Source organism: Meriones unguiculatus, chromosome 12 (genome assembly GCF_030254825.1).
Source record: "Meriones unguiculatus strain TT.TT164.6M chromosome 12, Bangor_MerUng_6.1, whole genome shotgun sequence".
NCBI lineage: Eukaryota > Metazoa > Chordata > Mammalia > Rodentia > Muridae > Meriones > Meriones unguiculatus.
This window is the reverse complement of record NC_083360.1, coordinates 62,162,313-62,284,208: the sequence shown is the minus strand read 5'-3', so window position 1 is coordinate 62,284,208 and position 121,896 is coordinate 62,162,313. Positions and strand designations below refer to the sequence as shown.

At 40.5% G+C, this 121,896-nt stretch overlaps 1 protein-coding gene across 1 annotated transcript; it reads left to right on the top strand.

The window, feature by feature from the left end:
- The first annotated feature begins 13,423 nt into the window (after positions 1 to 13,423).
- Zdhhc21 (zinc finger DHHC-type palmitoyltransferase 21) lies at positions 13,424 to 78,074 on the top strand. Its single transcript, XM_060365780.1, has 9 exons — positions 13,424 to 13,571; positions 18,945 to 19,091; positions 25,381 to 25,576; positions 26,995 to 27,093; positions 34,376 to 34,487; positions 37,546 to 37,684; positions 49,840 to 49,956; positions 69,357 to 69,400; positions 69,901 to 78,074. The coding sequence occupies exons 3-9, from the start codon at positions 25,423 to 25,425 to the stop codon at positions 70,031 to 70,033; spliced, it is 798 nt and encodes a 265-aa protein (XP_060221763.1). The 5' UTR covers positions 13,424 to 13,571; positions 18,945 to 19,091; positions 25,381 to 25,422; the 3' UTR covers positions 70,034 to 78,074.
- The last annotated feature ends 43,822 nt before the right edge of the window (positions 78,075 to 121,896 follow it).

Sequence of the window (121,896 nt, the reverse complement as noted above, 5' to 3'; positions counted from 1 at the left end):
ACATGATCCCACACCTTCAGAGTCTCCAGTGCAGGGCAGGTAAACACATGCTGTTGCTTCCTGGCCATTCTCTTTTAAAGCATACTGGCCGATCTCCCCAGAATCTCACCCCCAAGCTCGGGAGCCGCTTCCCCAGGAAAGGCTTCCTTAACCACAGGCAAGTTTGGGTTCACCGCTTGCATGCCTTCCTGGTGCTGCATGTCTGTTCTTCATGCTTCATCTCAGATCATAATTACATGTTTGTCTTTATGATTAAATGCATTCTAAGCTCCATGAGAAACCTGACTCGTGGATAGCCTTCCCCATTGTAGTCAGTGCCTACAAGAGTCTAGCCTTAGTAGGTAAGAGCTGGATAGATAGAGCTTTGCAAAAGGTGCAATATTAATGCATGTTGTGTGCTGAACATATGTGTCAAGAACAGTGCCACGTGTGCTCTATTGTCTGTCTGTCTGTCTATTATCTATGTAATCTTCATCAAATCTGCATGAAAATGTACGGAGTTGTAGAGAATTCCGCATTGTTTCATAGTTGATGATGCTCGGGCTGTCACAATAATGACCCGTCTAAAGTGTCTCTGCTAGAGGGCAGCGTAAAGTGAATAACTCCCAAACTCAAGTTCTTTTAGACGCCACGATGCTTCAAGGTAGAAGGAAAAGCACGTGTATCTGGGCGAATCTATAAAGCCTATACATGCATGCACCCATATGCACATAAACGTGTGCATGTGCCCTAGCACCAAAGCTAAGTTAAGCCTGTGGCTAATCTAATGGTCTATTCCGTCTTTAGGTCCCAGAGCCCTTTGCAATGTAGTAGTAACAGAAAAAAGTCTTAATCCTAGGACCAGAAACCCACACTCAGAAGGTAGTAAACTGTGCAGGCCTCTTCCAGTGACACCTGGTCAGCATCTCCGCACTGCCCTGGGGACACGGGCACCTTCCTTTCTGCCCATCACTACCAATTCCCCACAAGCTTTTCTCAGTGATAACGTGGGTGTTGCTCCACCATCCACATGCCAGTGCCTACAGCAGAGAAGAAAAAGGATGTTCGGTGATACCTTAATGTGCAAGAGCGTTTGGGGTAGAGCCCCAGCGCTGGGAACGGTTCTCTTCTACTTTGGTCCCCTGTAAAGAGCTGAGTACAATGAGAAATGTCCAACATAACTGAATATTTAAATGAGGAATAAGGAAATGATGGCTGTTGGGCAGCCCAAAACAATGCCCCCCACAGATATACCACTTGATATCCGGCTGTCACTACTTTCTCTCTAGTTTATAAGCCCTTTAACAAAAGTCCTGTGTGTTATGCATCTTTGTTGTATTTCTTCCCCAAAGATATTGTATGTATACACAAACATCGTGTAAAATGAGTGTGTTTCATGAACCACTCTTGGAAGAGAAGCTACATGTGTGAGGCTTCTGACTAGCAGTGCAGACACATGGATTTGGTAAGCACGAACTACTGAAATGCTCACAAATATTAAGAGAACTCAGGGGAATTTTTTTTTTTTTTTTTTTGCATTTTCATGATCTTCTCCAAGGTGTCCCAAAGTCAGACATTGTACCATAAGATAACAATTGGAATAAAAAAGAAGAGAGGCCAGCGGGGCCAGAAGAAAGCTGATAACACACGCCCCTGACTCCTGGGAGGCAGGAAAGTCGGGTTTCTGTGCTGGGGACAGAGGTGAGTTGTAAGTACAGCCAGTGGCTTTTGTTTGCCTCATTTAAGCTGAGATCTGCACTGTGACGTGTGAGTTACTCAGCATGAAGGACACTTTCCTGTAATGCTGGTTTCCCAAATAAAGCCTGGCCTCCTGTCCCCACCCATGCTTCCAGTTCAGATTCTCATGTTATTGCTTTCCCTCTTCCTCCTCTCCTTTATCCTCCTCCTTGTATAAAAACACTAAAAAAGAAAGAAAGAAAAGAAAGAAAAACAACAAAGAAACAACTCCCCTCCCCTAACAAGCCATGAGGAACCCACCTGGGTGGGGGTTTGGGTTAATACTTTCCAAGAAAACTATTACAACGTCCTCTTGTCTATCAACAAAGAAAAACACACCTTTCTTGTGACCAGTGACCAAGGTTTTCCAGTAGGAATGGTTTGTACAGTGCAATTACGACAGTGCAAGGAGCCCGGAAGTGAACCCTTACCTCAGGCAAACAATGCTCTCTTGGAGAAGCCTCCACATAGCTTAGTACCTTAGAATATTGATAAACAGTTCTCCAGGGAGCTTGGTTGAGACCGTGAGCTGTATGTAGTGTAGATTATTACAGGGGCTCTCAAACAAGCAAAAGCAGACACTATGCCCCATTCCTCTGTTTATCCTTAAAGGTGAGGATGAGGTCATGGTAAAATTGTAGTGGAAATTGTAAAGCAGATAGACTTTTCTTTGGTGTCTCGATAATCTGCTTTTCTCCACTGATCTCAATTTAATGCCTTTTCCCTTGCTCACCTCATTTCCAAACATTCAGTTATCCACAGTTCCCTAAGGCTCCCAATTAAAGTCTGCTAATGTATCTAGCCCACAGATGTATCAGTTCAAAATAGATACATTTTGAATCTAAGAAGCCTCAGGTACTGAGCTGGATCATTGGGGTATTATTTTTTTGGAGGGAGGGAAGTGTTGGTTTTTGGGTTTTTGAGACAGGGTTTCTTTGTGTAGTCCTGGCTGTCCTGGACTCGCTTTATAGAACAGGTTGGCCTTGAATTCACAGAGATCTGCCTGCCTCTGCCTCCCTGAGTGCAGGATTACAGGCAGGCAACACTGTTCCCAGCTTTATTGGGGCTATCTTTAATAGCCATTTCAGGCTCCCTTGCTCAAGAAGACAGAATGTGACTTTTTTTTTGAGGAGTTTGGGTTTTATTCGATACACAAGTGCTTTTTAACCCTGTCTCTACATGAGAATTCTAGTATGTGTGAACTTTTGAAATACAGAGGCTCTTTTCTAAGGCCTGGAGGTGGGAATTGGGGCCAGCATATTGGTCCATGTTTTTAAGCTGCACAGGTGACTTAGCCAGATAACAGGAGATACAGTAACTGATCACACCAGCAAAGTCCTGGGCTTAAACCCAGCCCTGGAAAACAAGCAGCAACCAAAGCAAGAATAACACTACCCCAGGAACGAAAGACAACACAGTAATTCTGAACACTTGTTTGGATTCTGAGAAAGAGTGAGGCTGTGGTTTTCTGCCTGGACGCCCTACCTCGTTCTTCAGGTTTGGGGTTTGGAAAGCTCAGTAGCAAACCTTTTTCCTGCTGCTTTCCTCAGCTGCTTTTGTTGTTTCTGCTGCTGCTGAGGGTTTTCACTCCAGTTTCTCATACACATGAAGCACCTCAGGGGGTTTTGTTTTTGTCTTGTCCAGAGAAACTCAGGTCTTTAACTAAGTTAATTTACTTCCCTCAAGTAACACTTTTAAAAAAATCACTTTTTAAATTGCATTTACTCTTTTATTAGAGTTCAAGTTTATGATTCAATAACCTTACGCTATTATGGGCTAAAACTTGCTTCAGATACTCAATAGCAGTATGTATTTCTGGGAGTCTGATTCAGTGGATTTGGGTGATTCTTTGGAATTTGAATTTTCCATACAAACATTTTAATATGAAAATAGTTGAAAAAAAATGTAAAGTGACAGGAATAGTTTCCAGCTCTCTACCTTAGCTCAAAAGCTTTGACATTCTACCATATTTTCCTTTTCTCTCATCCTGTATGGATGTGTGTATTTATATTTGATACATATTTGTATTTTGTGGGACGATGTGAAAAGTAAATGTCAGGGTCTAGAGAGACGGGAGATGGCTCAGTAGGTTAGATCCCTTACAGCAATTCTAGATAACCACCACCCTATTCTGTGGGCCCTAACTACATGCAACTCCTGCCCCAGGGGATTAACTGTCCTCTTCTGTTCACAGCATGTATGTACACACACACATGCAAGAGTAAAAATAACTTTTTTTTAAAAAAAAAAAAAGAAGGTGAATTTCAAGGATTCTGACATTTCACTTTCAACACAGTCTATACACTTTCTAAGAATTATTGATATCATATGCAAATAAGATAATGTTGTCAGCATTTCTGAGAAAAGTGACATTTCCACGATATCATCCAGTTGTTCGCATTATGAGAAATACCTGCATCTGGCACTTTCTAGCATGATACCATGGTGGAGCAGTGGAGACCTCTGTGGGATAAACTAGACTTCCAGAATCAGCTAAGTCCTGCCCATTCTGGGTAGAGTTCAGGAGCAGGTCAGACAAACCTCTCAAGTTGCTAACATGTGCGTTCCACCGCACACGCACAGCCTACGTCAGTCAGGCTTGGCTGCTCACCCGGCTCTCAGGTGTACCTCTACTCACCCATCTCGACAGGAAGAAGGGGGAAAGGCTTTTCCTTGTCCTGAAAAACATCAAAGAAGATCCACTTGCCCTCGTTTTTGTAAGTGAGTATCCATCCAACGAGGCATCAGCATCATTAAGCACACGTGCTGGTTTAAGGGAAGCGCTTGCTTAAGTGCAGCTATCAGTCAAGTGACTCCTGGCGTGATTAAAGAGTTAAAATTGCAGTCTGTTGGGTGCTTTGGGGCAGCAGTAAGGAGAGACTAGGGGAGTCGTGCGCTGTGTTTGCATGCTGAAACTGTCTTGGCAGAACAGCCTCAGCTGCCACTGCATACACTGTAATTGTCATACATTCTTAATAGTTTCAGAGCACCTCTAAAAGGCTTCATAATGACAGCCTGGCAGCTTCTGTAGCAATTAATAAATGACAGCACATCCAGAAAGAGTCTGAGAATGCGGGCCTTCACAGAGCAGTCCTGAGAAGGTTCCTGGGTGCAGAACTTTCTAAACCTGAGGTCGTGCTCTAGTTCTTGCTTGCGTGTCCCCGCACGGTCACATTCCCAGGCTCCTCCTAAGCAGCAAAAATCAGAGCCGTGAAGGAGGAGTGAACTGGATCCTACTTGCTAGGAAGACACTAACTGGGAGTCACTTTTTGCAGTGCTGTTACAGTGAAAGTTCCCATTTGCCTGAAAGTGCAAAGAACATGGCTGCCGGAAGTACAGTGTGCTCCATGTTCTGTGCATCTGTGAGCTTTCTGTCACTATTCAGAGCAGCACGGACAACTAATAAACTCAAGAAACGAACTCAGGGCTGCCAGCCGTCCACTGTTGTTTCTGCTGGATTCCTAGGTGCCTGGTTGTCGCGGGCTTCTCTCCTTCATGACTTTATCCTGCACTTCCTAGTGAATTTTCTCAAGCATATTTGCTGTTCCGCTCGTCTCAACCACTCTGCAAAGTGCTTGTGAGCTTACACGCATTGAACAAGCTAAGGATGAACCTCCCTTCTTTGGCACTGTGGAGGGTTGAAAGGGGAAATGCTAACGACCTGAATTTTTCAATTATTAGATGTGGATGCCATAAACTCAGAGATGATCTGTTGAAGTCATATATTTGGAAATTTTCCTAAAAGTAACTTCTTCAGTGTGGGCAGCTGTGAGACATAAGGGAAAGCACTGATTTTCTTTCTCTGGTACCTTGATTTTCTTGAAGGGGCTCAATGCTTCATCCTGTAGCAGACCTCCACTAGGAGGTGTGACTTGTCTCCTTACCTCTTAGTCCCTTTCCAGGGCTGAGTCCTTCTCTCCACTTTGAGGACACAGTAATTTTGTTCTTAAAAAATTACTGTGCCCTAACTGAAAAGCTAGAAGGCACTCAAATGTAAACACTCAGCTGTCCTTCCCTCTACTTAAATATCTCCCACCCTATCATGCCCCTGCCTCTATTTGTCTTTTGATTTTGCAAGTTGAGTATCTGATCTTCTCTCAGTGAAGCTAACCTTCCTGCCACGTTTGTTGTCCCTGCCCTCACTTTGTGTAACTTTCTGATTCTAATTTGTCTTTCTTTTCCCAGTCCAAGATTTGTCCTAAAGACTTGTCCAGGTATCTCTCTCCTAAAACACCAATAAAAAACAACTCCCTTCATTATCAGCTTCTTGCAGCCACGATCAATGCCTCCATTTCCACATATCTATTTTCTCTTAAATTATCTAGTTATTAAAATGCTTATTTTTTGTTCTCCAGGAACATTCTAACGATCAAATCCAGTGGTCTTTCCTCAGCACCATGATCATTCTTTTTTTTGTGCTTCACTATTTCTGACTACCCTATCTCCTGACCCCATTCCTTTTCACACTTCCTGAATGCCTAAAATCCCTCAGTATTTGCAGTAGATAAAGACCAGACTCAGACCCATCTCCAATGTCTGAACACCAATCTGACTCTTATTTTAAATGTGCCTCCCCCGTTTTCCATTAACTCAACTAACCCACTGTACTCCCATGATGGATCTGACATCGAAAGAAGGGATGGAAAGACAAACACATCTAAGACTGGATCTGTGCCTTCATGGAACTGTTTTGTTAGGAAAATGTACAATAGATCATTATGGTGTTTGAACTCAAACAGGAACGTCAAACAGGAGCTCAGAGTCTGGTGGGCTCCTGAACTATAGCTTTGCCATCTCAGGAGAGCACTCAATCTAAGAATACTTTAGGAATTAAGAATACCAAAATTGCCTTGGGTAAATTATCTAGACCAGCCATAAATTCCTATACAATGTGATCCCAAGCTAAAGGTTAACTGCCTTTCCATTTAACTGCTATCTCTCCTCATCTGTAAACAAGGCTTCCTTGTTGAGGAGTCTGGAGCTTTCTGTATAAGTCGCAATTGTGATTTTTTGCCCCTAAAAACTCAAACCAACAGGATCAGGGCTGCTTCCCTCTACTCTGCTTGAGACAGTCCTTCTAGCAGTGACTAAAGACTCCATTCGACTTATTCAGGTCTCTTGGGAGTTTTTCTCTTCAGGTACCCCATAACGAAAGAAAAATGTCTAATGAGACTGTGATCCAAAGGAATAGATTCACAGACTTCTCCAGGATGAGGATAGATGGAGTTCGCAGTTGAGATACCAGGGAAAATGATGGTTCTTGACCACTTCAGTACTGTTTGGATATACATTGGAAGGGAAGGCAGAGGGTGTTGCTGGGACATAGCTTTTCAGTCTTGGCCAAACTTTCTGGAGTTTGGTTACTGGGAGCCACTGTTCTGGAGGAATGAAGATGTTCTAAAGACATAGCTGTAGCCATCTCTTTGCTTATCATTAAACTTTTGAGACAAGGGATCGAGAAAATTGAATTTTCTTCCAGGCCTATGGCTGGGAGAAGAAGGCTGGAGCCAGGTGGCGGCTAGAGGAGGAAGTTGTCTCTCAGAAAAAGATCTCACAGGGTTCTGACAACTTGCCAGACCACCTTGGCAAAGAGACTGGAGGATACAGTGATGGGTCAGTCAGTGATTTGGTGTGGGGACACCACCCCTCGAGGAGGACGCTTAGTTACGCACACCTCATACCTCTATTTAAACCTAAACCTCATGTCAGAACCCCAAAGATGGAATCCAGGTCACTGGGTCTCTTTGTTCCTTTTCCCAGTGTTGTCACATCAAATAAGTCTTTCTTCTCTGCTTTTCATCATTACTTGTTTCTTTAATTTTGGCTTTAACTTTAATCTTGGCCCAATGAGGACAGGGAACTGAGCCTTACTTAGCGAGGGCTGTCAGGGCTGATCTCGTCTTGACAGCTCTGATAACATGGCAAGAATAGGTGTTAGTGAAAATTAATGTTTGAATATGTTGAGTGTGAGGAGCGTGAGGAACACTTTTTTAGGACCTAAAAAATTTATGGTTTTCTTCTGGTTCCAGTGTAAGGCTCTTGATTTAAAGAATTCCAACGAGGTAGAAATTTGGGGATAACAAAACCAATGGGACTCTATATACTCTTATTCTTTATCCGAAGCAATGTTAAAATTACAGTTGTTACTACACTGTCTTTAGCCTTCCACCTGAAATAAAATTAACAGTAATCTGATCCCTCCCTTCTTCACCAGATACATTCACTTATTCATAAATACTAAGCAATTTATGATGGCCCTTAAGTTTTCCTTTTACATGTGATGAAACTGAGACACTGGCTAGTTAAGCAATATCTACTTAGTAGTGCCAGAGTTGGGGCAAAATCAGATATCCCTGAGTTTCCAATCATTCACAAGGCAAGGGTCCATAGACATTGATGCATTGGGCCTGTTAGACCCTGGACATATTGGTCAAATTATGATTTTATTGGTACTCAGCCTTCCTTCTTATTTACAAATTGCCTTATTTACAAAGGCTGCTTTACAATACAATGCTAGAGCTGCAACAAAATTAGGCCCAAGATTCATAATTACTTTTCTCTCTTTAGAGACTGCTTTGCAGACCCCATCCTGAGGGTTCTAATCAATCATATTGACATCTTCCCTTCTGTCTGCGTGTTGGTGGGCAAGGACAGACAGCCGTTGACCTTACAGCCGACCCTCTGCCAATAACGCATTGGAAACTGATCTGCTTTCTCCCCTCCTCTTCTTTTAAGTAATTTATTGCTTATGTTTCGTGGCACAGAAATGGTTGAAACATTCACAGCCACCTTTGCCTTACTCACCAGAGGCAAAATGTGACAACTTCCTTTACCTAAGCTATCAATGGAGATGTACGTATTTAAAAGATAAAGAAATTTAAAATAAACAAAGCTTTCATAAGTCAAGAGGCCCAGTACTTTAAAGGTACCCGTTTGACAGGAAAGACTGAAATGTAAAGAATGATTCCTGCAACAGGTACCTTTAAAGTATCTATTTTTTTTCTGTTTTTTAAAAAAATGTTTTAGAAGAAAATGGAGCATGCTCAGAAGCATCCGTGCACATCTTCCTGTCTGCCATCTTTATGATACGAACTAAGCAGACCTAGACTCATTTTTGCCTATCATCTTTGATCATGAGCTTGATGGCTCTGAGCTGAGCATGTCCAGGAATATGATGTTTTCCTTCTCAAACTATGACTTTGAACTGAGCATGCTCAGGAAGGTGCCTGTTCTCAGGGTGCTTTCTCACATTAATATGTATGAAGTCACTGGGCCTTATCTCTTGGTAATACTGTTTTGGGCTTTGCACTCACCAAGCTGCAAAACCATTTGATCTGATAACATCTTAAATGGAAGTATAAAACAAAACAACAACAACAACAAAACCCCTCAATAACCTCTTGACTTATGAATGCTCTGATATTTGTAGTTGCGTCTGAGGGAGCATGGATCTGTTTGGTATTGACTGGCATTTGGGGGTGGGATTAGAAGGAGGGAATTAACTAGGTATCAAATGGTGACAGGAGGTAAAGACGGCTGTGCACTTGAGTATCAGAAGTAAGGCATGAAAATAGCTTCCGTCCAAGGCTTCACTGCTAAGAAGTCAGTTACCATCAGAAAGGCTCATTATGGCAGTTCTCAGTGACAGAACTTTTTTCTTTTCTTTTTTCTTTTTCTTTTTTTTCAGTTCTGGTTGATTTTCATTCTTTCAATCTCAAACAGATTTTTAACTTGTTTATGTCCTGGGTTTTAAATTCCTATGAACACCTACCAGAATATATTTCCCTACTGACATTTACCTAAATGTAACAGTCTCAAGTTAATTGTTATTTAACTTGGTCAAAACATCCAGAGTAAGGAGAAAAAAAAAGTCATCACGCTCAATTTAGAATTTTTAAATCTTTCCCGACATGTTGCCTCTCTGCTTTTTGACAATGATGCCCCCAGTAACAGACTTTTCCTGCTGAGAGGTGGTCACTCCTGTCTAAAAGCTAATGGCTCTTCTTTAAACTAGCTTTGGCCTTGTGGCTCATCATGGCTTAACTCTGTTTCATGCCATTCTCTTCTCTACTCTACTCTTTCTACCAGTTATACGCTTGCCCTGCACCACAGGGCTCCTTTGTTTTCTATTCTCCATTTATTTACCCAGTCACGTTTTCCTTCTCTAGAAATTTGAGCACTGTGCCCTTCTCTCTTTTGCTTTCCTATGAGGTCACTCCGATCCACCTTTTTGACACTACTAGCTTCTCAGCAACAGAAGCACTTAGCTTGTGTCTGTTCAGCATTGCTCTCGTTTGTTCTCTAAGAACATGGCAGTTCTTCAGAGTTTTGCTTGCTGCTTCAAACTAAAAATCTTAACTTTCTCTATTTTTCACAACCTTGGGCAAGTTTTTAACATGACATCCATAACTTTGTTGTGATTCTCTTAAAATGTGGGAAGGTGGGGCAGTGTGTAGTACTCCATATATAAATATATGGAATAAGTGAACAGGCTAGTATATATGTATTTAAGTATATATATGTATATGTACTTTTCTGAAGAAGGGATCTAAAACTTATATCACATATTCAAAGAGATGTGCTACACCAAAAAAGGTTAAGAACAACTTTTAGATTATTAGTCTATTCTGGAATGGGCATTCTGCCACTCAAACAGATGGAGGTGATGACTAGAGCAACCAAGAAATCATGAATGTGCATCAAATGTGGGTGCTTAGGGCATGGGACCCAGCTGGGCAGGTGGAGAACGCCATCCGCCCAAAGCTGCCAAGGGCTATTAGCCAGTGCTGATTAAACTCTGGACTGCACTGACTTTTGGAAATTGCAGTAAAATCCAGTCCTCCCCAGTACTGGCACAGAAGGCCAGCAGTTGGCTGAGTCTATCTCTATAAGTGCTCTGCCTGTGCCTTTGTCAGACACCACATTGGCAGTGGCAACACTGTTACTTGTCCCTGTCTATTTTTTTTTTTTTAATTCCCAAATACAATCAGTTTGATTAGAAATCGTGCTTCAGCATTTCAGGTCCATGAAGTAGAGCAGAATTCTGGAGGGAAATACAGTTGTGACTCATTTCCATGCTTAAATTAAGGAGAAAGCCTATTGGCCTGAGGGTGTTGTTCATTGGTCAAGTTCTTGCCTAGCTTTTTCCAGGCCCTAGGCTTGATCCCACCACGAAAGAAACAAAACAGTAAGAAAACCAAGAGCACAACCAACCAACCAACCAAACAACAACAACAACAACAACAGAAAAAGATTTCCAGCAAGTGTCTGCTACTGGTGCCATATTTCCTCTGGGTCCTCACTGTGACACATGTCTATCAATACAGACAACGCTTAACATGAATAACAGGATGAGATGAAACAATCTCATGAGGGAGGTGAGCCTTTGTCTATATTCTCTACCTTTCTGAAACTGCTTATGGTAGCAGGGACATTTTCTGGCTACTGCCTTCCTTCCATACTTTTCCTTTTTCTGTTTTGGTTTGACTGTCACGAGAAGACTTCATTAATGACAGCAGGCATAAAAACATATAGACTTCCAATTTCTATGAGCATTCATATGTCTTCTATTCATACGTCTCCTAACTAATTTTTTGGGTCAATTGTTGAGATCATTTGACACAAATTATTCCCCTTCATAGAGATGTTTGAAGAGACATCAAAACAATTTGTAATACTGGTCAATGGGTTTGAAGAAAAATAAAAGTGTTTCTTCAAAGTTACTCTTTACCTGTATTATTTTTGCCTATTCAAAGAAACCAAGTGACAAAATGTCACTATATCAAGTCCATAATGATAACAAACATTACTTATCCCAAAAGTAACTGCGGCAAGTCTTCTAACCCCATAGCTATGTGTGAAAGGGGATCTTGCTAACTTGATACAGAATAAAACTTGCATATAGTCAGATCAGTCTCTACCATTCGGTTGTTTTAGGGTACGATGGTCTGAATGAACAATTCTCAGATTTGAGTGTGTGTTCTGAATCAGTTGGAAGAATCAGAACACAGAGTTGTGGCTTCTTCTCCAAAATTTCTAGCACTGTAGATTGGAGTATGGCTGGAAAAATATGATTCTTCAGAGGTTCTTGGGAGACACAGATGTTTCTTGTCTGGAGATCAGACCATAAAAAAAAAAAAAAAATAAGGTCACGATGTGTTTGCTATCAGGAAAGAACACATTTTCAAATCCCTAGCAATTCATGATAATACGAAGGTCCAAACAAGATCTGTAAGTGCTGTGATGACACAGAGCTCTGTGTTGGTAGGGTTGCGGATGAACCCCATCCAAAGTTTGGCTACTATTGAGAGCATCATGTCCAAAAGATAGACATAGAGCCAGACTCTTGTAAACCCACCACTTGGAGGCCTGAGACAGGAGGATGGTCTTGAGTTTGAGATGCAATTCAACATTGTCATTTGAAGCCCTCCGTGAAGGTAAAGCTAGATCTTGAAATACATTCAGAAGAGTTTAAGGACTAGGGGGAGCAAAGTGAATTTACCAAGCAGTAATAAGGGACATAGTTCAGATTTAAGTCCAAGTAAGGGTAGGATTATGGGATAGAGGAGAGAGATAAACACCAGCACAAGCGTGCTTGGAGGAAAGGGCAGTAGACATGACTTTGTGTGTATGTGGTAGAAGACACAGGAGGAAACCAAAGCTAGATCTCAGGGTGAGGTTTTTTTCCCCCCTTCCTTTTCCACATCCCCTTGTTTACTTTGTCTTCTGAAGAAGGATAATAACAATATTTTAGGAGAATAGAATTAAGAGGATTTGACAAGCATGAAGTATACCAGTTGAAGGTAAGTTTAGAGTTAGTAGAGCAGTCACCCTGGGACCTAAGTAACTGGTACCATCAGGAGCAATTTGTTCTGGTAGGATTTCAATACCATTCAACAGGAAGTACAGACTTCTGACAGCAGGTGCTTTCTCTCCCATCCACACATCATCTCCTTCTGGGTCATGTAGGCCTAAGGGGCTAGCTCTGTACACCGTGAACAGCATATGAGTGTTCCACAGCACTGCTGTGGAGCTGGAGTGAGGAGCAAAAAGTTGTCGTTACTGTAGCTCAAGCAGTTGTGAGGCTAAGTTTGTTCTCCTCTCGACTTAGATCGGGAGCTGGGTTATCTGAACCGCTGAGTCCATTAACGTTTCCTAGGTTTCGCTGACTGGAAAGCTGGCAATTTGTAGAATATTACTGAAAAACGTATAAAAATTGTTTGAATGTGGCTTTAGGTTGCCAACAAGAAGTGGGAAAAAACCTTGGCTGGCTGGGGCATCCCAAAAGAGGGTCTGAAGGCCGTAAGACGGAACAAGGCAGCTTTTCAATCTTTGAGGTACACTGATAGGTGTCACCTGCGGATCCTATTAACATTCAGCTATGGAATGAGCAGGCCTGAGACTATGCATCCCAGAGGATGTCAAAGCTGCAGACCTAACATTGAAGCAAGGTACAATGGAAAATCCGTCACTGGGGAGAGAGGCCCCTCGAGCACCGCTCAAAGCTAAGGCTGGTCCTCTGCAGGGAGGGTGTGGGGACAGGCGGCCCGCCCGGGCAGGGCCGAGGCTGCAGGGCGGGGAGGCACAGGTAGGTGAGGTGAAGGTAGGCCGGGCGCAGCTCTGGGTTGCGAGCGCCTTCAGGTCTTTCGGCCCTCGGCGGCTCCCATCGCAGCGCCGGGGCGCGAAGCGGAGACGGCGACGGCGACGGCGGGCCGTGCCTCCGCGCGAGCGCGCGGGCATGCAGACACCCACTCGGCCGGTCCCGGCGCCCGGGCTCCCGGAAGCGGAAGGGGAGCGCGGCCCGGCCTGGGCGGCGGAGGCGCGGAGCCGAGCGGAGAGCAGCGGAGCGGCCGGCGGTGAGTGTGGGCCGGCGGGCGGGCGGGCCCGCGTCTGCCGGGGAGCCTCGCCCCGGGAGGCCGCGGCCCCTCTCGGGCCAGGGGGATGGATTCGGGCGGTGAGAGAAACCCGAGTCCCCCCGGCACGCAGGCTCCGCCGCACCCACGGGCCCGGCCGTCGGTGTGACCGAGCGGTCCATTCATTTCGAGGTCGCCGGTGCGGAGCTGCAGGGGACCCTCTGGAAGAACTGCACCTCCGCTGACCTTCCTCCCCCGCCTCTCCCCCCGGCCTCACCGGCGGCGTGGAGAAAATGGCTTTCCGCATGGCAGCACTCTGCACTTGTTACCGTTCTCTGTGGTCGCTGGCTGGACCTAACCTGCAGTGGTCGTTGAAAATTGATGGCTTTTCCCGAGCTGTGTTTGGGTCACAACGATAGCTTATGAGTCAGTGGAAGATGTTTGTATCTCCAGGGCTAAGCGGACCTGGTTGATTATTACTTGAAAATACTGCAGTATAGCAGTTCATAAAAGTACAGGAAGGGGAAAAAAAAATCAAGGTCATTGTGGGTGGGTCGTCAATCAGTGTAAAGTTGCAGCCCAAAATAAGGGCAAATAAGGGTAATTAAGTGTAAGTTAAAAAGACTTGTCAAATGGGCCCGCCACTAACATGTGCAATCCCTACACCCCCAATTCACTACCTACTTTGTGGTAAAAGATAATAATAGCCCTTACCATTTGATGACTGCTTAGTATGTGCCATTCCTAGATGAAAGGGCTTGGTGCAATATCTCATTAAGTTCTTCCAGCCCTGAGATCCACAGATCAGAGTTCAGAGGGGTGCTCTGTTTCACCTTAGTTTGTGCTCTCTCTCAATAACAAAGCTTTTGAAGAGGAGACGAGGTGTGAAATCACTTGGGGGAAAAAAACAACAAATAAAATTTGGAGTTGGGGAAAGAAAACCAGATTCTCCTTTGGTTTCTGTACTATCCAGCTGTGGGGTCGTGAATAGGTCAGGGATCCAGTTTATTTTCTCATCCAAACAAGCTAGCCAGGCTGAATCTTTCCAAGAGCTGATTTTTAAAGCTTTTCCATCTTTATTTGGGAAATGTCAGGATTTTAATATAACACCTTTTGACATGGTGAGTGTACATTTAAAGCATTTTGCCTCATGAAAAAAAAAATGAGGAAAATGTTTGTAGTATAAAAATTCAATTTGATGTAAAACAGAATTATATTAGATATCGTCAAATTGGAGATTTCTGTTAATACTTTAGGAGTATTGCTGGAATAAACAAAACAGTACACACTTCAGAGAAACTCATGTCTAAGTATGCTTTCTTTACTTAAGAAAATGTAAACACCTAAGTGTCCACCCATCAGTAGGACAATTAGGGTCCAGACAAAAGTAAATCAGTTGATCATAGCATTTTGACCTATTTTCCCTAATTCGTAGTGGCTAATTCAGAACCATAGTGGGAAAGCACGTACATTAATAAAGAGACTAAGAACTCTGGGAATATCCACATGGAGCCTATGGAAACATTTTTGGCATAGGATGTTATTACATCTATCAGCAAAGGAATACAGACTTTCTTATATTTTTTTAGCAGACTATTAGGACATAGATTAAACTTTTTGTATGTTCTAGAATTAAAAGATGTTCGTTTACCATCTAGTAGGACAGTCAGTTTATAAATGGCTGCTGTTAAAATTGAAAATGTTTGACATATATACAATGAACAAAAAGTACAGGAATCCCATGATCTTCCTGAGCTATCTCCGTATGTGTGTGAATGTGTGCACGCGCGTATGTGCATCTATGTGTCAGACAGTAGTAGAGTCTTGCCTGGGATGAGCAAGGCCCTGGGTTCGATTCACTGGCACTGAGAGGGAGTAAGTAGAAAGCAACAAGCCCCTGTCTTGTCAGGATTATGATTTGTTGGTTAAGGATCCCCAGTATGCTGTGTCAGCTAGTTTAACAGGCACATTTTCATGTGTGAGGGAGCTAGCCAACCCTAAACACTTACTATATGGTGGTTTATTTACTTGTTATTACTTGTTTCCTGGTTTACATCTCCCTGGGTAAATTATGACCTTTTCTGGGTATGTCTTTTGCATTATAGGCCTGCTTTTCTCCTGTAGTTAGCTCAGTGTAGATTAAGCTTATTCTAGGCTTTAAGCATGTGCAGTGCACATGCATGTGTGCTTGTGTGTGCGCACTCGAGAGCGTGTGCGCACACACACACACACGGAGACAGGGCTCAGATTAAGTACAATTTAGCAGTGCTTGATTGTGATCTCACAGTTTCTGGTTTTAGGCCTTTTATCTGTGCTTAAAGAGTTACTAAGTTGTTCACAACCTAGGATTTTCATTGTTAGAAGCATTTAGTGTTTGTGTACTTAATTCATACCTGCTTTGGTAAGCTCTGCTTAGTGGGAACAACCCACTCTAGCCTTCTTTTCTCCTTCCAGGATGTCTTGGCCCAGTGGCTACTTGAAGGGCAAAGTTGCCCACTTTCCCACTTGGAAGAACATGCCTGGTTAACATCCAGGAAAAACTTTCCTTGGCCTCTTCATTTCTGGCTTTTAATATATCTGAACATTTTTTCCTGGTGTTATTTTTGGAGGAAGGTAACTACTGAAGCTATCCCTACCTGACATTAATGTTGCTTTTTGTGTTCTTGCACTCCCATGCTCCACCATGAAAAGTCCCGTAGAGCTTTTGTTCACACTGGAGCAATGTTTGGTAGTCTGTTTTTAGTTGATATCATTGTACAACTTCCAAGTTATTTTTTTGTCAGGAGAGTACTGAAGTATGTAAGTCTAGCTCAGCATTGTTAATGGAAGTACAGTGTTTGTTATTACTTCACTCATGAAGCTGGTTTCCAGAACAACAAATGCATGCAAGGAGCCAACAGCCTAGTTTTGTTCAGAGTGCGTGACTGAGCCTTCCACAGAATGCATTCTTTAAACCATTGGAGGTGCCAGGAAGAGTATGCCTGGATACATTTCTTTTGAACTCTTCTTGGAGAACTGTCTCCAAATGCCTTGGCTGGACTTGTTCACCAGCTTCTGACCTCAAGTGCAGATTGTCCATGCTCCACTCTGTAGCTTGACATCTTGCTTTGTACTTGAGATTTGGAGTAGGAGCTTTGTTTCAGACCAAACCTGTAGTTTTCTTTTTCTTCTTGAAAATATACCAGGCAGCATGTGGCATGCCTCTTTCCTGCATATTTATAGAGCAATCTAATGCCAGGGGCAACATGACAGTAACTGGAATGTTTTTCCTGACAGCTTATTTTTTTATTTATTAATTTTTATTTTTTATATTAATCACAGGTTATTTACTTTGTATCCCAGCCGTAGCCCCCTTCCTCATTCCCTCCCAATCACACCCTCCTTCCCTCATCTCCTCCCTGCCCCTTTCCAAGTCCACTGATAGGGGAGGACCTCCTCTCCTTCCATCTGACCATAGCTTATCAGGTATTTTCAGGATTGGCTGCCATGTCCTCCTCCTGACAGCTTATTTTATGTGAATGTATGTATGCAAGTGTATGCACACATGCTTCCTGTGGCACATTTGTTAGAGGACACTGCAGGAGTTTGTTATCTCCTTCCATCATATAGGACCCAGGAATTGAACTCAAGTCTGTAGGCTTGCTGGCAGGTGCCTTTCCTCACAGAGACATCTTGCTGGCCCTAATGGATTGTGGGGTTTTTTTTTTGTTTGTTTTGTTTTTGTTTTTTTGTTTTTTTGTTTGTTTTTTTCCTGATAAATTACTTCCTGGCTTTGTCATTAAAGAAGATGGAAAGTAGATGAACAGCTAAATTTTACTATGTTTTTAATGATAGGGTGCAGGGATACTTTTATCTAGGAATTGTTAAAGTAATACTTATCTTTAAATCATTCTCTTTCAAGTTCCCTTTGGGCAGTGCTGCTTCCTTGCTAGACAGCTTCTCACTGAAGCGTGACAGCAGTCCTCTAAGTTGGCACTATCTCTGTTTTGCCATGTTACAAAGAAGCTTAGAAAGTGAAAAGAGGCAGTGCTATGATTTGACCCTATTAGCTCCCTATTTTTAATGTCCATACAAGAGTTAGGTCTACTTAGTTGATAATAAACTGAGTATCTGTGATATTTTTAAAATTACATTTCAAAATAACTCATTGGCTGATTCCTAAAGTCAACTAGAGCCTAGTGTCTTAGAGTTAACTGCCATGATTGACCAGTTTTTAGAGTAGAATAAAATCAAAGGTCAAATAGCTTTATGGGTATCTTTATAGAGACACACCTGCAACTTTGTATTTATTGTGGTATGCTTGAAAATTATTTAATGAGTTATTTATGTTCTTTTAGATGTAGAGTGTTAACCGATTACAATTAATGTTTTATGACATTTTATAGTTCTGAAGCATTGGCATATTATTGTTTCTTAACTTTTGGATTTAGGGCTTGATATTACTGTATCCCACAGAGAGTGATGGTTTTTTTTTTCTTGATTGTAAGTCAATGAGTGCCTGGGATTTGACTCATGAATGGTTAGCCTGTGCTATTTCCTAGTAATGTGACTAACAGAAAGTGCTGTCAGGAAGCCACCCAAGAGTTCCAAGCCTTAGCAGCATTACTGACTTTGGCCATATTTCAAAATGTACTACATGCAATTCTCAGGGTTGGGTTTTTTTTTTTTTTTTTCTTTTTCCTGGATAAAAGAATTCATTTATTTACCATTGGTAGCAGCTCCTCAAGGAGGAGAACACTTTGACCTTGGTTAAAGTTAGTTGGGGCTGAGAGATGGCTCAGTGGCTAAGAGCTCCTGCTGCTCTTCCAGAGGACCTGAGTTTCTTTAACAGCAGTACCCTAGCAGATCATATGTAATTAATAACTTGGTGGAATAAAGTCGTGAATTGGTATATCCTATGTAGAGTTCCTCTTTTTTGAGTTTGAACTATAGGAACTCACTTTTGTGGTTGACTCTCGGTAGACTTGTTACAGGAAGATACATTTCTTGTTAAAACATTTAGAATGAAAACATATATTTTAAAGTTACTCTCTGTTAACCAGTTGTGCTTAGATAGGCCTAGCTTCACATTTTGATCATCGTTGCCTTGACCCTCACCAAGTGTGTTTAGGATGCATTGTGGCTAAGGCACTTCAGAAGAGCCCAGATGCGGAATACGTGATTTTCTGGTTTTATGAGAACGGGTGATTTCAAAAGGGAGAGCTTCCAGGAATAATGACTGGTGCTTCAGTGAGGTGGGTGGAATATGAATGCACAGGTTAGGTGGAGTGGGGCCATCTTATTCTTGACCTTCTCACCATTTGTTATTGTTTTTTCCCCAGAATATTTCTTTGCTTACTGTTTCTCTGTAAGAAATTATTGTTAAACTCTTCATAGGTACTCACAGACAACTGTTATTGAAGGAAGGCCCATATAATTGAATAAGCAATGTAAAGAAATAAATAAAAGAATGATTCAAGAAGATAACACTTCTAAATGCAAGTGCCAGAAAAATTACAGCTCATCTCAGTGAATTTGCAAGTGGTAAGTGGGCATTTGATTTTACATGGGAATGTGTTTGCTTTCTGTAATATAGTGTCTTTGGAATCTAGTGTTTAGCAAATTGTTGATTTGCTAATGAAAAACTAAAGACAATTTAAACTTATTTGAGTTTTCATATTAAATTTTGACAGTGTGTTTTCTTAATACATTTTCCATTAAAAACCTCAGAAACATCTTTTTAAGTTATAAATCTTACATGGTTTTGTACAGGTCTTTTTGTACCACATTTAAAAACTAATATGAAGTGAGAAAGGGACTCTCAATTAAACATAATGTATGCAAGATCATTGGTGTCTGTGCTTTAGTATATTTCTACTTTTCAAGTGGTTGAAAAGAATTTAGTTACATGTCCTCTCTAATAGACTTAGAAGAAAACATAACTATGTATGTAAAACATAAAAGCCTCACGACTGTGTCAGCCGTGTGTTATGTGTGGTCTGAAGAATGATCTATGACGGCCATCTGTTCAGTTTTGAGTAAGTGAGGATAGAGAGCAAAAGTAAAAGAACAAATATCAGGTAGCAAATAGAAGCAGCAACTTGCTAGCAGAACATCAACAAATTAGGATTTTGCAATATCCAGTAGGGACAACTGAAGTAGCCTGACTGAGATAGCAAACACAGGTGGGTTTTCCTTGCCACATGTCAGAAATCAACTGGGGAAGTCGAGGCAGTCAACTATATTTCCGAAATGGGCTTTCTTCCCGGGATGGTCTTCCCATGGCTAAACTTCCCATTCTGAGTTAGATGTTTTTACTATGTGTTGAACAGTTATAACTACTGTTGGAGATGGTTCCATTTCTTTCTTTCTTTCTTTTTTTTACTTTAATTTTTTTTAAATTTTTATATTAATTAGAGTTTATTCACTTTGTATCCCAGCTATAGACCCCCCCATTCCCGCCCAATCCCACCCTCCAACCCTCATCTCCTCCACCCCTTCCATCTGACCCTAGCCTATCAGGTCTAATCAGGATTGGCTGCATTGTCTTCCTCTGTGGCCTGGCAAGGCTGCTTCCCCCACAGGGGAAGGTGATCAAAGAGCCAGCCACTGAGTTCATGTCAGAGACAATCCCTGTTTCCCTTACTTGGGTACCCACTTGGAGACTGAGCTGCCATGGGCTACATCTGAGCAGAGTTTCTAGGTTATTTCCATGAATGGTCCTTAGTTGGAGTATCAGTCTCAGAAAAGACCCCTGGGCACAGATATTTTGGTTCTGTTGCTCTCCTTGTGGAGCTCCTGTCCCCTCCAGGTCTTTCTATCTCCCCCTTCTTTCCTAAGATGCCTTGCACTCTGTCCAAGGTTTAGTTATGAGTCTCAGCATCTGCTTTGATATACTGCTGGGTAGAGTCTTTCAGAGGCCTATGGTAGGCTGTAGCCTGTGGTAGGCTCTGTGATGGTTCCATTTCTAACTGTTCTCAAGGACACAGTGTTTTTGCTGTTCAGTTTTTTTCCCCTTTTGTCACAGACTTAGGCTGGCCAGTCCATCCTCCTACAGGGGGTCTTGGAGAACATAAACATGCTTGGGTCTGAAATAAGGTGTAACAGCTTCCAGAGCCAGCTTCCCAATGAGCTCCAACAGCATGTGACATGTATCTTGTACACTGTATCCTGGGATGACCACTGTTAGCAGTTTGGTTACTGTTCTCTTTAGACTTTTCCCATGTTCTCTATGTAGAAATGACTTTTTTTTTTTTCCTTAAAAGTATTTATTCTGTACCTATCCTAAACTGGAGCTCCCAGATTTTCATCTTGAAAAAATTCAAACAGAAGCATGGAAAAAAATTTTGAGGTCTAACACATGAGTGTCCTCACTTAGATTCTGTAACTGTCTGAATTTCATCATATACTCACTTTTCTCTCTGTCCATCCATCAGTCAACTTCATTATTATGATTCTACTCCGAAGTATATTACAGACATCAGGATATGTTATCAGTAGAGGTCAAGTTTGGCTTATAGTTTTTCTTTGTAAAGCTTCACACGGAATGCCTCAATCTTAAATGTGCTTTTCCTGAGTTTGTTCAGTGTTTGATAACGCCACAATAAGGTTTCAGATAGTACTGTATTTTTATGATTACAAAAAGTGGTATTTCTCTATATATCCTTGTTCTGTCTGTTTTGTACACTTGCAAGTGTGCTTTCGTAGGTATTATAAATAAAATTGCTGGGCTAAAGGCTTTCACATTTTGATGGGTATGCAGGATTGCTCTCTCAAGAGGACTGTATCCATTTACAGGCAGGTCAGCAATGTATGGGAGTGCTCGTCCCCTGTACCCTTTCACATATGAAAAATGACCAGTCATTCTGTATTTCCTCATTGCTAATGACTAAAGAGATTTTTTCTCTTTGTGAGCTGCCTCCTCATATATTTGCATTGTGTCTCTCTTATCAGTTGTGCACTATAGTATTCTTTTCAGGAACGCTTTGTCTTTAATTTTGTTTTTGGTGTATTTTGCGCTCAGAAATTTAAATGTTTATGTGGTCAGTCAGTGTTTACCGGTCTTGGTTGGGATGGCCATCCTTACACCAAGCATCTAAAATCACTCGCCCTTTCATCCAGTACTGTCTTTTACTGACTTTACAAGGAAACAGAGATCACTGTGAACTAAAGTGCCAGGGAAATTGGTATTAGATTTGAATTGTGGGTTAAATTCAAACAATAAGCTGAGTGCTAGAGACACTTCAGATATGAGCAGGAAATGATGAATATTTTCATACTTGTGGAAGAGTAATAAAACCAGTTTTAGCTAAGGTGAGGAGTCATAGGAAACCAAGTTTATGAATATATGTTTGACATCATTTCATATTATTTTGGCTAATCCTTATTTTTCTCTAAAATTTTTATTTTGACATTATAATTTTCTGTCACATAGTCTTTGTTTTTTTCTTCCTCAGTGACTTAAATCTTTTTTTCTGTGGTGTAAACTAAAGGGGCCTGAAGTGGCAAGAAAGGAAAGCTTGTCTACCTTCAGAATAAATTGAACACTGTAAATATTTCCTTAGAGCAGTTTATTACAGTTGAATTATAATTTCTTTAAAAGTAGTTTGTGCTGTGGTAATTTACATCAGTATGAAGCTACTCAGTACACTGCAGCGTAGTCACCAGGGCTGAAGAACCAGTTCACCAACCAGTCACTTCAAAGTGTGATTATGAGGTCACCATTTAATACACAAATTAGCATGCGGGGATCTCCAGCTAATGAAAGTATTTGGCAAATGCCATCCTTAAGCCTAAGCACTCTAACCAAACTCTTCAGTTTGGTTGTTGCTCAGGGTGTGTAATAGTTTCTGTCCGACCATCAGCCACACCTGGTAGCGATCCACACTGGAGTGATCCTGTCACTCTACCAGTTACAGCCTCTTGGCTGTAAGCAGTTGTGGCCCTTGGAAGATCACTGTTTTCCCAGCCTGCTGTAAGGACTTTATGGTGCTAAATTTTACTAATCAGGTACTTATTTTCAATTTTCAATATTCAACAGTGCGTTTCTTATTTAGTTTCTGCTCAGTCTTCTTGGGAATGCTGTTGTTTTAGAGTTTGCCATCTATCGACATATGTTTTCATTCAGGGAAACAGACCCATCTGAAGTGATTTTGTCACTGTGTAGTAGTTTCTGTTGTGAAGGATTGATCTTTTAATAATAAGAAAAATTTGTTATTTCAAAACTGAACAGTTCAAAAGATGAATAGTTGATGATTTTCCTACTTGCCTAACAGGTTTGTATCTCTTTCTGTGTTTAGTGTTAATAAGATAAGGAATAAGCCACAGAAGTATTCTTGAATGTGAAATTAGTGTTTAGGCCTTTGTAGGACTGAAACATTGAAAGCCAGAAAGGTGAATGAAGTTCATGCTATTGAGTATGATGGGAGGCAGAGCCTCTGTCTTACAGCTCTTGATTTATTAGCAAGAGAATAAAAATATTCAGTGAATCTCGGGACCTTTCTCAGCTTCCCATCTTCCCAGATTATTCTTTGCACTGTGTCTCTTTTTAGCTTTGTAGGTGTTTGTGCTCCTTTAGTTTTTAGAATAGTGATTCTTAGCAAATTACACAATATACTTTATTCTTCCTGATATTTTTTTTTACTTTAACGATACTAAACTGCCTTTTAAATTTCTAACTAAAAGGTAATGAAGTTCAACTTTTATTTTTTAAAAAACCTAGGTTTTATTCCTATTTTAGAATTCTTATAAAAATACCGATTTGAACTTTATTCAATTTAAATTGTGGGGTGTAGTGCATTTGAGTTCTTGTTACTTTTTACAAGGGGAAACTAGTACCTTTTAAATTAAAAATACATAGTTAGATAAACTTATTCTCTTGGTCATGCTGGGGTTGGTGCTAGGCAGGCAGTGTGCTGTTGCCTAGCTCTGTTCTCCGTTTGTTGCTTCAGGAGTTGGGAGTTCCTCAGGATGAGAGGAGAAGAGTTCTTTTCAACTTGAGTGGCCTTTAATCTTTGTTTTTGTGGCCTGTGGCCCTGCTGAGCACCAGCAAGGTCCTTCGGTGGGAGACCAGTTATTCTAAGAGGGAAATAGTGGGTATCATATCAGCTGCGGATCTGAGAGTCATCTTGGACTTTTCTTTACCTCCTAGTAGTAAATCATTCAATAAGGCTCACTGATTTGGTTTTACTTCAGTGGGTCCCTTCTCTAAAGTTAATTTTGGTTTTTGGTTTTTGTTTTAGTCTAACTAATCTGTCTTTAATTTTATTCTCCACTGGAGATTGTTAATAATTTATTTAAAGTACAAATATTACTTAATCAACATTTTAATAGCTTTCCTGTGAATAAGAATGAAGTCTGAGCATTCTAACTGACATCTCTGTTTCCCTCATGATAGAGCCCTGTCCGTGTTCCCTGGTCAGTCCCTAGGAGGCTTTATGACTTCTGAAGGTAGCTTATGAAACCTTCTTGGAGCTCAGTGTGTAGTCTCTCTGCTCTGGCCTCTTTTTGCATTACTGTTGCTGTGGTTTTTGCTTAGATAACTTTTACTTATCTTTTAAGTTGAGCTCAGTTTGTATCTGTTCCAGGAAGTCCTGCTTGAACCCAGCGTACTAGGCCCATCTTCTGTGCATTTCCTGACGTGTTCACAGATCTGGAACTTAGCATAGTAAATTAAACCCTTTTTAGGTGACATTTTCCATTGGACATCGCTTATTTAAGCAAAGACCATACCTTATTAATAGTTACATCTGTGATGTCTAGGAAGTGATTGCTCCAAGCACTTATTACTATACTCACTACTGTACCGCTGACATCTTAGTTAGAGCAGTGGGTAGTGCTTCTGAGCCAGCCGGATCTGGGTGATGTACCTTGTGAGAATTATTCAGTGAGCCTGGAATGGGGTTTGGGAATCTGTCTTTTTTTTTTTTTAGCGCTCCCTAGTTGATTCTGGCTAGCTGCAAGTTTGAAAACAATTGGCCTAATTAATTATCACCATTATAGCTTATGTCAGAGATGCTTGTAGAACATGTAAGCTTAAACAACAGCTTACTGTTGTTAGCCTTGTGAGTTGTGCCTACTACAGTATGGGTATGTTGTAGGTCACTTGGTGGAACATATATATGAAATTTTAGTTCATGTGGAAACTGCCTCATTTGGGGATGTGTTGCTGGTTGTGAATTATCAGTCATGAAACTCCCTTTTAAACAGGAGTCTTCTTGAGTTGATAGTAAGGAAATTAGTTGGGCTTCACAAATTTTACTAATTTAACTATTTTTAATTTTCATTTAATTTTTAGCATTTCAAAATGACTTAAAAATATTTCATTGTGATTTCAAGCACATATAATCTTTATGTTTATATTTTTATATCCCCCAAAATATTACCCAGATCAAGGTGCATAATATTTTTGCCCCTTTTGCGGTTCTGATCAAGTTCCTTTATGGCTAGAACATACCCCATCTACTACAAGATAACCAGCATTGTGACAGTAGCCTCCTTCTAAAAGTGCTAAGACTTTTGTACGTGTCTTTTGGCGGACATGTTTTTTTTCTTTTGTGTCTATACATGGAATTTGTAGTTAAGAAAAGGCAAGTATTTTCATTTGAGCAGATCATGCTAATTTGTACCTTTAATAGTGATGATTTATACTAAACAATTAAAATTAAATAATTTGAAGGTTTTAGTGAATTTTATATTCATCTGCTAAGTGCTTATTGAAACAAAACTCAAGTGTACACAGGAAACTCAGTAAATGTTGTTATGAAGTTACAGAGCTACAGTCTTCCATTGAGTAACTTTTCCATGTTAGTAACTCCTGCTTTCTTCTCTCTAGGGTTCTCCTCTCTGGGCTGGCAGGCAGTTCTAGGACTGCAGAATGGGTCTTCGGATTCACTTTGTTGTTGACCCACATGGTTGGTGCTGCATGGGTTTGATTGTCTTTGTCTGGTTATACAACATTGTTTTAATTCCCAAAATTGTCCTCTTTCCTCACTATGAAGAAGGACATATTCCAGGCATTTTAATAATAAGTAAGTTTCTAAGTCTTATTACCTTCCATAAAGATTTTTTTCTCATTGTGAATGTTTTGAAGTACATTATCTCAGTGATTTTCTTTGAATATTTCAGTAGAAGTACTAAACTTTTAATTAAATCACAGTGAACAAAACAATAGCTTTTTTTGTATTTACAGAGTTAAGATACTAACACCATGTTTATTTCACTCTGATAAGTATGTAAAGACCATTTTGTTCAAGAGAAAAGTGTGACAATAGTTCTGTTTCTGTTTTGTATTAAACTGCAGTCATGGGGGTATTGGTTGATTGATTGGCTCTTTTGAGACAGGGCTTCTCTCTAGCCATCTTTCTGCTATCTTCTGCATGCTGAGGCCCCAGCATCACTGTGTCTGGCTTGAAGATAGAGGCCTTATGTGGAAGGGGTGGGATATATTACTGGGAGATAAAAATTTCATGATCCTAAGAATGACTCATGTGATGCCACTGGATCTCCTGGATTATTGTCTGCTGCAATAACAGACCATGGCTTATATTACTGAGAGTCAGATCACAATGACACGTTTGCAGTGCTTACAGCTTCACGTCCTTCCCCTCATTTCCATCTCATAGCAGCTGTAAGAAATATAATCCCTATTGTGCAAGTGATAAGACTGATCTGTATTGCTAAATGTGGCCGTGTGGTCTGTGGTCCCAGCACTCAGAAGACCGAAGCGGGAAAACGTTGACTCTGGGCCAGCCTGAGCTCCACAGTAAGATGTGCCTTAAACAGGCAAATGTACGTTACACTCAGCTAGACAGTCAGTGAGCACTGTTTCCTTTTTATATGCTCAGTGTGTTGGCTTTTTATTCCCCTACAAAGTGCTCCCCCTTTTTTTTTTTGAGCAACAGAGAATTATAGGATATATTTTATTATTTTTTTCTATGTTTTAAATGTGTAATTATGGTGACTTAATCTCAATTTTTTGTTAATATTGTTATGGTTACTTTAACATTCAGAAGTTTCAAATTCATTTTTGAAATATATCTCTTAAGATTCATTGAAAGAGGAAATTGAGTATCACTAATTTAGAATAAATTTGAAGCTAGAGTTGATGAAAAGTTAAGTGTAGAATGTTTCTTAAATGCTGTTTTTATTCTTTTAAATGTACCTATTCATTTCTTATCGTTATTGGGGGGCACTGTATGAAAGGTTTCATTTATTATAAATTTGTCAGTTATTTTAGAAAATCATTTAAAAGTGGTACATTTAGTGCAGTTGTCATCTTGGCAGGGCTATTTGATGAGTAAAATAAATCTACATTTAATTTTTACATGTAGTCTATTGATAAAGTTATCCTGATAAGGCTGATTAAAACGTGCTTTAAAACTTTAAGCTTGTTGATCAAAAATTTTAAAGGGTAAATGACTAATTTCTGTTTAATTTCATATTACAGTATTCTATGGCATTTCCATATTTTGTCTGGTTGCCTTAGTGAGAGCCTCCTTAACTGATCCGGGAAGACTCCCTGAAAACCCCAAGATCCCACATGCAGGTATGGACAGCTGTAGGTTTATCCGCTTTCTATTTCTGTCTGATTACCTCCAGTACCTGGCTTATGTTAGTCATTTGAAACCACACTGATGTCTTTGCTCATGTGTCTTTCAATTGCAAGCACTCCCTCCTGACTCCCTCGTTCTGTACTTGTTCTTTTTTTCTTCATTTAGAGTGACATGTATTCTGAACATGTAGCTTATTTTCACCTCTCTGTGTGCATTGTTGTAGCTCTGGTCTCCAGAAGAGTCTGATACTTACAACAAATAAATACTTGTTAAAATTGAATGAAACAATTATCTGAGAGATTCTGGTTCATTTTAGAACAGAATTTAAACCTTGTGATATTGATAAGTTTATAGGCACTATTTCCCATCTTTCTCCATGTTCTAAAACTTGGTGAAAAATTGAAAACTTTTGATTGTGAAATCATTTGAAGGTAGTTTTTTTATTATTCTCTTGCTAGATAATCATTCAAACCACAAAAATATGGATTGCTTATTTTGTTATATGCCAGATATAATAGAAGTTCACTTTTATCTCTTCAGCTCATTTTTTGATTATTTCTATATCAACGTTGAAAGTTCTGTTCTTTAAAAAATTTTTTTTACTACATTTTAAAGCTAGAGTATTTTTATAATAATTTAGTGGCTTTCAATTTGTACATTCAGATTATCTGGGAGGCTTTAAAAAAATTCAGTATCCAGGTCACAACTTAGTTAAATCAGAATGTTTGTGTACTCACAGGCATGAGTTTATTGAAAGATCTCCTGTGGGTGCAGTGTGTAACAAAGTTTGGGAATTAAAGTGATAATTCCATATGAAATGAGATTGACAAGTCACCATACCAAGCCCTCCGGAAATCCTGATCCTGGGTTTTTGAGGCCTGTCATTTATGGCCTTGGTTCATGGATTTAAAGATTAAACGGGAATAGCGCAGTATCGCCTGTGTAGCTGTAGCACTGCACTGAATATGTAGTTTTTATTTCTTTCAGCAGGCGGAGCAGTCTTAGCAGTTAGTGTGCATTTGTTCCGGAGAGAGGGAGGCATTCTGTGGTCTGTGTAGACTCACTCTCCTACAGGCAGTAGAGCTGAAGGCTGTCCGTGTCACATCCATGTGCTGCCGCTTCATGACTGCAGTCTACTAGCCGCACAGCAAAACACAGACCTTTTCTAATTCCGGACCTGTTTCTAAGGAGCAGTGTTTGCCGTGGTTAAACACCCAAATGCCTATAGGCTCCTGACACTTCCTCTCATTAAAAGAAGGTGTAAAAGGAGTAGCCATGACTCTACTCTTGTGAAGTTGTTGCACGATTAAATTGTTAGATCTTAAAATTTTAGAAGAGAAAAATGGGCACATTACTGAGTTTTTGTCATTATAATGAAATACCCAAGGCAGGCAAGTTTTATGAAGAAAAGATTTATCTAGCACACATGGAGAGAGTTTCATGGTTTAGATGATAGGGTGTGGGAAGGCTTCTGTATCTCTTTCAGATATTAGCTTCCTGATCTGTTTTCTCCAGAGCCCTCTGCAGAATTTGCCATAAAGCCCTGTTTACTGTATTCTAGGCTTCTCTGGTGTGTTCTTCCAAACTCTTCCAGAAGTGTAGTTCCAAGAGCAGCTGCACATTCCTGGTTGAGTTATTATAACAGCCCTACCTGTAGGGACTTTCCTACACACTTTTCCTGTGTTGGTTTTGTGAAGTAACCAAGGCAGGCTGTGATGGAGAAAGATTTATTTAGCTTGTCTTCTGGAGGTCCAGGGCCATGTATCTCCACTAGCTCAGCTCTGGTTGAGGGCCCAGGAGGGAGCACTTGCATTTAGGGTCATGTGGACTCACTCTAGGGGGTTAGTATCCCCTCTGCGGTCAGCCCCATTGCAGTGGAAGGGCCTCCTTTCTCCAAGAGTCTTTCAGCTTTTATGGTGTCATCTTTGTAGACAAACTCTGAATGCATAGACCTTTGTGTTTAAACCTTACTCAGACATGAGCAACAGGGAATCTTGATTTGTATATGACATTTTGTTCTTAAATAATTTTAATTGAGGAAGATCTTGAACTTGAGCCTAGCTTAAAGTACATAGTGAGTGAAACCCTGACTCTCAGAGAACCATCCAAACAAACAAATCCAGTACCAATAAAGCTCTGAATTCAAAATTAACACTGGGGCGGGGGAGGAAACAAAAATCTGATAAGTGTGTAATTAAGTCCGCAATGAAAATACGAAAACAGAACATTAAACAAATAATGTATTTTTTTACAGACTATTTTACTGGGTGTGTGTTTGTACATATGTACAAATGTATTCCATATGCAGGTGCCCTCAGAGGCCAGAAGAAGGCATTAGGTTCCCCTGGAATTCGGTGCTAGGAACTGAACTCTGTCCTCTACAAGAGTAAACAGTGCTCTTAACTCCTGATCCATCTCTCCAGCCCCACAAAGAATATCTTACTGTCTGTGAGCTAACTTGAGTCCATAGAAAACCATTGTGTTATTGTGTTATCTTTATATGCTGTAGTGACAGGGCATCAGGGTATCTTGCTGACTTTGGGGGATTCACATTTTGTCTTGTCTTTACTTGGCAATTTTTTTCTCAAGAGTCCAAGGACCAACTTCTCCATTACCAATTAAACTTCTCCAACTAAACTAACAAATACACAAACTATTTTTATTACATTTTAAAGTTTTCAAAGTCTACAAATCTCATATCACATGATTCTTACAATAATTAAGTCAGATGAGCTACGTAGGATTGTCCTAGGTTGCACAGCTTAAGAGTTACATTGCTGTCTACAACCTAGAGCTGTCACTTTCATCTTTTTAACCATGTGTATATAAAGATTAAGATTTTTCTTTTATCATTCACACTTGCTATATTTTTGGGAGGTGGGGGATTGAATTTATGTAATTTTTGGTGCCGATTATCTGATGCATTTGTAAATACTGTTTTTAACTCAGTAAAAGTTGCCAAATTTAACATGCAAAGTAATATAGCAAAACAACTCTTGAAGATATAGAATTGTGACTTTTATTTAGGAATGCTTGAAGGTTGAGCAGTTTTATATAGTTGAATTCTTTAGAAGAAAAAACTTAATCTAGAACCCCTGCACAGATGTAGCCCATGGCAGCTCAGTGTCCAAGTAAGGGGCCATAGTAAGGGGAATGGGGGCTATCTCTGACATGAACTCAGTGGCTGGCTCTTTGATCACCTCCCCCTGAGAGGGGAGCAGCCTTACCAGGCCACAGAGGAAGACAATACAGCCAGTCCTGATGAGACCTGATAGACTAGGATCAGATGGAAGGGGAAGAGGACCTCCCCTATCAGTGGACTTGGACATGGGAGAAGAAGGAGGGAGGGTGGGATTGGGAGGGCATGAAGGGAGAAGGCTACAGCTGGGATACAAAGTGAATAAATTGTAATAAAAAAAAAAGAAACTTAAAAAAATACTTACATGATTTTAGCCATTTTCTGTTGAATCACTCTGAACTATTGTATATAGTTTGTTCCTTTCTTTTCTTCTTATTTTTCCTTCTCTCTCTCCCTCTCTCCCCCTCTCTCTTTCTCTCTCTGTGTGTATATGGTATGCCCGCAAGCACAAGTGCTGTGGGTATGCTGCAGTGTATATGTAGAGGACAACTTTTGGAAGTAACTTCTAATTGAATAAGATACTGAATGATAACAACCTTCCACCTTACTAAAGCAGGTGTCCTGTGTCCGCAGCTGCATGGTGTAGTCCAGGCTTGCTAACCTGCAAGCTTCTAGCTGATTTATCTCTGTCTCTCATCTGCTGTTTTGTTTTAAGAATACCTTGAACATACATGTGATCAGTTAAATATGAGGCAGAGTTAAACACAAGGGAGTGTCCTGTTTCTTCCTTAAGAAAATACCTGGAATTTAATTTTAAAACCTTTGAGCATGTAGACATAATCAAATGAGATTTTATATTTTTAAACTTATTCACATACGTATTTGAAATAACAAGTATAAAACAATACTCTAATTTAGAAATATCACTGTCATTTTCAAATTTTATGGACTAATCTTATTTGAGCTATTAAAATGTATTTGTTGATGGTAATTCATCTGTCATATAGTTCATTCATTGAAAGTATCCAGCTCACTATGCGGTCATCTCCACCGTCTGCTTTAGGACTCGCTCACACCACCTTTGGCAGAACATGCTACTTTTTTTTTTTTTTTTTTTTTTTTTTTTTTACCTCAGAAGATTCTGCTTTGTAATACTGTGATATTCATTCTTGAGTTTTACAGAAAGGGGATGGACTTGACTGCCCTTCTTGCTGGAGTTTGTAATCTACTTGCTAGGGCCCCAGCTTCTTAAATTGTTGGTTTTGGAACTGAATGTGGGGCTCATGAAAAGTCAAGCTATAGTAAAAGATTTCTGAGATGCAAAACTTAATTCTAAATCAAATGAATGATGAAGTGGAGGCACCTCTGGTAGCAGTGGATGATGTCACTGAGTTCTGAATGTACCGCCATCCCGCCACCACTGTGTGTATGTGTGTGTATGCACGTGGGCACTCAAACTAGATAAATGCACATTTGTGGGTACTATATACATGCCGCCTGAAACACCCAGGTGCAGAATCATTATTGTATGTATGACTTGTAGGTCTTTTTTTTTAAATTGTATTTATAGTTTTCTTCTATAAGAAAACAATAATATAAAGAAAACTGGGACTTGGTATTTTCCTACCACATATCTTACTGGAATTTTGGATTTTAAATATTGCTGTTTGAAGAGCTGGGTAAGATGGTGCCTGCCTGTAATCCTAGCATTTAGTAGGCAGAAGCAGAGGGATCACCCACAAATTCAAGGCCAGCCTGGTCTATATAGTGAGTTTTAGGCAAGCCAGGATTACATAGTTAGATGTGTCTGAAGAAAATAAATTATTTTTTCTTAGATTTCTGATGAGTTTTATTTTAAAAATTGTTAGATGATTTTTGGCTCAGGATTATGACAGAATTTCCAATAATTTCTGAAATGGTCCTAGACATTCTTATGCCATTTTTCTTCTATATTTATGCACAGTGTTCTCAGCACTGAAAATTATAAAATTAAAATATCAACTAGCTCTGCAAAACATTTAAATGCTTTCTCTCTCAGTACCACATATTCATCAAAGGTTTCTTTATGTGAAAACAAACAAGCACAAGTATTATTGGTTTGAAGTTCTTTAAATGTCATAATCCTGTGTAAACCAAATAACTGTTTTAAGATAATTTGTGACTCATCAATAATGTTTGTTGTGTAAACTTACTTGCCTTTATAACTGGATCATATAAAATTTCTCTGGTGAAAAGGGTTATAGGTGGGGAAGTTAAGAAACCTTGATTTGCACAGCAGTCACAGGCTCCTTCTATATAACCATATAATTCCTTCCCTCAGGAGCCAGGACTTTAGGCATGGAATAAAGCACTGATTATCTCTAGACTGTTAAATGTTCATCACAAATGCCTTTCTGGGGTCATTGTACATGAGTTTCCATCTTGCTTGCAGTAATAAGGCTAGGCTTGAGGTGTTTAAACTGAGCTCCAAATATTGTTCTCTCATGATATGTTTCCATTAAAAAAGGAACTGTAAGAGGTTTTTTGTTTGTTTCTTTTTTTTTTGAGACAGGGTTTCTCTGTGTAGCCCTGGCTGTTCTAGAACTCACTCTGTAGACCAGGCTGACCTTGCACTCAGAGATCCACCTGCCTCTGACTCCCCAGTTCTGGGATTACAGGAGTGTGCCACAACCCTCCAGCTAAGAGATATGTTTTTAAAACCAGTTAATTTGATACAGATTTTACTTTTATTTACCTGTTTCTTTCAATTGGTCTATAGTAGAGTATTTTCCTCATACTTCCCTGTGCACGATTGGAGTGTGCTGATCTCTTCTCAACCATTAAACTGGAGTAATAGCATTTAAAAAGAATCTTTTCAGGAAATTGAACATTATTATTATCTTCTTTTAAAAAGAATATTTTTTATATTTTAGAATATTTTTTAGAATATATTTTAGAAAATTTTTAAAAAGAATTTAGCTTTCAAGCCTGGTATGGTGGTGTATGCCTGTAATCCCAACATTCAGGGTGGCAGAGTCAGGCAGATCTCTGTGAGTTCGAGGCCATCCTGGTCTACAAAGTGAGTCCAAGTCCAGCACAGCCAAGGCTACACAGAGAAACGCTATCTTGAAAAGAACCAACCAACCAAACAAACAAAAAACAAATGCAAAAAGAAACAAACAAAACAAAACAAAAAAAACCCTAAAATTTAACTTTCATATTTGAGTAGGCATTTGGTACCCCACTGTGTGCAAGGGTTACATTGTACATGATACTATGCACTGCGAGAACGGCTCTGTCTGTCCATCTACTGTAGGATTATGGAGTAGTAGAAACAGACGTGCTGAAATTTTAAGAATTTTATAATGGTAAATTTTCATTTTAGTAATTGCCAAGAATATGCATCTCATTTAAGAAAGCAGTTATTTTATCTTGAAAGATGAATTAATAGTTTTATAGATGTGATTAGAACAATTTGTAATGAGAACAAGTACCTTTTCTCTTTTCTTCTGCAGTCCTTTGATTGTAGACTGTTTTCCCATAGCACAGAGGGAATTGCTCACTGGGTAGCAGGCCAGAGCTAACCCCAGCACGCAGGAGGATGTGGTGGGGGACAGTGTCAAGATCCTGTCTCATCTTTTTACTTGCATTCAATGCTAATGAGTTTTCTAACCTTTGCTTCTTTATTGGATGCCTTCTAAACCCAGTCTGACCTCCATCCTCCTCCTAAAACACAGACCCAGATTTATTCATTAATACTAAAAAATTAAATGCTTTAGGGAAATATTTTAAAGATTGGTTTCAACTTATTTATCTATAGAAACGAAGACTAGTATTATTTATTCTTTAGTGTTGTAGACAATAAAATTTGCATAAAATAGTTGATTTATATAAAATTCTTTTAATATTTTGTCTGAGTTTAGCGTTTTACAAGATTTCACTTACATTTTCATGAAATTTTCAGAACCATGCTTTCTGTCATTTACTTTGAAGTAGTGGTTTCTTATTTTTAGTGTAGTGTTAAAATAGGAATGTATAAAACACAGAACATATAGCAGCATTTATGGCAAAGGTGCTTCCTTAGGTTGGAGACTCAGAAAAAAGAGAAGTGTCTTGGAGAAAGAAGTTGAAGGCTCTTGGTGGAATTTAGTTGTGGTTACTGAGTCTCAGCGTCACTCCTGTGCCATCTTCCTGAATGGGTTTGCTATCCTTCGCAGAGCGCGAGCTGTGGGAGCTGTGCAACAAGTGTAATTTGATGAGGCCGAAGCGTTCCCATCACTGCAGCCGCTGTGGCCATTGTGTAAGGAGGATGGACCACCACTGTCCTTGGTAAGCAGACAATTGTCAATGCTTGCAGACAGCAACAGGATTGCTGCTGAAAGTCTTCTACAGCATCTGAGTGTGCTGGTGCACATCTATAATCCCAGTACTCAAGAGCTGAGGCAGGAGGATTAGTTAAGGAAAATAAAAAAGTACAATCTGAGAACCTTCCAACTTTAAACAAAAATTGCATTAAAGTTATTCCATAAAACATTCTTTTAATTTAAATGGTTCTTGAAACTAAGAGTAAACTATCTGTAAAGATCTTATCTCAGCTAACAAGAAAATATTTGTGCAGAAAATTTCGAATTAACACATACTCAGATACACAGAAAGACCAAGACGCTCATATCCACTAAGGCATGCATGTACTTTTGGTACGAGATCAGCTGTGTGGAAGTGTTTGCCTCTTGGCTGTTTCTCTTGTTGGGCTTCTAAGCCACAAGGTCCACTGCTTAGATTCCTCTTTCCTTACTCAGTTGAAGAAACAGTTCTCAGATTCGCTAATAACTCCATTCCACTCACTATACTTTTACAGTGTTTTCTTTTGGACATTAAGTATTAACATTTTGTGCATGTTGGATGTACATAAGTGTTAATTAGCTGTTTCTGTGGCACTGCCAATATTTTTGGTCAATAGGGGGCTCTGTTGTAATATTTAAAGACATTTTGTTAAAAAGATTTGAAAAACACCAAGTGCTCTGAGAATCTATTGAATTTCATTTCAAAGTCGTCACAAAAATATTTGAGCAAGATATATATATATAATATATATTATAGTAATATATATAGTAATTATATATATAATATATATATAATTCTGCTTATATAATTTTGGATCTTGTCTAAATGTTTAAATTGATATAGTATAGCACTTCATAAGTATATATGCATATATTTGTATACACATGCATATATATAAATACATGAAGTTAACAGTATAATAGCCTCCTTTAACTTAAGCTCACTTACCTGCATTTGGCCAAAGAAGACAGTTCATCTTTATCTAGTGATGCTAGTCAATTTCACTTTCCTTATTTATGACAACTTATTTTGATAGCATTACTAATTAGCAATTTTTTAATTTTAACTATAAACTGCTAATTTGAACAGAAAACAGAAGAGCATTTAAAATAAAAGTACTTCAGGTTTTTTAATTGTCTAACTCTTTTATAAGATACTGTGTACTATGACATACAGTGTTCAAAAAGTGTGTCACATTTTAAATAAATTAGCTCCCAAATAATTTTCTAAACCTCAGAAATACTTATAGCCAAAATAATAGTATATTAAAAATACTGTGTGAAATCTTTATTCAGATTAGTGGTAATCACACTGAAAATTTATAGCACTTTTTCTGTATTAGTTTTCCTGATCAACTAAGAAGATAATAGATATTCATGGTTCAGTTGGTTGTTGCTTCCTTACAAAAGAATGCCATAATTTAAAGCTTAAAAAACGATCTGAGCAATGCATCTTTTAATACGGGTGATAGATTTTTAACAGGTAAAGACCAACTTGTTGCTGGGGAAATGAAGCACCCTTTAACATGAAGTATATATTGAGATATTTATGTTCTTAAGCTCCCAGTGTCTGTTTCATCCAGTGTCTGTTTCAGGGTATTGGTGGGAGGAGAGGGGAGTAGAAAAAAATTTGAATATTAGCAAGGAAAGCCGTCAGGTCTAGAGTGATTTTCTGTGATTAAATTTTCTAGCAGAGCACTGCTGAGGTCCAAGCAAGGGAAATACACGGTATAATTGGAAGCAGAGGATTCTTATGTTTTCAAAAAGTGCAACATTTTAGCCATCACAGCTGCAGATCTGATGTCCAGCTGTCAACCGCCTCAAGGTCTTCCTTTTTTGTCTCTGACCATTCTTTCTCAATAGTTTAAACTCAGGCGCCCCGCCTGCACTTGCTGTGTGCCTTTTAGGGCTCAGTGCTGTCTCAGTGTGAGTGTATTGTTCTGGAGCCTGTTGTGACAGGAAGGGTGGGCAGCAACAACCAAGTGGCTTTTCAGACTTGAGTGAGTGCACATCTCTTAAAACCTCTCCTAAAGGTAAAAAGGCTTAGAATTGTACTGTCCTGTTTGCCAGGAGTGTATTCTGTAGTCTCAGAAAAACCTCTACCAGCATTTCAGCTCAGTTCTGTGTTTGACTTTTAAAAATAATGCTTCTGTAAAGCAAAAGACACTGTCATCAGAACAAAACGACGGCCTACAGACTGAGAAAGGATCTTCACCAACCCTATATCTGAAGGAGGGCTGATATCCAGAATATATAAAGAACTAAAGAAGACCTGTGTGTCCAGAATTTTAGGATCTGTCACTGTCCTTGTAGAGCTCCTTTCCTCTCCTGGTCTTACTAATCGGTTAGAAGAAAAAGTGGAGAAGAGCCTTGAAGTCATTGGCACAGGAGACAACTTCCTGAAAAGAACACCAACAACACAGGCTCTTAAATTAGATTTTTCTGTGGAACCTTAAAGTGCACTCATTTTGTAACAGAATGTGCATTTTGAATCAGTCTTGGTAATGCATGCTTGCAGGCCATCAGTTTACTAGTTAGATTTTGTTGTTGTTTTGGCAGAGCATACATTAAGTGGTTTTAAATACATTTTTATTTTCAGCAGCCAAGGATAGATATTTTATAAGATAAAAATATAAAAATAAAATCATGTGCCTCATAGTTCTGTCCAGGTAGCAAGTTTGAGCTGTTTTTCTCTTAAGTATTCAAATTGTCAGAAGGACAGGAATGCCAGAGAGTGATTCTTTTTCTTGCTTTTTGACCTCTGTCTTTTCTGAATATACTCTGGGCAGTGGCCTAAGTCCTTTCCTTACCTGCCTGTGTCCGTTGACATGGGGAGGCTACCAGTGGTCTGCTCTCCTGCCTCACGGGGCTGCTGTAAGGTAGAGGAGCATTGTCTCGAGCTGTCCTCCTTGGTAAAGGAGAAGGCACTTTAGAGTGTGTATCTTTAGAAGGTTGCTTTTAGGTTTGGGTGGGACTTATCTTCATGATCCTCATCATATGAGCAGCTTACTGAAATTTGAATGTTTTTCTCATTTTCTCTTCAGGATAAACAATTGTGTGGGTGAAGACAACCATTGGCTCTTTCTGCAGTTGTGCTTCTACACTGAGCTTCTCACTTGCTACGCACTGATGTTTTCTTTCTGCCACTATTATTATTTTCTTCCACTAAAAAAGCGTAATTTGGTAAGACATGTTTATATCCACTAACGTTAGAGGAGCTGTGATGTATGCCTGTGAACATAGTGGTTCCCTGAAGTGCAGGAGTGCAGGGATTGAGAAGGTGGTCTGTTCTTTTTAGCTGAGTCTCCTTATGGCTATTTGTATTGAGTGGATTTCTTCAGAAGACAAATACTAACTCTTTCAGTATAGGAGTCTTAGTTCAAAAATAACCTAAAATAATGTAAACAAAAGTATCAGTTTTTTAAAAAATAAAAACATAAAGGGTTTTAAAATTTTAATTTACTATGAAAATATTTTGCATGATTTATTTTGCATATTCTTTCTTCCTTTTCTACTTCCTCCAGCTCCTTCCCACTTCCCTGCCCACCTAAATTCATCTTCTTTTCTGTTCTCTTTTTTCTCTTTCTCCAAAAACAAAAGAAAACAACAACCCCCCAAAAAAACAACCCCCAAAAAACCAGAGCCAACAACAACAAAACAAAAAGACAAACATCAAGTCATAACCAAAATAGAGGACATAAAACATGAGTCTGTTTTGTGTTGGTCAGCTGTGGGTGAGCATTAGCTCGGTCCTGGAGTGTGGGGAATTAGTTGAATTTTTAAAGGTTCTCAAAGAATAGTTGAGAAGAGGACTCCTTTCTCTCTTTGTTGTTTTTTAAGCCTAGATCTTGAAATGTAGTGCAAGGTAGCGATAAACTCCTTGCCTTCCTGTTCAGTCTCCTGAGCAGTGGGATTACTGGCATGTGCCACCATATTTGGCCTTTTGTCGCCAGCTCTCCCTAGCAGTAAGGTTAATTTGTAGAATGTTCTAGAGCAGTGGTTCTCAGCCATCCTAAAGCTGTGACCCTTTAATACAGTTCCTCATGTTGCAGTGACCCCTAGTCATAAAAGTATTTTTGTTGCTACTTCATAACTGTAATTTGTTGCTGTTATAAATCATAATGTAAATATCTGTGTTTTCCCATGGTCTTAGGCGACCCGTGAAAGGGTTGTTTGACCTGCAAAGGAGTTGCAACCCATAGGTTGGGAACTGCTGTTCTAGTGTTATCTTTAGGTACACATTTGAGCAAATGTACACATTTGCCTAAATGGTAATGATGCTAGCAGCTCCTGAGCCTTTGGTTCTTGGCGCTGTTGACACTGTACTGTGGACTTCTCATTTTAGTGTTTCTAATATTCACAAAAGAAAGTTGAGGAAAATGGAAAGAAAAAGGTACTAGACACAGAAAGGGAGGGGATATTAGCCAACTGGTTTTAGTTATAGAGCTGGATTAAATATATTGAATGTAATTTTTCTATTTTATTTGGACTTTGTTTTTTTGGTTTTTTGTTTCAAAAAATACTGTGTGTGTATGTGTGTGTGTGCATGAGAGAGAGAGAGACAGATGGGAGAGCGTGAGAAGAGAGAGCGTGTGTATTTGCATGCATGTGGAGAGATACAAGATAGAAAGAGAGAAAGAACTGATGGAGGTAGGTGCTTTTTCTTTACTATTTACACTGTTTACATCTTTGTATATAGAATGCTGTGGTGATAGGTGTGGGGTTAAGTTGCAGAATTCGAGTGATGGAAGTCGTAGTTCTGTATGTAGATGCTTTGGGGTATACTGTTGTTCTGAGACCTGATTGTTCCATGTGGCTGTAGACCTCATTGGGGCTCTCTCTTCAGTGTGATTCGATTGGGATTATTAAATATGGTGCATGTCATTAAAATTGAATCCAATAACTGAGTACAATTCAGAGTTTTGATATCTTGTTGGTACTGATCATTAAACCTAGAGCCTCATACAAGTTGGATGAGAGCTTTGTCACTGAGCTATATCTCTAACCTGCTTTTAAAATTTGAGACAGTGTCTCACTAATTGGCCAGGTTGATCTTGAGTTTTCTCTTACTCTTTCGCTAAGATAATCCTTGAATTTGTAGTCTTCCTGTCTCAATTCAGAAAAAGTTTAAAATGTGAGTATTTGGCATTTTCACACTGTGAATGCAGTGCCTCTTTCTATTAGAGTTTTAGAAATGTTTCATCTTGCTTAAGGTTAACTTTGACAAAATTGGTGTTAATTAAAAAGTCCTCCAAGAAAAGTGGGTTAAAATTGTACCTCAGAAGAAGTGTTTTAAAATTGTTCCGTGGGCTTAAGGTCATAGTTTTTCAGAAGTGAGAGAAAAGCCATCAGAGGTGTCTGCGGAGAGAAATAGATCGTGAAGAGAGAGCACCTTGCGGGGAAGGGCAGGGCATGCACACAAATATGAAAGATTGAAACTCTCGGTAAATTAATGCCAATTAGAGGAAGAATTACATTTAAAAGTAGAGAAACTGATTGTAGGAGGTATTTGAATGTATTTTCATACATGTGCTGTGTTTTTGTACATACATACTAAAATTGGAAATTAACAGTGTAATAATATATCAAGGGATTCAAAATCCTAGGGAGAAAATATGTCTTTTTCTTTACTATGCTCACCTTCATGTTAGAAGTGATGAAATGGCAACTTAAAAATGTCTTTTCCAAGCATGTCACTTGCCATTGAGGAATCTCTTGGCATGTTCTTATTTAGAACATGTTATTTCTGAGTTAGGGGTGACAGTTAATTCCTATGATCTCAAACTTGGGAGCCTGAGATGGAAGGATTGTCATGAGTTTGACATAGTGAATCTCAGTATGGACCACTTTATTTCAACTCTTCTGGAGCAAATTATCCCAATTACAAATCTGAAAGGATCTTCATTTCTTCAGTTTTGGAGAATTTATTGGTTAGCACAGGAGTATAGATGAACAATTGCCTTCAGTTAAAAACAATATTTTCCATTGACTTATAGTTTCTGTAGTTTCACTGTAAAGTCAGTTGTTGAAATATTTCATCAATACAATGTGTTTTTAATGGCCACTTTTATGATTTTTAAAATTCTCTTTCTTAGCTGTTCTATAAGTCTATAATTGTAGTGTTGTTTTCTTTGCATTTTTTTCTGTTGAATACTTTGTATAACTTCTTGAACCTGTGTGATGAAATTCTTAAGTTATAACATTTCTTTTCTCTCTTACTTTAAATATGCTGTGACCTTTTTAGCATAGTTTAGATTCTAATTATGTTTGTGTGAGTTTTCTTTACTTCCTGTCTTTGAAATCTTTTCTGCATTCTTTACCCCACAATTCAATCTGTTGTTTTCTACTGACCTATCATCTGATTTATTAATAGAAGCTTTTTTACTCTACTCTTGAGTTGTTGATTCAGTTACATAGTATCTTGTAGTTTTAGACTTCCTGTTTTCTCATAGATCACTTTTCTAGGGAAATTCTGCATTTTGCCATTTTCTTAAACATTTTAATGCATCATTTCTTTTTTTTTTTTGCATCATTTCTTAAAAATTTAAAGATTTATTTGTTTTATATACATGAATGTTTTGACTGAATTTTTGTATGTGAACCACGTGCATTTCTGGTGCCTACGGAGGTAGGAGATGAAGGGTCCCCAGAACTGGCGTTAGGGATGGTTATATGCCACTATGTGTACGCTGGTAATCAAAGCCACGTTCTCTGCAAGATCATGAAGGACTAGTTTCAGTTTGTTCTTACTCTTCAGTTGTATCCTTCTGGGGTCTCAGCTGAAGAGCTGAGGTGTCGCTTGTGGATCATGTCCTCTAGTGTCCTCCTGTGAAGATAACCAGTAGTGCAGAATGTGCTGCTCCTTTTGAGGCAGCTCTGTTTTCTGGGGTCTCAGGCTTAAGTTCTGGCTAGGTTGTTAGGTTGGCTGCTGTTCACTGTCTTGAAATAGTTGTTCATGGATTGGGTTTATCTGGCTTTTTTCACAGTGTCATTAGGAAGGATCCAGACAAAGAATTCTATTACAGGTGTCATTTATGGCTTTTGTAACAGTTTCTTCTCAGATGATTCTAATCATTCTTGATGCCCTAATCTACATAGAGTTCTGTGGAGTGTTCAGTTTCAAAACTTATGTGGCCCTATGGTTTGGGTACTGTTGGGCTCTGGACAGACTTTATAATGAGGTAGATATTAACAAAATAGAAAGAAGTAAAAACTCACTGTGAGACAAGAAAACAAGAGGCTTGAAGTTGTATTTGAGGTTCAATCTGCTGTAAAACACTGACTACAGCAAATGTTGTTGGGCTAAGTAATACTACACTGTTCTTTTTATAGAAGTTCTTTTGAAGATCACACTGTAAAAACTTATCATTAATTTCTGTAGGAAAGCCCCCATTATCACATTAACAGTAGTTCTAGTCCAGATGCATTTTTTTGTAGGTCCTTTGTGCCGTTTTCATTTTTCCTATGACCGATAGAACCCTGTGTCTCTTGAGTGTGTGCACAGCTGGCAGATAGTGTGTTAGCGCCCTCTCACCCATCATCTGCCTCTCTGATTATCTAAGACATGCAATAAAGACCCTAGAGCTCCTTGATTCATTTGGGGTTCATAGTTGATGTGAATTTCTCATCAACAGGTGTGTGCTTGCTTGACTCTGGTCCTCTACTTTTGTCCTGAGAGGAGTGACAGGCTTTCGTCTGCTTTTTCCTTACACCCTTTCAGGTAGAGAGGTGGCAGCAGAGCATCTTTTCTCTTGTCTTTAGATGCCAGAGCTCAGTGCTTAGCCTCTAGGTTGGGAGAGAAAGTGTTTTCAACTCCTAGGTGTGTGTTAGTTTCTAAGATGAAAGTGTTTACTCTCCTAACAGAATAGAATTGCCTGTGAATGGCACTTGACCAGCTGTTAGATTATAAATGCCTCTTGGAAATGAGAATTGAGAGAAAGCAGGCTCTTTGCAAATCCTGGGAGATAAACCATTTGGGAATCCGATTTTCTATACCTTGTTTTTTGTTTTTAGGAGACCTCTTTCTAAGATGGCTTAGTTTCTTTACAGTTACCCTCAGATTTTTGTTTTGATTATAGTAACTTCATGGTTTGAAAAAAAAAATTACTTTTTCCTGTAGTGCTGGGGAATGACTAAGTACTGTGTGTGGTTGGCAAACACTCCACCACTGGGTTATACTCCCCACCCCTCATGCTTCTTCTTAATCTCTACCTTCAAAGTACACTTTCCTGGATGTTGTCACGTTTTGGAGAGTACTTGAATATGTCCTTTGTTGAGGAAAGAAGGTATAGAAAGTGTAATGGGTAAGGCATGTTCCTGAGGCTGCTGAGAAGGATGAAGCGCAGAGACATGCTGTAGCTTATCCATTCACAGAGCAGCCATTGATGCAAGATGATTTGGGGCAGTGCTTCTTAGTATTGCAAGCATCAGCCTGCAAACACTGCTTCTATTTTTCCCTGAAGAATTTTTGGGGTGGGGGAGGGGAATCATATTTCATATAGCTTGAGCTGGCTTTGAACTTGCTTTGTAGCCCAAGCTGACCTTAAATTTCCGATTTCCCTGCTTCCAGCTCCAAGTGAGAGGATAGGTTTACCTGAAGAAAGTTTAGACAATTTTATACTAGCATTTAAAAAATTTTAAAATACAGATTTAAAATACACTAACACATTACAAAATTTGCCCCTCAAAGAATGACAAGCTGATAGGTTCATACATTGATGTTCTAATTTTTTTATTGAGGCAGCCTGCATTTAATATTTTATCTAGCATAAAGGCTGTTCATTCTGTTTTATACAGGCATCATAGTAGTTTAAGTTCTTTTAATGTGTACCCACTGGCAACTAGATATTGTAGACAGTAATTACTATCTATGAGGAAAACAAAAAAGCATTCGTAAGTAAATAATTTGTAGTGTTAAAGTAGGAGTTATGCAGCTAATCATTTGTGGAATGCTACTTCAGTTCTAAAATTATGCTTTTAAAATTATTTTTAGATGAAGTAGATTCAAATTAACTTCTGATTGATTCTTTTGTAATTTTTATGTGAAAGGCAAAAATCATACAAACTACACTTCATGATAAGAGAGCAGGGGTGACAGAAGGGAAGAGAGGAGAGAGCATTTAAACTCTCTTGCTGCCATCCAAGGGAAGTAAATAATGTGCAGTGGCCAGCCAGAGTCGTTTGCTAGTGAGATACATTACTGCTATTACAACTGGCTGAGGTCTAATAGTGTTGCTAGGCATTTGATGTCATATAGAATTGTGCCACACGGTTATTTGCCTAAGCATTTGGCAAATAAAGAATGGAAATAACCAGAAGACTTGATTGCAAATACCTTTTCATATTTCTAAATCTCATTATAATTAAAATATTTTTATATAATCAGCCTTAAAGGCAATCTACTTCACTGTTTATTGCTACTAAAATACTTTAGGGCTTAATGATACTTATTTTCTTATCATGTACGAGGTCACTTGTTTATCATGGTAACTGAAGAATGGAGAATATTTATGAAGTACATATTTAGCCTTATGAACTTTAGATAAGTATAGCCAAGAAGAGTATGGGATTAAGATTAATGTAGACAAAATAAACTATTAATGCTAGTATGAAGGTAATCTAGCTTCTTTGTTCATGTATGCTTACTGCTAGGGATATTGTCTCTTTGTAACATTTACAGATACTTGTAGACAAAAACTATCTTTAAATATAATAGTTGTCAGTTCTTTTCTGCATAGAAACCTTGTAGCAAGCCCTGAGCTTGTGCTGTAATAACAGGTTAGCTGGATGTATGTCATCAGGAGACTGTTTCTGTAGCAGTCTAGTTCTAAAGTGCAGCATTTAACAAAGGAGACACAGCAGCTTTTGCCCCTGGACAATCAATCTCTTAGAGTTTAAATGGTTATAACCTGGGAGCAGTGTTGTCATTCTCTTAATTCTGCTAGACACCAGTGCTGCAGCTAGTGGCAAGTTGAGCAAGAAAATATGTTACCCAGTTTCTTATGAATTGCTCCCACTTTTCTAGAAATTCTACTCTAGAATATGCTAAGACCAACAAGAGAATTTTTCTGAAGTATTCACTGCCTGGAAATCAGGTGCTGGTCACCTTTGCTGTATAATAACAAAGTTGCAGGCACATATATACAAAATGTAACCTTTGATTTTGAACACTCAATGATAGTCATTAGAGAGGTATAAAGAGTGAGTTTTCCCTTAGATAGTAATTTCCACTAGCATGTAATGAAGGGGCAAGATTTTATGTTCCTTCAGAGAATATAGGAAGAGAGAGAAATACAGAATAAATTTGTAAATTCTTTACTTATATTTTGGAATTAATAAAGAAAAGGCCCAAATATTCAGAAAAATCATACAGGTATAAAGATTTTTAAGACTAAAATAAAATGTTTTTTCTTACAAAATGAGTTTTCATATCAGTATTAATCTCTGCATATGAAGTTACATAGCCTTTTTGAAAACTCAGATCTTTATGTTAGATATGTCAGATCTCATCTAGTTTATTTCTTTTCCTGGAAAACCAAACAACCCAAATCCCTCAGTGATAGGCTGGTTCTCGATAGGGATGAGGCAGTCAAAGAATTCTTTTTCTATTTTAAACTCTGTAATATATAGTCTCTATATAATAATAGAATATATAGTCTAAATTTTAAGATTACAATTTTCTTTTTTACTGTAATTTGCTGTTATGCCCTATCTATCGTCATGTACAGTATATCTGGGGAAGAGTACGCGAATATTAAAGCATATAGGCCAATGAACTGTCTGAGGCTGTGTGGGCAGCATTTGAAAGACACTTTTTGTAAGTACAGTTAATATCCACTGTTGTGACTATTGCTGTAAATATTTATAATATTTAAAATAATTGATTTTTTTTCTTTTGACAGACAGATACATTGTTTCCAGTAACACTCTCATTAGGCACCTTGGTGGTATCTCTTTCTGTCCAGTGTCTGTGGTTCACTTGGTTGTGTCTGTCAAAAGCACCTTTCACACATGTATGTCACATATGTGAACTTCCTAATGGAATTCTGCATTGCAGTGAATCTATCTAAACATGCACCAGTAGAAGATACAGGTTGAGGCTGCTAATAGTTTCTCGTGCTGCATTAAGTCTCTAACTTTCTCTTTGTGGCTCATGTGAGCAGACTGTTATGCTTGGAATCGCCTCTCCATGGAGCACAGATTTAGTGATTGTAGAATTAGTCTTGTTACAGGATAAAGTTGTACTTTCGGTTTTTTTCCCTGCTTATCATTGCCCTCAGGAGTGATTTTATGTATTTTCTGCTCTTCCCTCTCCCCAGTGAATTTAAAGTTTAAAAAATAAGGTTTTGTTCTGTAGGATTGATTTGTATAGGGCCCAAAACAGTTTCCATAGCCATGATTTCTTCCTTTTTATCTCTCCTGGGGTGGCATTGCTTTGCTGAGCACAGTAGAGCAAACACTCCTGCCATGCTCCTTCATTTAAGAATGTGTGCTATGCTTTAGGTTTGGGCTTTTTCCTATGAAAATTAACAATTTCACACACACACACACCACACACACAACACACACGGGCGGGGGTTGGGTCAGGTGAGTGTGTTCTTTCCTGCTGTGGTGATCCTTGTTTTTAGGATTATATTAGTTATGTAGAGCAGTTTGAATAGACACTTTTACATGATTTGAGTTCCCTGATCCGCAATGGTAGTACAACCGTTGGTAGTCTTGCAACAAGCAGTAAATAACTTCTTTCCAGAAGCAAACGACTCTGTAGGCCACACAGTGAGTTTCTCTGTCAGGTATGAACAGAATGGTCATTTCAGTCTTCCTGGTTCATTGTTTCTGTGCAGTCTCTTAGATATATGACCTATTAAGGAACACTGAGGAGAAACCTAGAGTGAGCTTGGACAAAGAAGAGCAACTTCTATGCATGGTGTTGACTAGTTGACCCAAGGCAAAATCAGGCTTAGTTTATCCTAGGAGTACATGATAGATTTCCCGTTAGAAAGTTAGTCTGCAAAGTTTATCACATTAACAGGTAACAGTATCTCAATATATGGACAAAAATGAAATTTAGAATTTTCATGTTAGCAGACTAGAAGTAGATAACTTCCTTAAGCCAAAGAAAGTTTTCCGAAAACCAGGTCCTCACAGCCCAGCATAGTGTACTGATGAAACACTGTCTTCTTGCCCTGTAATGGGAACGTAAGGCCCAGAGACCCTGAGATGGAAGGGACAAGCTGGAGGCTCTGAGCTGGAAGAGACGAGATGGAGGGGATGAGCTGGACGCTCAGTGTCACGGTATTTATTAAATGAATAGCTGGAAAATCTAGCGTGTGTCTAGAACAAGGGAAGTGAAGAAAAGGTGTAACTGCTGAAAGGAAAAACTGTCACTACTTATAAATGATAGAATTGTATAACTTAACTGTAGATTCTTCTGAACATTGAAGAAAAAATTTTAAAAATGTTTAAAAACACTATTCTAAAGAGTCATTTTTGTTTCTATTTGATTAGTTAAATTTCAGTCAGTGAAATAAATAACACATGCCACTAGAAAAAAGATTACAAACTCTAAGAAGTCCTTGAATTAAACCTGACAAAAAAAAAACTAAAAAAACAACTGGGCACTTGCCTGGGGCAAATATCATATGCTAATGTATGCCAGTTGTACCTTAGTTATACAAGTTTAATTAATTAATTTTGAATGATGTACCATGGTTGAATTACTTTTTTAGGGGTAGTATGGCAAAGTACCGTAGACTGTGTAGCTTAGAAGAAATTTGTCCCTCTCAGTTATGAAGGCTACAAGTCCAAGATTATTGTACCAGTAGATCTGACTACCTTGTTTCTTTGGGTTATGAACACCCACCATCCCACTGTGCCCATAGTCATCGTCCCTCTGTGGAGAAGAGTCCTGGACCTTTTTTGCCTGTGCCCATACATCCTCCCTTTTGAGGGCATCAGTCATTTGGAGGAGCGCCCACTTCAGTGTCTTATTTTAATTAAGTCACAACTTTAAAAGCTCCATCGCCAAATAGAGTCAAATTCTGAGATACTCTTGCTGAGGTGTTGGGGATTAAGACCTCAACACATGAATTTTGGGGACATGTTCTCCCAGTAACACTGATAGTAAAGACTCTAAGTACAAATAGATTTTGTTTTGGGTACATTTCATGAGGCAGTTTGGGACTTTAAAGGTGCTTTATATAAAAGAGAAAAAAAGAACTAAAGTACAGATTTAGATTTAGTATTGATGTATGCATATGTGAACTTGGGGTCCAGTTTTCTGAAAACACAAAAGTGATAAGAAATTTCTATGTTAATTTTTATACTGCTTTAAGCAATTTAAGTATATAACCAAATGCACAATGTAACTTTAAAAATAAACATTTTAGTCTTGTCACCATCCCTGACATTTATAAATTATAAATAGTTGACAATTTTTTTTAAATCTTTCCATGGGAAGGAGACAGGATAGATTTTATTTGGTTAAATGTAGTCACTTTAGCATAGTAATTTCTACTGTGAAAGCATGCACATCTCTAAAATCACTCTACCACATAACTGTGCTAAAATCCTGGAGACGTATGGGAAATGAAGGCACAGTACCCCAGACGTCAGTGATGCTCAAAAGGGTGAGAACCTAACATAAACCGCAGTGTAGTTTCTTTTTGCCAAATAGTCAGAAACATGCATGCCCGGGTGAGCATGGAGCTTGGCCTGGAGTATGGACCAGGTTGTCTTGTGAGAGTGAGTGCCAGAGGATGTCAGGAGCAAGCATTGTGAAGGGAAAATTGCAATGACTTGTTAATGGGTGTGACTCATATGATAAGCAAGCTCCAGGAGACGTTTGGGGAGGGAATGTGTGTTGTGTGTTCTTCATGGCTTGATTCATTTCATCTGGGGTTCCTTGCAGATGAGAGGAACAAGAAATGCAGTTCTTCTAATGCTCAAGTTGTTTCATGTTTGAAGTACATCACTTCTCATTTTATTTTTGTAAGAATTTAGAATTAGGCTTTTAAAAAGGAAACACTGGGTAACAACCTAGTATTTGATTCTATGGAACAGTTCAAGTGGCTTGGGGAGTTTTAAGTTTTCCAGGCTAATGAGTAAGTGTTGAAGGTGTAGAACCAGCTGTTTTTCCTTAATGTTAAGTCAGCGTGGTCCTCAAAAAGGCATCAGTCTCTTTGGTGGCCACCTAATATTTTATTTTCTCATTCATCCATTCATTCATTCACTCATTCATTTTTCAGAAATTTGGCTTCGTGCTGTCTAGCTTGGCCTTAGCATCCTGGTCCTCCTGCTGTCACCTCCTAAGGGCTGGGATGCTTATACCCACACTCCTAGCCCTACTTTTGGGATTGCCACACACTGTTAATCCTTCACTTAAGTCAGGACCATAAACATAGAGTTGTTGTATTTGGGACATCCTTCTAGTCTACCTGCTGCTTCTATGCCTTGGCTGGCTGTTTTACTTCCAGGTTTAACAGCAACAGGCTCCTGGAGAAATGCTCGTCCTTTGACTTTCTTCCTTGGTATGTTCAGTAACCATGATGCCAAATGGAGTGTTTTGTTTTTCTGGCCTTAAACACAGTTCATTTTCAGAACCCTCGGTTCCATTCCCTAGAAATGGCCTTTGCCTTATTTCAGTTCCCATTCCCCATCATGTTCCTTTCCATATCTCCGCAGTACTCTGTGCCTGCCTCTCGAGTAGCAGTGTGGCACATTTGGGAGTTTTATGAGTGTAGTTTCTGAGTGTAGAACACATCATTATTGTTGCAAGTATATATCACAGGGCTGACTGAACGGAAGAAGAAAAGGAATGGACTTGAAGTAGGGTGTACTTATGATCCTGTTAGTGAGGGTTTCCCCTCATTAGGGCTAAATTAGATAATTATTAGGTGTTTTCATATTACAAATCATGCCCGTATATTCCAAATTTAGCAATGTAATAGTAAACTTTCCTTTGTGGACCAAACATCCTATATTATCTCTGATTTTTGTTTTCTTACACAAATTCTCTCTCTCTCTCTCTCTCTCTCTCTCTCTCTGTGTGTGTGTGTGTGTGTGCATGCGTGCGTGCATGTATTGAAAAGGTAACTTGTAACTCGGGGATTGAGAGAGATTGTTATTTCAAGATACAATACAGTAGTGGAATCTTACAGTTTTCAACTTTGTAAGTTCTGAAGTTATTTTCAGAAATGTAAATGTATGTAGGTGACATGGAACAAAAGGAGGAGCTGGTTTCTTTAAAACAGGGGAATACTTATGCATGGTATATTGGTTATGATTTCAATAGTAAGCAATTCTGCAAGTCATTTTAAAGACTTTCTTTTTCTTTTTAGGACCTCTTTGTTGTTCGGCATGAGCTGGCTATCATGAGACTAGCTGCCTTTATGGGCATTACTATGTTAGTTGGAATAACTGGACTCTTTTATACACAACTGATTGGCATAATCACAGTAAGTATATATTTAATGTAAAACTTGACACGTATGAACAGATGATATAATTGTGGACTTAATTCTAAAATGTTGTGGGAAGTTTACAAAATAAAGGAGAAAATTACCCACAATTGTTAATTACGTATAAAGTATACATAAAATTTTGTATCCTTTTTTTAAATTTATTTTTTATTTATTTCAATTTATTCACTTTGTATCCCCACTGTAGCCTCCTCACTCGTCCCCTCCCAATCCTACCTTCCCTCCCTCTTTTCCTTCCATGTCCCTTCCCCAGTCCACTGAGGACTTCCCCTTCCATCTGACCCTAGCCTATCAGGTTTCATAAGGACTGTCTGCATTGTCTTCCCCTGTGGCCTGGTAAGGCTGCCCCCTCACCCCTGCCAGGGGGAGGTGATCAAAGAGCCAGCTACTGAGTTCATGTCAGAGACAGCCCCTGCTCCACTTACTAGGAAACCCACTTGGAGACTGAGCTGCCATGGGCTACATCTTTGCAGGGGTTCTAGGTCCTCTCCATGCATGGTTCTTGGTTGGAGTATCAGTCTCAGAAAAGACCCCTAGGCCCAGATTTTTTTGTTATGTTGCTCTCCTTGTGGAGCTCCTGTCCCCTCCAGGTCTTCCTATCTCCCTCTTCTTTCATAAGATTCCCAACACTCTGCCCAAAGTTTGTCTATGGATCTCAGCATCTGCTTTGATAACTTACTGAGTAGAGTCTTTCAGAGGCCCTCTGTGGTATGCTCCTGTCCTATTCCCTGTTTTCTCTCTCTCTTCTGATGTCTATCCTGTTTGCCTTTCTGAATGAGGATTGAGCATCTTACCCAGGATTCTCCTCCTTGTTTAGCTTCTTTAGGTGTACAGATTTTAGTATGTTTATCCTATATTATAGGTCTAGTATCCACTTATAAGTAAGTATATGCCATGTGTGTCTTTGTGTGCATCCTTCTTTTAAAAACAAGCAGAGTATTTTTATATAACAGCAGACCTGTGCTTACAGGCTTAATGGTTAAATACACAGTTTTTCTATTCATTCGTATCTAGTGTGCAATCATTTTTTCTAATCTTATTTTCTTTTATACCACACCAATCACTTTGTAATCTGTTACAAATAACACTATTTTCAACATTATCTTTTAAAAGTTACTTAAGATCAAATTACCAAAGATAGACTTACTAAGACAAATATTTTAGTGGTAATTAAATAATTTCTTGGACGTCTTGATTGATTTATTGATGTGCAAACTAACTTAATAAGTAATTATCACTGTTTAGCGTGTCTGAAAGAGTGACAGTTCCTTTTATATTTGATATGGAAGAAAGTCTTGAGACTATGACAATCCACTTTGACATTTTCTACACCAGATGCTGTCAGTTTTTTTACCATTTAATTGGAACAGTTACATCAAATACTTGACAGTATCAGATCCTACTCTCTTTGTGGGTGCATTTATTGCATGGGTTTAAATCAGTTTGAGAGTATAGGTACAGAAGCAGTGAGAGATAAGAGTGACATACATACTGTAGTATCATTAAGTTTTAGAATCATCATAGTTAGATCCTTTTATCACAACAAAAGAGATATGAAAAACAGAAAATTTGTAAGAAATGAAAAAGAATACTCTATTAGAGAGAATGTAGGTCAAGTTAGCTTTCTTATATATTATTGGAAGGAGTATAACTTGACTTAACCTTCTTAGAAGGTGAATTGTCAATGCCTATCCACATTTAAAATTATAATCCTTTGATCAACCTTGTTAAAATAAACTTGCAGAACCTATGTGTTTGAATGTATATAAACATGCTCAAAGGGGCTTCAGCATTGTATTATGTTTAATGTCTATGTTGAATATGAACATTTAAGTACTCACCAGTGTATAATAAAATAAAAAAAGATGACCTCAAAGCCTTCTTTAAGCAACAGTGTTCAAGAATTATGGTAGTTGCCCAAGGATGAACATATGTGTACACGAACTAGAATTGAATCCTTTACTAGTATAGTCCTTTACTATCTATAGAAAATGAGTTTCTGGATGGCCTGCCTATACCAAAATCTATAGTAGCTGCTAAAATCCTTTATTGGAATGGCTTAGTATTTGTACATACATTTAAAGTATATCTTCCTATATAATTTCATTTCTAGATCCTGTATAATAACTTTATAATGTCAATGCTATGTAAATAGTTGTTATACTGTATTGTTAATGGGATTATGTATAGAAAAGTCTGTATGTTCAGTGAGGGTACAAGTTTCTCCAGTATTCTTAGACCATGGGTTGGTTAAATCCACAAATACAGAATCCATGAAAATGGAGGGCCAGCATATATATATATATATTAGATTTTCAATAAAAATACCAAGACTATTCAGTGTAGAAAAGAAGTCTTCAACTGATGGTTTTGGGACAGATTGATATTCACATGCAAAGAATAAGATTGTCTCTCTGCTTCATGACATATGCAAAAAGTTAGCTGAAGTGGAGGAGCTAGAGCAGTAAATCTCAGAAGAAAGCATAATCGACAATGTTGATGTCTTAGATAGAGCACTCAAAGTGAAAACTACCAGAGAAAAATAAATTAGAGTTCGTCAAAATGAGAAACTCTTATCTTCAGGGGCCTCTATTCAGGGCAGTCTGAGGAGATCTTAGAGCTCAGTTGGTCCTAACTATTGTGGTGTGACATTGTGCAGTGTTGTAGAGAGCTGCTCCACAGTTCTTAAACAGCAAGCTACAGATGTCCTGCTAGACCGACTCATCAGTTCTTTCCTCTGTCCAGACCAAAAGATGGGCATGTCTACACGCAGCACCTTTTCTGAGCTGTCCCAGACTGGAAACAGTCCAATAGCTGTTGGTTGTGTAGATGCACATATGTGTGAATTGTTCATGAGAATATGGAAAGTATTGAGGGCTGAAGCATGGTACTATGCTAATAACCTTGAAGACATGCTGACTTAAAGTCCACATTCTTCAGAAGTCCATTTGTATGAAATGTGTAGAATGGGAACATAGAGGAAGAAAATGACATGCTGGTTGCATAGGGCTGGGAGACCACGGAGACAGTTCAGAGGTATAGAGTTTCTTTCTGTGGTAATAAACTTGTTCTAGAAGTGAAATTAATGAAGCTTGTACATTGTAAATATTTGCTGTTGAACCTTTTACCCAGTGAGGTGCAGTCCTTCAGTGATGTGTGAGAATTTCATTTGCTCCTTATCGTTGCTCTTATCTCTTGATGACAGTCTTGGTACTTGTAGCTTTTCTTTTGGTTTGCAACAGTACTTTTTCTATTTGCATTTCTCTGATGACTGATCTTTAACACTTCTTTATATGCTTATTGGGAATCTATGGAGTTTTATGAAGTGTCTGTTTTAATCTTTTTATTTTTATTTATTTATTTTAATTTGTATTAATTACACTTTTTTCACTTTGCATCCCCCTGTAGCTCCCTCCCTGCTCCCCTCCCAATCCCTCTTCCCCTTCTCCAGGCATGCCCCTCCCAAAGTCCACTGATAGGAGAGATCTTCATCTCCTTCATTCTGATCCTAGTCTATCAGGTCTCATCAGGAGTGACTGCATTCTCTTCCTCTGCGCCTGCTCTCCCCTCAGGGGGAGGTGATCAATGAGCAGGCCAATCAGTTCATGTCAGAGACAGTCCCTGTTCCCATTATTATGGAAACCATTTGGACACTGAACTGCCATGGGCTATATCTGTGCAGGGATTCTAGGTTATCTCCATGCATAGTCTTTCGTTGAAGTATCAGTCTCAGAAAAGACCCCTGTGCCCAGATTTTTTGGTTCTGTTGCTCTCCTTGTGGAGCGTCTCTCCTCTCCAGATCTTACTATTTCTCACTTTTTCTTAAGATTCCCTGCACTCTGGCCAAAGGTTGGCGATAGGTCTTAGTATCTGCTTTCTTACCCTGCAGGGTAGAGCCTTTCAGAGGTCCTCTGTGGAAGGCTCCTGACTTTTTCCCTGTTTTCTCCTTCTTCTGATGTCCATCCTCTTTGCCTTTCTGAATGGGTATTGAGCATTTTAGCCAGAGTCCTCCTTCTTGATTAGTTTCTTTAGGTGTACAGATTGTTGTAGGTTTATCATATATTATATGTCTAATATCCTGAGTGTATACCCTGTGTGTCTTTCTGCTTCTCGGATAGCTCACTCAGGATGATCTTTTCTAGTTCCCACCATTCACCTGCAAATTTCATAATTTCCTTGCTTTTTATTGCTGAGTGATACTCCATTGTGTAGATGTACCACAAATTCTGTATCCATTCCTCAGTTGAGGGGCATCTGGGTTGTTTCCAGATTCTGGCTATTACAAATGAAGCTGCAACAAACATGGCTGAGCAAATGTCCTTATTGTGTACTTGAGCCTCTTTTGGATATATGCCTAGGAGTGGTATAGCTGGATCTTGAAGAAGTGCTATTCCTAATTGTCTGAGAAAGCACCAGATTGATTTCCAGAGTGGTTGTACAAGTTTACATTCCCACCAGCAGTGGAGGAGGGATCCCTTTTCTCCTCAAACTCTCCAGCATGTGTTATCACTTGAGTTTTTGATCTTGGCCATTCTGATGGGTGTAAGGTGAAATCTCAGGGTTGTTTTAAATTGCATTTCTTTGATGACTAAGGACGTTGAACATTTAAGTGTTTTTCTGCCATTCAGTATTCCTCTATTGAGAATTCTCTATTTAGCTCTGTACCCCATTTTTTAATTGGATTACTTGATTTGTTGCTGTTTAACTTCTTGAGTTCTTCATATATACTGAATATTAGCCCTCTGTCAGATATAGGATTGGTGAAGATCTTTTCCCAATCTGTAGGCAGTTGTTTTGTTCTGACGACAGTGTCCTTTGCTTTACAGAAGCTTTTCAGTTTCATGAAGTCCCATTTATTGATTGTTGCTCTTAGAGCCTGTGCTGTTGGTGTTCTGTTCAGAAAGTTGTCTCCTATGCCAATGAATTCTAGGCTCTTCCCTACTTCTAACAGGTTTAGTGTGTCTGGTTTTATATTGAGGTCTTTGATCCACTTGGACTTGAGTTTTGTGCAGGGTGATAAATATGGATCTATTTGCGTTTTTCTACATGTAGATATCCAGTTAGACCAGCACCATTTTTTCCATTGTATGGTTTTGGCATCTTTGTCAAAAATCAGGTGTCCATAAGTGTGTGGATTTATTTCTGGATCTTCTATTCGATTCCATTGATCCGCCAGTCGGTTTCTATGCCAGTACCATGCAGTTTTTAGTATTGTTGCTTTGTAGTACGGCTTGAGATCAGGGATGGAGATACCTCCAGAAGATCTTTTATTGTAGAGAATTGTTTTAGCAATTCTGGGTTTCTTGTTATTCCATATGAAGTTGAGAATTTTTCTTTCCAGGTCTGTAAAGAATTGTGTTGGTAATTTGATGAGAATTGCATTGAATCTGTACATTGCTTTTGGTAAGATGGCCATTTTTACTATGTTAATCTTGCCAAGCCATGAGTATGGGAGATTTTTCCATCTTCTGCTGTCTTTTTCTAATTCTTTCTCTAGAGACTGGAAATTTTTTTTCATATAAATTTTTGACTTGCTTGGTTAAGTTCACACCAAGGTATTTAATTGTCCTTTGTGGCTATTGTGAAGGGTGTTGTTTCCCTAATTTCTTTCTCAGCCCTTTTGTCTTTTGTATACAGGAGGGCTACTGAATTTTTTTTTTTTTTTTTTTTTTTAGTTAATTTTGTATCCAGCCACTTTGTTGAAGCTGTATATCAGCTGTAGGAGTTCCCTGGTGGAATTTTGGGGGTCATTCAGGTATATTATTGTATCATCTGCAAATAGTGATACTTTGACATCTTCCTTTCCAATTTGTATCCCTTTGATCTACTTTAATTGTCTTATTGCTCTAGCAAGGACTTCAGGAACTGTGTTGAAGAGATATGGAGAGAGTTGCCTGCCTTGCCTTGTCCCTGATTTCAGTGGGATTGATTTAAGTTTCTCTTCATTGAGTTTGATATTGGCTATAGGCTTGTGGTATATTGCCTTTACTAGGTTAGGTATGTGCCTTGTAGCCCTGATATCTCCAAGACTTTAAACATGAATGGATGTTGGATTATGTCAAATGCTTTTTCAGCATTTAAGGAGATTATCATGTGGTTGATCTCCTTCAGTGGTGGATCACATTGATAGATTTCTGTATATGTAACCACCCTTGCATGCCTGGGATAAAGCCTACTTGGTCATGGTGGATGATATTTTTGATGTGTTCTTGTATTCAGTTTGCAAGTATTTTGTTGAGTATTTTTGCATTGATGTTCATAAGGAAGATTGGCCTGAAATTCTCTTTCTTTGTTGGGTCTTTGTGAGGTTTAGGTACCAAGGTGACTGTGTCTTCATAGAATGAGTTTGGTAGTGTTCCTCCTGGTTCTATTTTGTGGAATAGTTTGAAGAGTATTGGTGTTAGTTCTTCTTTGAAGGTCTGGTAGAATTCTGCACTAAACTGCCTGGCCCTGGGCGTTTTTTGCATGGGAGACTTTTGATGACCGTTTCTATTTCCTTAGGGGATATGGCACTATTTAATTGATTTATCTGCTCTTGATTCAGCTTTGGTAAGTGGAATCGATCAAGAAAATTGTCCATTTCATTTAGATTTTCAAATTTTGTGACATATAGACTTTTGAAGTAAGTCCTAATGATTGTTTGGATTTCCTCTGAGTCTGTTGTTATATTCCCCTTTTCATTTCTGATTTTGTTAATATGGATAGTGTCTCTCTGCCTTTTAGTTAGTTTGGCTAAAGGTTTGTCTATCTTGTTGATTTTCTTAAAGAACCAGCTCTTGGTTTCATTTATTCTTTGAATTGTTTAGTTTCTAATTTATTGATTTCAGCTCTGAGCTTGAATATTTTCAGCCTTCTACTCCTCTTTGGTGTGTCTGCTTCTTTTTTTTTCTAGGGCTTTTAGATGAGCCATTAAGTTGCTTGAATGAGATGTTTCAATTTTCTTCTTGAAGGCACTTAGAGCTATTAACTTTCGTCTTAGCATTGCTTTCATTGTGTCCCATACGTTTGGGTATGTTGTGCCTTCATTTTCATGGAATTCTAGGAAGAGTTTAATTTCTTTCTTTATTTCTTCCCTAACCCAGCTGTCATTTAGTAGGGAGTTGTTCAGTTTCCATGTGTTTGTAGGCTTTTTGCTATTTCTGTTGTTGAGGTCCAGTTTTAGTCCATGGTGGTCAGATAGGATACAGGGATTATTTCAATCTTCTTGTATCTTTTAAGGCTTGCTTTGTGACCAACTATATGGAGAGGGTTCCATGAGATGCTGAGAAGAAGGTAAATTCTTTTGCGTTTGGGTGAAAGGTTATATAGATGTCTGTTAGGTCCATTTGATTCATGACTTCTGTTAGAGTTATTGTTTCTTTGTTTAATTTCTGTTTTGTTAACCTGTCCTTTGTTGATAGTGGGGTGTTGAAGTCTCCCACTGTTAATCTGTGGGGATCTATGTGTGGTTTAAGTTTTATTAATGTTTCTTTTACAAATGTGAGTGCCCTTGTATTTGGGTCATAGATGTTCAGGATTGTGATATCTTCCTGGTGGAATTTTCCCTTGATGAGTATGAAGTGTCCTTCCCCATCTCTTTTGATTAATTTTGGTGGAAAGTCTATTTTATTAGATATTAGAATAGCTACTCCTATTTTCTTCTTGAGTCCATTTGCTTGGAAAATCATCTTCCAGCCCTTTATTCTCAGGTAATGTCTATCTTTGTGACTTAGGTGTGTTTCTTGTATGCAACAGTTTGTTGGGTCTTGAATACGCATCCATTCTTTTAGTCTGTGTCTTTTTATTGGAGAATTGAGTCCATTGATATTGAGAGAGATTAATGACCACTGGCTGTTATAGTCTTTTATTTTTGATGTTGGCTGTGGCAGTGTGTTTGTGTGCTTGGCTACTTTTTGTTTTGCTGTAGTGAGGATATTTATTTCCTGTGTTTTCTTGAAAGTAGTTAGTTTTCTTGGGTTGTATTTTTCCTTCTAGTATCTTCTTTAATGGTGGACTTGTGTGTAGGTATTGTTGAAATTTGTTTTTGTTGTTGAATATCTTGTTTTCTCTGTCTATGAGAACTGAGAGTTTTGCTGGGTATAGTAGCCTGGATTGACCCTGTGTTTTCTCTTAGGGTCTGCATGCTATCCATACAGGCCCTTCTGGCTTTCATAGTCTCTGTTGAGAAGTCAGGTGTGATTCTGATGGGTTTGCCATTATATGTTACTTGGCCTTTTCCCCTTGCAGCTTTTAGTGTTTTTTCTTTGTTCTGTATACTTACTGTTTTGATTATTATGTGGCAGGAGGATTTTATTTTCTGGTCTAATTTATTAGGTGTAGGCCTGTTGTGTTCTTATAGGCCTCTCCTTTAAATTGGGGAAATTTTCTTGTATGATTTTTTTGAAAATATTTTCTGGGCCTTGGAAGAGGGAATCTTCTTTTTCCTCTATTCCTATTATTCTTATGCTTTGTCTTTTCATGTTGCCTTGGATTTCTTGGATGGTTTGTGTCAGGAATTTTTTAGTTTTATTATTTTCTTTGACAGATACATCTATTTCTTCCATTGTATCTTCCACACCTGAGATTCTTTTTTCCATCTCTTGTAGTCTGTTGATTATGCTTATCTCTGTAGTTCCTGTTTTCTTTCCTAGGTTCTCCCTCTCCATGATTTCCTTTGTTTGTGTTTAATTTTTCCAATTCTATTTTCAGATCTTGAACCATTTTCTTGATTTCCTTCACCTGTCTGACTGTATTTTCCTGTTTTTCCTTTAATTCCTTCACCTGTTTGTTTGAGCATTCCTCTATTTCTTTTATTTCTTTCAGTGATTTAATCATTTCCTCTCTGAAAGCCACAAACTGTTTGGCTGCATCTTCCTGTATTTCTTTACGGATGGCCATAATCTGTTTTACTTTATCTTCCTCTAATTCTTTACACATTTTATTTGCTTCCTCCATTAACCTCTTCATAATCATAGATGTAAGGTCATCTTCTTGAATTCCTTATGTTAGGGTGTCCAGGGCTATTTGCCTCTGGTTAACTTTGTTCTGGGGATGCTATATTGCTTTGCCTTTTGTTGGTTGGGCTTTTACACTAGCCTCTACCCATCTGGCTGTCTCAGGTGTTGTCTGTTAATTTCTGGTGCCTGCTGGGTCCTGGGGTGGGGAGAATCCCCTTGGCAGGGCTCTCAAGGAGATCTCCTCAGCTTTTTGGGTATGGTCAACTGAACGGTGGAACTTCTCAGGAATTGTTGCAGTTCACCTCAGACATATGGACCTGTGTGGTAACTGTGGTGTTCAGGAAGGCTCTCATCAGGAGAAGTCCTCGAGATGTCTGCCCTGCTGCTGGGTTTCTTGCTCTGAATTTAGTGAGCAGCAGCTGCTGCTCTTAAGGGGTAATTTTTGGGCGCAGCCCTCTTGAAGAACCAGGGCGCCCCACATTTTTGTCAGTTTAGCTAGGGATAGGATAACTGGTCAAGCCTTGGAGCAGTTTCTGAGGGCTGCTCCAATGGCTCTCAGGCTTTTGTAGGTCTGAGGTTGCAGCTGTGTGCTCCAGTGCCCTAGCAGTAATCAGTGGCAGGTGAGCAGGGCACTCATGCCTGCAGTAGAAGGCTAGAGCCTAGATTCTAGCCTGCGTGAACCCGGAAAAGTCTTCTGGAGTTGCTTGTCCCGAGTGTTAGACCTGATGTTTCCCCACTGTGGGGTTTCCTCCTCACAGGACACCCAGACTGTGCTTTGGGGTTCGCAATTCTGTCTGGGATGGCAAGTAGAACATGCAGGTACAGGTGCGTGGCTCTGCCTTGCTGGTGATTGGGCGCCTGGGCGTCTGCCAAAACTCGGTAACTTTTCCTGAGAACTTTTTGGGGAGTGGGGATGTCAGCTGAGTACTTTGAGGGCAGGCCTACTGTTCCCTTCGTTGTGGGTTTTCACCTGACAGAGAAACTCAGTCTCTGGTGCCCTGGGGCCCACAGTTCTATCTGGAGCAGCGAGTCAGGTGCACAGTCAGGACTCTGTGCTGGCACCTGTGTGCCCTGCTCTGGGCTGGCTGCCGGGCACCCGCGGACCCTGGGTCTTTTCCAGGGATTATCTGGGTGACCTAACGTTGGTCCCAATCGTTTCCTGCACCATGGGGTTTTCTCTCAACCAGAAATTCCAGTCTCTGATGTTGTGGGTCCACAGTTCAGTCTGAGACAGTGATCAGAGCACGCCAGTATGTGGCTCTGGGCTGGCGACCAAGCGCCCGGTGGAGCCGGGACCTCTTCCATGGTTTAGCTGAGTGAGTTAAAGCTGATTGAAACCCGTAGGGGTTTCGTCTCACCTGGGAAACACAATTGCTAGTGTTTTAGGGCCCAGAGTTCCATCTGCTGGTCACTGCAGATCCTGCTGTGCTGCTGGTCAGAAAGAGTGTCCTCCTGGTACCGCCATCTTGTAGTCACCTTATTTTTATTTTTTACCATAGAGTGTAAACTATTCCTAATACCCATTGGTAGTGATGATAATAAATGACATGATTATAGGTAACAGTGCTGATGATAATGATTGTTTCCCCTAAAGTCTACTGATATGTCCATTCTTAAGTACTTAATAATAATGAGCTTCTAATGCACAAATCATGTCAGGATCAAGTTGTGCACATTGTTTAATTTTCAACTTTGAATTTGCCAGAATTCTTAGTGGGTATTTGAATACCTCAAACCGAATTTCTCAGATTCCCCTGTTATTACTGTTGATGGCTAGGAGTGGACATGTGGAAACATTGACCTAAAAAAAGACATCACTTACCTGGAGGCTGATAACAGCTTCCTTCCACCATGCAACCCACTAGTTTGGAGAGCATACTGTGATGACAACTATTTCAAGCTTTTGAAAGTCTCTACTGTAACATTTGAGCATTCTGATGATATATGAATGAGCCAATTTTTACTTGCTTGGCCCTAGCCTGACACTATCACAATGTTAGTAATTATTTTGAGATTGTACATTTTTTTAATATTGAATATCGGTTTGTTGTATTAAACAGGGAAACTGAGTTCGGATAGGTTATTTCTAAACTGAGTTGAAACCGCACTAAGTAGTACGTCTATGAGACCTTCAGAAAAAGATGCAAGTACTGAGAGAGAGATAATATACTTTGTCAGTCTGATCTTTAACACTGTTCTTGCCCTCAAATACAAATGCTAATAAATGGAAATTGCTCTGTATTGACTTGAGGAGATAGATCAGTCAGTAGCACAAGTATGAGGACCTGAGTTTGGACTCTGAGAAGCCACAAATAGAGCCAGGCGTGGCAGCATGCACTGTAGGAGTGTGGAGCCTTCAGGTGGAGCCCTGGTGTCCTTGGCCAGCCAGCTGAATTAATGAGCTCCAGCTTCAGTGAGAGCCCCTATCTCATGAGGAGCGACCGAGGAAGGCGCCCGGTGGTCACCTTTGGCCTTACATGAATATGCACACACCCACACAAACACCACAGCAAAAGAAACTTGGTATGCTTTAATTTCATTTCTGTGGATTGTTGTGGCAGCCATCAAACACTGGTTTCAGAATTTACTCCTCTCCTTGCTGAGTAAGAGTTATTTTTAAGGTTTAGTTGTTTAAAGTTGTAATGTCTTCAGCGTGTGATTTAAAAGCTAAGGATTATTAGCATCTATACAAAATAGCATTATAAGATGTTGAAATGTAGACTGTGCTTACCATTGCCATAGATACTTGTTCTGTTCATTTTCTGTTAAACTAAGCTTCATCTCTGTATATCTTTTCATCATATGTGAATGCTCAGATCTCTGCACTGTTGAGCTAGTGGTGAATTTGACGATAACATCAGTCACAGTGCATTGAGTTATTCTATGGAAGCAGTCTTCTTCTCCCCACTGTTTTGTGCTGCCCCCCTCCCCGCACATCCTCCAAAAGGTTCCTTGGGAAGAAAGAATATAATTTCCTTATTGGGAGTTAGAGTTTCATAGCTTGAATGTAAGTCTGTTAAATAAGTCAGAAAAATAAGTGTCTGAGGATTCAGAGAAGCAGGATTCTAAGTTTTAGTAATTATTTCTCTGTTGTTTCCTTTAACCTGGAATGAACAAACCTTCTCTCTTATAATTTTATTTCCAAAATTAAAGGATCATACATAATACACAATTGGGTATTTCTAGTAAATCTAAAGCAAAATGTTAGGGATTTACTTTATTTTCAGATTTGATTTAAATTAGGATTTTTAAATGTATGTGTTGTGTGCTCAACTGAATTAACATTGGAAGCCATTTTTACAGAAGCAGTTGGCTTTGATGCATTCGTTATTTAGGTAACAAGTTATCTTAGCAGCCCTCACTGAGGGGCTGTTTTTACTGTTGTACTGAAGGAAGTGGACAGTTACCATGTTATTGATGTAACTGACAGCAGAGGTAAGGAGTAGCAGTCCCAGGCGGGGAGGAAAGTCTGCAGGGGAGCTGCAGTGTTAACAGAGCAGGGTAGCCAGCCCAGTTGGTTCAGTTTCCAGTGACAGAGATGGGATGTAATCAGGAAGCCCAATAGCAGGCCAGCATCCCTGGGGAGGCCCTGACAGGGAGCTTTTGTCTGCTGTGACACTCTTCTGACCCTTTGTCTAAATTTTATAGTTTGCTGGGCACAGGAGTTTGTGTGCTCGCTTCTTATATCGTCTTTGGAGCTCAGTGTGCTGAGGTTAGGGGTAGGATGAGGAAGATGTATTGAGCTGCAGCTTTGTAAAAGCTTAAATTTTCCAAGTGATTGTTCCCTTTGGTCTCACAGATGCTATTGGACTCTAGTTAAATATGAAAGATAATTTTTAAAATCGTTACAGATAAAATATTTCTCCTAATACCTACTGGCCCATGTTTGATTTTCAGTTAGCATTTGCCTAAATATAGAAAGAATCATTAGTGCATGGTTGACTTATAGGTGCATATATTTGAATACTTGGTCACTAGGGAGTAGAACTCTTTGACCGGATTAGAAGGATTAGGAGGTAGAGCCTTGGAGGAAGTGTGTCAGTAGGGGTGGGCTTTGAGCTTTCAAAAGCCCATGCCAGGCCCAGTTTTTTTTTTTTTTTCTCTTTCCTTCCCCCTCTCTACCTCCTCCCTCTCTTTCTCTCTCTCTCTTTCTCAGCATGTAGAACTCTCAGCTACAACTCCAGTACCATGAGTGCTTATGTGCTCTTATGCTTTTTACCACATTCCTCTGCAAAGGGAAGCAAGCCCCAATTAAATGTTTTGATTTTTAAGCAAGGGAATTGTGACCAAGACAGTGACATAATTTTAACTGGGGTTAATCTTATGCATTGAAAAGTATCTTATATTCAAAATGTTAAATCAGATGAAAAGACATTAGCTATTAAATTACATTTTATTAATCAATTAGTAGATTTAAAAAATATGTGTCCAGAAATCTAGGCCTAAAATCATAATTGAGTTTTGAGATCTTTATAATTGAGTTTGGCCAAATATTAGTGAATCAGAGAAGTGAGTTAGTACAATCTCGTTGTAAATCATGCTTAGAGTACTTAGCTTACAGCCAAGATTTACACATATGCAGATCTTTGTAGCTCACTTTAAAGGGAGATCTTTAGAATTTTTTGCTTTCCTTTCTAAGTTATATATTTTTAAATAAAATAAATGTATTTCTAATGCAGCATTTCCAATTGTAAAATTATATAACATATTTCCTTAGTGCATTCTTAAAACCCTAAAAAATTTGCCAAAATTTACCATGTTTCTTAGATGCTTTTCATGTTCTATGTTAATATTGGACATATTTGTTTATATGTGGATATAACAAAGAATTTTATAGAGACTAGTTTTTCCTTTTTTGTAGTAACCAAAATCATGTGTGAAATTGAATGACATGTAAATGTCTTCCTGAGCAGAAGTGTTTCTCTGCCTCGCTTCTCTTTGCTCAGTGTGGTAGACCGCCTGAAACACTCAAAATGAATGTAAAAGGTGGAAATTATTTAAATGTGTTTTGATAATGCTGCTAAGATAGTTAGGGCATAGACTTCTTAAAGGGTTACTACCGAGTGTAGAGATACTTTATGTTGCTGTGTTGCTAGACATTTTGTGTGTTACTATTACTTGGTGGTTTTCCCCAGAAACTGATTTTATCATTTCACGATCTGAATTCATGGAATATTTAACCTGATTTTAAAGCATCGTAAGGTTAGAAGCGTGGATCTTGTACTTACTGATGTTCGATCTTTGCCAAAGGGAACCAAGTGTCTCTGTAGCTTTCACATTCTATTGGTTCGTTGGTGAGCTCCCAAACCCTAGCCAAAGGCACATTCAATTCCCTAATTTGTTTTCTGTTAATAACCAGAAACCTCATCAAAAATATATTTTTTGTGTTAAAATACAAAAATTGTTGAGTTTGGGTCTTGACTGTAAGCATAGATTTTCAATTCTTTCAGCTGTTCTGGTGACCATGAGGTTACTTATAAAACATTTGCAGCACAGTCACCCTCTGTGGCCTTCATGTGGCTGTGTGGTTACAGTCTTGTCACCCTCTGTGGCCTGCATCTGTGACTGTCTAGTTTCTTTGTATGTGTGGATACCTTCGCTGACCATCAGCTTTCTTTTTCATAAAGACTTTGTCATGTAGCTTATAGTTATATAAATAGATGAGTGAATGAACACTGGTTTATATAATTTGGAGTTTTTACTTTATGACTAATTTTAAGTCCCTTGTGATTACATAATGGTCTCCTGTTGTCTGTCTTTCATAATAAACTTTTGATTAAACATAATTTGAGTAACTGATATAATTGAGATACTGTTTTTTCATAAGCATCTGGAAGTGTGTAATAAAAACATTTAATAAAAATGAGGATTTTCACTCATTGTGCATTTATTAGGAGTTTTAATATATACTGATCCATTTAAATCTCACAAAAACATAGGAGGTAAGCATTCCTATTTAGAAATTGAGATGTGGAGTCTCAATTTCTTAGCTAGATGGTGGTTTGATGAAGAAAAGCAGAGAAATTATTTTGGAAAAAGATTTTCGGTGGCTACAAATGTAAAGACTTCTGCCTTTCCACCATTGTCCTGTGATTGATAAAATGTTTATGTGAGCTTCACATTTCAAATAAAAGACATAGCCGGTTCTCTGTTTGCAATGGAAGCTAAAGAACTGTCTGTTTCCAGTGAGTAAACTAGTGAGTTCTGGGTGGAGAGAGAACAAAGGTTAACAGGACTTCCCTGCTTTCACACTGAAAAATTAAAGAACTATGCTGTTTCTGGTTTGCCTAGTTAATTCAGTCCTGCAGATGTAGACAAAGGTGCCTGTTTTGTATAACCTTGTTCTGCTAGGTGTGTTGGATTTTAAAGTTAAACAGGGATTAGAAAGATGGCTCAGAGGATGTCCTGCTCTTGCAGAGATCCTGAATTTGGTCCAAGCACCTCTATTGGGTGACTTGTAACCACCTGTAACTCTAGCCCTGGGGAGTCTGACACCTTTTTCTGGCCTCCATGAGCATCTTCATTCATGTGCATTCCTCCACCTACCACCACAGTACACACAGTCACTTAATTTTTTAAAATTAAAAAAGATCTTTAAAAAATTAAATGTGATACTGTTTATATACTAGTAAGCAGTCAGATGGAGCAGTTACAATTAGGAGGACCCAGAGACAGAACAGGTACATGATCTAGAACTACAAAAACTTCCCTGAACAGTGTTACCAAGGCTGCATACAGTAAGCCACCATAGAGTCATGAAGTTAGCCAGCTCTGTGCAACATAGAGGCATCCTGGTCAGTGAGACCTACCATGAGGGCAGAGCTCAGGTGATCAGAAAGGCAATATGGAGCTGTATTCAAGGGCCTCTCTCGGCCACCTTAACATTTGTCAAGTCTTAAGTTTGGTATGTAACTCCTTTTGGAAAGTGTTTCTAGAATTAAATAGGCCCAAAGGCAAGGACTTTTTTTTACACTCTGAAGATAGTTATTAGAACCAAATGGACTATTTATTCTTCATGTATTGTTCAGTGTATCTAAGGCCTCTCTTCTGCTCATTCTTTTCCTCACAGGACAACATATGTGGCTAGGTAGTGGTGCTTGGTGAGAATGAACTCAAAGCAAGAGCAGTTAGCTATCAGCCTTCTGGGCTCAAGGGGCTGGGTTCTCAGCCCTGTTAGCCTGGTAATCAAGAGACCTATGGTAATGAATTCTTGGCGGTCATACTGCACCCCACTCTAATTTTCCAATCTTCCTTCTGTTAAGAATCTCTTTTTTTCTCCATTCCAGGCATAATTCAGCAGCTAGTTAGGGTATAGTTTTCTCTTGTAATCAAAAATAGTTTTACACTGATTCTGAAGGATCTCTTTTTATGCTAAGATTAGCCATTAAGAGAAGACAATGAATTAAAAGAGAATAGGGAAGATTAGACCTGTTTCTGAAAATCTTTCTGGGTTTGATTTTTTTTTTAAAGAGTACAGGGTTTTTTTTTTCTCTTTTTTTAATTAATTATTTTTTTATTAATTATAATTTATTCTCTTTGTATCCCAGCTGTAGCCCCCCTCCCTTGTCTGCCTCCCTCACTCTTCTCCTCCCATGCCCCTCTCCCAATCCACTGATGGGGGGTTCCTCCTCCCCTTCCCTCTGACCCTAGACTATCAGGTCTCATCAGGACTGGCTGAATTGTCTTCGTCTGTGGCCTGGTAAGGCTGCTCCCCCCTCAGGGGGAGGTGATCAGCATTGTCTTGTATTGCCTAGTTATACAGGCTGATTGTAGTTTTAGATGTTTTGATCATTAGATCATTCTAGACATAAACATTTCTCAGAACTAACTGTTGCAACACTCAGTAAATGTAGGGCTGTCATATTCCTGAAAGAATGGCTTATTTGCTAGCTAGCTGAGGCTGTATGTTGTATTTATATTCCTTCTGCAGCATTTGTTGTGTTGGTCCTTTTCTAGTGCCACTAAAAGGTTGAGTATTTTCAGTATGCTTAAAAAAAAATCCCACATTTGTCCACATTGTAAAACAAAACAAAGTAAATTAAGCCTAACTTAGCACTTGTGCATAGCATGGTTTTCACTTTTCCTGCAGTGACAGTCTGTCCTGTGCACTTCAGCCTGCTTGTGAATGTAAGATCTGGCTTTCCTATGCTTGCTGCCTTCCAGCCTGAGCACTTACTTTGCTCTAGTGCTCAGGTACACACTCCATGCTGTTTTGTGGTAACAGTGTTCTACATGGCAGAGGTAGAGAGAGTTGAGTATTTGCCATGCTAGAGAAACAGTAGATTAATTTGGCCAGCCTCCCAACTCCTATTTATAACAGAGAGTAAACTTCTCATCCTTTGAAAGAGTAGCTATCTATTCATGATGACTTAAATGGTTTTAATTTTTATGTCCGAATATGTTAAAGGGTTTCTATACATGAAAGCTAACTCTGGAGTCTTTAAAGTTGAATCTTTTTAGGGCCACAGCTAACGTCTTCAGTAAAACTTGTCACAGTATTAATGGACACAGTAGATGGACCCTGTCCTCACATAGCTTTCAGGCATAAAGGTGTTGTCAGTGGCTGTATTCCAGGCATTCACACACCTTTAGAGCAGTGGTTCTCAACCTGTAGGTCATGACCATTTGGGGGTCAGAGGGGCCCCATATCAGATATCCTGCTTATCAGATATTTATATTATGATTCACAGCAGTAGCACAACTACAATTATGGAGTAACAGCGAAAATAATTTTATGGTTGGGGGTCACCATAACATGAGGAACTGTATTAAAGGGTGGCAGCATCCGGAAGGATGAGAACCAAAGTAATCTAGAGCTAGCATGTGGTGACTGTGTTTATTCCCCCTGCACTTTAGTGTGGGTCCCTTTGCAGTGGCCTTCTACGTCTGCACCCTAAAAGGCTATTCAAGTGGCCTTCTCTACTTCCTTTATAGATGTGAACCTGAAGCCTAGTTTTCTTCTAAATCAGTGGTTCTCAACCTTCCTAACACTGTGACCCTTTAATATCATTGCTTTTGTGATGACCTCCAACTATAAAATTATTTTCTTTGCTACCTCATAACTGATTTTTCTGTGGTTTGAATTGTAATGTGACTATCTGTTTTCTGATGGTTTTAGGAGACCCCTCTGAAAAGGTCGTTTGATCCCTCCCCGTGGGGATCATGACCCCTTGAGAGATCCCCTGCTCTAAATGTTTAAGATATATATTTGCAAACTGTGTTTTCATTTGGAATACATTAAATATTGTTCGGGAAGGAAGTTACACAACAAAACAAAAAGAAGCTTATTTTGTACAGAATTGTCAAATTCAAGGCATAATTTAAAAAAATCAGCATATATGGAATATGTAGCAAATCTGCCATCTTTTTGCAAATCTTCAGAAAATGCTGTAATTGAAACTGTTGTTTGCTTCTAGTCTCATAAAAATCAGATTTGTTTCTCTCTTCTGGAGGCTACCAGCTTGTTCAGCATGTCTCCCAGTGTGTTGTCATGAGCACTACTAAATGTAAAGGGTTAGAACTAGGAGGGGAAAGTTCTGTAGCTAAGAATGTCCAAAGCTGCAAGTATTTCCATGAATAGTTCTGGTGACTGTTGCCATACTCCACTTTCTGCCATACCGCGAACAGGTTAGTAAGGTCAGATCAAGGGAGATGGTGAGGATTTATGTCATGTTTTTGCATATTTGAAAGATATTTCTTTTCATTGCTTTAACATGTGCTTACATTTTAAATTTTTACCTGAGTGTAAGGTTGAGCAATTTCTGTGTTGGGTATTTGGATATCGTAACAGTTTGTCTGCTTGACATGAGCACTTTGAAAAACTGTCTTCTGCTGAAGTGATTTCCTTCTGTGCCTTTGTTACAGCCTCGTAAAAACACACAGAAAAAATGGTATTGTTGTAAAGATTTGGTTTGTTTGTTGGGGAAAAAAGAGAAATGTTTTGTTTTGGTTTTATATTAAGGAATATTAATCCTCTAACTTTAATTTTCTTATTAAAACATGCTGTAACAAGATCAGTTTATAGATTTGCCGTATTGGATTTTGATATTTATAGAAGCTTATAAAACCCAGAACTCTTAGCATTCTTTGTCTCTTGGCAGTTCTGTATTCATAGATAGCATTTAGGTACCATTTTAATATTTGCAGACATTGAGTTAAATGGAAATAACTGGCCTTTTAAAAGAATTACCAAGGAATCAGGTATCCTAGAGGTTATAATCAAATGGAATAGTTCTGGTAGAGGTGCTTGACATTTTTGTAGGTCCCTAGTTTTTTGATATGATGGAATGTTTATTTTTCTAAGCGGACTTCAGGATGTGTGCAGATATATAAAAATTTGTTAGGTCTTTAGAATATTTTCTAGATATGCCTACATATTCCATAAAATAGAACTATTGATAAACTTGTTACATCTGAATACAATTTTTCTGTTTTTACTAGGATACAACATCTATTGAAAAGATGTCAAACTGTTGTGAAGAAATGTAAGTATAAAGTCTGTAGTGATTTTATTTAAAAATAGAGACAACTGACTGCCTTTGAGGATTGTGTCTATGTGTTAATAGTAGGAAGCTAAAACAATCATGGCTTTTTCTTGGTGTCCCATCTGAGGCCCAAGCTAGACAGTCTTAAAGTAGGGGTCTTTCAGCCATGAGAGCTTTTAAACTTACAGAAGTAAGTCAAATTATTTGTCCTGAAAGTACATCAAAAGAGATTTGCTACTGTGTTGACACACATTCTGTTACCCCGAGCCTCTCCTCTGCTTCCAAAGTTACCGTAGGTTGATTGACGATACAGATACAATATCAGCTATCCAGAGCTGAAGCTCAGCTGCATGCCACACTGAAAGAAAAGCTGTATTTGTGATGCTGAGACACAATGCATCAGAGTCCAGTAATGGATCCCCAGCCAACCTGTATTGTTTTAGCTGACTGAAGTGCACCATGGGAGTGCTGTCTTTCACTAATAATGCTGTCTTCTGTAGATCGCGGCCCCGAAAGCCATGGCAGCAGACCTTCTCAGAAGTTTTTGGCACTCGTTGGAAGATCCTGTGGTTCATTCCTTTCAGGCAGAGGCAACCACTGCGAGTTCCCTACCACTTTGCCAATCACGTCTAAACAGATGGATGGTGGGCACAGATGGGTCTTCCATGCTGGAAATGCGTTACAGGTTTTCTGAGAATAGAACTATGACAGTCTTCAAGTCAATTAAAATCCACCCACCAATCTTAGGCATCATAATGTGCCCCAGGCTTTATTTTAATAGTGATCTTGATCCTGTTGTGGGACTAATACAAGATCTATATTTAAGTTTTAAAAGCATGTTTACTTTCAAATTAGCCTTCCGCTGGGATTTCTTTAACTGCTTCTGTTACTAAACTCAAAAGGCAGTGATTGGGATGAAATAATTGTACATAAATTTCCTTCAGTACTCTCAGTACTTTAAAGCTTAATTTATGGAAATTTGAGATGTTTAATGTTTACCTTTAAGCAGTACTAACCAAATTTAAATTTAATTCTTCAGTTTTTCAAAACTTGATACACTTTCTTATGTATAAATTTTATTTTTTGGATCTAAGTTAAAATGTTATTACTACTCCTTTTATATGTGCTGCAGGGCTTTTAAAATGCAGCACAGGAGTGAACAACAAAGGGCAGGGCTTGCCTAGGCGCAGCGCTCTGCTGCTTTCTTTTTTCCTACTCATCAAAAGTGAACTAAGACACCACTCGTGCGAATGCACCAACTACTACCTTAATATAGAGGAGAAGTTAATTTTCCTTTCTGCTGCAATTATTGATTGCTATTAGAATGTTTGTTCCCAGGAGAAATTTGTGGCCAGTCGGGCATATATTCCTATTTTACCCTAAGACTCTAATGACTGGGAAGGGCAGGAGGTTTGCAATAATTCCAGTCACTTCTTCAAGTGCAGTTATATTAGAATGCAGAGAGATGTTTTAAAATGTTAAATTGGATGGTGTGTAATATACAATATAGAGAAAGATACTGTGCTTTTAAAGTATGTGTACTTTTATTTATCTGCTAGTATATCTCACTGTACACATTGGAGGTTTATTATATAATAGATGCTGGTCAACTCATATCAAAGTTTAAAAGTAGATCACTAAATTTATATACCAGTAATCATCCAAGTTGAAATTGAATTCCCATTGGCCAGTTGTAATTTACATCACTCTAAAGACCTTTTATTAAAAGCTGATGTCAGGAAATTGTCTTAAAATAGAATGATCTATGGTAGTGATGGTCCCTTAACAAACATGAGCCTTTTTGTATACAAAGACATTTTGTATGATTTAATTTTTTCATTTAGAATACTGCAAATCCATATGTTTGAAAAGTGTGTGTGCTTGGTGACCTTTCTCCAGAAAAGAATATTGAACGAATCTACCAATCTTTAACCATATACATACTTTTCTTATAGGTAGTTGTAAAGTTAAGAAATCATAGCTGGGAAATAGTGAAACAGAGGTTATTATTGGCCAGTCAACTAATACTGTGGCTAGTTTTTTCAGACACTGTAAATGTCTTATAAAATATTCTGAATAGAATAAGCTCTTCTCAGAAATATTAATACCATTATTTTCATGTTTTAATTATGTTTATTATTTAAAAACTTAGAAGTGGCAGATGAAAATATTTATTGGTGCTAAGACAATTGTAAGTAATATAAGAAACATTTTTAAAGGTTAGGAAACATAAGATTAGTATGTTTATTTTAGGCAAAGGAGTTGGATTTTGTGCAAGCTGATTGACTAAATTGGCTGATGACAGTTACTCAAAGAAGTGATGTATATATAATATAGGGAGATGAAAGCTGAATACCTTCAGAATATATATATATTTTTTCCATTCACACAAGACCTGGATCATCCATAGCAGAGCCAAATGAAGGCCTAAATATGGAGCTGTGTAGACTTGCTTATGCTTCTGGAGCAGCAGTAGCTCTGAGACAAGGTAATGGGGATAGTCTCTTTCCCGCACTGGAAACCTGTGGGCTTGGTTTTCTTAGGTTTACCACTTCTCGGGCACATTATCTTTACTTTCTCTTTACTCTCCCAGGTCCTGATCCTTCTCTGCGGTTTCTTTAAGTCTTTTGACTTAATGCACTAGTTTGAGCTACAGAAATGCTATTATCAATGTATTTACATAAGAATCTATATTGCAGTATAGCTATATATACTTATACAGTATTGTCAAATGTATATGTCTAACCCCATGGAGGGGTTTGTAATCACTATTAGATTCCTAGAGAAAAGCCTGTTGGCCGTTTCCTAGGGATTAAGCTCCTATGTTCTTTCTGCGCCCTCTTTTGGCTAATTTATGTAATTATACTGGCTCTAGAGGCTTTTACTGTCCCATGAGTGGGTTGTATCTCCAATCTGTGAACATGCCAGAGGTGCATACACACTTATGGGAACATATGTAGAAAAGTGTAAAGTTTTATAAAAATTGAAAATGAATGTGTTGTTGTTGGTGATGTTCCTTCTAGGTAAACTGCTTGGCTTTATGTTTGTATATTTGTGTACACTTTTTACTGTCAGTCACAAATTTAGATTAGGATAAAATGTTTCAATAATTTTACTTTAACCCTTATTTTGGCAACTTAATTTAAAAACTTACCTAAAATACTATGTTATTACAAAACAAAACATTTATTACAGTTGCTGTGGTAACTGTGTTATCTAATGTGTTTCACTGAGTATTAAAACATTTTTTTCAGTTCAATTTTGGAATGGTCCCCCTACACTCACACACAGAGAGACACACAAACACACAGAAACAGAGGCTCAGTTGCCTTAAAATAATTAGCAATTGGCTAATAGTACTATTTTTTTCTTTGCTTTTTAAAAAAAACCTCAATCAGAGTTAAACCTGTTGATTCAGTAGCCACTTCATTTGTCACACTGAATAACCATGGGAATAACTACATGTGTGGAGTATTAGAAAGCAACGGAGCAATGAGATTTCTGCTTTGTCTAGATAATGCATAAAAGTATTTATAAAAATCACATTTAATTTTAGTAAAATGTGTGTTAAGTGATATTTTTGCACTAGCAAAGTCATTTCTTGGGCTTCTGGAGTTACAATATTAATACTAGGCTGCAGTTACACTTGTAAACAAATAGAGTTGGGCCTGTAAGATGGCTCAGCACATAAAGGTATTTGCTGTACAAGACTGGTGACCACAGTTTGCCCCTTGAAACCAGTTAAAGGTGAACAGGGAAGAAAACAAACAAACAAAAAAAAACAAAACATCTAGCTCCATAGAGTTGTCCTTTGACCCTACAAGCATGCCTTGACACTCATGACTCTTCCCCCATCATCATGCATTCATTTAGTCATTTATTTCATATTCTCTTTCACACACAGTGTTTTGAAATCTGATTGGATAAGCTCAATGTAGGCAACAAAGGACAAAGTTCAGAATCTTCTAAACATTGAACAATCTATTAAAGAATCTTGGTACTTTGTAACCAGACTTAATTTCAAATTACTAAGCTATAGTGATGTGACATAAAAATAAAAACCAAATTTGTTTATAATTTGTATTAAATATTTTATTTAACGTAAAAGAGCCATTTAAAATTGTAGCTAACATAGTAATTTATTTTTCAGAAGACAGCTTACTTTTAATAGTAATAAAGTAAGGGCTGGGGTACTCCTCAGTGATAGAGTGCACAAGAGGCCCTGAATAAGGAAAAGACAGGGAGAAGACATAGACCATAAGCTACATGAGATGCAGAAGAACTGAGTCAAACGTCTCAGAACATTTCACTAATGTATGGAGGGAGCTCCATTCAGGATGGCGGCTCATTTTAATTCTTTTTTGTTTGTTTGTTTTGTTTTTTGAGACAGTTTCTCTGTGTAGCTTTGAGTGGCCTGTACTTGCTTTGTAGACCAGGCTGAGATCCACCTGCCTCTGTCTCCCAAGTGCTGGGATTAAAAGTTTGCACCATCTTGCCCAGCCCCATTCTGATTATTCTTAATGAAACTTTGGGTTACTTCCATACAAGTAACTTAACTGTTTTGCTTAAAAGATGTATTAATTCTAAACACTACTCACAAAGACTCAAATTGAGAGCACACTTCCAAACAGGAGATACAAATGCATTTAGATGAAAGCCACATAGTTTTCTTTATTAGATCATGTGTAGTTTGAATGTTCTTACATGTGTTGCTTAAAAAAAAAAAATCACAACTTGTCTTGCAGTGGCTAAATACAGCACTAATATTCATTAGCGTATGCTGCTTTCCATCTAGACTGTTCTCTGGGTAGTTCTCTTGTATGACGTGTGTCAGTAGATAACCTAGCTACAGTTCACTAAACTATAGTACTTCGTTATGTAAATTTGACATAACCTCTACTATACATACATATACTGGGAATTATTACAAATATTATGTAATTTACCAATAGTTCAAACATTAGACTTTCGTCCACTTCTGCTAATGCTTAGAAAATTACAAGTATTGGCAGGTGTAGTTAGTAAGTCCTATAAACTTGGTGTGCTTACATGTTATTGACCATGTAATTAGCTAATGAGTGAATGTATGATTCAGTACCCACATCTGTCGTTGCCTTCTGTTGTAGGTACCATGCTCAGAATATACAAATAAAAATGTTAGTATAATTCGTGTTTAGCTGTTCATAGATTCTACAGTATTCTGTAGTAGAACATGGGAAAGTGTTAGAAGCTGTTCACATGAAGTATTTTATCACAGTATTGTCACTGACTGTATGAACCAATATTTAGCATTTCTGCTACATTTGTGATGGTGATGGTTTAACTTTAGAAGTGAATTTTCTCACTTCTTCCATTATCTTTGTGTATTTTTTTAAAACAAAATTTATTTTCTAGACGCCATTTTGTTAAAACCAATAACATTTTTATCAGTTCTTTAGATGTGGCAATATTATCTGCTAGTGATAATTTGAAGCAAATTATTAATAATTTATTATTATTATTATCATTATTATTTGGAGACAGGGTTTCACCGGCTTTGAATTCAGAATCCTCCTACCTTTGCCACCCAAGTTCTGTGATTACAGGCATATTCTGCTGTGCTTGGCTAAGTGCTTAAAGTTCTTATGTCATTGGTATTGCTGATTTTTCATTATCATATCTTTTACTATGTTACAGCTTTTCCTCCATGTCTACCCTTGAGTACAGGTACCAGTAAGTAGTGAATTGCCAAAAACTGGATAAAGAAAGTAGGGGACATTAGTAAGATGGAGAGTTGGCTAAGTGGACATGATTAATCGGCATCTCTGCGAGAGAGGAGTAGAGACGGGGCTGTAATATCAGACACTGTCCGCCATCTCCTCATCCCCAGCTGACGCCATTTTACTGTAAGAGTCATTGGCACATATGTGTGTACACGTGCATTATATGTATATATGTGCACAGTCATTCTGGGAAGCATTTGGCTTGAGTTGTTTAATCTCCATTTACATCGCTGTTTCTTTTCAGCTGGATCGGTGCTCTTGAGAGTTTTTTTTTTTTTTTTTTTTTTTTCAGATAAGTGTGTAGGATATGTTAGCCTGAAGCATTTTTAGCATGCACATGTCAAAAAATAACATGGAAATACATCTATGTAATACAGAGGAGAAAAGATAGCTTGCCCAAAGTTTGAAGAAAAAAAAAACAACAACCTGGAACCTGTTTTAGGAGTTTCTTCTGGCAAAGAAAGAATACTTTGTCAACAACTTAGTTATGAAGGATGGTTTACACTTTAAAGATCGAAATCTTGGTGTTTTTGAGACCCTTGAGGTCTTTGTTTCTGTTGGCTCTTCTAGTTCATTTCCTCCTGTGTACGGGTAATGCTTCCCATAGTTATTCAAGTGTGCAATTAACTAATTACACATATAAAACATCTTTCATCTCAATAGCTTTGTATGGAAAGATATAGCCCAACCAGCCGTAACCACAGGCTTGTCTCCTTTGTAGCTGTGCTTGCCCGGTCCACTCAGCACAGGGACTGTAGTTAGGAGGCTGTCAGTCAGAAGGAAGACCTGTCTGCCTTCTGTTACCTCTGTGTCCCAGCTAGTGTGGATGGTTGATATTTTAACCTACTCGTGCCTGAGCAACTAAAACATCCTGGTGCTATTCATGCTAGCATTGAGTTACATTTTTAATTCTTGAACCAAAGAATTAATTTTCTTTTTGGTTGACTGAGAGTTACCTTTTCATATCTGTGTCTGAAGAAGTGAATAAACGGTCTAATTGATGGAACTTTTAGCAGAGTCAATTGAAAATGATTCTTTGTTAGACTTATTTTTTATTCAGTTATGCACATTAGTGTGGGTTTCAATTTTGTACTTTAATGTAGTGTGGCTACTTTAGAAGGTATTTTAGTAGGCTGAAGCTACTAAAGATAATTGAATCACTTTTCAAAAGGTTTTAATTTTTTGTTTCACTTCAGCAATGAAGAAAAACTTATTTCTATAAGCAAAGTATTCTACTGGACACTTTTAGTGATTCTCAACCAAATGCTAAAATAAAGGGCAAATAATAGATCCATTTTTAATTACAAGTCAAGAATTTCACATCTCCATGTGTGGGAAGGCATAATCCTCAATGGCTTTAAATAAAGATACAGGTAGTTGCCTATTTTGAAAATAAGATGAAATTAAAAGACACCTTAAAAAACATGTAAATCACACACATGCACACATATACACTTTTCCAATAGGAAGTGCAAAGGTACCTTGATTTAAGCAAACACCCCAATAGACAGTTGAACTTTGCAACATCAAAAGCAATTTGAGTGCTGCTGCTTACTGTACATGGAAATCAGAGTAAAACTGGTTTCCTAACTGTTGTAGTGATTTTACACCATTGGCAGACCACGCTCCTGTGGATGGACTTGTACAGGTGTAATACTACCAGGTACGACTGGCTTCCCTGTTCTTCCTGAAGCTCTGACACACTCATCAGAGTCTCCTCAAAACAGAAGCTGCCATGGCTGATCACTCAGGCAAGGAAGCAACAGTGCAGGTGGCCGGGAAGGTAGACAATCAAACTGAAAATGATTGTGTTGTTCCCATCAGCTTTAGTCTCTGTCTCCTTAAATGTTGATACAATATATGGTTTTGCAGTGAATTCTGAATGGAAAAATGAATCAAGCCTAAAACTTGGAAGGTGACTTGAGTTCATGTACATGAAATGTGTACAGATGAGCAAATAAGAGAGGAAGCAGGGGATGGGGCCATACTGTCTCCTGTGAGTGTGTTGCCACTGGATTGATTCTTAATAATCCCACTGCTTGTCCTTTGTGTAAAAGGCTGACTGTAATAATTTTTCCCAAGTAGGAAGAGGTAGGAGAGAATTTACCACTGCTTACTGTCTCCTGGTGTGATTATTAAAAAGCAAAGAAAAATTAATACAGATTGGGAAAACAAAACAACCTGAAGATACAGAAGGAAGAAATCCATCCCAGTCATAGGTGTTCAGATGAATGGGTCGAAAGCCCAAGGAAAATAGTCAGCATGGACCCCGATAGATGAGCAGCTGTGTGTCTGGAATTAGTCCAGCAAGTTTAATCACTTCTCTATACCTGTGACATTTGATGCACCTAAAATTTGCTGTCAGCCCTAGTTCTCAAATATTTCTAAACGAAAGATTGTTCTGGAATTTTAATAATAGTGTGTACTGTAGGTGTCTAGGAAGACCTTGTCGTAAAACTTGCTGGGTGTGCGTTTCATTCAGCTGTTGTGTGTGTTAAGTCTGAGGGCTGTGTCTGCCTCGCCTGCTGTTTCGTTTTGTAAAATCTCTTACCCTAAGAAAATCTTCACTAACATTTCTAGTGCTAGGAGTAATAAGGAAGAGAGTGGGTAAGAGAATTATGAGTACTTTGAGGAGAGGGAGAAAGCTGATGGTGGGTGGGAACTGTGAGATGTACTTATTTGTTTAGATGAGATGTCTACACTGGTTCTTCAGATGAAAATGAACTATGTATCTACCTTAAGAACAACATTGCTTTTAATTTATTTTAGTGGTTTTGTTTTATTCATGTAATATTCTGTTTTCTTTGCAAGTTGCTTTTAATTTAAATTGTGGAATTTTTACTTCTTGATATGTACTATGTACTGTATTTTTAGAAATCTTATTTTTAAATAAATATTTTTGAAAAACATAAGAGTGTTTTTATCCTCTTGCCTCCCTATTTATTAAAATCTACCCAAATTCTGGATCTTATAACTACAATGTTGTAACACACACACACAAACATGCGTGCATGCATGCATGTATGCACATGCACACACAAACACCACAAACTTTGTGCCATTTGGATATTTAAAATTAGTGGCCTAGGCTGTTCTTTCATAATCACAGAATTCATTACATATTCAAGAAAAACTAGGTACATACACACACACACACACACACACACACACACACACACACACACACATCCTATACATACATAAATGTATTTTAAAATTGACAGTATTCATAGGTAGGCATATTATTTTAGAGCTCATCCAGATTTCTACATTCGGCTGCCTCATACTTGTATTATGCTAGGTGCTATTTTGTGGAAACATTTTTCTTGAGGGATAGCTTACATATAGTGAAGTGTGGAGAAGAGTCAGTGTAGGTACTGCTTGTGGTTTTGGAAGCCTATGGTCTTAGGACATTGCTTACACAGACTTTAATGGCTTCTATGGACACGTGTCCAAGCCTCAGAGAGCCTCGGACACATGTCCAAGCCTCAGTACGTTAGTGAGAACAAGCTGAATACAAGCGTGTCAGGTCCACACAGGTGACCTGTCATGTTGTCCTGGGGATAAAAGAGTGAATAACTTTTATCCTTTGCAACCCTTACACTTTTTTACAGAAATGCAATTTTAACAAATATTCTATATTAATATCACTTGTAGCTACGACTGTAAACTTTGCTATGTTTGGTAGACTGAAGCACTCATTGCCTCCTAACACTTTCAAAGACCATAAAACTTTTGCCTGTTTTTGTTCACATTTTTTGTTTCTAATTCTAAGCAGCATTTGCTCAGCAGGGATACATTACAATACTTTTTATGTTTTAGCCTCAGACCACTTTAATGGTTATAAAAACTTTTGGAGGTACTAGTATTTTTACATGTTATCTTTATTAATATTTACTGTCTTCTAAAAAAGGGGATAGGGAGATGACTCTGTAGTTAGGAGTGCTTTTTGCTCTTGAAAAGGACATGAATTTGGTTTCTAGCAGCTAACAGCTGGGTAATGCCATTTCCTGAGAATCTGACACCCTCTCCTGCCCTCTGCAGGTAGCTGCACACAGGTGTGTGCACACATAAGCAAAACAGACATACATACAAAACAATGAAATCTTTTTTTAAAGTATAAGAGGGAAATTATGTGTGTATTTTGAAACATAAGCTCACTTTGTATTAACAGTTTTAATATTTCATGAAACATAGTTGCCTTCATAGAAGAGAAAGTTGGTTTCACATTGCTTTATGATTTAATCAGATACATTGTCACTTTATTGAACTCTGAAGAAATCTGGTCTTGGGCAGAGAATGTGGATGGAAAAAAAACGGCTATTTTATTAGCCTCTTCAACTAACTGACTATTCTTTTATATAATACAAAAAGGCAGGTGTGTTCTAGTTATGATGACAGCTGATGCTGGCATGAATGTGGGGGAAAAAAGAATTCTTCTATACTGTGGCTGGGAATGTAAACTAGTGCAGCCGCTTTGGAAAGCAGTCTGGAAGTTTCTCAAAAAACAACAAAAGAACAAAAAATAAAGCTACCATGTGACCCATGTTTGTATCCAGAGAACTATCATACTCTAGAGATCTCTGCATATCAATGGGACTTACTGCCCTAGTCCAAATGCATAGACAAAGGAAACAACCCAGCTGTCTACCATCTTGTGAATAACGAAAATGTACATACATTGAAATATCATTCACCTGTGAAGAAAAATGAAATTTGTACATAAATGTATGAAACTAGGAAAAACACATACTGGTTGAGGTAACCCAGGCCCAGAAAGACAAACAAAAATTCTCTCACGTGGATTAGGTCTAACTCTAGTACATGTGGAAGCCAAGAAACTAGGAAATGGAACGTGCTGGGGCAGGGGCTCTGGATAGGAGAAGAGTTGTGAAACACAGTAAAGAAAGCAGAGACGTGGAACACAGGGTAGAAAGTTTTAAGTGGGGAAGGTGGGAGGGTTAACCAAAATGAAAAGTGTCTAGAAAAGCCATGAGTAAACCTACTGTTTTATAACTCAAATAAGAAATAAACAGAAGTTGAAGCAGGTTACCCCACATGGCTGGATAAACTGCTTCTAGAAGCAGTGGGTTACTAAACAAATAACCAGACAACTCCACAGGAGTGGGTCTAGGCCGGGGGTGGGGAGGCTCCCAGAGGCTCCTAAAACAATGAAGGTCTTGTTAGTCTTCTTGATTGCTCACTAGAACTAGAGGCTAAGATCCTATTGATGAAGGCACCATGTACCCCAGTTAGAGGATACGAAAAAGCAAGCTGGAACTAAGCTTCCTGCTGGGTAGTTTTCCTAGAGCCAGGTGATATGTGTGCTGCCTGAGGAAGAAGGTCTGTGAACCACTAAACCAGTGTGTGAGACAAGATGAGCTTACCTGTAATAGTAGTGGCACAACTATTGTGGGTGTAAACAGCTGCCCTCTGTATTTAAGGCCCACGTCACAGGAGGGTGCCCATGTTGGGTACTGTAAACCAGTTAATAATCTATGCCTAAGACCGTCATTAAGTCTAAGGAAGAAACGTGCTGCCGTTATCCCACTGTGCTGACATAGCCTCAGAATGCCATCTGTTCAAGTATCTGTTTATGCCCACAGACAAAAGCTACTCTTGGCTATACTCAGAGAAGCCTCTCTTGTGCAGTGAATACAGGGACTCAAGGCAGCCCAAGAAATCACCTGATCTAAGACTCCTTACAGAAGAGGGGGAAGGAAGAGTGGAAGAGCCAAAGTTGGCATGGAATGCCATCCTCTAGATTCATACAACCATTGTAACCATGAACTCAAAATTGTGGTTACCTGCTCTGTACCACCTAAGAATGCCTTGTCAACGACCTTTAATCCCAGCACTTGGGAGACAAAGGCAGGCTGATCTAAGTTTGAGGCCAGCCTGGCCTACAAGGAGAGTTCCAGGACAGCCAGGGCTACTCAAAGAAACTCAAAAGCAACCAACAACAACAAAAGCCATCCATCATGGAAGGGTGAGGAGCCCATGGGACCCTACTCTTCCATGCTTAACTATTGACTATTGATGGGTTCTGGGAGAGGGGGAGTCGTTGTCTTCAAAGTGTACCCCGTGCTGAGTCTATCCATCCTAAATTGATGGCCCCAAATCCCCATCACAAAGATTGCCCTAGTCAAACTGAAGGTAAGAAAGGTTTGTAGGAAAGGATGAGGAGAGACAGAGTAGGGAGGTGGGAGAGAGTTGGGATTGAGAGTGGTCAGCATGCATTATCAAAAAGTTACCAAAAAATGAATTTGATAAACCCATACATAATATCTTCTTCTAATACCCATTAAAATCCTTGGTCTTACTCTTTTTGAAATGTTCTTCCTATAAAATACAATTCAGGGGTATCACCACTGTTCTTGTCAAAAAATGGAGGAATGCTGGAGGCTGCTGAGCTCGCCCAGCGGATACAGGAAGCTTGAGTGTTTGTTAGCTTGGGTAGCATTGTGGGAACATTGGCTTTTCTTGAAGGAATTGGTAACTTTCACGTGGGTTTGAGAAAATGCCCAGTACACAAGTACAAAAAAGCAGCGTTTCCCAATTAGTCAAGTATTCGGGGTGTTTGTTGGCCAGCTCAGCCCATGACTTAAATAACGCCAGTGCTTTCCTCAAGAGTAAGCAGTCCTGCTCCCAGACTGACCTGACGGGAGTGCTTTCTGTGTCTCACCTAGCTCATAGGTCTTGAGAATGTACTCAGTGATTCATGGTTTCACTGATACAGTGAATGGGTTTTATTCCATCATCAAGGGCATTATTAAATGAAACTGGTTTTTTTTTTTGTTTGTTTGTTTTGTTTTTTTTGTTTTTTTTTTTTTTTTTTTTTTTTTAGCCAGACTGTTTAAATCTAATTCTTTTGTTTGGGGAGCAGAGTGGCAGAAGACAATAGAAGAGAAAAATATGTATTTGAGTCTCCATTTCATTTGCTCTGTATTCCATCATGACATGAAACATTGCTGTAGAAAGATATTCCAGATTTTGAGCACTTAAAATACAGTATCCCTTACAAACCCGCTCTAGTTAGACAAGAGCTAAAGATCCATGATAGTTCTCTAAGACCGCAGAGTCATCAGGGAAGTTGCCAGACAAGTGCAGATGAACAGAGTCATGTGAATGCTGCTCTAGGCTGACCAATTACCCAGAGAGCATCAATTATATTAGCGTGCAAGGGCAATTGGAGGGAAAATTGGACCCTGTGGACATCCAGCTGAGCAAACAGCACTGAGGAAGGATAGAGGATATGTGCTTGAAAAAAAAAAACCGACATCCAAGCTGACTTATAAAAATATTTGTCTCAGTCACAGCACATTCTTTGTGTGGCCTCTCATGTCTAATGCTTTTCAAATTAGTCCTTGTGCACAAGTGAATAGAGCCTTCTCTTCAAGATCAAACGCCAAAATAGTAACAGCTTTTCATATAAAAATGCGAAAAAATCCAGGATAGGGAAATTGGAATATACACATCCAGGCATTCAGATGGCACTCTGTGTAGGCACATGACTCTCTGGTCTGTCTAACCAGCGCAACCTGCGTATCTATCCACAGCATTGAAACTCATGATGCTTTTAAGCTAGGAGTGTTCCCTGGAGCTAAGGTGAAGATTATTGACAAAAGGAGGAGGAGGAGGAGGAAGATTTGTGGATACTGTTTAAGTCCGTGTGGAAGTCTGAATGTGTAACTCTTTGGTCAGCAGCGATCACCTGGTTAATGGCATGTTCTCTCAATGGGGAAGCAGTGGATAAGTTGTAGAGCAAATACTTCATTCAGTCAAACAACGTTGTATTTTGCTGCAATCTGGAACCTACTATGGCCTTTTTTTTTTGACCACGTGTTGACCACGTGTTCTAACTTAATGTCTGACTTTGTTGCTGTTATTTCAGATATTCTCAACATGAGATAAGCCTCTTCATGTGGAAAAATGACAATACATTTCAGATAGTACTATGAAATGCGCTAGTTTTGTCATTCATTTTCATTGTTTATTTTCCAAATGTGGATGTTTCTGGTCATGTGACATCACTCTAAGAGGAGTGCCCACGAGTCTACTTCCCGCCTTCAGACTCTCATAGAAGGCCGTTTCCCTTCTTAGAAGTAAACACTGTTTTAAATTTGGAATGTAGCATTTTCACATATGTATATATGCTTCTGTGTAAAGACGGAAAATATTCTGTTTGATCACTTTTTAAAATTTGCAGAAGCCTTTCAAAGCAGTCTCCATCTCCCTGTTAATTATTTTCTTCATAACACTATAGAACAAAATATGGAAAAATGGCTAACATCCCCACTCCGCCTCTGAGGCTTTGTGCAAGCTGCTTTTCTGGAGTAGTTTTCTCATAGAAATTTGGCCTTCAAAGTGGTCAGACTAGTTCTCACTTCAGCTACATGGGCATGCTTTATCCTACACCTTTACTAGCTCCTGACCTTGTGCAAATATTTTTCCAATTTGTTTATCTGTATGAGAGAGAGAGAGAGAGAGAAAGAGAGAGAATAGAAGCATGCTTCTAAGAATTGAGTAAGCATGGTGGAGATTTTCTTTAAAGGACTGAAATCCAAGAACAGAGGGACTGAGCCCATCATCTCAGTGGGTAAATGCAAATGAAGCATCCTGCTCTTCAGAGCTTGCTGGAACAGAGCAGCCTATGACATGCCGCAGCTCAGGGTCAGCTGGCGCTGCTTGTTTCTCAATTGCTGTAACTCCTTCTTCCGTCTCACTGCAGGATTGAGGTTTGTGAACTCACGAATGGATCAGTATTGCTTGTGGATCTTGGCTTGCCTGTTCTGGGAAATGATGATCAGCATGATAAGATCTATACTTCACTTGAGGGCAAATTAAGGCGCTCTGGGTTTTCGTATATGAAAAAAAAAAAAAAGGATCCAAATAGTTTGTGTTCAGATTTGCTTGCTACTAGGATTCATAGAAATAAGATACCAGTGGAGAGAATATGCTATCAAAATATGCTGTGGGGGCTGGAACAATGGCTCACTGGATAAAAATACTTCATATGAAAGCAAGAAGACATGAGTTCAAATCATGGACATGTCAATGTGCCCAGCTTTGGTGGGGCAGTGGCAGGCTGATTCTGGGAGCTTTCTTGCCAGCTGGGCTAGCTGAAATGATGAGGGTCAGGTTCAATGAGAGACCTTGTCTCAAAAAGTAACCAATTAAAGCAGATGCTTAATGTTCTGCTTTGACCTTCACATTTATGTACCCGCACACACGCACACATACACCACTCTGTATGCTGAAGAGTGCACATAGCACACATACACAATGTGGTTTACTGTCATGTCTGACCTGTGTTACCTGTGTCTCTGACATTAAAGTTGCATACGTTTAATTTTTTAAGTCATCGTTGTTAAGGTATTTCTGGAGCGTTTTGTAGTGAGAATCTTTTTTTTTTTAATGTGAATAAAAATATTATGTGAATACATTTTTGTTTTAATCCCAGGTGTGGGATATGGAGCTGCTTGAAATTGTCCACAGCAACTAACTGATTTATCTCGTGATTTTGCCAGCTGAAGATAGTTCACATTTGGAGTTCTGGGAACTATTGAGAGGGTATATAATGCCAGATCCCCATGCTGCCTGTTGCTGTTTACTCCTGCTGCTGCTACTGCTGTTTGCTGATTGCTGGATTGCTGGTTAGAGATACCCTGAAGATAAACATAAAATGTGCCCCTAATCAGCAGGAAGCAGTCTAATGATATGGACACACCCTTTCTGTCCTACCTAGTGTTGGGGGTTGAAGGGATAATGGAGATGTAGGGAAGAAGGAAAAACCAAGGAAGTAGCCACAAAATTTTGGCTACAACATTTTATCTACATACTTATAATTGTAATCTTTGTGCAAAAGTGGTGTCCTTAGTTTGCTTCCATCTGCAAAAAGTGTTTCATCTTCTACCCTATTTTCAAACGTTCATGAATACAGTTGGGGGTTTAGATTATGGTTTTATATATCCCATCTTGAAACCTATTGAGATACAGTTTAAATACAATGAAATGTCCTCTGTAGGTACACACTTCAGTGCACTTTAGAAATATATACATCTCTAGAGTTACAGTCAGTTGTCTGAGACTCCTTAATTGCACAAGGAACACTAACCTGCTTGGTGTCACTGAGGGCATTTGGTTTGTTCCACAGTTTTATAAAAATAAATTTATATGGCATGTCCCCTTTATTTTTTTTTTTAGTAGCTTCTGATCATAAACTCAGTTTTTATTTACTTGTTATAAACTTTTGTTTAACAGTTTTTCTATTATCAGTAAGATTGCCGTGAACATGGATGTGTTTGTGAAAGTGTGTTTTTATTCACAGGGATGAAGCCACGTTAACAGTGTGTTTACTCTTCTAAGAAACTGCCCTGATTCCCCAGATTGATTGTGCCATTTCACAGGCCTCCCACCAGTTTGTGGGAGCTACGGTTGTCTGACATCCTCCCCGAGCCTGCTGTCTCTCTTTTTAAGTCTTTGACGACTTAATGAGTTGTGGATTTAAGTTTTAGATTTTTTATTAAATTTGTGTGTATACATGTGTTCATGCGTATGTGTATGTACATGTGTGTGCATGCATTTCTGTGTCCCTGTTTGATGTGTCTGTGCTTGTGTGTGCATGCCTATGTGTGTCCGTGTGTGTGTTGGAAAGTGGGTCAGAGGACAATTTTCAAAGATAAGTTTTCTCCTTCCACCAAGTACGCACTGGGGATTGAACTCAGGTCATCACGCTCAGCAGCAAGCACACTGAGCCATTTCAGTGGACCTGATTTTAATGTGAACTTACAGATAGCAAGTGACATCGAGACTCTTTTATATGCATTTAAAATGTTACTTTTTTTGAGATGTCTTCTCAATTTTTGGCTATATGTTATGGGGTTGTCTCCTTGCTGAGTTGACGGTGTAGGTAGTAGATCCTAGGTAGCACTGCTTTACCAGTTTATAGTTTCTCATAGTTGGAGTTAATTTTTTTTTTGCTGCTGGAAAGATGGCTCAGCAGTTAAGGGCACTTGTTGCTCTTGCAGGGGATCTGGGTTTGGTTCCTAACCCTTGCATGGTGCTCACAACTATCCGTAATTCCAGGGGATCCAAAACCCTCCATGGACACTGTGTGGACTGCAGGCAAAACATTCATACACAATAAAAAAACGAAGATAAATCAATGTTGTAAATGTGTGGCTGTGCAAGCATCACCCAGGTCCAGTTTTAGAACATCCACACCTGGAAAGCTTTCTCACTCCTACATAGCAACACTGATCATAGGCTTTCTAGACACTTGGTTTTCTAGGAGACACTAGATGGAGTTGTATACTCTCAAGGCTCTTATATCTGGCTTCTGTCGCTTAATGGAATGCAACATGTCTGGGTCACATGCCCCTGCCCTCTTCCTGTTGACAGGACATGCCATTCCATCCATCCATCCATCCACTCAGCAGCTCAGGGCTATTTGGTTGCTTTCATCTGGGCCTGTCATGACTAATGCTGTCCTCGGTGGTTGTCCCAAGTGTTCAGTGTGTCTTAATCTCTGCAGTAGGTACACAGGAGGGAAACTTTGTCTTGTCTTTTACGTTTAAAAGTTTTAAGAAACCGCCCAACTGGTTTGGCTCCAGAATGCTAAAGAACTTTTGTATCTGCACTAACGCCAATATTGTCTTTTTAGTACTGCCATCCTAGTGGCCCTAGAGGCATTTCTGTGGTTTGAACTTTGGTGTTTACATGGCTAACTATCCTGAACTCTCTTGTCAGTACTGGTACTCAAATCTTGACATGCGATGGGCAAGCTTCTCACCATCGAGCCACACCCCTGCCCTGGTGACACATTTATTCATTACTCTACTTGTTTCTTTTTTTGTACTGTGTATGTGTGGGTGTATGTGTGGCTCGAGCACGCACGCACACACACACACACACACCGCAGAGGATCACTTTCAGGAGCTGGTTCTCTCCTTGACCATGTGAACCCCAAGCTGGGAAATCTGCACCTTTAACTGCTGTGTGTCTCGCTAGTCTCATCTGTATATTGTCTTTGAAAATTGTTCATTCAAACCTTTGGTCTATTAAATTGTTTTTTTTCCCTCTACTATCAGTCTAAGGATTCTTTATGAATCCCAGGATAAGATGTGTATCTATGGCATCATTTCATTTTCTTAGTGATATCTTTTAAAAACACAAAAATTTTAATTTTAGTTAATTTCATTTTTTTTTAAAGTGATCATGGTTTCGGTGGTCGGCCTATCTAAGGGTGTGATTGGTTCTCATCAAAAGATCTTTTTAGGTTTTAGGTTTCACAGTCAGGCTTGTGGCCCATTTTGAGACTTCTTTTTCCATTGGTGGAGAGTGTGCCGAGGTTTATGGGTTTATGTTAGGCCTATATTCCACTGAGCCACAACCCCAGCCCATGAGCTTTATGTGTGGGAATGAGTCTAACTTATTTTGTTTTCTTACAGTGCAGACCTTGTTACCAACAGACAAATGTTGTGCCAGTGAGCTTCTCGTCTCCTTAGCCCTCTGCCCTGCCTTTAAGAGATAAATTTTAGTTCAAAACATACCTAAGTTGAACATACGATAATTAAAATAATATACAGGCAGTAATCAATCACTGGAGTAGTAGCTTCATAAAAATGGATTTTATACTAAGAAAAAGAAACAGACAAGAAACACACTGCATGAGGTATTCTGGGAGACAATGATGTCTATAACTTGTATGTGCTATGAAGGGTTTTCTCAAGCTTTAGTCTTTGGGATGATGAACAGGACCATGGTTCACAGCACACACTGACGTCATCTGATTTGAGGCTGGGCTGTGGACAATGGTTTTGGAATTGCTGGCCTGCAACATTCACATTTCATATAGTTGTCAGGGTGGCAGTGTTTGGCTCTGTTACCTTTCTAATTGTGTATCATTTGTCACATATCTTACACTAGTTTGGTTGCTACAACAAACTAGTTCAGACCAGGCAGCTTAGAATAGGTTCTGGGGATGGAAGGTTGTGGCTGTGTTGGTGTCAGGTGAGGATTTTCTGGCTGTTCCCTCACATCCGGAAGACCAGTACTACATCCTCATATGACATCCTCACATGACCGAAGATGAGAGAGCAGGGGAGCCTGGATTCCTTCCCCCGAGCCCAACCCTTGCATAGACCATCTAAAGACCTTCCAGGCCTGCTCTCTTCCTGAAGGCCCTGCCTCCTTACACTGTTGTGTTAAAGATTAAGTTTGAATATGGACTTGGGCGGTCACAAACATTCAAATGACAGCGTCCCATCCACTGTTCCTTCCTGCCTTGCCTTTGGTGGGCTGGGTGAATTTGTTTACCCCTTCCGTCCCTGCTCTTGGTTTCTGGGCTGCTTTCTCTTGTTTCATGGTTTTCTTAGCACCACAGTCTGCCCTCCGGGGTGTGTGTTGCCTTGTGCGGAGTCTGGCTTCCCTGTCCCTTCTGTTCTTTGTGTGCTGCTGTCTCATGCTTCCCTGATGCTCATGTTGTAACCTAGTGATACTTGCTCATTTGCTTGCACCAGTCAACTGTCTTTCAAGTAGGAAAAGCATCGTTTAGGTTTTCCTGCACTCACCTCTTCTGGTAGTCATTTTCCACCCCCCTGATCTGCTTCCATGCGGTGTCTTTTCTCCTTCTATCAGAACTTCCTTTCACAATTTTGTGACTCCCGTGGCTGCTGCTGCTAATTCCGGTAGCATCTGTTTTTATGAAAAGGCTTTCTTTCACCTTTGTTTCTGACGGGTATTCTGCTGAACGTAGAATTCTAGGCTGGTGGATTGCTTTTCTCCCTGGACTTGGCCCTTTTCATTCTATTGTTTTCTAGTGTACATATTTTCTAGTACAAAGTCTGTTCTATCTTTTTCTTTTCTTTTCCTTGCCGTGTTTCTTTTACTTGGTGTGTTTCTTTTCACTGTTTTAAAAATGACACTTTTCCCTCCAGGTTTTAGCAATCTCATTATGGGGGGGAGAGGGAGATTCTCATGGGTTTTTCTGGATTTACCCTGCTTAGGGGTAAGTCTGTAGAGGTTCTTCTCTCTAGATTTGGAGACCTTTGGTCATCATGCCTTCAAATATTTTCTCTACAAACTTAACTTTAAAAAATGTCATGTCACTTTGGGCTTGTGAGTGTGCTATGACAGAAACATAGAAAGACATGCTTGGGTTTGTCTTTCCATAATGTAAAAATTTACTGAATAACAAATTCACAAGGTAAAGTGGTTTGGATGGTAGCAATTTGCCAGACGGTTCTCTTGCCCTCGGAAACATGGTCAGGGCCAGCACAAGTTCTTTGATTCCAGTCTTGTCACTAATTCTCATATTACACATCACGCATCATACATAAATGTGTATATATCTATGTCTATGTAGGCTGCACAGTGACTACAAAGGGTTAAAGAGGCAAGGAGATTTGAGACGTCTCAGAAGCAGGCAGATAGAAATGTGAATAGGGTCTTTGTTGATAGGATGAAATCAAGGAGCTGCAGGAGCAGAGATGAGTCCAGCTGCGTGGGTGACAGGAGAAGATGGGTCCAGATGAAGGGACAGGTGGACAGAAGTTCCAGGTCCACATGGGTGAACAGGATGGGAGGCAGGCAGCAGCTGACTAGCCCTCATCAAGAGCACAGAACAAGCCAGGGTGAAGCTGCTGGGATGATCAGGAGTTTTCTGCTTGTCAGTCTCTGGGTATCAGGTGACAGATCTGTGAGGCCATTACAGGGCTAGGGGTCCACTTTGTTATGTCCAAGTGAGGGGGTTAAATTCTTTTCTCCGTCTGGCCTATGTCCATCTCTCCTTCCCTGTCTTGTGTGTTCTTGGGCCTGTTGCTTGGTGTGATTGTAATGTGCCCCTGTGCCCCTGTGCCCCTGTGCCCCTGTGCCCCTGTGCCCCTGCGGTCTGAATTCACCCCTGCGCATAGCGCGCTTGTAATGCGGCGCCCCGTCCGCTGCCGGCAATGCCGCTCATCGCTCTGTGCTGCATGGGTGGTTCTGGAGAGGGGTTGCCATTTGCCTGTCCACTCGAGTTTGTTCTCCAACCCTCGAAATGAGTCAGACTGTGATTGTAGAATGGAGTCTCTCAGACCAAGGAAAACTGAAGGAAAAAATCCCCCTTTTACATCTTACGGAGTAATTTAGAGCAAGATGCAGCCTGATGCTACTGTCCCAACTTATGGAAGTTCATTGCCCTCGGGTTTCTTTTTCCACGAAGGTGCTGTGGGCAAGTGAGCTTTAGTGGAAACCTTCAGGATGCAGAAACACAAACTTTGAAGTGGTCAGAGGGTTCCAGGCCCTTCTTCCTCTTCTGCATCTTGACCTTAGAGTGGATAGTTTTGCTCTATCCCCAACTTCCACCCTGAAGTGCTACCCCAAAGCAACATGTCCAGCTCATCATGAAACAGAATCTTGAAAACTGAGCTGAACTGGACCTTCTCTTTGGAAGTTCACTTTTACAAAGACCTGAGGGTTTACTACCGTGGTAGGAAGCTGTTATAACCTCTGTTATCCACCAAACCATGGAAAATTATTGTGCCCTTTCAGGAAAACAGAAATAAGTGGCTTGTTGATCCCCCCTCCCCAAACCCAATACCTCTTGCCCATTGACTTTTCCAAGCTGGAGGAACACAGTAGCTCTTCATCTGACCTTGCATTCATCAGCTTTGGAAGGAAGCAGACATTGAGTTCTTGCTTAATTGGGGGGGGGGTATGCTGGAAAGTCCAAACTAGCTGGAATCCCCCTTAGGACTCCCTCGATTAGCTTGAGAATAAGAAACCAGGAATCCTCCCAGGGGCAAGGAAAGTGGTTAGTGAGCCTCATTTGTGGACTGTTCACCTGGAAGAGGAAGTGACACTTTCTTGCCAGATCTTTGGCTGGCTGGCAAGGGCTGCGGGCCAGAGCCATGAACCAGCACCTTCAGTCAGCTCTCATCCTGTGCCATCATTTTATGTATGGCTACAGTAACAGGGCCATAAGGAAAGTCTAGTTTTCACAATAGGAACCATAAAAGCATGCTGCTAGGAATTGACAGGAGCCTGGAACTTATGTGCCCAGCATTAACATTAAAGACGTTAGCCCTTCTGCTCCTCGGAAAAACCTTCATCATTCCTGTTATCACAGTTTTGGGAGAATGACGACCACTCAGTGATTAAATACTGGATCCAGAGTTTAGAGCAGTCTGCGCTTTTAACCGTCATCGGTAGAATGTTTTTCCGGATCACAGGTTGGGGAAATTAATGCAACTGAGAATTTCCAACTTCAGGGAGAGACAGTGGGGCCTCCCTGGGGCTTGCAGACAGAAGCCTTTGCAGTTAGAGGTCTCTGAGGTCTCTCTGTCCCGTTGGTGTCTCTCATCTGGGGATTGTGCCACTCGGCCATGAATCGTGGTGAACATGGTTAGTGAAGGTTAATGAAACCCTCAGGAATTACTGTTACTGCCAGCTTTAGTCCGGTCCTTATTGGACCATTCTCAGGGGCTAACTGCAGCTTTGGGAATTAAATTCTCCATGTGGGTTGGAATGAATTCCCCCGGGCCACAGAACAGTAATCAGGAGAGTTCATTCAGCGGTGGCACCCAGCTCTTCTCACTCTGGCCTGCCAGAGACTCTGCCAGGCTTTGTTTGTACACAGGCAACAGTGCTGGGTGGCAGATGTTTGCAAATACCGCTTTGCTTAATTACTCAGGCACTTTCTAATGTATGCTCGTCCTAAGCGATGGAAAACACATCCTTCACTGGCCTTAAAATGGAGTGTAACTTTGGAGGGCCATTCAGGTCATCTTCCCCCATCCCCCTTATGCAGGCGAGCAGATGGAATGAACAAAGAAGAGAAAGGGGAAGCCATTGGCAGTTAGTTTTAACTTGGCCTCTTTGTAGCTCCTGTAGCATCTACAGTATAGAAAGGGGTACCCTTTCCAGTGTTTTTCCCCACCCCACTAACAGAAAGAAAAATCTAAGCAACAGATAAACACTCAGAGGCATCAAGCTGGGCTGACAGTCTGGGCAGTCCTAAGCTAGCAGCTCTCTTCAGAGGCTCGCCTCAGCATCTGTAGTCAAGTGTAGGGCTATAGAAATCTGCCCAGCACAGGTGCTACTGTGAGGTGTACCTAACCACCCTCAGAGTGCCCAGCACGGCCTTTAAACATGTTCACACCAGTCTCCTATGTGAACCATGGGCCACCATGAGGGGGTAGGTACATACCTTGTGGGTGTGAGCTCAGTTGACCTGGGTTACAAGGTCATGATGGTTGTAGGTAAGGCCACCATTAGAAGTGAGACTCTCTAGACACCACAGGTCCTACCTGTCACTCTCTTTGTATTCAGTAGCCTATGGTGGCTCTTGGGTATTGGCACCCATTAATCAACCCATTGATTCGGATGTGGATTCTTACTGCTTTCTCACAGATGATGTGAAATGAATCCTTTGTATGACAGTTATAAGAATGGTCTCTGAAACCAAGATTCCAATCTGACGGGCTGCTTACTGTCTGACTTTGGACAACCCAGGCCTTATTTTCACAATGACAGAGGATGGAAACATTTTCTATTTTATAGGTTGTTTCTGGGGTTAGATGGGAGTTCTCATGAAAGATCCTTAGAATGCAGCCCCGTGGATTGCCCTTTGATGCCTGGATACGTTCATAGCTAGCTCGCTTTCAGCAGTAAGCTCCCCTTAGAACCTGGATTTCCATTTGTTGTTGTTGTTTCTCCATCTCTGAAGGGATTACTCTGGATTCTGCAGGAATCCGTTTGACAGCCCTATGAGCCACTAACCCATGTACAACAGATAGAGAGCTTCTAGACATAAACTTTTCACATTGCTGAAGTTCAAAGAGCTTTACCAAAACCTTGGGTGGCTATTATACACGAAGCATTTGGGAGAAAGGAAGGGAAATAAGAAAGAAGAATCCAACATTGACTGGCTGCTACCTTAAGACAAATACAGTACCAGAGCCTTTACAATCATGCTATGTGATGCCTGCTGTGGTTAGCTAGCTGTACCTTCTGACAGAGTGACAGAGAATCTGACACTCCAGGAGTTCAGGTCCAGCTCTGTCTGAAGTCCAAGGCTTTCCTCTTTCTACTCTACCCTTGTGCCCTGGACAGTTTAGAGACACACAATCACACGTTTTCATTCTGCACTGGAACTGGGGCTGAGTCCAGGGCACTCATGCTTCACTCTATTCATCGTTACTTTCACGGGGCTGATCATAATGAGCTCGTGGAAATGGTTTGTCTTAGCACATGTTTGTCACAACAATCTTATGAAGGGACAAATAATAAGCTAGAGATGAACATTACTTCATATAAATCTATTGTGTGCCAGGCACTGTGCTGAGCTGTTTCTGTTATGGATCATTAATGTATCTGGGGAGGGTCCTATTCGCACCCATCTTTTACAGATAAAATCACTGATGCCATCCTCAATGCTAGTGCTGAGGCTCACATTGGGTCTGCTTCTAGATTCCAAAACCTTCATCACATTCATCTGCCCCTTGTGAATGAGGACACCAGGCTGAAGAGTGTTGAGGACTTCCCCAAGGTTCCTCAGCTGGACCAAGGATCACCCCACCTTCTAGTGACACATGTCTGGTGATCTGGTAGAAAGGTTAGGTAGCATGCAGGCAACACTAGAAGGCAGAAGAGGAAAGGCAATTGCGACAAACATAGGTTTATGCTCTGTTGGGATTGGGAGAGGTCCGTGAAGGAAAAAAGATGGACGGATAAGATGGATGAGAGCCCTAGAAGCTGAAGGATACTTAGGTGAATCAAAAAGGGTACTTAGGTGACTGAAAGAGAAGGAGGAGAAAGAGTCCATGAGTTTAACAAACAAACACATGCTGAGTTCAGCACAGTGCGAGGTTCAGAATGTGTGGGGGAACCGGCTGCAAAGTCAAATGTGTGTCCCTGCAAGCCTGAGTTGTGTACCCCTACATTGCTGAACAATGGCAGCCTCTGAAGCCTTTTGAACAAGGACTGTGACTCAGTCAAAGCTAACTTTTAGGGAAGGTCTTTGTGGCAGGTAACACCAAGGCTGGGGGTGGACTGAGAGCCATGACCCTGAAGAACTGGTGTCAAAGTGTGGAAGAGGGGAATTCAGAACATACTGTGATGTAGAGGTCGAAGAACCTTACAGTGCCTCGAGGTTAGTGGCCAAAGAGAGGACAGACAGTTCTGTGTGTATGCCTTGGCCCTTCATGAGTCATATTGTCCTATATAAAAACAGGGAGTTTGAGGTTGGCTCAGTGGAAAAGTGGTATGCAAGCATTAAGAACTGAGTTTGAAGTCTCAGTTTACGTGAGTTTGAACTCACGTAAAGCCAGGTGAGAAACCATGTGAATGTAATTCTAATTCTCCAGTGGCAAGAGGTGGGACGCAGAGATAGAATGATCTCACAAAACTTGCGGGCCAGCTAGCCTGGTTGATACAGGAATGAACACACGTAGACACACACACAGACACACAAGCACACATACACACACACATGCATACTACACAAACATAAAAAAATTAAAAATAGGAATTTATAGAATTAAGGACAGGCAATGGTCTCATTTGAAACAGGTCATCAAGCTGAAGTACATGAAGCTGGGTGGAACCAGTGATCAACCAAAGGTACGGTCTGGACGAACCACCCAGGTCACTGAGGAGGCAGGCAGGAAGAGGAATGAAGCGCCATTTTTGGTAGTTAGGAAGCAGGCAGATGATGAAGAGCCCCACAGGACGAAGCACACAGAGAGGACGGGAGGCAACCAAGAAAAGGGGGTCAAGAAAACTTTAAAAAGGAAGCTTCTAGAAACAAAGGAAAGATTAAAAGTAGAAAATGTGCAGGTAGGCAAGAGAGATGAAATCAGATAAGAGAGGTAGAGGAGTCACAGCAGTGAATCCAGAAAGCAAGGGGTTAAAGAAAGGAGTGAGCTGGCCCTAACAGAGCAAAGGGCAGCTGACTCAAACATATCTGTTATTAAAAAAAAAAAAAAATCTCTGAGACACATGATCAATTCAATCCTATTTTGCAGTGTCAAATAGCATACTGCATTCTGACCTGAGGGAGTAAATTCTTTTATACACCAATCTATGTTTTCAGGAGATTTAGGGAAAACAGAGGTTTAAAAAAAAGTGTTAGGAACCAACAGAAGGCAGTTCTCTAAAGGGGGTGGGTGAAAAAACGCAGTGCCACAGATGGAAATGAAGTCGCAGCCCAAGAAAAGGCTGCACCCTAGCTCGAATAGCACATTCCATTAGTAATTAGAGGAGAAAAACTACACCCTCTGGGGAAAAGCCCTCAAGTCGCTGCCAAGCGCGACGCCGAGTCTCTGGAAGTAACTGGTTGTGCACCTGGCTGCGCGTGGCCCTCATCCTGTAGAGAGATGCAGATACCAGAGTTCTCTTATTTATGGACACTCCTCCATTTCAGAGCAGCTATCTCTTCTGGTCATCACGAAAGGAGGAAGTGCTTTCTCTGGTGCTACGTTCACTCCTTTATTCATTTATTTATTTTCTCCTTTGCAATCTGCTCTTGGAAAGCACATTACAGTGGCATCGAGGATAAAGCAGTAAAGCTACTCAAACTTAATAATAATGGGAAGCCTCTGATGAAAGGGGGAAACTTGCCTTCTGAATTGTCGGTGACATAATTTCCTCTCCGCTTCAGTTCACTCCCGTGGATGTGTGATGGATGTGGTTGCCAGCACCAAATTAAGCATTCAGGGCTGACCTAAGCGTAGACGGAAAGACAAAAATGAAAGCAAATGGCAGACAAGCAGCGGGTGAAGGCTGTGGGGTGAATACCTCCCCGAGAGTCTGTGAGCATGTCAGCAAACTTCTGCGAACACAGTCCAGTGCAAACACACCCACAGGAGCTGTGGGCTTGCCTGGGTGGGAGACAGACGCCTTGATGAGGAGTGGATGTTTCAGCAGGCTTCGCTAACCAGAAAGTTCGTCTCACAAAGTGATGCCTGAACATAGGTTAGCATGTCTAACAGTTTTATAAGTTTAAATCAAACCCTGCCTGTTCCTCAGAGGCAGGATTTCCAGCGCTGTTCAGAATTAGTTCCGCTAGCCGTGAATGTTTTCACAACATGCCCCAATGCTATCTTTGACATTTTCTAATCTTGGGCGCTGTACTGGCTTACTTGCCTGGAAATTGTGGATTTTGCCTCGTTATTCTGCCACCTCCATCACCCACTCCCTGCTTCTCCTGTTGGATGTTGGTTTTCTTGTTATCACAGGAGAAGCAAGGTCACTTGTCCCTTGTCTGGCCAGTTCTTCTAGGGTTGTCTGAAAGCTCTTTGTAGAAGGACTGGGCCTTTTGGGTGGAGGCTTCTCCATCAGGGTTTTAATCAAATGTTCTGGGTTCTTACTGACTAGGGTCAGGAGCCAAAATATTTTTAAGACTTATTTTTATCATCTTTAATTATGTGTCCATGTTTCTGTGTGTGGGAATGTGCACAGGAGTGCAGGTGCCTGCATGGTTTAGAAGAATGAGTTGGATTACCTGGAGCTGGGGTGAGCGGTTCTGAGCCACCTGAAGTGGGTGTTGGGAACCAAGCAGGTCCTCTGTAAGAGCACTAGGCCCTCTTAGCTGCCGAGTCATCTCTCCAGCACCCAAAAGGCCAAGAGTTTTCAGTCTTCTCCCTTGAGCTAGTCAATGTCCCAAAAGAGGAATCAAACTGCAGAGGTTAACATGTCAGCTTCTGCAGGGCCCAAACCATCATGCAGGCAGGAGTTCAGCTGCTGTGAGGAGCTCCCTTCAATCCCACTCTCTTCAGAGTGCCCCCACCCCTGGCGTGAACTGGGCCTGCTCTAAGTCCGGAGTCTTCAACTTTAACCTTCCCAGTAGGAGCCATCGTGCTTGGAGTGTTGAACAATCTTCCCAAGTTCACGAGAGGCTGAGAGGATCCGGGACCTCGCTGCCTCTCGTGCAGTCAGCAAATCCTCCCTTGCAGCCATCCCATCCCGTCTCCTGTGGCTCAGAGCCCCCAGTTCCCGGGCCCTTTAGTTCTATGAGGAGGTGCATTATGTGGTTTGTCTCCCCCACATTGGCAGGTGCTAGTTTTTCTGACCTGCCAGGTTGGGGACCATACATCTGCTTTACACATGCCGAAGCTCTGTTAAAGGAACTCACTGCCTCTCACTCCTCTTCTCTTGGTTCTTGTGTATTTATGCATTTTAATAAAAACTCCTTTTTAATAGTTTTCCTAATTTGTCACAGAGAAGGATTTACCTTCATTTGGACCCTCCTGTTTTGGAATCATAAATGACGTTTTGAAAGATAGCTGAAGGGCAGAGGCATGGGGAGTGAAAGGGCATTTCTTTAATGGTACCCAATCATTTACTCATTTATCTGTTCATTCACTGTGGCTTTTAGAGACAGGCTCTGGCTTTGTAGTGGCCTCAAACACAATGCTTCTACCTCTGCCTGTTTAGCATGGCGATTACAGATTTGTACCACACCCCTCGGCAGCAGGGAGTTTTGATGCAAAGAAATAGCCATTCCAAAATTATATCTCTTAAAAAGACTTCGCCCTGTACTCAGGTAATAGGGATTTCAGAATTTGGCTAAAGAATGAAATAAGATGATGGGAATCCAAGGAAGGTAAAATAGCTCCTGTGGTAGACTGGCTACAAAAACAGTCCTGATTATTTCCCTCTCTGCCTGCTGGTTCTCTACGAGGCCACTTTGCAACTTCTTCCTCAAGAGGAAGCATCTCTTGCCAGTCTTTGGAATCTGCCTTGCAATGTTTTAGGATGATAAAACACGGTTGAGGAGGATGGACAGGCCTGGCTAGAACAAGGGATCTTGTATCTTCCACTTGGTAGTTCGGATAGTGCCCAGGTGCCGCTAGCGTAAGCTTAGCTGAGCTGCTGCTGCTGCGGAGACAGGTGGCCCAGCTGTGCCCTGTTGCCCCAGTGAAGCCATTTGTTCCCCAGAGGCAGTCATTTGACAGAGTTGACCGTGCAACTTAGAGTTGAGCGATTGAGACAAGATCAAACATCTTAACTGAGTTCTGAGCTGGTGAGCCACAGAGCGATGGGCAAAACGTGATAGTTGGCTGATTGATGTCTTAGATCATTCATCATTCAGCCAGACCTAACTAGTGGAGACCCCAAACAGACGTCTGAAGAGGAACCTTGGGACCAACAACAGCTCCTTGGTGGTATGAGATCTAATCCTACCTCTTTCCTTGCTGCTAGTTGTGTTTCCTTAGGGATGGCCAGTCACTTGAGCTCGGCCCCGGTATCTGTGAATTAAAAGGTAAAACAGATGAGTGTTTTTTCAAACCTATTTGTATGTACAAAAAATAGTCATTCTACCAGCACGATGACACATCACTGTGGTGCAGCGTTTAGGTGGCAGAGGCAGAAGGAGTCTTACGAGTTCGGGCTATCCTGGCATACATAGTCCATTCTAGGTCAGCCAGGCCAACACAGCCCAACCTTGTCTCAAAACTATCCAAATCAAAATCAAACCCCAGTTCCGTTCCCAGTCCTATGAAATACAAACATCCCTACTTTTCTGTAGTTCCTTAGTGACCCTGATACACTGAGGGCAGTGGGCGTTGCAGACACGATGGCTGAGAGCCGCTGTACAATGAGATTCCCAAAGTCCCTTCAGGGTTAAAGGTTCTATGAGCAGAAGTCCTACCTGTTTATGCCTGATGCTACCACATACCCGTGTTTCTACCTGAAAATGATCTTCCCTGCTGCCTCCGACTCCTGGCCTTTGTCACTTGTCACCTCTCCTCTTTTCTCCATCCACCACAATCCCACAGCCCAGGCAGCTGTTGAAAGCTGAGTCTGAGCCCAGCTGTGACTTTATCTTAGCTCTGGGGCTCACTGACAGCCTTTTTTTTTTTTTCCACTCTTAGTTCCGCAAGAACTCCTGTGCTTCTTAAAGGAAAAGGTCACTAAATCTGAGCTGTCTCTATCCCTCCATCTTGAAGGGACACTGGGCCTGCTTCTTGCGTCCTTTGAACCTCTGTGTGTTGTTTGCAGTTTTCAGATGTTCTTTGGTGACAAAATGCAATGTTCCCCCACTCAATCCACTGACATCATAGGCCCTCTGAGGCAACCTTTCTAGAATGCACAATCCTTCCTTCTGGAATGTTCTTCCCGTAGGCCCAGGTTGCCCAGACTAGAGTTTCTGCTGGGTGACAGGTGACAGCTTCCCAATGCCTAGCAGTGTACCCACCTCTCATCTCACACAGCAAGCATTCCTCAAAGCCTTGTTTGTGTGTGTGTGTGTGAGACAGAGACAAGACCACGGAGAGTTTCCATCGCCTGCATCCGTGTTGTGTTTTTTTTTTCCCTTAACCCAAGGTGTGTGTGTGGGGGGGGTAGGGCATCATCCCAGGATACCAGACAAAAGCTGTACAGCAGCTGGTCAAACCTAAGTAGCTCCTAGCCTGCAGACAGTGGGTAGGGATTGAAAGAGGCAGACCTCGGGACCTGATCCATCCCATGAGATGAAAGAGGCACCTTTTATTGTTGCTGGGTGTTTGGAAAACCTGGCCCTAAAAGAGCCCACCTCTGGATTCTCCTCTGTACCAGTGGAGTTGACTCCTCCCCTAACACCAGTGAAGCAAATCTGGATAATTTGCAGATAGGTGTAAAGTATCTTAACATGTAAAAAGCACTAGGGGTCAATCAAGCTAGTTTAACCTTTTTCATTAGGAAGCAAGAACAATCTATTATATGATGCCCATCTGCTATGATGGCCAGCCAGCACAGAGAAAGCAGATGACTTGTTAACCCTTTCCTTCCTGTAAACACAATGCCATCCCAATAAAACAGCCCTTCCACACTCACAGCAGAGCCAAACAGCTGACCAGGGTTAAAGGTGCTTCTCCACAGCTGGGCAGATGCTGGCTAGCCTGGAGGTAGGGCTGAATTGTTTTCTTTCCCAGAGCCTCCTGTCCATCCTGGAATGACCTTTAGATTCTGTCTTCTTTCCGTGACCACAGGCTCCACAGGAGCCAGATTCCTGTAAGCAGATGTGTGTCTCCGTGGAGCTGGTGTGACTCTCTTTTAGGAGAGCTGAGCTCACCAGGGTTGAGTACCACTGGCCGAGACACAGCTCCTGTCATTCACACTCAGATCCCTTGAGTTTCTTATTCACTTTAAGGTGCAACAGAAATGATCCCTGTAGTGCTTTGGGCTTCAGTATGGGTGGCTGTTGGTGGCATGGACATTCTGGCCCTCCCCCTATGGTAGAAGTCTCAGTGTGAGCTCTGAGCACTCACCCACAGAGGGCTTGCCTGATAAGGATGGAAGGTTTCTCCTGCCCCTAGACAGCCCTGACTAACAGATTTCACTTCAGAGAGAAGCACTCAGAACTTTCTCTTTTTGTTTGAGACAAGGTCTGGCTCTGTAGCCCAGGCTAGCCAAACTCACTCTCCTCTTGCCTCAGCCTCCCAAGCACTTGGAATAGACACACACTACTATGCTTGGCGTTGAGACCCTTTATTGTTAATTTAAAAGCCTTTCGACACTAATTTGTTCATATCCCAAATACACATTAGAATGTTTCCTTATCTGATCTTCCCCTTCACAACGGCACCAGAGCATCCATTGGATGGAACAGGACACTAGGACTCTCAGCCCCTAAGCTATACACACAGACCCATTTGCCTGGTGTTAGTGAAACTGCGAAAGAGCTCAAGGGCTCTGAACCCCAAACCAGAGCTATCTACACTGTACACTCAGACCAGTCCTGAGAGGGTTGGGACCCCCTTCCATCTTCCACACACATACTTCCAGGCCTGCACAGGTGGTGGCTACAGGCAAGTATGAGGCCTTCTCATTTTCACACGTTCTCCATGAATCTCTCCATACTCAGGAACGTGAAGAGCCAATGGGACAGCCTGGCAAGATGACTAGGTGGTTTCCTCCTGATATATTTTTCTTGGACAGATGCCCTCTGTGCCAGAAACACTGTGGGTCAGACCCTAGGGCCTTGAAGACATGGTACAGGGAGCAGTGGGGCCCGAGAGGCTGACGAGACGCAGGAGCTCCAGGTTCCTCAAGCTTGGGCTCTCTTTTACCTAGTATCAAAAGGACAGTTAGTTGTGTGCCAGGGCTCAGTTCAAAGAGAGCATAAGGTGAATTTGGAGATAGTTTAAAATTTCCAGCAGCTATTGTGTTCGAAAGTGAAAAAGCTGGGATTAAAAGTAATAATTTCATTTTTAATTGAAGATACCAAAAATATTGGATGTAAGCAATACAAAAAGATATTATTTTTTGTTATTATCATTATTTGGATGTTTGGGGTTGAAGCCGGGTCCCCATGCATGCCAAGCATCTTTTAATCTCTCAAATGTAGACCAGCCACATTTCAAGTCCTGGGTAGCTCTTTTGGCTGGTGCTGCCATGCCGGACTGACCACTATCGAGGCTTGCCTCGATTTGCCTCAAATGAAAGACTTTGAGGTGTTGGGGCCAGTTTCCTATACCCTGTACCTCCTGGCAGTGGGCTGCAGCCTCACTAGCTCCGGACAGAGGAGTCCTACTCTGGCTTTCCTAGGTAGGCGGAAGTGTGGGTCAGCAGCGCTCTCAGACTCCAGCCTCCTTTGCTTCTGGTGAAATCTGACCACTGGCAGAGGCGGGCCTGCAGGCATACCTAGGGAAAGGGCCCTGCCTGCAGCCCATGAATCGCCCTTTCTTCCTGAGGCACACAGAAAACACTGCCCTGACCCCTGTCACCCCCCTCACAGCAGGACAGGGACCAGGAGGGAGGGCACACAAGGCTGCTTTTGTTACTGGCTTGCAGTCGGACAATGCACCTGCTTTAGATGAAAGTCTCGCCCTGCAGAGCCACCTCTTTGTTCCCTGCCTTCCTTTTCCAGTTCCACAGAGCCGACAATACAACCTTCACTTTCAACATTTAACCTTATCAGATGTGAGTTGGAAAGCGGGTTTAAAGGTTCCCCCGCTCCACACCTGAGGTTTAGCTTTCCAAGAGGAAGACTTGGGCATGAGTTCAGAAGGCTCCAGAAATTCCCGGGCTGGAGAGATGGCTCCCCAAAGAGGCTGTGTGTCCTTTTGTCCTCTGTTTTCCACTACAACCATGCCCCAACTTTGAGGGCAGATGCCCCTTTGAAAGAATTGGATGTGGTGAAACTTTTAAGCAGTGGGCTTGTCCTCAGGGGGAGCCAGGCAGGCTTGAGTGGACATCGCCACTGTCCATGAGGATAAGAGCAGCCAGACAGCTGAGACACCGGCACCTCCCTGACCTCACCTACTGGCCTCAGCTAACCTGCTCTGGGGAGAATGTGTGCCTCTGGGGCATGGACAATTTGTTTCCCTTGTTTTAACCCAGGAAACACCTCTCTGGCTTGTAATCAGAGCCATGGAGAGCCTGTGGTTTTGAACTCAGCTTTTCTGTGTTGATCACCCCTTTCCTCCTTTAACATGCCTTTGATTTGCTCCTGGCTCCTTTTACAAAAGTCCCCAAGAGCACTGAGCACAGAGACTGCCCACCACAGCATGGCAGCACACTCAGTGTTAAAGCTAGGCTTATACTTTTGAATATAAAGTATCCCCCAACCCCAAATCTGTAGATCAGGAGTTGGAAGTCTATAGCCCGAGAGCTAGATTTGGAGTGTTAAATATGAATAACAAAACTCCCCATTGTCACAATTTTGAGGGGAGTCAGGGTAGGGTTCCTCTGTCACCCTGGCTGTCCTGGAACTCTGTCTGTAGACCAGGTTGGCCTCGGACTCAGAGATCCACTTGCCTCTGCATACATGGTGGTGTATGCCTCAGTAACCAGTGCTGAGGTTACAGGAATACACCACCATGGTCTGGCTTCATTGCCATGAATTTAAAGAATGTAATCATTGTTCATAAGTACGTTCATAAGGTTCAAAATAGTTCAAAATAGTTCAAAACTATTTTCACTTTGCAAAAATAAAACTGTATCCATTAAACAACCCCTGATTTCTGCTGACCACACCTCAGCAGCCACCATTCTACTTCCTGTTTTCATGGCTTTGCCTATGTGGATACACTGTAGGAGTAGAATCACGTATCACTTGTCTTTTTGTGTCTAGATTATTTCACTGAATAGAGTGTTCTCAAAGGTTTTCCCAGGATGCAACATTCCTTTCCCTCGTAGGGCAGAATAATATTCCCTTGCATGTGTATTCTTCCTTTTGTCCATCCACTCGTTTGTTGATAGGCAATTTAGTTCCTCCATCTTTGGTCTACTGTAAATAAATCTGCTCTGGATGTGCATGCACAGTGTCTTTTCATGACATTCCATTTAATTATTTTGACCGTGTACTCACAGGGAGGATTCAGCATCAAATGGTAATTCCTCTTAAGAAACAGTGTCCTCTCTTCCACAGATGTTTCATCACTTCCTGCCAACCTCCCCTCATCCTCCAAGCACACTGGACTCCAGTTCTCAACATCCTTCTTGATACACTTTGATCTCTGGGCTTTTGTCGCTAACAGTCTTGGTGAGTGTCAGCGTCTCACTGTGAGGCGGCATCTCACTGCGTTTTTTGTGCTTCTCCAGCTTATTCAAAATGCTGAGCCAATTTTCCTAGGCTTTTGGGCCATTTGTTTCATGTAGGTCTTAGAATTTTGTAACCTCATATTGTCCTCACTTTGGCCGGTTGTGGGTCTATATGTTACATCTACTGCAAAAGGAAGCTTCTCCGATGAGGGCTGAAGATGTATTGACATAAGGGTTCAATGATAGGTCATGAGGAATTGGTTTAATTATGCACATTTAACAAAATAATAGTAGTAAGTTCCCTCATAGGGACTGTGAACTGTCTAGCCATAGGCTCTTAGTGTGATAACGATCCCAGGTATGAGATTCATTTTGTGGAGTGAGACTTAAATCCACTCAGAGAGTGATTGATTACTCTATCATGTACCAGTGGGCATGTCTTTCTAGGGCACTCATTATTCTAGCTCACAGGATACACTGCTAGATAAGTGTGGTGGTTATTTTTCTGCCCTGGTAGAGTGCAGAGAACCCATCATCATGAAAGATAGCCAGTAGGGATGAAGCTTCTGGGTCATCACTAGTTTGACTTCTCTGACTGAAGAACTTATGGTCAAGTTCTGGAGGGTAACCACAAGTATTGACGAAAGACTGTACTGTTTGGAGATCTCTGGGACTTCACTGGCTAACAGCTCCCAAAGAAGTAGCCCATTCCCAGCACTGGGCTTTTTATTTCCTAGGCTGGGGTGTCTAGTATAAACATTATTCCCTTGTATGAGGTAACTTTGATTTCAGCTTATACTACAGAGCTATAGTAAAAAAAACAAAAAACAAAAAACAGCCTTGTGCTGATAAAAAAAAACAAAACAAACCTCATTGATCAATGAAATAAAATTGCGGTCCTACACATAAATCCACACTTCTCAGTCACCTGAATTTTGACAAATAGATCAACAATACACATTAGCAAAAAGATAGCAACTTCAATAAATGGTGCTGGTCAAAAGGGAGAGTTGTATATAGAAGACTAAAATAGATCCCATCTCTCTTATCCTGCACTAATGGGCCAAAGATATCAACATAAAACATGATACTGTAAGTCTGATAGAGGAGAAAGTAGGAAATACGCTTGAACCAATCAACACAGGACCCCAAAAATTAAGGCCAAAGTGGGACCTCACGAAATCAAAATGCTTCTGTCTAGCGAAAGATACTATTATTCCAATGATGAGGCAGTGTATAAAATGAAAATATCTTTGCCAACTCTATTTCTGACAGAGGGTTTGTGTGTGGAATATACTAAGAAACATATACAAAGAAAAAACCCACTAAACATTAAGGAATCCAACAAGCCAATTAAAAAACAGGGCACAGAACTAAAAAGAGTTCTCAAAAGACAAAATATGGATGGAAGAAACATTTTTTAAATGCTCAACACCCTAGAAAATGCAAATTAAAACTACTTTGAGATTTTCTGATTTCCCCTTACCCTAGTCAGAATGGCTAAGAGTCAAAACAAACAAACAAATTATGATAAATGCTGGTATGGGTATGGGGGAAAGGGGGACTTTTATTCACTGGTAGATGGACTACAAACTGGTACCATCACTATGGCAATCAGTGTGGAAGTTCTAAAAAACTAGAAATAGGTCTACTGCATAATCAAGCTATACCAGTCTTTGGAATAAACACAAAGGACTCTAGATCTTACTGTGGAGATACCTGCTCATCCTTCCTTTTTCATTCTTGCTCTAATCACAGGAGCCAGGAAATGGAATCATCAATATCCATCAGCTGATGAGTAGATGATGAAAGTGTGATGTATTTATACAATGTAATATCATTCAGAAGAACAAAATTATGAAATGTGCATGTAAATGTATGGAGCCACACAGAACCATTGTGAATGAGGTTATCTGGACACAGAAAAACCAACATTGCACATTTTCTCTCATATGTGGGTGTTAGCTTTGAATCCTCAGACATGTGTGTTTCATTTGGAATACCCAGAGAGGTCAGGAAACTACTGAGGGGCTATGGCAGGGGGCTCTCAAGAGAGGGAAGATAGAATAAAGGGTTAAAATAGCCTAAAATGTTAAAAGGAGAACAATGGAGCACACTGGGATGAAGGATGTGAAGGAAGGGTATAAAAGGGAATATTGAGAGACTAAATAATACTAAAGACCTTTTGAAGAAGTCATATGAAAACATACTACTTCCTAAATACACACAGTCAGGCGGTGTTGACATAATCCTTTAATCCCATAACTCAGTAGAGCATCTCTGTGAGCTTGAGACTAGCCTGGTCCACAGAATGATTTCCAGGACAGCCAAGACTACACAGAGAAACCCTGATTCGAAAAACAAACAAAAAGATAAACACACACACACACACACACACACACACACACACACACACATGCTTTTTTCAACTCTTTGTTTATTGTAATTTATTCACCTCCTTCATCTCCTCCAAGTCCCACTAATCCTCCTTCATCTCCTTCCATGCCCTTCTCCCCCCCCCCATCCACTGATAGGGGAGGTCCTCCTTCCCTTCCATCTGAACCTAGCCTATCAGGTCTCATCAGAACTGGTTGGTTGCATTGTCTTCCTCTGTTGTCTGATAAGGCTGCCCTCCAACCCCCTCCCTCTGGGAGGTGATCAAAGAGCCAGCCACTGAGTTCATGTCAGAGACAGCCCCTCTACCCTTACTAGGGAACCCACTTGGAAACTGAGCAGCCAATGGGCTTCCTTTGAACAGGGGGTCTAGGTCCTCTCCATGCATGGTCCTTGGTTGGAGTATTGGTCTCTGCAGGACCCCCCTGAGCTGAGGCTCTGATTTTCTTTTCTTTTTTTCTTTTACATTTTTTATTTTAATTTTTATTAATTACACTTTATTCACTTTGTATCCCCCCATGACCCCCCTCCTCCCATCCCAATTCCCCCCTCCCTCCCCCTTCTCCACACATGCACCTCCCCAAGTCCACTGATAGGGGAGGTCTTCCTCTCCTTCCTTCTGATCCTAGTCTGTTAGGTCTCATCAGGAGTGCCTGCATTGTCTTCTTCTGTGGCCTGGTAAGGCTGCTTTCCCCTCAGGGGGAGGTGATCAAAGAGCAGGCCAATCAGTTCATGTCAGAGACAGTCCCTGTTCCCATTACTATTGAACCCACTTGGACACTGAACTACCATGGGCAACATCTGTGCAGGGGTTCTAGGTTATCTCCATGCATGGTACTTGGTTGGAGTATCAGTCTCAGAAAAGACCCCTGTGCCCAGAATTTTTTGGTTCTGTTGCTCTCCTTGTGGAGCTCCTGTCCTCTCCAGGTCTTATTATTTCCTACTTCTTTCATGAAATTCCCTGCACTCTGCCCAAAGGTTGGCCATAAGTCTCAGCATCTCCTTTGATACTCTGCAGTGTAGAGCCTTTCAGAGGCCCTCTGTGGAAGGCTCCTGTCCTGTTTTCTGTTTTCTCCTTCTTCTGATATCCATCTTCTTTGCCTTTCTGAATGGGTATTGAGCATTTTAGCCAGAGTCCTCCTTTTTGATGAGTTTCTTTAGGTGCACAGATTGTTGTAGGTTTATCCTATATTATATGTCTAATATCCACTTATGAGTGAGTATATACCCTGTGTGTCTTTTTGCTTCTGGGATAGCTCACTCTGGTTTTCTTAATGTAGAAAGTTAGAGCTGTAAGTTTCTCTCACAGCTCTCCTTTCAATGTGTCTCAAAGGTTTTGGTGATTTCTTTGTTGACTTATTTATCATGTGTCATTTAGTCTCTATGGGTTTGTGTGGTTACTAGCAATTAATTTTTTGCTATTGATTTCATGTTTTATTGCATTGTAGTCATATGGATACATGGAGATGCTTCATTTTTTTCCCCCTGTATTTGTTGAAATTGGGTTTGAGTCTCAGAGTGTGATCTACTCTAGAGATACTGCCATGGATTGCTGCGCAGAATATATATTTTTTGGTGTCAGTGGAATATGCTGTAGTTACCTATTAGGTGAATTTTATTTATGATGTCATTTAGTTATGACACTTCTCTGTTTATTTTTGTCCATATGACATATCTATTAGAGAAAGCAGATATGGAAATCACCTACTATTACTGAATTGGGTTGTTTGGTGTCTTGAAGTTTAGTGGAATGACCTTTATGGAATGGAGTGACCCAGAGTTTGGTGCCTATACATTAAGCATTGTAATGTCTCCTTCGTTAAGTTTTCTCCTGATCAGAATAAAGTACCAGAATAAAAACCACTCATGGCATACTATAATCAAAACATTGAATATACAGAACAAAGAAAAGCTTCAAGAGAAAAAGAACAAGTAACATCTAAGGGAAAACCAATAAAAATGACAGCATATTTTTCAATGGAAACTTGAAAGGCTAGAAGAAACTAGTTCAATGTAATCCATGTTCCAAACATGCTGGGTTCTTGGTATGTGGAGTTATTTCATTGCTTGTGTGTGTGAGATGAGCTTCTAGCCTGCCTGTGTGGAGTGGAAGTTTGGCTCTGCTTTTGTTGTTGTCTGAACTTGATTGGTAGGAGGATGAGCACAGGCCAGTCCTTCAGATACTCGGTGTTGATTATTGATTAGAGAGAATGGGTGATTCTACTTCACTGGGAATCTGTGTGACATTGTGATCTTTGAGTAGTGTGACAATGCTTGGTGAAGTCCAAGAAAGTCACCTGCTGTAGCCAACAGCTGTGTGGGTGTAGAAGGCAGCACAGGGCAAGAGGCTAGACTAAGTCTCAAGGAGCTTGTGAATGAATGTGACTCCAGGCTGGGCCCGGGCATGGAGGTCAGCACAGGTCCACGGGCTGGAGTCATCAAGACAGCATGCAGATACAAACCCGTGCTAGGTCTGGGCTAAGAGAACTCATGATGTGGCAGTGTCTGGAAGGGTCTGAAATGGACAGCATTGAGTTAAAGTCTGGGTCAGACCCAGAAAGGGTGAAGATGGCTGTTTCTCCTAGCTGGGCCTGGGCCTGGATGTGGGCAGTGTGGGACTCCTAAAGCTGACTTACCACGAGAGCCTGCAGGCTGGCCTGTCCCCTGGGCATGGAGCATTCTTGTGGATGGGCAATGTGAGGTGAGTGTTCTGGGTGAACCTGGGCAAGAGAGATCACAGAAGAGGCTGCCACGTGGGCCTGGAGGGACAGTGTGGGACAGATTTGGCCTTACAAAACTTCCTTTGCCTTCTGGCCTGGTCACAATGTATTTCCCTCCCCACACCCTCTCACTATTGTTACCGTGTACGTTTTGAAGGCTATGCATTCAGAGAGTGCATTGTATGCACAGGTGAGTATTGCCACATCTCCTTTCTTAAACATGAGTTAACAACTGCCACAACTTTAAAATTGTTTACTCTTCTGTATACAGTCAGTGACTCAAACCTCCTGAAGGAAGGTAAAGCATTATCCATGTGTGACCATACATGCTGTGTAAGCAATTGTTTTATTTGCTTTCTTGCACTGCATCTTTTTGAATCCATCTTTTCCTCTGAAATTTCGATTTGTGGGGGGTGAAGATGAGGTCAGGAGGAGGTACTTAGGACTTGGAGGGAACATGCTTTCTCCAGGTGTCATCTCCACTTAGTTTATTGAGAAGCCCACCATTCGAGTTTACTTCCTGTGGTAAGGTAGTGTATATTTTCCTAAACCCTGTGTCCTAGGGTTTCATTTCTAACTAATTTTAATTTCTACTTACTCACAGCTGTAGTAATTCAGCCTCTTCCATCAATATGCCACATGACGAGGTCCATACTGGTGAGGATAGTGTCATCGAGAGAGATGATGCAGAGATAATTTTGTCTTGTGGAGGACACAGAAAGCACAGAGCATCTGGCGGCATTGGCTCCTTTTAAAATGAAGCCCTGGTAACCACATGCCTTTTCACTGGGATGAGGGAAGAGCTTATGTGCCTCTGTGAACAGCTTTTACTTTTTCAGCACTTACCAGCTTTTGAGGCCCTGTGCCCAGCACCATACCCACATTGTTCCACTTAGCACGATAGCCTCCGAGACTCCCACTATACACAGGAGTAAATTCCAGGATCTTGTCCAAAGCCACACGGCTAGTTCCTGTGTGATGCAAAAGCTGAGCTCAGGAAGGCTTTCCCGAGAGCCCGCTACTCCCCTGTGCTGACTTCCCCTAATCCTGGATGTGAGGCATGAAATGTGGTACCCAATGAGAGGAACATGAAAAAATGATTGAGGGGATACCAAACGCATGTTGAAGGATAGACGCCGTCGGGCTGTTGAAATCTTTTTATGCTTACCTCATTCCCTAGAGTGGAGCCCATCATAAACACACACACACACACACACACACACACACACACACACACACACACACACAGACATGCACATACACACACACACACACACACACACAGAGAGAGAGAAAGAGAGAGAGAGAGAATTTTTGTTTGGTCTTGTTTGGTTTTAAGCACAGAAATGTTGTGAATGCTTCTGTTTCAGTTTCAGGAGTGGGGTATGTGCCTGCTTCAGCTTAACCGGAGCAGCTAACTATGATTTGTCTTGTGCTCCAGGTTTTGTAATCTTGTCAGCTGAAGATAGTTAGTTTGGAAATCTGGGGACTCTTCAGTGAGTATATAAGTGCCAGAGCCCCAAGAGGGGCCGGAGAGGCTCCAAAGAGGCAACTGTTGTTCTTCCTCCTCCTGTTGCTGCTGGTTGCTAGTTGCTGGATTGTTGGTTGGAGACATCCTATGGACAAAGATCAAACTTGCTCCAAGAAACCAGATGCCCCTAATCAGCCAGAAGTAGCCTAATCTTTTTTCTTGTCTACCTAGCACTGGGGGCTTGCATAGCCGTAAGTCTGGCTTCACACACACACACACACATGCACATACACACATACACACACACACACATACACACACAAGAGCACACAGGCACATGTGCACACGAATGCATCCATGAACCTGCACATGCTCTCTCTATAAGGGCAGGAAGGACAGATAGAGTCAGCAGTGCTCAATAGTTCTGAAGTCCAAGTCAGCTCCTCTCCATGTCACCTCAGACCCACCCCCAGCTCTGTTCCAAGCCTGCAAGCATGCCTACCACCCTTTTGCGTACAGGCTTCTCTTTGCTGTTCCATGCTGAGAAACTCTCCTCTCCCCTTCTCCTGGCACACCTACCCTCATCACTTCCAGACAGAGGCCTGCTGTGCTTTCCTGAGGCTTGCTTTGCCTCTGCTGCAGTGAGCCTCCCTGCTTAGTAATGAGGCAGGTGCAGCCTTGCGCTTCTCCTCTAGAGGGATTTAAAGTTTATTTAAGTGGAGCAAAGGACAACTAAATGGGCGGATGGCTACATGGAGGACTGTTCTTGTGTCCATTTCCCCTAGAGACCAAGAGCGTTGCCAGCCTTCAGGCCACTTCTTTGCCCTGCGTGCCTCTCCCATGACTTACAATTTCTTCCTTTTGTTATTTATTTTAAAACATTGCATAATGTTTTAAAGTGGCTGGCCCTTAATTTCTGCTTTTTTTTTTTTAATATATACAACTGAGCACACATATTCAATCCCACTGCTCTGTTATTCTTCTCAGAACTCTGCATCCTTACCACTCATAAAACGGTAACTTAGTGCTGGGTCTCCAGCAAAACACACAAGAGCTCTGTAAAAAACCAGTTAAAAAAAAGGAAACCCGAGGCCTAGACAGAGGGTCTATCTCTGCCTTGGTGTCATGTCTTTGACTCATATCATGTAATTCTACTTAGCACTTCTGGGCCATTTCCTTCAAAGTACTTTCCAAGCATTACCTAAGTGACCGTTAGGCAGGGTGGTGGATACGCCAGGAGCTCCGGCCATGAATGCAGAACTGTTAAATGCCGTCCGAGGAAATTAGATTTCAGACTTGGAAAAGAAATGGAGTGCTGACACTGGCAGTCTGTCTCTCTTCAAACAGCCACGTGTCCACTTCTTCTCCCCAGATCTCCTCAGGGACAAGGGGGATACTATACTAAGAGCCAGGGAGAGCCAGGGAGAGGGGGACTGGTTTTCCAAAGATTGTGAAAAGCTAGATCCCTTAGTGGGAAGCCACATTAAAGGACAGCTTTTTCCCCCCAGTTTGATGGGAAAATAGCTGCCCTCACTTCCTGATCGGGGTGCAGTGTGGTCTGATGGGAAAGGCCAGCCACAGTTCAAAAGCGTTGCCATCTGCCAAGGGCCTGCTGTGGGCCAGGCATTTCACATGCAATGTATCTCACTGTGACACCTAGCTCACGGCCATGAAATGTCATATGTGAGGTGACAGGTCATATGTGAGATGCTGTGCTGGCCCGGGTCCTGGATCCGCAACAGCTGCAGTGCAGGAGACACTCATGTAAGTCACATTTCAGAAGGCAACATGAGAGAGCGAACAAGGTCAGAGGCTGAGTGAGAACTGCTTGTGGAACATGCTTCCCAGAATCCTGGAAGGCTGAGTTAGCAGTGCGGGGCTGGAGCAGGAGGCTGACAGTGGCTTTCAGGGACCAGCTTAGAGACTCTGGAACCACAAGTTTTTCTAACGCAATAACATATAGTTGTTTTAGGACTCTTAAGACATTAAAAGGAAAAAAAAAATATGTTCTTTATAAGTCAGCTGCTATTTTCCCATACTGCTTTGTCTCTCCTCCCAGTCTGGTCTGTCTGTAAGACTGGGAAGCCATTCTATCCTTCCTGGGCAGTGCTCAGCCAACTTCATTCCCATGTCTGCCTCCTCGGGCCACTGCCTGGCCCTGGAAAATTCTCACTACTCCTTCCATTCCTTCTAGCCCAGTTCTTTCTATTTTCCTCTTTCCTCTCTTCCTCCCCTTTCCTTTCTCCCTTCCCTTCCCCCTTGATTCCTATTTCCTTCCTTCTTCTCTCTTCCTCCCTCCCTTTCTTTCTTTCTTTCTTTCTTTCTTTCTTTCTTTCTTTCTTTCTTTCTTTCTTTCTTTCTTTCTTTCTTTCTTTCCAGCAATGCCATGTAACTCAGCCTAGACTCAGACTTGCTATCCCCCTGCCTCAGACTCCTGAGAACCTGATATAGAAATATGCTATAGCTCCTCATTTCCTCATTATTTCTTAAACAGATTTCAGGTTTTTTTTATCTGAAAGAATTATAAGTTTTCTGTTTAGTTTCAATGATGACATAAAAATGTTTGCTTGGGTGTTTAGGATTGTACTTGAGTCTGGTGGTAAAATTAGGAGACTTGTGTGAATGGCATGGGTGCTAAGATCATAGATCCCGTCCAGACGTGGAATCCTGAATCTTATGTGCCACCATAGCCTTCAAAGTAGAGCCATGCAGAGTCCAGAGTGCCTGTATCATGGATGTAAGGGTCACTGAGGGAAACTAGTGAATTCATTTTAGCCCAGCCCTGTCTTCCTCACACCATGAACTTGGCTTCTATGAGGTTTCCATTTTGTTTTTCAAATCTATATGTATATATATATATATATATATATACATTACATATGCCTTACTCTATTCATATGTCTAGTCTCTTTCACTTTTGTTGTGTGTGTGCACACACACACATACAGAAGGTACAACCTGCTTAGCCCTTCTTGTTGATTGGGCCTTAAATCCAATTAGAGAGCTGTTGGCTACCACCAAAGCTTGCCTGGCACCTTCTGGCACCATGGAAACTAGTCCTCAGGCAGGAGGCTTCATTTCAGATCCAGCTCAGGTCCTCTGGGTCCTACGTCTAAAGTGCAAGGTGTTTTCAGCCATAATGACTCACTTTTCACCTTTGAGGATCAACCAAGCAGCAAAAGCGTATGATATTTTAGGAGTCTCTTAGACAACATTGACCAACAACTCGAAAGAGGGCTTGTCATGCCTAATATTGGGGATTTTTTTAAATATTCTAGGGCTCATTTAAAGTACATATATATATATACACAGGATTACATGTATTAAAGGCATTTTAGATGGATAGTTGATAGTATGTGATTCTTTATGAGTTTTGCAGACAGCCTTATTGTTATTTTCCTCCTCCCTCCTGTATTTTTCTCCCTCCCACTCTCTATTTAAAGGTTTCTGGTTTTCCCATTCCTTTCTTCATATAACTGCCATTTCCCTCTCTCTCGCTTCCTACCTCTGCATCCCACCAATGCTTCCTTTGTACTTCCTGGTTTCTGCAGTTACTTTAGTATCTTTTCTCATATCTGAAGAGTTGGAGCTGGGAGCCCTCCCATCAGAGAGAACATGCAACATTTGTCTTTCTGGGCTACTTCACTCAATATGATCTTTCCTAGTTCTACCCATTTACCTGTAATTTCATGATTTCATTCTTCTTTACAGTTGAATAGTATTTCACAGTGTATATGCACCACATTTTCAGTACCTATTCATTAATTGAAATGTATTTAGGCTATTTCCGTAGTGAATGAAACAGCAACAGAGCTGAGCAAGTATTTGTGGAGTAGAATGTTGAGCTCTTTAGGCAGACACCCTCAAATGGTATAGCTGGGCCATGTGATAGATTTGTTTTTAAAACTTTGAGTGTTCTTCGATCTGATTATTAACTAGTGCAGCCACTAGTTAATAATCTCACCAGCATTAGCCGAAGGTTCCCTTTTCCCTGAACCCTCTTCAGTATTTGCTGTTGGTTGATCTTCGTCATGTTGATCTTTACCATTCAGACTGGGGTAAGATGAAATCTTGCTACGGATGGTGAACAAATTAAGCCATTTTTATTTATTCCTTTGAGAACTCTCTGTTCATATCCCAAGCCCATTTTTTTTGAATGGGTTGGGTTTTTTCTTTTTCTTTTTCTTTTCTTTCTTTCTTTTCTTTTCTTTTTTTTTTTTTTTTGAGTTCTTTATATCTCCTGGGTATTCATCCCCTGCAAGATGTATAGCTGGCAAAGGGTTCCTCCTATTCTGTGGGCTTCCTTCTCACGTGAGTGGTTGTTTCTTTAGCTGTGCAGAAGCTTTTGAGCTCTGTGAAGTCCCACTTGTCGGCTATGGGCTTTAATTCTTGGGCAAACGGAGCGCTTTTCAGAAAGTTGCTTCCTATAACCGAGATCATGCGGGGCAGTTCTAGCACTTTCAAGGCTCCAGGTTTAGATCCAATTGGAGTTAGTTTTTGTGCAGGGTGATAGATTTCATCCCTCTATGTGAGTCTAATTAGTTTTTCTAGCACCATTTGTTGAAGATGTTTATTTTTTGTTTTTTTACCTCCAACATCTGTTTTTGGCATTTAAGCTTGTGTGTACTCATATTTAAGTAAATGAAGAAATAAAATAATTTAAGTCAAACATTAACAATATGTCAAAACTTTTTAAAAGGAATATATTGGGGAGATTTTATCTAAAAATTTCATTTAAAATTGTTATCAAAGATATTTCAACAGACAACAAAAGTGCAGTGATACTATTAATGAACTATTAATGCAAATTTTGGAAACAGTTGGTGACTCAGATGGAAAGGTTGAAAATAATGAATCATAAGACTGTTACCACAACTGGGCATCCACAACTGGGCATCTGACCCCTGCTGACTAACCTCAAGGCACTCAGTCTTCAGCCTCCTCACTTATTCTAGCACTTGTGTTAGTAAGGATTAGTGGATCCTTACAGCCACAAGGTACCGCATCCTCTCACGGGTGCCTGGACACTCCGCCTCGTGTCTCTCTACACAGTCCTCTTGGGATGAATCTTTTGAGTTAGTGCTCTTTAGTCACAACTTTTATCTTTATTTTGGCCACTGAATCTGGCAATGAGATGCAGGTTCTGCCTTTCTAGGATCCTGAGCTCCCACTGTGTTCTTCACTCACTGCTGGAGAGCCAGCGCTGCCACACACCTCCAGGTCCCAACTTCCTGTGCATTCGGCCTGTGTTGGGAAGTGTCTCCTGCAGGCTCACGTTTGAGTGCTCAGTTCCCAGCTGCTGTACTGTTTAGGAATTTTTGGGACTTTTTAGGAGGTGGGGCCACCATGGAGAAATGGGTCCCTGGGGAAAGTCCTGGAGGTTCTACAACCCAGCTGGGCACCCTGTCCACTCTCTCCCTCCTGATCCATCAAGACACAGGAAAGGAAGATATCCTCTCGGCACACTCCTGCCACCATGGACTGCCCGTCACCATGCCTCACCCTTCATGATGAACTGTGAGCTAAGATAGACCCCCTCCTCCTTTGAGGTGCTTCAGATAATTGGTCAGAGCAATGAGAAAACTAATACAGCCTGAACTGAGACACATGATTAATGTTAATTCTATGCACTGCTTCTACTGATTCAACAGACCTGTCTCTGGGTCGCACAGTAGCCATAAGCTATCTCACTTAGGAGGATAAATAAACATATTTCCAAGATGGGGCCAAAGGCATAGGAACTAAAATAGTATGTAAATTCACAGCACAGTTATTTGAACTCCATGATGAATTCTAAAACTGTTTTGAGATGACATGTATTGCACATATTTATTTAAGCAGCTTAATGGATCTTCTGTTTTGATTGAACTTAAAATTTTTTGACATTTAATAAAGTGGAAGAACTTAGTGGGCATGATATTTTGGAGCGAGCACATGATAACCACAGATTTATGCAACTCTACAGTTCTCAGGAGGAGGGATCCTGGCTGCCTCTGAGCTTCTAGCATGACCTTCCTTACCGTCACCTCTTGCCATGACCTTCCTTACCATCACCTCTTGCCATGACCTTCCTCACCGTCATCTCTTGCCTCTGTAAACTTAGAAATGAATGGTCCACATTTCCCTCATGGTCCAGAGCATTACCCAGTGTCATGAGTTCTCAGAGACAGAACATGCTGATGGCAATGTGACTTCGTGTTCTCTGTGCCTCTTGCTTCCCTTGGAATAACATTTGTTGGAGCTGACCACTCTGTTGGAGTTTGGTTTTTAAATTTTTATTGTTCTCTCCTCTCTGTGGATCGGCAGTTATGCCTTAAAAGCAAAGGAAGACCAGAGAAGGACCTTGATATATAGGAGATCACATTAAGAACAACTGTGAAAAGGTGTATTCAATATAAGGGAAAGATATAGACTTGCACCTAGGATGAAAAACACATACATTTAATAAGCAGTAACATTATATATATATATATATATATATATATATGTATGTATGTATATATATATATATATAACAGTATATTCTTATATACATAAGAGTAATTACAGTAATTACTCTTATTTGGGTTACAAAATAAATTAAAAAAACATTGACTCTTTGAAACACCAAACTCGATATTATAAGTTGAAACATAGTGTGCTAATATTATTCTCTTTTTAATTAAATTTTTTATTTTCTTGTTATCAGTAGTGGCATGTGTGTGTGCACCTTCATGTATGTGTGTGCCACAACTCACATGTGAAGGTGAGAAGACTATTTTGTATAATCTGTTTTATCCTTCTAGCTTTACTTGGGTTCCAGGAATCAAACTCGAGTCTCCAGGCTTCTATAAGCATCTTTTATGTTCCAAGCCACACCACTGGCTCCATAATTTTCTTTATTCACAATACCCCTGTATTTCCCAAAGAGAGAATTTATTGGCAGCCACAGATCAAGTGTTGCATGACTCTTCTTTCATGAGGTGCTCACTGTCATCAAATTTGCAGGTATAAAAATGGTGGTTTCCTGAGAGTGGGAGAATCAGGAATTATCACTTAGTGGAGAATTTTGCTTTTAGATGGTAGAAGGTCTTACACAGATGCCTTATGTGATGTTTCATCTTCAACATTAGCCGAAAATACGATTAACACATCCACTGATGCACAAAATGGGATCTGAGGAATAATTGTAGTTGCCATTTTGTGGAAGACATTAAAGCAATAAATATCAATATTTTAAATGAACTATTTTATCAAGTAGTTCTCATTTTAGGAATTTCTGCTAAAGATTACCTTCATCAGAACAAATTTTAGGCATAGAAAAACTCATTTCAGCTTTGCCTTTGTATCAAAGGACTAGGACAAGATGTTGTTCAAATGGTCATTAAACAGAGCTGCTATTAGTAACTTTAAAAATATGCATTAAGCAACAGAGGCAATTTTTATCTATGAAAAACAGTTTAAGAATAACAGCATCAATATTGGGCAGTGAGCTGCCTAGTTTTATGTCAACTTGACACAAACTAGAGCCATTTTGGGAAAAGGAACTTTAATTGAGAAAATATTCTCACCAGATTGGCCTGTGGGCAAGCCTGTGGGGAATTTTCTTGTTTTATGATAGATGTAGAAAGGCCTAGACCGTGATGGGCAATGCTATTTCTTTGGTGGTCCAATGTAGAGAAATTTTAATACAGTAACATGCCTACTGTGGCAAGGAATCACATCCAAAGTCCTAGGTTTCTGTGATCCAGCAGACACACCCCTAGTACACACCTTTAATCCTTCTGGATGGAATTTGGAGCACACCTTTAATCCCAAATAATGATGTCTAATGGAGGGGCAGACAAAGTGACAAATCAGAGAAAGATTTGACAGAATAAATCAGAGATAGCCTACACCTAACTCTCATGAGAACAGACAGGAAAGAGAAGCTACTTAAGGGCAGTACAGAGAAGGAGTCAGAGAGTTCATGGAGACAATACAGTAGAGTTTGGGAATACAATACAGTTTGGCACAGTTTGGTTTGTATAGTTCAGAGGCAGTTTTTCTGAGTACAGAAATTCAGTGAGAAGCAGAGAGAAGCCAGTTTGAATCAGTCAGCTTGGAGAGGAGTTTTGAGCCAGAACAGCTGAGTTGAACTAGCCAGCCAGAATTCAGAAAGAACCAGAAAGGGTGAACTCATTTGGCATTAAGTCTCTGTGACTGAAAACATTCTAGGCCTAGGTTAGCAGATGGAGGAGGCTGGAAGCTGAGGCCTTCAAGGTCTGGACTTGCAGATTGTAAAAGGCTAGAAGCTTCCAGGCCTAGGCCTAGGGTTGTCACAGAAATGCTCTGATCTCTGCCCTTGCCGTAAAGCTTGGGTACGGCTTTCATCTCATGCCCTCTTCAGAGGAAATAAAAACCACTCACAGTCCAGGGTGGTATAAGAAAGCAAATTGGGCAAGCTTGGAAGAGCAGGTCAGTAAACAGCACTCCTTCATGGTCTCTGTGTTAACTCCAGGCTCTTGTCCTGCTCGAGTTCTTGCCCTGACTTCCCTCAGTGATGAACTGTAACCTGGAAGTACAAGGTGAAATAAGCTCTTTCCTGCCCAAGTTGTTTGGTCATGGTGTATTATCACAGCAGGAAAGACCCTAAGGAAGACAGGCAGGTTGTTGATTTACCCATCTTTTTGTGGACTGACTTACTTTTTCGGTTGCTTAACAAATCCTCATTGTGTCACTGAGGTCTTGCTGCTGAATTTCTACCTGATGAGAGTATACGTCTCTAGTAGTATGAGCCAAGAAAGAATGAACAAAAATAATTGGAAGAGAGTGACATGTATATAGTGTTACGGAGGACAGAAAAAGAGCCCACATTTTCTTTGTCCTTGCTTGTGTACCACCCATGTTGTGACGCTGCAGCTTCTCCCCTCTTCCGCCCAAAGGCATGCAGGTTATTTCTCTGTCCCTTGGATGTGGGTTGAGTAGGTGACTCGGGCTGGCCAAGGAGACATCAGTAAGTACATCAGAGGTGGATATTTATGCTCAAATTTATTGAGTAACAAATAAATTCACAAGCTACATCTCTCTACATGTCATACATGCATGCATGGATGCGTGCATGCGTGTGTTACAGGATGGATACAGAATGTCTACAGAGGGCCTCACTCTAGGCTGAGGCAGAACACTGGACCACATTCAGGAAATCTCCAAAGGTGGTTGGATCAGATATTAAGAAAGCCAGTTGGGGCTCTCTAGGAGATGTACTGAATAAAGCTGATGATGACTCAGCACCAGGTCTGGATAATGAATAGATGGATAGGTGCAAGGCAACTTGGATGAGTTATGTCAAAGAACAGGGACTCTACTGAGCTGAAGCCCTGAGATACTGGAAGATTTTTGTTTGTGGACCCCGAGCACACTCTCTGGATGATCCAGATGACAATTTGATGGTGCCATTACCAATGCATTGTTAGAGGATCCAGGGAAGAGTGGAGCATCTTCCACTGATCTGCTGTGCCTGGTAAGCCCACTTTTTCTGATATGGTTTCAATATGTACAGATATGATGGTTTGAATAAGAATGCTCCCCTCCATAGGTTCATACCTTTGAATGCTTTTACCAAGGAGTGGCATTATTTGAAAACATTAGAAGGATTAGGAGGTATGACCTTGTTGGAGTAGATGTGGCTTTGTTGAAGGAAATTTGTCACTTGGCGGGGGGGGGGGGAAGGAGGGGAGCTTTGAAGTTTCAAAAGCTCAAGTGAGGTCCAATGTCTCTCTCTTTTTGCTACCTGCAGACCAGGATGTAGAACTTTCGGCTAGTTTTTCAGCATCACGTCTGCCTGTATACTGTCGTGATCCCTGCCACAATGATAATGGACTAAACCTCTAAAACTGTACACAAATCCCAGTTAAGTTGTTTCTTTTACAAGTGTTCTGCATAGTTTTATGTCACCTTGACACAAACTAAAGTCATCTGAGAAGAGGGAACCTCAATTAAGAGGATGCCTCTGTAAGATTGGCTGAGGGCAAGCTTATAGGTCACTTTCTTAATTTGTGATTGATAGGAGAGGGCCCAGCCCATTGTGGGTGATGCTATCCTTGGGCTTGTGGTCCTGGGCTCTATAAGAAAGCAGGCTGAATAAGCCATGAGGAGCAAGCCAGTAAGCAACACGCCTCCATGTCCTCTGCATCAGCTCCTACATCCAGATTCCTTCCCTGTTTGACTTTCTGTCCTGACTTCCTTCAGTGATGAACAACAATATAAAAGTGTAAGCAAATAAACCTTTTCCTCCCTAAGTTGCTTTTGATCATGGTGTTCCATTGCAACAATAGAAACCCTAACTAAGACAATAAGTGCTGTCTTGGTGATGGTGTCTCTTCACAGCAACAGAAGAGGGATAAAGACCCTGTCTGTTTACAGTCAACTTCACTATATTTGTTGTTGGTACCTTCCCTTCCCTGGGTAAGTTGGCAGTGTTTTTCTTATGGTTGGTGCTGGACAAGTGTCAGTGTCTGTACACACAAACAGGAAGCAGCACCATCCTGCCTCAGGGTTTCCATTCATGATGGTACAGACGACCTTCTATAAATGGCATCATCCAGGGAACAGCACAGGTTCAGAGTCACCGTCCATACAGCATGGAGTGACTTAGACCAAGTCACAGCCTGGTCTCCATGCAGAGGCTTAAGGAGCTTTATGTTGGAGTTGGTGTCATGGATCCTGAGGCCACATGCCAAGCTTACCCTAGAAGAGGCCACTAGCTCACCTGACTCCTGAGATTAGGAGTTACAAAAGTGATTTGTTTATTTCATCAATTTTGTTTTGTTCTCTGGGGTCTCACTATGTGGCTCATGCTGGCCTCTAAGTCTTCCCGCCTCGGCCTTCTGAAAGCTGGGATTCTGTGTGCTGCCATGCGTAGTTAGACCATTAAACTCTGCGGTGATTTTGTACATAGAGAAAGCTTATAGATAAAACACTATTTGTTCCACAGAGGGACATGCAATGAAATGCTGCTTATTCGTGCAGCGGAGTGGGAGAATATTGCTGGGAATGTTTAGAGGGTGAAATTACGCAGTGAAGAGAGATGATTTTGAAATAGTAGACAGGCTATGGCTGACCAAAACTAAGCACAGAATACTATGTGTACGGTCAGTTACATCTGATGTTATTAGTGGTTATTTCTGATGTTTTAAAGAATGTAAATGTGATCTGTGGATATTTTGTCTCGATTATACTTGGATCAGAATATTTAAGTTTGTTTCATAAAGAAGAGATACTAAATATGCTCTGGTTTCCGTGGGTCATGTTTTATTTATTATTATTTTTTTTAATTTAAATTTATTTTTTTTTTCTAGACGGGATTTCTCCATGTAGCCTTGGAATCCTGGGCTCACTTTGTAGACCAGGCTGGCCTCGAACTCACAGAGATCCTCTCTCCTGCCTTTGCCTCCGTGAGCGGTAGGATTACTTTTGGGAGCCACCATCCCCGGCTTGGTCCGGTCAGGAACCCCAGGTCTCTCTTCATGTCTGCTTTGTGTGAGGCCCGCCCCCCCATTGCTCATTTCAGCACACACCCGCCCCCGCCACGGCATGCTTGGTGGCCTCCATTAAACATTCATTACAATTTCATTCTTTCCTTTCCTTCCTGCGTCTACTCAGGTTCCCACGAAGGATCTGTGTTTGTGAATGAGACCTGAGAGCGCTTGGCCACAGACCCGCTTTTGTCTTCTCTGC

Excerpts from the sequence above, each read along its gene's own strand:
- Zdhhc21 (XM_060365780.1), top strand. The coding sequence starts at position 25,423 with ATGGGTCTTCGGATTCACTTTGTTGTTGACCCACATGGTTGGTGCTGC. Across the intron at positions 25,577-26,994 it reads TCCAGGCATTTTAATAATAA|TATTCTATGGCATTTCCATA; the intron begins GTAAGTTTCTAA and ends TTCATATTACAG. Across the intron at positions 34,488-37,545 it reads ATGGACCACCACTGTCCTTG|GATAAACAATTGTGTGGGTG; the intron begins GTAAGCAGACAA and ends TTTTCTCTTCAG.